This window comes from Poecilia reticulata, chromosome 6 (genome assembly GCF_904066995.2).
Source record: "Poecilia reticulata chromosome 6, P_reticulata-male-v2, whole genome shotgun sequence".
In the NCBI taxonomy this organism is placed as follows: Eukaryota; Metazoa; Chordata; class Actinopteri; order Cyprinodontiformes; family Poeciliidae; genus Poecilia; species Poecilia reticulata.
The window spans coordinates 11,928,928-12,045,572 of NC_088835.1; the positions used below are offsets into that span (position 1 = coordinate 11,928,928).

Sequence of the window (116,645 nt, forward strand, 5' to 3'; positions counted from 1 at the left end):
TGGTGTATATTAATCATTTCGCTTGCAAGCTTTGAAAGAAAAAGAAACGTTTAGCATTCATAGTAAAGTAAAGTAATCATGTTTGCAGACAGATATCAAGCTATTGTAACCAACTCAATTGACTAACCAAAATTATTCCGGAGTTTTGTGCATTGTTGGAAGCACACCGCCTCCTGGCGACGTTTATCTCAGTTCCAAGAAGCAAAATCAACAGACTTGCATACGAAGTAAGGAAGAAAAAAAAAGAAGAAAAAACTTCGTCCTGCTTCTTTGAACTCGCCTCTCCTTCTGTAAACAGTAGTTTGTTTACATGCTCGTTCTGAATAATGCCAACTCTCTATCCTGCCCCAGTGACTTATTGTGAGTAAGTTGCTGCTGGGCGCTGCAGAGTGGGCTAGACTTTCAGAGAGCGTTATTAGCTGATGAATATTTCATTGGGGCTCAGCAGAGAGCGGTGTCTGCGAGCTTCTCCTTGATTTAGTCACCCTGAAAAGACATCCAGCTAGTTAATATAGAAGTGTCGGTGATAAAAGATGATGAATAAGATTTCCAGCTCCGTTTTTAGGACGCCATCTATCAGCTTCTTCTGGGTTACCCTGTATGAACCATTAAGCTGTTCTCTCCCGAGCAGGGGCGTCGCTATTTAAAGGGTGGCCGTGGTCTCTCTCGTCCAAATTCTGTTGCTAAATGTGTGAATGATTGTTATAAGACTTATTGTTGCATATTTTGCCCATTTTATTTTTATTAAAATGAGAAATATTGAGATATAATAGAGAACCATCCATTTAAAGTCATTATGTAAAAAAAATACTTTTTCCCACTTCATGTTTTTTGGATGTGAGATAAAGTACTTTTACACCTCCACACGTATTATGTTACAATCACAAACCTCAGTGTACTTTACAGAAAATATACAATAGACAAAGTAATGCATGATAATGAAGTGGAGTATTACGTAACGTGAGTTACAAATTTATTCAAAACAAATAATGTTTCTTGCACGTTTGTGTCATGGGGGCGATAGTTTGATAAACTGTTTTATTCTGAAGTTCCAGCCTTAGAAAAAAAAAAGCTGCTCTGTTTCTGCCCACTTTGTACATCCAGAGATCAGAAATGTCATATTCTTCCTCAGAAAACAACTCGGGCTTCATCTGACTGGATGAAGAGCTTCTTTTAACCTCAGTTTTCAACAGGTTTTCTTCCACAACTGCCTCGTTAGCTCCATCTGCCTTCCCGTTAACTCTGTTAGCGCGTCCTTGCTACTCCTACAGCACCAAAAGGTTTAACTGATAGCGCATTCAGTGTTTCTCCATAGTTAGTGTTTTGCCTGTTGCCTAAAAAGCCACATTTTAGTCATGTCTGACCGCATATTTGCTGTGTTTCTACATTTCAGAAGCCAAACCGTAAATGGTTACTTCCTTTTATTTTTCTCTCAGCGACGGCTTTCCTCTTGCTACTCTTCTGAAACGCCAGATTTGTGGCAGTGAACCACCAACTGTTGCCCTGTCAACAGATTCTCCCACCATTGTTTCAGGGCGACTGGTGCGACTGGTTGGTGCAACTGGTCCTGTTTCATTTAATCTATTGTGCCACAGTGGGGAAGTCTAAATGTAGCAGCGGCATCGAGACATATTCACATGAAACATCACAAAAGAGTTAAAAATGTATAAATACGCTGCACAAGATTACAGCATAAAAAACTTGCTGTGTAGTGATCATAAACAAAAAAGGTTTGACTTGACGCAAAGCAATCGTAAAAAGTAAAATAAATCTATAAAGCCAGTCAAACCATTGAATATGATACATTAACTAACAAATGGTTGTTCTCTTTTTATATTTTGAGATGTTGCACATTTTTTAAAGTTTAATTTCCGAACCACTAGTTAATGTTTTTCCATAAAAAAAACAACAACAACAACAACAACAACAACCATATATTTTGCTCAGCATCTCTTTTACGCCGGGAGCAGGAGAATGAGCAGACCCTGCCATGACAGATTTGTCACTCTACACCCACTCACAATGTTTTGGAGCAAGCAAATATAATTAATTAATAATTACTAGTCTTGTTTATGGATGCTTTTCACTCCATCGTTATGCGTTTGAAATCTTCACTTCTAATAACTTCACAATAATTCAGAGCACATCTTGTTTTAATCCGCTTCCGATCTTTTCACACGATTGCGTTCCACTTGTGCATTGCAGGCACGCACATGTAAATCAGAGTGAATATGACAAATATCCTTAAGTAGAAGCCGGGGGATGAGAGTGAACCTGAGAGCCACGTTCCCGGCGTGGACACGGCTACGAAAACGCTCTGGCTGCTTCGTAATCGCTCCCCAACAGTTCAGAATGACAAAGCCCCTCATTGAAGGGCCCTGGGATTTTATGATGCAACTCAGGCTTTTGTGTGTCATGCAGGATGGATAAGCTCATTCCAAGTTACGTGAATCTGAGTGGAAAGACCAATAGGATTGTTCCCAATGGGAGGTGTGTTGCGAAACAAGCTAACAGCACTGATTACAGAAATAAACAACAATACACTGGTGTGAGAAACGTGTTTCTTTCTTCTTACAGACTTCATCTTGTTCTGTGCCACAAGAACAAGATCATTTCTGCCAAATGGCGAGACAGTCGGGCCTTTCTTTGTGTTTTCTTTATAAAAAAAAAATTGTTCAGTGATTTGAGTTTTGTGTGACAAAAAAAAAAGCCAACTCAAACAAAATTCACTAATGGTTTAAAAACCAGTAGGAAAAGCCAAGACCAAAGACTTTTTTGTGTTAAACTCCGTTCTCTTTATGATTAGGCGTGTGAAGCACACTTACTGCCATGCATATACATCAGCTGACATGTTAAGCATCTTTTTCAGCGTTTATTGTTCCTCATTTCGAACATTCGCTGATTCAAATGAGATGCTGTGGCTATTTCAACTCGGTCATCATGCTTTGTATTTGGACATCCCCGTCATGCCAGAGACTACGTACAAAGAAATAATTCAACTGTCTCTAATTATCATTTGATGAACGAGGAGGGAACAACCTCATGGTTTTATTTTCTGCTACCAAGTGAATAACTTTAGATGTTTTTGAATCTTTATATTAAAATTATATCCCACGATTAGATCAGTTGGTGAACTTTAGCAGCAGGTTTAACTTGGTGCTTACTCTTCGATGCTGCTGCTCTCGTACTTCTTATTTTCCCCGATAAGGAGCCCTGGGAAACCAGCTTCTGCCTGACTACCAGCATTATTGATAAGGGCATATCTTCAAAAAACATGTCATGGCAGAGAAAGTCTGAATGACAGCCATCACACATGACTGAGTACCATGCACCAGAATGGAAAATACTCACCCAGCTAGTATTCCTTCTTGTTCCAAAACAAACGTGTTTACACTTTTTTGTTCAAAAACAAAAAGTAATAAATAGTTCTAGTGTACAACTATATTTTAGTATTAGTTTAGTGTAAACGTTTCAACGATGTCTATCTTCTTGCCACTTTTTCATTAAATACAGGATACGTGGAGCGCAACTGGCTCTCCCTGGTTTACGGTGAGGTTTAACTATCACATTTGGATATTTCTCTGCTTTAAAAATTTGCTTAGGCTTAGTGAGACATAGCTGTGCAGAGTCAAATGCAGGTTGCAAAAGTTTCAATGATTGAAAACCCGAAGAAGACGGGCAATAAATAACCATGTCACCTGGTAGGACTTAGAGTCAGGCAAGTTATCGCACAGATTGTTCACATGAATTGTGTACAATGGTCCTAATAAGGAACCCTGAGGAACTCCATTTAAAGCAGAAGGGAGGAAGAAAAGATACCAGAAAGCCTGGACACAATGTACTACCAGATAGTAGATAATAGTCTACAACCTGAACAGATAACCCAAATTTGTAGTCGATTTAGTGAGATGGTATGATCAGCAGTATCAATGCCTTTGGGTGAGTCAAAAGAACAAAACAACAACAAAAAGCTGCACAATATTTTTCGGCCATCTAGGGAATCTTACGACGTCCTTCACCACTTTAAGTGCTGTGAGAGTAAATCTAAAAACATTTTCAGCTGTTCCCTGATCAGTTTCGCCAGAACTTTGGGAAAGTACGCAACATTTAGAGATTGGTCTGTAATTGTTGAAATACTGACAGGTTACCACCTTTTCTGCAAGGGGAGAACAGGCTGCCCTACATACACACAGGGGAATCTTATGTTCAGAAATTGTTAGGTTAAAGATGTAACATATGATCTGCTGTGAAGTCTGTACGAAATGTTGACAACTTAATCTTCACAATTATGGACTGCTTCGCTCTATCACATTAAACCCCGATGAAATATGCTGAGTGATGTTACCAAATGTGGCCAAGTTAAGGGGAGGAGGAGTGTAAATACTTTCGCAAGGCGCTGTGCTTTTTTTTTTTTTTCTTTTTTTTGCTCGACTGGTTTTTTTTAATCTACCCCTGACAGGCAGGCGCGCTGAAAGGGTTAAGCCCTCCTCTTCCCCTCCCTCCTCTCTGCAGAGAAGAACAGGCGGAGTTACCTTCACACACAGTTGTTGTATTCAAGAGTACAGTCACCGTGTGCGGACCGTGGGACACACCGAGAGCAAAAAAAAACAAAAAAAAGCGGCGCTAAACGGGCTGAACATGAGCCTTCGGACCTCAGACTGTGTGAGCTGGAAACTGGTCCCAGTACCGAACTAAAGCCCCCAGCAAGCGCCTCTCGGGCTCCAGATGGGAGGTTATTATGCCCGGGGTAAGCGGAGTAAGCGTGTCCGTGCGAAGTTTGTCTGAGGAGGAGAAATACCTCAGCAGCCGGATGGTGAGTAATATCAGGGCGAGTTTCTCTGCCCCGGCTTTCTTTCAGCTGGTTGCGGTGTGTCGGAACCGAGCTTCTTCCCACGCGGTACCAGCGCTGCATTGTTGTCCGTTCGGCTCTCCGTCATGTGGGGCTATAACAGCTGCGGCGCTTTAAAGCTCCACAGTTTCTCCAAACAAAGAGCTTTAAGTAACCCGGTTATGCATTTGGGCGGATATAATGGATGCAGAAGATGTGGTAGAACATGAAGCCTGTGGGTGTCTGCGAGCAAAATGCTTAGAGGAGGAGGAGGGGGGGAAATATGGCCATGACAAGAGGCTGTCCAAATGATTAATGAAGTTCATTATTTGCCTTATGCGTTTTTATTATTTATTTCAAACATTAAAAAAAAACTATCCCTATGTCTCCCTTTCACACCAGTCCCATATTGCATTTACATCTGGTAATTTTCCCCCCAAAAAATGTTTCACTTTTTAATAAATGATGAGCATCAAATGTAGCTGCTGTTTGTGTCCAGGCTCATTTTAGTTTCACCAAATGCAATTCAACTCAACCGTGGGTCAATCTGTGCTAACACAATAAACCTGAGTCATCAGCATCACTAAATGAATCGTCTGAACAGAAACTAAAAGAGTTGAGTAATGTAATTTACAAAGTGTTGCACTGGATTATGAAGGTTTCTGGTTTTTTGTGGTCACTCGGTGAGTCAGTTTCTGACCCAGGTTGTTTTTTAATTAGCCTCTTATCTCCTTCCCCACAAATCTCGAAGTGTCCAGACATGTTGATAAAAAGAAAGGAATTCTCTAGGCCGCCTCGCCAATTTAGTACACCACATTGTAATATTTTTATCATTTTTTTTAATGTAAAGAACCCAATAACAGAATTATTTTCCAATAACGTAGAAACGTTTTTGAACCAGTCGCATAACCGTTTGTCAATTTCATCATATATTATTATTTCATTCGATATACAACCTTCTGCTTGTAGAAAATGTTTATTGGAACCATATTTGACCAAATCTCATTACGGTGGACATGAATAGAATAAAGGAAATTATTTCAAATCAGAGGTTGTCAAAGTAGGTGCTATAAATCCCCAAGCTGGGTGCGAATCGATGTCTGGCTGGTGTGAAACGTTTGGTATAATAATGCACTCGCTTTCCTCAGCCTAATAAGTCGGATATGAAACAATAAGGAGACATCAAAGATGTGATTTGAGCAGTTCCTTAAACATATATTTCCTTTTTTCTCAGAAAAACCAACAACTTTTATTTATTATATAATCGTCTTATAGACGTGGTAGTACTACAAAGTGCCATTACTGCTGTAATGGCAAATTTGTGAATATATGTGGTATAAGTTGGTGTTTTGATATTTTAAACCCTCCAATTACCCACAAACTGAGAAATCTTCTTTTAAATAGACACACTTCCAGTATATATTTATAAGTTTCCAGTTTGTCTGCCTTTTCTTCCCCACTTCACTTTTCTTTAAAAAGAAAAATAAAAAGCAATAATCTGCACAATTAATAGCTGAATAATTTTTTTTCAAGATGCCTCACATTTGAATACAGAAAGTCCCACAGAAACAGGGCTTGCTTCTCTGAAACATTTCCTGCTAGCGATGTTTGATAAGTTTCCTCATATTTCGGTGTGATCAGTTAAAGCATGACGTGAAGCAGGTTTTCCAGGTGGCCGGGACACAGAGAGGAGAGCATATGGGACTTTTGAATTCCAAGGAAGTCTCCACCTGCAGCTGAACCAACCCTTGCACCTGATCTGAGTCACCGTCAGGAGCCACACCTGACAGCTTGGTTGAGAAATATTAATAAGGAACCTCGTTACAAAACAAGGAAAAATTCTGATTAAATCATGAAGTGGTTTCATTTTAAGTTTGAGACCTTCACACTTAAAATGGTAGCTCTGGATTTCTGAACAGGGCTTCTGTCTAACATGTATAAGCAGTAAATATCTTACTTGCTGTAGAAAACTCTCTCTGCGTCTTCATTTATTATGAATCCAGATTGAGTTGTTGGTGTGGCTGGAACTAGGTCCAAGAGGCCCCACCCTTTGTAACATCAGAATACCAGCAATTATAGGGCATTAACCAACAATTATTAATTAATACAGGCATAGAACGCTTTGTATGGCACTTATTTGTTTGATTTTGATTCAGTTACTGAAAACAAAATATAGATCAGACTGCTGAAGAATTTAGTGGTAATGCAAAGTATATTATTATTATTACTCTATATTTTAGGAATACTGCTCTTTATAACAACTTGAGCAACTCAAAGCTTATGTTGGCTGCGGATAGAGATGCGGATAGTTTTGAAACTTGGTGGTGCTCTGTTTTTTTTTTGTTTTGTTTTTGTTTTGTTTTTTTAATGTCTGAAATTGTTTTTACAAACAGGCAGATTTGTGTTTTTTGTTGCAATTTAGGGGAAAATGTGGTAGCTTATATTCTGCCACCTGACTGTCTGGTCAGAAACAGGTCGGGGAGGGGTGTCTTGCTACATTACTTTGTTCCGTACTGCTGGAGACGGCTCCAGACACTTTAGGCTTTTCTTTTGCCTTTCCTGAGAAAGAACCACAGCAGTCCAACTCAAAATGACCGCAGAGCTAACTTTTCCGAGAGGCTAACCTAGCATTAGCTTGCATTCTCTCTGTTTTGATGTGACTGGTTGATAAATTGGGTCATGACATGTTCCAGTAAATTCTGTGCAGAAAGACCCGTTTCTTTTGTGTAGCACATTTCAGCCACAAGGCAGTTTACTGTGCTCCACATGATGAAAAGATAAGATAATAAATTACTCATTACTTTGTATCAGAAACACACACACACACACACACACACACACACACACACACACACACACAGAAATAAAAATCTTAACTGTCTTTTTAAACGACCAGATGGCATTGTGGAAATATCAACAATTTAAAAACAATAGAGCAAAACATTTGCTTACCTAACTACTTAGTTATCTTTTTTCTCACATTCTGCTTGCTGCTGATGACACTCTAGGTTTGTTCCTCCAAAACCTGTTTTTCAGCAGATTTAGTAGGTCAGCGGTCACGCCATGAGTCATGATGTGGTTCCTAACTTCGTATGAACACCTCTTCTCCATCAGGTAGAGGACACACGTTAACGTCTCTGAAACAATGCTCCAAACCTTTCTCAGGACAGGCGGGCCCGTTAGATTTTTCATGGTTAATTAGGCGCTTTAAGCCCTCACCAGCCTTGATGTATCACCGGCTCCATTATTCATCCCATTTTTGAATCATTACACTGACTAACACCAGCATATTTACTGTAATTAGATCCCACTCGATACATGGCAAGCAGACACTGGTAGTGTTAATGGGTTATTGATTTAGTCCTGAACCGGCTCGTCTGTATGAGATAATAGTGGATGTGCCTTAAAGCGATTAATTCCCCTGATCTCATTGGGATTTTTCATTCAGGAAACCTTGTTGCTTATTTATTTATTCTGCTTTGAATGAGGGTCGTTGTTTGGTTTCATGCTGATGAAGGAATTCAAAGTTTGGACTACACAGGCAGCTGTGGGTCGCAGTTGGGAGGAGGAGATGTTGGGGTCAGCTTTTGGACTAAAATGAAAGATGTGCCCCATGTTGCTCTCTCTCCCTCTGTCTCTTTCTCTCTGTCTTTGGTCCTCGCTCCATCTCTCTGTGTGAGTCTGTATCCATGAGGATCAGCTGGAGGGAATACCAATAAGCTGCGGAGGCTTCTTCCTCTCTGCGGTTCTGTTCTCCGCTGAAGGGACGGGTTTGTTCCGTCTCCGTGAGCGTGCCAGCTCCATTCCCCTTTCATGCTCATGTGGACTGCCCTCTGCCAGAGGCCGGGCCTAATAGGTGCCCCCTTCATGTGCCACACATAAGGGTCTTGTTAAGCAGATCAGACGGCTTCGGGCCACCGCCGACACCTGTTCCGGAGACCCGACCTGGTGGTTTCCAGAGAATACAGCTGCGACTGTGTGCAGACAGAAGCATGACTTCCTCATCGAGGGAACAGCGTGCGCAGCCTGTTTGCATACAAAAATGTCTGGTTCTTTTAATGTTCTGAATGGAGGGGAGGGAAAGCGGCGTTAGCAAGGAGGTTTCTATGCGCTCTGCTAACCTGGACCAATATTTATCCTACCAGTTTTTCAGTGAAACACCCTCTGCATTCCAGTCTGTTTTAAATAATTTGTAAGCTCTCAGCCCTGCTCTGGTTCAGAGCTAGACCAATACGCTCTGGTCGTATTTTATAATGCTGCAGCTGCTTTTGCAAGAAAAATTGAACCACCAACTACATCATTGATCCAGGAGGAGGAGGAGGAGGAGGACATACTGCAGTGCAAGATAAGCAGCATCTGCAGGATTTTTATCGACTCTGACTTTGCTCAGATTTGGATGTATGTCTTGTGTTAAGATTGAGGCTCAGTCAGATGGATCTTTATTGTGTGCACAGAGGGTTTAAGTGCTTCTTGACATTTGGTTTGATATATGTAGGGCATTGTGAGTGACAAGGGGGTGGGGGTCTTACCAGACTGCGGTATGGAAGAGCCACTCAGAGGTCACAAGGAGAGTCGAGTGAAGTGTGTCTGTACATATGATGGCGATTGTTGAGATATGAGCTGCTTAGCTTGTCTCGCTTATCTGCCTTGCTTCAGTTTTTCCCACTCCTGCGAATCTGCTTTTCATCTCCTTTGACTTGGGAATCAGGCCGTGGGTGAACATCTGGGGTGTAGATGTCAAAGAAATCACAATTCATGTTTCAGCCTGAGGGAACTCCCTCCTCCCACTTAAAAACCCTGACATTTGTTGTTACAAATCAAGAGGAAGAGATGTTACAATTAGCTAGCAAGAGGTTCTAATGACGTCATAACATTTTCTATTGGCTTCTGCTCAGGAAAATATTTCAGAGATTGCCTTTACGTTGATTATTATTGTTAAAGCCTTGACGTTTGACGTTTCCTCTAAAGCCAGTTATTCATAGTTCTGAGATAAATATACTAATTGCACAGAACATTGTGCTTTTCTGCTGGTCATCATTTAGCTGGTTCATAGCAGGCGCTGTTTATTTTCTCAATATGATGATGAACATGAGCTTGTTTAAACTCTTGTTTCAGATATGTTTATGTCAAGTAATATGCCGTTTTTCCCGCTGTGCATTTTAACACACTGTAGCTCCGGTAACAATCATTTCTTCCAACAACTTAAAAAGAGTCGTTGGAAGAAATGATTGGTGGATCTCTGGTAGCCAAGGTATCACAGAAAAATACCTGACTAGTTTTGTTAAACATTTTTTTTAAATGTGCGCCAAATTATTGATGTTATAAATTTGAGTTACTGACTGCCCATAGCAACAGGTGGAGGAGGGGCATTGATTCACTCTCCAAATGATCACAGTAAACCATTTACCATATTTTATTACTAGAAGTTTAAACCGCATGAATGGAATGAGGGAAGTTTTGATTGTTTTTGAAACCTGTGGCTTCTTAAACTCAGGCACATGCACAAACGCTTTGCATTGTTCAAAAACACCAAATGATTTCTGCCTCATTATACTAACACCTGGTGTTAGTCAGTGACCTTTAAGTTAAGGTAAGGTAATTTTATTTATACAGCACATTTTCAGCAACAAGGAAATTCAAAGTGTTAAGGTCTGTTCGAGTAGCAGCCAGACCAAGGTGTCCTTAAAGTCTTAAACTTATGCATCTGAAATTAAGACCTTAAAAGGTCTTAAATTAATTTTAAAAATAAGTTAGCTTTAAGTACATTAGCGACAGGTCTTAAATGTTGTCTTATTAGAACTATTTAATCTTGTATAGTCTATGTAGTTTTTCTGTTAAGCTAAACTTTGAGTCATGTGCGAAAAACTTCATTGCATTCTATGACTAGAATCAGTTGCGACTACCGCTAACTAGCTGCTAATATAGCCTTGCTAGCTAACTAGCTTCTTTTTTTTTTACGTCCATCATGGATAAGTGCAAATTTATTGCCAGTTGGCTTGACGATATTCATTGTAGCCATTGGTTTACTTCTGTTCTGATACAAATGTGACTTATTTGTGATTTTCTTTTGCACATTTCTGCCTTGACGCAGGCCTTAAATTCCACTCACGACCGTCTTAAAAAAAGTCATAAATTTGAGTTGGTGAGGACGTTCTCCTCCTCATTCCTTCATCAGTGGCCCCAGCCCTTCTGGACAGACCATTTTTCACCCTGCTGCCTCTTACCCTGTAAAGAAAGTGTGAAAAGTAGGGCAGCGCAGCATCAGATTTATGTGGATGTTTCCATCAGCGGGAGGCTACTTCATTTAAAGCCAAGCCAGTCATCCAGGGAGCAAATTCTCATCAGAGTGACTTTCACTCTTTAGTATCCAGCAGCGGCAATAGAAAGGGGTTCATTCAGTTGAAATACGGTTTCATCAAACCTCTCACCGGGAAGCCGGCTAATGTCATACTCGCTAGTGAGTCGTGGTTCATGAATGAAGCTGTGGGTTGTGTGTGATAATCCTGTTACGTTGATGAGGCCTCTTCTTGCCAAAGTCAGCCTTGGTTTTTTTTTTGTCTCTCTGAGTATGCGGCCCTTGCCCTCAGCTGTGCAGCACAAACTCAGAGCTTGTGCTCTGGCCGCAGTGTAAATATACTGATCGACGCAAACACGACACACCGCTCTCCGTGTCTTAAATACGTGATCGAACCTTCGCGTAGAAGATGTGCGGACCACTGTTCTTTTTTTTTTTTTTTTACAAAGTAAGCACCAGATATAGAGGTTGCCTGAGGGTAAAGTTTAAATTCAGTGCTTCAGGAACAGTTTGTTTCCTCTTGTGCTGGGTAGCACAGGCAGTTTGTTGTGCTCATCATTTGTAAACCAAAAACACTTGGCAGCACAAGAGACCAACATACCAGCCTCGTTCACACTTCCTTTTAAAGAATAAAGATAAGCTTTTGTTCATATGGCAAACAGGTTTGACGATAGGGCAGCGTTTGGTATGTGTGTGTGGTTTAGGTAATCTCTGCAGGCCGCACGCTGGACAGAGCTGGATTGTGATCGGACACAGGGCTCCTCGGACTGTACGCACGTCAATCCATATGTATCGAGCTCGGTCAGAGACGGAGCTGAGGTGGGACATGACAGAGTGGCTTTTTTTCCCTCTGCACAAAAAGAGTTCTGTGTCCAAGGAGGGCAGATGGGAGGGTGGGATGAGGACAGACGCTGAAATGCCCCCCACGCCCACCAGCAGGCTTGAAGTTATGAACATTGGCCACTCTGTTCAGCTGCCACACATAAAGAAGTTACAGCGCAGTCTGCATGATAACAGCATGATAACGTTAAGAGAAACATAATCTGGTTGCGTCTATTTTAAACCAGAAAAGCTACAAGTTTTTTTTTGTTTTTTTTTATCTTGATACCAGTAACTGACCCATGCCTGCATGACACTAACATTAAAAAACTTGAAATATTTGTCCTTGAGTTTACCTTTATGATAATAGTTGAGAAATCTTAAATGGCTCCCAAATTACCAAACATATTACGTATTGGAACAGGGGCAGGTTTATAAAAAACTAATAATTTATAAGCTTTTATCAAATCCAGGAATGATGGCAACTTGTGTGCTGCCATTTCAGAAGTACATCACCTGAAAAATCTATTTGCGTTCATATCTATTAGAGACTATGGAAAACGTTTTGCTAAAGTTCTTCAAAACGTTTCATGAGATCCTGAGGGACAGCACTGGACTGGAATTTGCAATTTTATGTCAAAAAAAGCTTTTGTCTGTGTAAAATGCAGATATTCATAGTATAATTTGGCAAGTAATTGGAATCTGCATGGATAACTGGATCAAACTTCAGTCTAGATGTGTAAAGAAGCAGCTTTCTGTTTCAGTCTGAGGATTTGTTCGGTTTGTGTCAACACACATCTAGTTATAATTCATCCACTTCGGGGTTAAGCCTCCGCTCATTTCCTCATGACTGTCATGTGTTCGTTAACGTCAGAATGTGCCGATCAGTTGCTCAAATGTGAAGCTCGCAGTATGTGACCAGTCCATGGCGATGTTGCAATGCTAAGCAGGATTGTGGGCCTAACGCCTCTTAATTCAGCTGAGCTCTGTTTATTTGCTTGAATAACGGCGTTATATTTGCCGGGGATTAGCGCAGCTTCGTACCACCCACGGTGCTCGTTGTACAACACTTTGCTGTTTTAGTTTTTAACAGCTTGCACTTCCTGTCATAACACCAGCGTTGAGCCTGCGTTCAGATCTTTAGATGCCACACCAAGCCGCTGTTGCCGTTTCACTGCACTGGAAGTTGATTTCCCCACCTCTCCTTTACGAAAAGCAAAAGCACATTTCAGAAACCCAATAAAAGTCAAACTTTACTTCTTCTCTCCAGTTTCCTCTTCTTCAAGCGTCTTTTGGTTTCCTGTCATTATTAAACTTGCTCGCATGCCTCTTAGCGTCGCTCTTTTACTTCCTCAAAATGAGCAGCCAAGAAGCCTTGGTTCTCTTCTGGTCACTGAACTTTTGACTCAGTGACAAAGTGAGTGCAGTTTGCAGTCCTTGTGGGGAGAAACGCTAATTAACTGTAAAAGGAGGGAAGGCTGCGTCTGGGACAGGGATTTTCTGAGCCCCGTGGCTTTTGTGTTGCGTTACGTCTGACCTACATTACATGCCCATGCTTCTTTGAAACACATTTCATAGAGGCAATCTGAATAATGTCGTCTGCGTTTTACAGCATAAACAAATGGGATTACACACACCGGCTCGTAAAAAGGAGCAGATGTGCCAAATAAGAGCATTACAGACACACCCAGATGGTCTCACAGTGTCAGCAGTGCAACAGCGTGCAAATGTTATTTGGAGGTTCACACTCGAGCATTGAAGGCCGTTGGAGAACATAGAGAAGTATCGGTAAAATTAAAACTTACTCATTTGGAACCAGTGGCACCTACTCACAAATTAAAGTTTAACATTAACAGTTGGGTACATTAGGATTCATGTACAATTAGCAGAATAGAGATTTGGTTTTTTACTTTTAAAAGTGTTTTAATGTAACTAAGGATCTTTCCACACCTGAGAGTCTGGTGGACTGGGTTCGACTGGGGATCAAAAGTGCAACATTTGTTGTATTTTCAGTTGGTTTGGTTCACTTTCACACTGCATTGTGTCAAACTATCTAAACCTTTTGTAAAACCTGTTCACCCCCTTGCCTGTGGTGACACAAAAACCTTCAAAGAAGACATGTCCTCGTGTCTTCTTTGGAGGTTTTTGCTGGTATTTGGAGGTCGCAAATTGTAAACAAAAATGGAGTAGCATCAAATTTTAGAAGATGTAGGATTTCTCCTTGGTGAAAGATCAGAAGCCACGATCGAGCTGGAGTTCGATTAAAGCGGCTGGTGTGAATGCACCGTAAGTTTAATTTAACTATGCCTAAGATCGGTTGTACCAATAAATCGGCCGGCCAATAATTTGGGAAATCGTAGAAAGCAATTGGCCAATACTTGCATGAGAAACCGATCTTATCTACCTCCGCAAAGGTCTGAAAATCAGCCACTGAAAGAGGACTGACTGACTGACCCGTCCTCCAAGTCACATCTGCCCGTGTACAATTAGCACCAGTCGGTACACTTTTGCCAACTCGGCGACTGTGTTGCAATACATAGAGACTTTTCGAGAAAACAAATTTGGTATTGTTGGGTCAGGCTTTTTAAAAATCGATCATCAGTCAGAAAACTGCAATCAGTGCAACCTGAGAGTATAATTAAGATTATTTTTTCTACTCAAGTTGGAAACAGGAGGATTTTACAGGACTTTCCATGTGTGGTTGCAAAACCTGCCAAAGATTGCATCATTTATGAAGTAATAGCCATACCCTGTGGGCTGTCAGCGCATGAGGTTGTTCTTTCATTTCCTCCTGGATGGACACTTTTGCTGATGAGACACATTTCGGTTGCAGAACATCTTCTCTGTAAGCGCATTGGTCCTTAATAGAGCTTCTCCTTTTTGTTTGCACCGCAGGACCGGAATACGGAGGCCGGATTACTTGGCCTGCCTCTGTCGATGCGTCGGGGTTCTTCGGACAACAACCTGGACCTGGACCTCAACGACGGGAGCCCCCGCCAGGCTGTCGTCTCGGAGGTCCACCGGAGTCGCTCCTGCCTGGACAACCTCCAGCAGAAGATCCTGAAAGTCACGGAGCAGCTGAAGATCGAGAAGGCCGCCAGAGACGAGAACGTGGTGGAGTATCTGAAGCTGGTGAACAGCGTGGACAAACAGCAGCTGGGGCGCATCAAGCAGGTGTTTGAGAAGAAGAACATCAAGTCGTCACAGAACATCGCGCAGATGCAGAAGAAGCTGGAGCAGTACCATCGGAAGATGAAGGACAGCGAGGTTCTCCAAAGCCCGCCACCCCGGCCGCCCTCGGCCAAACGCAGCACCATACCCAGGGAGTCGCCTCGACAGCTGAGGGACATGACCAGCAGCGGGCGCCACCCGACCATGGACAAGATCAAAACCATCGGGCCCGGCGTTTCTCTCTCCCCTCCTTTCTTCTTCAGCAAACCCAGGGAGTTTGCCAACCTCATCCGGAACAAGTTTGGCAGTGCCGACAACATCGCTCAGCTCAAAAGCAACCTGGACGCGTCGTCCGACGGAAAGGGGCTGAGCAGCAGCACGTCTTTGGTTAGCAAGGCCAAGTATCCCAGCGACGACGAATGCTCCTCAATTTCGGCAGACAGCAACGGGAACCCCGGTGCGGGCGGAGCCGTGGTGGGGCAGGGGCAGCAGCCCGGGGGAGACGGCCACGGCAAGTTGGAGCTTGTCTACGAGGAGGTGAGAGAGATAAGAGAGGTCCAGAGCCAGCTGGAGGAAGACATGGACGAGATTAAAGAGCAGTTCAAGAGGGAGTACAGTATTCTGAGCCAAACACTACAAGAGGAGAGGTACAGGTGAGTTGTTTACCGCTTCCTGATCACAAGAGTTCAGCAACAGACCTGATTTGTTGCAGAGTTGTTGTTTTTTTTACATATAGAAACCCAAGTTTTTTGGGGGTAAATGTGAAAAAGCACAGACACAGTTTCTTTATAGAGTGGAGAATTTTGTATGAATATAAAATCTGATTTAATTTAAAGTTTCTTCCAGGTTTGAAGATGATGAAATTAGAGACTTCAATCCATATCCCATCATTTCGGATTCATACAGTATTCATTCTGTCTTTATGCGTGTCATTTGTGTGCTCTATATTTAAGGGCCAATCACTGTAGAAGTACATGATATAAATTCATTCAAAACTGAGAACTTGAGCACTTGAAGGGTTTTAAGATGAGGAATCGTAAACTCCTCCCAAGCATGTTTTTTGATGTAGCCAAAATAGTTTCTTCAATCCGCATTTCTGCGTTCTGATTGGCAGGTATGAGCATCTGGAGGACCAGCTGAACGACCTGACAGAACTTCATCAAAACGAGATGGCAAATCTGAAGCAGGAGCTGGCCAGTGTCGAGGAGCGGGTGACCTACCAGGCCCAGGAAAGAGCCCGGGACATACAGGTTTGTACGGGTCAAATACATTTTGATGATGCTTAAATCTAAGCAGGAATCTGCAAAAAGTATACTCCTACTTATTGCAGTCTTTTTCTGATTTTTCAGAACTTTCTTATTTGTTCAGTGTGATATCTCTTAGATGGTTCTTAAGACGTGAAGTCAAATCTGAAGTTATAATTTGGATCTAGATGTAAAATTAAATCCATCTTAGCCTTTGGGAATCGGGAATCAAAACAACAAAAAAGACATGGCGGCCATGTTAGTTTTTAAGGTTGATGCGAAATCTCAAGAAGAGTGACTTTATGTTCATCTTTTTTTTCCAAGTTAAAAGTTAGATTGAAAAACTTACGTCAAACTTTCAAAGAAAATAATCCCCCCCCCCCTTTTTCTGAGACAAACCCTGGAAGTGGAAAAAGTCCAAATCCTTTTGCAATTTTAATTATCTTGTCAGTATGGAGGTACTTGGAAAAAGTATTTAGTGAGCTCAAGTGATAACCCTAACCCTAAACTTTATATTTTTTGACAACTTCTGTATTTCCTGATATTCAACATTTTTTTATCACTCTCTCAGCCAGTGTTTTAAAAACATTTAGGGTTTCTTGAATCCTAACTTTATACCCAAATCAATTTGGTAAGATCCATATTAACCCATTTAGGCCTTAAAAGATCCACGACTTCTATCACTACTTTCTCACATTTGTTTGTTTCAAAGCTTTCGTAGTTCCTTATTTACAATAGTTATAAGTGTCTGTTTATAACATTCAGTTTGTTTTAATTATTTTCATGCTTATTCAATCATCCTTTTAAGGTTTTTTGAACACATTGTTGGGAGTCAGATCAAAAACTTATGTTCTGCTGCTGTACAATCTGAAGAAATCCTCTAATAGATACAACAGCCCTGTGTTGCATTCAGTTATTTTCTGCTAGCTGAGCTTGACTGAGATGCTACATTTCAAACATTTGTGGCCAGATATTCTTCCAACGTCATAGTTTTTTATTTATTTATTTATTTTATTTTTTTTATAAAGTCATTTGATGATTAGAACGTCACCCAAACTGAGAAGCCTTCTGACTGACGGCGTCTCTCCCTGCGTGTCTCAGGAGGCCCTGGAGTCGTGTCAGACTCGCGTCTCCAAGCTGGAGCTCCAGCAGCAGCACCAGCAGCAAACGGTGCAGCTCGAGAGCCCGGACGCTCGGGTCTTACTGGGGAAGAGCATCAACATCATGCTGGCCATCATCACCGTCATCCTGGTGTGCGTCTCCACCGCTGCCAAGTTCGCCGCGCCGCTGATGAAGAGCCGGTATCACATGGCCGCGACTCTGCTGGGCGTGTGCTTTCTGACCGTGTTCTGGAAGAACTGGGATCGTTTACAGTACGCCATAGACAGACTGCTGGTGCCCGATTAACAACGAGAAGATCGCTCTGAAACTCTGATTAACTTAATCACCTTTAGTTGCAATAGGCGTCTAAGAAGATTGGTTGTACAATCTTCAAAGGACGCAATCGCCGTCATTTTTAGAGGTTTGCGTTTTTAAAGACCGACTTAAATTGAATTTCTTTTGTTATTTGTTTGAATGGAATTTTAATGTGTTTAACTCTGCTAAAGTATAAAAAAAATACTATTTTAATGTTTTAGTCAATTTTGCTACTTTCTCATTGAAATTTTCACAAAATAGTTTAGGTCAAAGCCAGAATTAAACAAGGTGAGAAAGTTTGTTTACTGAAGAAAAATGCAGCCCATTCCATCCCATTTTGTTGCAGTCGGATTATCACACACTCAGGAACAAGACATTACTAATACTAATAGTCACTTTTTGGCCTAAAAGAGTGGTTGGGCAAAAATACTCTTCCTTTGTTTTTGGCAAGTTCTTAGCTTCGCATTAAGACACCAACAAGGATCCTTCTCAGACTCACAAACTAGATTCTACCCCAAAATTGCAAACTAGAAGCGAAAGCCCTCTATTTCTAGAGGTTTGTTCAGAAAATACTTTAAAAATACACCTTTTTGCTTTCTCTCAACTGCTAACACACTGCTAGCAGCAAGTAAGACTAATTTTGCATCACATCAGTCATGATTTGCTATTTTGATCATGTCAATTAAGACAAGCAAACAAAAAAAAAGATCCCTAAAATATACAAACTGGAACAACTACTAAATTCGGATGGGTTTGGTTTCCAGGCATTTCTAATATTCACTTACCTCTACTTACCTGTAATTCTCTATGCAGGTCAGCAGTTAGCTAAGTTTAGCAATGAATAAGCAGCAAATTGCTAAGCTAAGCTTCTAATTTGACTGTTACATAGCAGATGTTGTAAAAATATGGAAAAAGTCTGCATTTTAGCACTATTTTAGAACTATTTGAGAATTTCTGAACTAGACGTTTTCACCTATTTTAAATATTTGTTAGCTAAGCAATTAGACTTCTGTCTTTGAACATTTTTAAATAAGCTGTTCAGGGGAGGAAGAGATAATTTATAGTTTATTTTTATCTAAAAACGAAATTGGAAACTTTCACAAATACACCTACCTGCTTCCTTCTTGCCAGTAACCTAAACGTAGCTTAGTATCAAATTTGAAACACAATGCTCAACTAAGCTAAACAAACACATTGAGATCCTCAAATGAGTGGCTGTTCAAATTCAGCAAGCCAACATCAAAACCTATTGTTTAAAATGCACTTACTTGTTTGTTAGCTCGTGCTAATAGCTACTTGGCTAAGTTCTGCCAACAAAACGCCATCAAATTACTAAGCCAACCTCATTTGAAAGACATGTTCTCCAAAATATGCAAAGTAGAAACACAGGCTCTCTATTTTGAAGTTTGGTTTGCAGATTTTGTTGCGTTTGCAGTCTGAGCTACACTACCAGACTGCTGCGTTGCCAAATATCGAACTATTCCACTTAAGGGAGAAACTACAGACTAAAGCTAATGCGTCTGTTCATCATTCTTAGTCTCTGTTACCGTTTGCGTTGTGTTCATCTGTCTCATTTAACTGTTGTTGTTTAATGTGCAATATATTTGATTTCTTGGAGCACTGTTTTTTTTCCTTTTTTAAAAAAATAATTCTTAAAGGAGTGAGCGTTTTACATTACTGATTTACAGCAGTGACAGGGGTTTGTTGCTGAAGAAACGTGTAAAGAAGTTGTCATCAGTGCTGACATGAGAGATCCATAAACATCTAACCCACTGCTGGACTCTGATAAAACCAGCTGTCTCCTCTCTTAAAGGCCAAAAATCAATGGAGCTGCATTATCTTGCTGGTCGCCTGGTAACAACAACACAGCAGTACTCCAGTGCAGCCACACACACACAAATGCACAAAAAGGCACAAACCCACATTTTGTTGCTTGGTTTTTCTATGTTATAAAAGTCTTAAGCGCTTACCCAGTTTCAGTACTCTGTTTTCTAATAATGTGATGTGGAGCAGGTGGATTATACTGTGAGATAGGGCTTTTTTTTCTTACAACTAAGGGCAGTTCTTTTTAATAAACTGCCTTGAGTTTCTGAGGAAAACATCACTGTGTTTTGTGATTAACTACAAGCCAATGTTTTTGGAATCACTAATGTAATATTTTATGTTTTATCTAATGAGCATTGTCTAAGAAGGACAGCACATAAATGTATAAGGACCACTGATGATGTTTCTAAATCCGTAGCAGCACAGTTTTTGTCACTGTTTATTGCACCTTTTTGTTTTTGTAGATTAAATTTGTTCTTCTTCTTCTTGTTTTTTTCTTTTGACATATTTGAGGAAGTTTTTCCATGATCTCGTTTACATTCTGTATTTTCCTCCGGTGCACTATGTGGTCAATCAGTTGTATGTTTATGCATTCTGTGCCTTTGTCTGATCATTTCTGTTAAATTAAACATTTTTAATCAACATGTTTGACAGGTTTCAAACTGCTGTGCGAAACCATTTTTTTTCTGCAGAATTGCACGATTGGGATTCTTCTACTAGTATTCTATTATTTTTGCACAGAGAGTTGGGGAAATGCCACCAGACTATTGGGCTTTATACGTCTTTATTTCGTTGTTCTAGAGAGGGAAGTGGAGGAAAGTTCAAAATTTGCATAGTCAGTTTCAGGAAAGGATCTATTTGAGTATTTTCTGCATTGATTAACTTGCAGGTTTTGTCTTTTCAGCCTTTATTTCTCCGGGGGATTATTGCAGCAGGAGTCTGATATTACTGCAACCACACTGAAGTTGTTCAGCTTGCAGCCCCTTACTACAAACACTGAGAATTTCAGGAAGACCTAAATTAATAGGAAGTGATGTATTTAATTTGTGTCGAATGGGTGGATATCAGAAGGTTGGGGCACTTGACAAAAGATAATTGAAGCTTAATATCTAAATTTGCATGGAAAAAACAATCCTTCAGGGTGTAGAAAACAGATTTTTTTTATGATATATGTAAACAAAAACAACCATACATACAGATGATTTAGGGAATAAACGAGACTTGTTGGAGAAAGAGTCTCAGTGGAACAAAGTATTGTTTTTATTATGTTTTTGAAAGACCAAGTGAACCATTAGATAATCCCAAGGTAAGTGGTGGGAGAAAAAGACACATGAGGGTACAGGTAAAAAAAAAATGTAGATATTCAAAACATTCTGGGAATGTTTCTTTAAAGGTTCCTTAAAACCACAAAATTGAGGCAAATGTTTTCTCATGCTTTCATAATATAGTATTTAGATAGCATTGTTTTTATAAAAATAAAACCTTGCATATTGGACATGAAAGCTTTCTGGAAAAATTAAAACCATTGTGTTCATTATACGTTTTAATTTAAAGGGTGAAAAATATGAGTTATAATGACAGGAAGATTTTGAATTTGAAAATAAAAATCCCAAAATTTTAAGAACGGCTGAAAAATTCAGTTCACAGAGGCTTCCTTGACTGCAGCTAAATAATCTTACAGTAGTTGATGTGCAAGAGCTTAAATACAAGTAGGTATTTAACATTGAACAATTAACACTAAATGTTAGGTTCCTGGTATTGTATTATTTTATGACCACTCAGTCTTTCTCAGATGGATAAAGAAACTGAATAAGTAAACAATACAAACTCTTGAGCTAGCAATTGATAGGAGTGTGCCTCAGTAGTGCTTGCAGTTTCCTGATGCGACCACTGGGGGGCGTAGATGTTTCACAGTTGATCTGACTGGACTCAAAACAGCTGCAGAATACTGACTTCATCCTACCAAAGTGGTTCAAGCGAGCTTTCTTTTTTTTATATATATGGAAAATTGATCTCTCTTTGTCAGAGTCTGTGCTTTATAAAAAAATAAAATAAAACATTACAACCAAGGAGAATTGCAAGAATCTCATCTTACTGTTGCTGTGCATAAAAATCCAGCTACTTTTCCCCATGCAGTCCATTAATGTCAAACCTGAGAGTTGGTGTTAAAGGTTGCGTTGACAGCTGTGATCAAGAATGCTTTCCGTAGCACGATGAACGTGTGATGCGGCGGGTTGATTTAGCTTCCCGGAGGGCAGACAATTAGGGACGCATTCGCTTCCAATTAAATCAACTTTAAAGACTGAGTTTAATGTCGTCGAACAGCCAGTGTGGTCAGCAGCGTCACAGTTATGGCTCAGACAAATGGGAAATGCAAACATCAGCTGTATTTTTAGACCACTGTGGTGAAGACTTTGGAAACCAAAGAGAAACACTAAGCAACTCTGGACTTTCCTATGCTGCTGACTGAGATCTAAAAATAAAGCTGACTTGTTATGATAAAGCACACTTTAAGGGCATATCACAATGGCTCCGTCCTGTAATCTCTGCTGCCTCTGAAAATTGATAAGGTGATAAAACAATGGATGCTCTTCCCATAGTAACTGCTGTAGTTACAGCTCCTGGAGGTGAACTGTTCCCTGCACAGCACCGATGCACAAAGAGGCTTTTCACGGATGAGTCATCAGAAGGGAACCTGTAACCTCAATGCTAAGTTCAACTACAAAGTGACAGCATTATATATATGTATATATAAAAAAGGTTGGGTATAAACTGAGCATTTAGGGCTTAACTATGAATTGCATTTTTGTGTCATGAAAAGAGAATTTTCATCAGAGACAAACAGTCTGCCAAATGTTAATCAGAGGCTGAAAATACTCAGCTTTCAGGTGCCAGCCTAACTCACAGAAAGCTTTACACAGATCAAATTGTCAAGCAAATAAAAAATTAAAAAAAACAGAAGAAGAAAAGAGACTTTTGAATTAGACAATGTTTAGATGTAAGTAGAGGTGTTTACTGACAGGTAGCTGTAAAAATCAAGTTTATTCGTAGAATACGTTTAATATAAACAGATTTAGCACAAATTACTTCAAAGAGACTAAAAACAGACAACTATGAAAAGATCAAACAGACTATTTGATGCTTAAATGAACAGTTAAATGGATACAATTTGAATTCCTAGGATGACTCTGCAGTTTGGCTTCGGCTGAGAGGAAACCATTGGTTAAGCTCATCAAGACGACCAGCTCTGTCCTGGGATGATGATTCTTTGACCCAGTGCAGGAAAACTCCAGCAAAACCATCATCTCTCATGGAAAACTGGCTGCCTGATAAAGCACTGGAAAGCTCCATTAGTGATAAGCTGCTGCATCCTAAATGCACAAAGGAGCGTCATCAGATATCCTTCCTCCCAGCATCAGCCACACTGAGTAACCATCACTGCTCCTAGCAACCCCAGTTAGATGTTGCAACACAACACACTGGTAGGTTTTAACTTAAACCATGACTTTACCTTCTTCCCCATCAAAACGGGGAAGAACAGGAGTTGTGGCAACTGAAAGCGTGTGGTTGTTGGTACCAGATGGGCGGTTCTGAGTATTTCTAAAAGTGGAGATCTATTGAGTCTGAAAAAGAGAAACTACTCGGTGAGAGACGAGTGGCGTGGTTGGTATCGCTCTTGTTGATTTCCGAGGTCAGATGAGAATGAGAAGACTGGTTCAAGGTCATATACACAGGCAACATTTGTTGGTTATGGCATGGAGCACACCATCTGGGAACATACAACCCAGATAACCCTGCAGCAGATCGGGTACGGCAGTAGTAAACCAAACATGAACATAAAAATGACACCATGATTTGCATAGATTCACCAAAGTTTGACTGGTCTGATTGGTCTTGATTTCAGCCCAGACATTCAGACAGTAGAGTCATAATTTGGTGTAAACAACGTGGAAGGATGGATCCATCTCACCTCATTTGTAAAGTCATTCTAGAATTAATAACATTCTCACAGCTCGAAGCGGTCCTACCTGGTGCTATGAAGGTGTACGTAAGGACGCAGTTGGTGAACGTGAACATGTGTGTCATTGGTGTAGAGAGCTTAAAAGTAAACCTTGAGGTACACCATAGTCCCAGCTATAACTGGTAAACAATTTCCTACATTTATAAGTAATTTTCCATCAGTGAGATATGATTTGAACCAGGTGAATCTATTTGAGCCTACCTGATGGAACGATGGTGTCTACAGCACTAGAGTCTGTGTTTAGGTCTGCTAATGCCAGTAGTGATAGTTTGTTCATAGCCATATGCTAAATTGCAATGGGAACTCTGTAGCTCTGCATAGGGCTCATGTTTGATCTCAAATGTAGTTGTATAATGGGGGAGTAGCATGCATGTATGTCTTTGTGTGCCTCTGAGTGGGAGAACCAACAATGTTTCATACATTTTTGCAGCACCCAAGTCCCCTGGGGAGATGGTGGGGGGGGAGAGAAATAAAATACTCTGATTTGTGACACAAAGATCCTAACACACACTGCAACGCCCTCACACAGAGGCTTAAAAACAGGGATTATGAGCTATATTTGTAGGTGTGAATGTAGAGCAATATTTCCTTTCAGGTCTCTCTCATCTCTTTATCTTGCGGCCGAGCGTTTCCCTTTGATCTCAGCTTCAATTTGGTGTTTTTCATTGTGCGGTCCTATGTGGCTCCTGGAGCCCACTGGCCTATTCACGGAGCTCCATAATAAGCTTCTAATTATCCCAGGACCTCATCAAGTTTCTTTGAGGAGGGAGGGGGGGCACAGCAAAGCCGCCTCCTTGTATGGGTTGGCATGGTGACTGTAGAGGGGATGGAGACCTGAAGGAGGCCACCAAAAGGACCGCCATGCTGTTTTGTTTTCTCTTGTAGCAGAACAAGGGAAGTGAAATGTGTTATCCATGTGGATGGGGGGCTTTAAGTGCTGTGGCTTACATAAATATTCACACACCTTAGAGCTTTTAATATTTTATTGCCTTTCTGACACAAGTTTAGATGTCTCCTTTTATTTTTGGCTGGGATTAATATAGTCTCACATAAAACAGTGCATATTGTTGAAGTAAAAAACAAAATCAAAAGGAAAGGTGCATGGTTTTCAACTTTTTTTTTTTTTTGCAAGTAAAAATCCAAAAGCACAGTGCTCTCTTTATCTCTCTTACAAGGCACTGTATGCATACCTCAGCTTAAGGTATGGATAAAAGTGCAGCTCTGGAAAAAATGAAGAGACCACTACAAAATGATCAATTCTCTGATTTGACTCTTTACAGGCCTATATTTGAGTAAAATGAACATTGTTCTTTTGTTCTATGAACTACTGACAACATGCCTCCGAGATTCCAAGCAAAATTTTTCGATTTATTTGGAAAAAATGAGAAATGGTCAAAATAACAAAAAAGATGCGGCACTTTCAGACCTCAGACAATGCAAAGAAAACACGTTCATATTCATTTGGAAACAACAACACTAATGTTTTAACTCAGGAAGAGTTCAGAAACCAATATTTGGTGGAATAACCAGGTTTTCAGTGGAGCTCAGTGGAGAGAGGTCTCTTCATCTTTTTTTTCCAGAGCTGTTTGTGTCGAGTTTTAATTTGTGGGCCAACCATGAATGAACTCGGATTATGGGAAAGTTCTGACCTCTTTAGCAGCTTCCGCCCAGCTCTACGTAGCCTCTTCTGGTCGTGCAGCGCCCTTCCCATTTCCTGCTTATGGTGTCATGGAAATAGTCAGGGTTCCTTTCCTCTGCTTCCACATGCCGGAGAACCACAAAAACACTTAATGCTGCCTGCGACCAGACAAGCGGCTCGGTGACGCTGCAGAGTCTGTGACCAGAATTAGAACTTCAAATCATGAACAGATATAAATAGCTGGTGAAAAATGGGGAGTTTTTTTTTTCTTCTTCTTCTTTTTTTGTGGAGACATTTGTCATTAAGAGCTTCGTATAAATCACGCCCTACAATGCCCTAATTCAAAGACACCTTCGATTTCTTTTAGTTGCTAGGCAACCACGGAGCGCCACGGCAATGCTCGATGTTAAAGGCTGACAACCCAGCGGGGTGAAAAAACAGTGGATTGTTGGTGGAATCACTATCTTTTATAGCTCCGAGGTTCCATTACACGGCCAGCTGACAGTGACAATGATACACTGTCACCGCTGAGTAATTATCCAGCCCTGTTCGTCCCTCCGGTGTATGCTAACACATTATGTCAGCTGAACGTTTTCGACCACTACCGTCGAAGAAGAAAGAAATCGGTTAACAGTTGACAGATTGGACATGACAAACTTTGGCTTTGAAATGTTTGCTGAAAACTGCAAACAGGACGGACAGTTTTTCAGAGATTCAGAAAAGAGTCAGGAACAATTACCACACAAATAAAAGGTAAACATTTAATTGAATGGGAAAAAAAGGATTTCGAACAAAACACGACTTAGAGAGACGAGTGTACTGTATGAGAAAAATAAACTTTTTTCAAGTTGATGCAGAACATTTTTTTCCTCTGTTTTGGATTTTATGAAATAGAGCAACACCAAGCAGTGCATGGAAATGAAAGAAAAGTGTGGAAACTTTGTTAGCGCGATCCTTTTTGGTGTGACTCTGCAAAATGAAATCCAGTGAAACTAAGTGCCTTACATCGACTAATTTAGTAGCTAGAATCCAACTGTGTGAAATGTAATCTTATTTCTGCGAAGGCCTCTGAGGTTTTGCTGCAGCATCGCAGAGACTCTCAATCAGGGCTAAGGTTGGGGAGAAGTTCAAAGCAGGATCTGGTTTTTAATTAAGCAACATCACTGTTTCATTCGTTGTCTGAAATACACAAAGTATGGCACAACTACAAACCTACTGAGACCTGGATGGATGTCCACCTGTCTTTCTGACTGGACAGCTGTTAGCGGCGCACATTCAGATGAGCAAAAACACATCCGTGACGACACAAATGGATCCAGAACAACATCTAAAAGCTCCCCGACTCTTCACTTACGTAAGTTAAGTTTAGTCTTCATAATTCAACAATAACAAAATGGCACCTACGGGAGAGTGGCAAGACCAAAATCAGTCGTGACCGTAAATAAATTAAGGGCCAGATTCACAATAAAACAAAAAGAAATTTGATGAGCCCCAAAACTCTTTGGAAAATGTTCTGTGTTCTGGTGAAACGAAGTGGAACTTTGGGAAGATGTGCATCGTGCCGTATAAGTGGCCTAGTCAAAGCTTGCAGTCGAGTCAGGCAATTTTTGATACAAAAAACCCGCAAAAATAGTAATCTGTCATTTGTAAAGCGGCAATCCTTTTTCCAGAAACGTATCCATCTATGTTGAATATAATTTGTTGTTTAGTCAGGACTAGTGAAAGGCCGCAGCACGAGGAGAATGGACAGATTCCTCTCATGTGATCTCACACCTTATGGAAGTACACTCTGTTACAGAACAAACGCCGTCTTTCAAACACTCCCCCACTACAGGACAATCAGGATTTATCCAAATACACACTGCTATAATACACTTGACTATTCACTTAGCTTGTTTATGTTAAAATACCAATAAGAATAAGGTCAATTTTTCCTCTTTATTGTCACAGTTATGCTGAAACATGTCAAACGAATCGTAAAAGCCTAAATGCAATCAAAACCAGCTTGAGAAATACACATGTAAAAGTCTAGATCAAATTACAATATATATACAATATATATATATATATATATATATATATATATATATATATATATATATGCGTGTTTGAACGAAGTGTGGGAGGAATTTGAACTGAACGATGTCTCCCTGCTCTGGCTCCTCGTCGGGGGATTATACCTGCGGGAGCAGCGCTGCGTGCGGCCATGCAGAAGTCAATACAGCGTTGTGGTAATGCAGTCATACCCATTAATCTTTTTCGTACTTTCATCAGATGCAAGTTACAGACTTTCAGGTAATGTTGGGATTTTATGTGGAAAAACAACTCTAAGCGTTGCATACGAGGTGAGAGGCTTTCAGTTGTTTTTAATAATAAAAATTCTGAATAGTGTGGTGTGCACTTGTTTTGTCATATACACAACAATCCGTACTTGGACAGAAACCAAAACAAATAAGTTCAGAAATTAACTTATGTGTAATGAGGTACAATAACAGAAAGAAAAAGTATAGAAAGGGAGGCTGAAAAAGGCACGAGAAGCCAAGAGACCAGCCGAAATCTATCAGTGATCTGAAAGCCATCCTAACCCTTGGCGACGCAAATGAATGTCATCTGGTTCAGTCCGAACTGAGCCAGATGTACCCGAGTCATCCCTGAGTAAAGAGGCCATCATAGACCGATTCATGAAGCTCACAAACGAGGCAAGTCAGCATTTGGTGTCTATACTCCTCAGCTAGGGAGTCCCTGACAAAACTGAAATGTGCAAAAACTGAACACGTTTCTATTTACTGCAGCTTTGCCATATGGCTCAAAGTTGATTGCATCTGGTCATTTTAGCTATTCCTGCATTTTATTTTACGTGCTTCATGGTTTTTGATTGCTCCGGTTGATCCTTTTTTTTTTTTTGGCTTAAATGCCCTTCAATCTCTATACAGACACTTTGTGTGTCAGATCTATTTTTCTTTTTTTTGTGAATATTAAAATCTTTATATATTTTTGGAGTGCTGGTTATTTCTATTTTCTACATGGATTTGACCAATTCTGTTTTGATGTATTTATTTTTCTCTAATGCACTTAGAGAAGCTTTGATGCATGACGCAGTTTGGTGTCTCAAAAATTTAAAAAAAGAAGAAGATAAAACGTCAACAAGGGTACGATTTCAAATCACGGTAAAATGTTTGTAGCAAACCTTGTTTTTTTTTGTAGAACAAGCTTTATTCATCTGGGGTTTTTTTTTTCTTGTCCTTTCCTGCTAAACAACCTGCTGCTCACAGCAGGTGGGAACAAGCCCTCGCTGAGCGCCTCTCTTTCTATTTCCGTCTCAGAAACTTCTGCTTTCCTCCTCGACGCTTCCTCTTTCAGACGTCAGCAGGTTGTAGAGAGACCAAACACGTGTGTTCGTATCTCGTTTTCGTGTCAGTGTGCCTGCTGAGCGCTTCCTGCTCCCTGACAGCGCTTTGATAGGAATATCCTCCTACAGGGACAGACAAAAGTTGAGTCTGGCCTTCTCTCTCCCTCTCTTGTCTCCATGCTGACACGTCCTCGGAGTTTCCTGACACGCCTCACATTTCTGGCTCCTTAACGTGCCCCACCGACAGGAGCTGCCTGACGTGATAGCAGCTGAGAGACAGAAGTGAGGGACAGACAGAGGATGAAGAGTATGCCGGTGATGAAAATCGGTGGGGGTGGCGTTATGTTTACAGTGTGGCGTTTGCAAGCAGCAGACAGCGAGACACGCTCAGCATGCAGAAGGGGAGGAAGTGAACAATGCAGGGGAAGTGATCAGTAATCTGCAAAGCTAGCTGTCAGCCTCTGATGCAAACAGCTCGTCTGGATCTCATTATGGGTAAATTAATTTGGCGCAGAGCCTCCGACCAAAATGTTCATGAGCCAATTGAGGAAGTAAGTGTGCCTGTGTGATTACGGAAGCAATGAAAAACAGTGAGAGGTAAGATTTGGCACACGTTTGTTTTGTTTTTTTTTGTCCTGTGATTTCCCTGAGTGGCACTGAAAACCGAGTTTGCTCTATTACATCTCTCTGCACTCATTACGAGACTTCTTCAAATCTCCCATGTGCCTTGGCTGTGACCAGAAAAGCAAGTTTCTGCTCAAATACGGTTGCAGTGTTGCAATTAATGCTTTGTATTTTGTCAGACCGCTTAAACTGTTGCAGTCAGAAATAAGAGTGGAGCACAGAAGAAGTTAATTGTTTTTTTTCACATTAGTGAGATGTCTGAAAGAAAACTTGTAGGTAAAACAATAAATATCTCATTCTGGTTATTAATATGTTTAGTCTGTTTTTTTCCTCCTATTGATGTACAACAAAAATCAATGATTTCTCAGAAAACAGACAGAGCTGCTAAGACTGGGCTGACATGCTGGCACCGTGCGCCGTGTTCTGCTTCCAGCTAATCAGAACCGAGCCAGCTCCAACTGAACAGCGGCCAGATTTCGCCTGGATTTACATTTGTGAATCCAAAAGACAATAACATAAGAACCAAGAAATGTTCACGACGACACACACATTTTGACAAACATTAGTAGCTCTTTTTCATTCAAAGGCCCTGCATGAATTTTCTTTATAGCCTTGATAGATGTTCCTAAATCATTCAGCTGCTTATTGCTACTTTGTTTCCGTTTGTACTTACTCCTTTCCACATAGTTGCACGAGACGTACTGGTTGTGTACAACTGTGGCTCAGTGGAGGGAAAAATAGTTGCTCTTCAGTCCAAACTTTGATGGGGGTTGGTTTCCAAATGTTACATGTTGACATGCTGCTGAGCAGGGCACTTATAAAACCCCAAGTCGCCAATCATTCTGCGTATTATTGTACAAATGTGTACACATTTGTTAATTGTAATATTGGAGTTAGATTGGTTCACCTTCACTTGGACTAGACAGCTTGTGTTGCTGATCACTGGATTAAATCCAGTCTGATTTCTGACACTTTGACTAGTCTCCTTCACAATGCCAGTGGTTCTCAAGTTAACATATCCAGTTAACATATCCAGTTAACATATCCAGTGTGTATCATCCCTTTTACCAACCACACTCATCCTCAGAACTCCACAGCCTTTGTAACAGTTTGATGTCTGTAACTCGGTCTAGGCCTGTATCAATGGAGGCCTTAAAACAGATGAATAATGAATAAATGATCTGTAGAAACAAGATTTGTTTTTGAGGAAGGAAACCAAAAGAAAAAAAAAGATTAAAGGTGTCTATGTATGAAGAGAAAGTCACAGTACAACAAAGACAAAAACTGTGACAAAAAAACAGAGGAAACATGGTGAGACACGGAAGGAGGTAATAAGTCACAGCAGACAGATGTGAAAGCAACTAAACTGTATCAGAGTGTGCAGTGAGCATGACACAAAACCGACTGGGAAGAACAGACACTCAAAATAAAACAAGGAAGCAAAACGTTACCACAAGAGCAAGGGACTGTAAAACCGCGACACGTTTAACAAAACTGCGTAGAGCTGTTCATCCACAATGTCATGTACATCAGCAGAAAACTACAAAGGCTAAAGGAGAAGAAAACCGCCAGACAGATAGTTGAAACCACAATGCTAAACAGTGAGTTGGCAGATGAGAGCTCCCATGGTGCAGATTTAAAACCAATTCATCTGTTGCACCCCGTAGACCAGTGTCGTCCAGACTTTTCTCCACTTGGATTGAGAGCCATACTAGAAGCACTTGTGGGGCCACACAGACACACACCAAGTACATTTAGCCAAGTTTAGTAAATGGGGATGCCCGTATTTGCGATCATATTTATGCTAACATTTAAATCAATAAAGACATACCCTTAAATTGAGTGTACATCTGTAACAGCTGCCTTTTCTGATGGGCCAAATTAGTACGATTATTCAAGTACAGTCATGAAGTATGCATAATCATCACAAGAACCACAAATGGCTTGTCGGCTCTCAGGACACTGCTTCTGTAATCCCTTTCCTTGAACAATAGAGAGGCAATACTTACTAATATGGACCATAAAAAGCTGTTTTATTACAAAGGATAACACTAAAGCTTATCTGGAACAAGTAAACTCTGTTTCCACTGAAAACGTGGGTCTTGGTTCACTTGGAGGTGCTGCACAGAAGGAAAGCAAAGGGCCTTTTTGCACTGCACCTGCACCTGTCCTGGTTGTGTTTGCGTTGGCCTCAATGTTGCCTCGAAAGATGGCGGGGATCATCATGTCAAAAACGTGGCGATCTGTATGTGAGCGCATTTAATTTAGAAAACAACAATGGGCATCATTGAGGTTCTGTTGCCGCACGTCAGCGAGGAAGCTCAAGAGAAAACAAATTTACCTTGTCATGGGATCTGGCAACTGGGGTAGAATCCATCAAACAATTAAAACAATGAGCTCAAGCAAAAACCAGCAACAGACTACTAAAGGGAATGAGCAGTGTTGACGATGGCTGACTTCAAAGGCTGGCCCGAATGGAACCACAGCTCTCAGGGTTCCAGAGAGTTAGGTGGAATTGGGCCATATGGGCTAATGCTGTCATGATTTGCGGCTTGCGGTGGTGAGGAAGATGCGGTTGTACCCAGGTTAAGGTGCAAATGATGGTTTTTAATGAACAAACGATTCACAAAAATCCAGGCAGCACAGGTGAGCAGCGGCAAAGCCCTGAGTCTGGTAGGAACTGGTAAATAATTACAACAGCTGACGTAAGACTACTGATAGTAGGCGATAGACGAGGACCCAACAGGGAACAAGAGACACAGGTGGGTACATGGAAGGTAATCAGGGGAAACAAGGGGCATCTGGGAACAATCAAGGGGCAGGCAGGACAACAATGGAGCTAAATACACACACAGAAAACCCAAATCCTCACAAATGCACCTACGTCGAACCCGGGTTTGAACCCATTCCAGGCCCTACAGTGCAAAAAGACCTAAACAGACTATCTGGTGAAGCAAAGAGAAAGTAAACCAGAGGGAGGAACTGGTTTGTGATTAACAGATATATATGTCACCTGAAAAGTTTTAAATACTTGCAATACCTCACTCTGCATGATTGTAACCACAGCAACAGAGTGTCTTATTCTTCACTGTCTTTCTTTGAAATGCTGCCTCGCCTATTGTGACTCTTGTGACAGCACTACAAGTTTACATCACTGATACATGCAGATCTTCACCTGCTCCCTACCTTGGACTTCAACCCCCCCAGTCCTACATGTTTCAGATGTGTCTCTGTTTCAGTACTCCTGCCTGATTCAAATGACTCAATGATTTGAGGATTCAAGGAATTTTTACTGTCGTACCACCTTGATAATTTGCGGTACGAAATTTGTACTCTGGTCCCAGATCAAGAAATCCACTACATACACACAAAAAAAATATAGACAAATAATTAAATAAAACACATATATATGGTTATGTGTATGTGTGTAAATAATCTATGAGGTGAAGCTGCATTTGGTGCAGTCCGAGTTCAGGGGTCTGATGGCTGAAGGGAAGGATCTGTTCCTCTGCCTGGTGGTCTTGCTCTGGATGCTCCTCAGCCTCCTGCCTGAGGGGAGCAGCTGGATCAGTTTATGTGCAGGATGAGTGGAGTCCTCCATGATGAGGATTGACCTCCTCCTGCATCGTATTGTGTAGAGGTCCAAGGTTGAGGGAAGGCTGCTCCCCACAGTCTTCTGTGCAGCCTTATCCACCCTCGTCCTCTCAGCAGCAGTGCAGCTGCTGTGCTCACGGTGATGCAGGTGCAGAGAACGCTTTCCACCGCACAGCGATAGAAGCTCCTCAGGACTGAGATCCCAAGTCCAGCTCCCCGCAGCTTCCTGAGGAAGTAGAGATGCTGGTGGACCTTCCTGACCAGACGGGAGGTGTTGGTACTCCAGGTGAGGTCACTGGATATGTGCACACCCAGTAGCTGGAGACCACCTCCACAGCTGCTAATTGGATGTACAGGGGCTGAAGAGGATCCTTGTCCTTTCTGAAATCCACCACCATCTCCTTGGTCTTCTTCACGTTAATGCAGAGGTTATTTTCTCTGCACCACTGCACCAGGTGTTCCACCTCCTCTCTGTATTTGGACTCATCACTGTTCATGATGCGTCCCACTACTGCTGCGTCGTCGGCAAACTTTACTATATGACAGCTGGGGTGCCTTGCCGAGCAGTCAAACGTCAGCAGAGTGAAGAGGATGGGGGCTCAGCCCTGCGGCGAGCCAGTGCTGAGGGTGATGGAGGAGGAGACGGTGTTGTGGATCCTGACATGATTCTGCATGCCACCTAGAGTTGCTGAAGCCACTCTTTGTGTGGCAGCAAAGAGGCACCTAAAACATACAGGACTGGCGGAGGGGGTTTGGTAGTGGCTGCATCATCTGGGAACCACTGGCCTAGAAGACTCTTGAATTGACTTGCAGAAATGAATGTTCATGGGAAAGGAGGCTGGGATCACCAGAGTTCAGGCATTATTCAGCTTTAGCTTGCAGACATTCATGGGAAATGTTAATCGAGTCTGCATTATGTGGATTAGTTAAGGAGGATCTCTTTTTTTTTTTTTTTGAAACAACCACGGATAAGCAAGAAAAGCCATTAAGCATATTAATCCGATACAACCCGGCACACAAGGACAGAGCAGGTCCTCATTCAACCTCACCTTTCCCTGCAGCCTCTTCCATATTTATCTACAGTAGGCACTTGGATTATATTTTTCCCCCTAAACAAGAAGAAACTATGATTTTACAAATGATGCTGAGATTTGGTTATGATTTATGTCTGCCTAGTCTCATCTGATTCTGATGAATGGAAACCATTAACAGGACTCATCTTGAGTTATGAGCCCTATCGCAGTGCTGTGATGAATGGGTGAAAGTGTGTTTGTGAGCATGTGGTGAGCATTCATAAGATGTAGGAGTAGTGTGAAGCAAACAGGAGCAAATAGCACATAAAAGGAAGAGGGATGAAGCAGAAAGAAAAAAAAGTGCTCATGTAGTAAACAGCGAGTACAGCGTGCAGACAGGGAGAAGAGAGAGACAGAGAGAGAGAGAGAGAAAGAGAGAGAGAGAGAGAGAGTAGGGAGGGACCGTGCGGAGGGAGACGGAGCTTGCCGTCTGGCAAAACAGCATCCTTCCCTCCTTTTCCGCTCCTCCCCTCGGTTCTCTCGGCATCTCTCCCACGCTCCAGCTCCCCCAGATCCTCCCGGGGAACGCAAACACCGCTCGGCTCGGTTTCTCCGTGTGAGCCAGCCACTTGACTCGGTACTTTTCCGTGTGTTTGTCTACCTGCGGCGGCGGCAGGAGCAGCGGAGGTGGGCGCGCGCGGAGTCCTCTGACCCTCTGTCGCCCACTCGCCTTCTCCAGAGGAGAGGGGGGAGGTATGGATGGACTGCGCTTGCCTCCACTCATAGAAGAGGCTCTGGACTCCACAGGTCGGTGCTGCTGCTCGTTTAGTCAGCGTTTTGCTTTTCGCAGCTCACGTAGGTTCAGGAGAAAGGAGAGGGGGGAGAGGGGGGAAAGGTAGCGGCTTGATGTTTATCTCAGCTGAAGAAGTGTTTACAGCTACTACAAGGGTTGTTGAGAGGAGCTGGGCAGAGGTGACCGCGCGCGACGAGACAGGGAGATTGACTGTTTTCATGATGAGTGGGCACCGTGGGGTCAGCTATGGGCATATGCTCACTTTTGATGGAGACTGTGAGGTAAGACATGGCTGCCAGCCAACAGCATAGGGAATAATGTAGGCCGAGTGTTGGCTCTGTTACACGAGTAGCATATGTTAGTGTCAGGGTTGAAAATTTTCTTTTTTTTTTTTTTCTCCTCTGCAAGGTCGTGCTGAACAGCTGCAGCTTTATTCCATGGAGCGTTGTTACATTAAACACAAAGCATTCTTGTTTTCTAAATCAGTGATTTTTACTGAGAAAAATCTCTGGAATGTTTTCTGTGTGTGTGTGTGTGTGTGTGTGTGTTTGCGTGTGTGTGTGTGTGTGTGTGTCCAAACAAAGAAGAATCTTGTTTTGCATGTTTTGAATGGTTGTGCAGACAGGGCGGCCCTGTGAGGAACTCTGCTTTGAGGATGTTTATCAGTGTAGAGAGAGAACCAGGTCCAGAGGCCTGCCGGTCCGCCTGCGTCCAGGCTTCCTGTCAAGCCATGCCCTTAAACTGAACTTCAGAGGGTCGCCTCTGTATGTGAACTGGGTGAGGCGTAAGTCATTCGCACACTGCCTCGAAAAGGGTTTCAACTTTTTCCACATTTTGTCAAAAACACCAGTCGACTTTGTGGGATTTCATCCAAATGTTTGAATCAAAAGTCTGATAAGTGTGAGCATTTATTTTTACTCAGTCAACACTTTGTAGACTCATCGTTTGGGGTCTGTCTGGTGAGATTTTTTTGCATATTCATCTTTCCAAAATAGTTTGGGCTTCGTCAAATTTGATTACAAGCATCTTTGAAGATCAGTTCTCACATCTGGACATGGATTCCTTATCACGATTGGGTCTTAACTTTGACTGGACCGTTCTAAAGCATAAATTTGCTTCTATTTTTCACAACAAGCTTCTATTTCCTTGTTGAATGAGTGCTTCCCCACAGCATGATGCAGCCACTACCGAGCTTTACCAGTGGGATGAGGCGTTCAGGTTGATGTACTGCGCTAGCTAGTTTCAGATAATGAGTTGAGCTTTGCTTCTTTAGATGTTCCAAGCTCGACTCAATATTTTGTCACCTAAACGTTCTTTCTAGTGAACACTTTTTGTTCACAAGTGCTCTCCAACAAATCCTGAGGCCAGAATCAGTTGAACTTAGATTCATTTACACACAGAGGGTCACTGATAACGTGTCAACTTCTGAAAGCAACTGATTTTATTTAAGGATACTGGAGTAAAATGATGCAGGATACAAATGGATGCCTGTTTTTCTCAAACCACAAACTACTTTCTTTTTTTTTTTTTAATCACATTACATCCCAATAAAATACATTGAAATTTGTGTTTGTAACATATGTTTTTTTTTTTTAAAAAACAACTATTAATTAAAATCACTGTCATAATCTTCTGCAGCTGTATATAATTACTATTTATAATTAGTAAACCAGCTTTACCAGTTTTTGTCACATTTTTAAAGGTTTTTTGATTTTTGGAATAAAATACTGATTTGCCAGCTGTAAAAAGCCGTAGGTAAAAGAGTAAAAACCCACTTGTTTTCTTTTCTGTATGCAACGCTGAGCCTGTCATCAGAAAAATGTCTTCCAGGGATGTAACGAGTGAAGGATCTGCAGCTGCAATCACTTATTAAAACAGTTTCTGGTTAACCAGGGAGCATTATACCTTCCTAAACCAACAAACAAACAAATCCCGGAGCATTTTAAGCATCTGAAATTCACAAAATAGACTTACTGAATCATTTGTGTATACTCGCTAATGCTGCTTAATAGACTGCTGAAGGCTGTGTATTGACCATCATAGCACACGGATGCTGTCTCGGGAGAAAACTCTTCCTCCCTAACAAGCTTGTTCCTGTTGCGGTAACTCCAGGGACCTCTTTCCTTTCATCATAGCCCGCGGCCCGCTGTTAACGCGGGAAATTCAGCGTGCAGCGATGGCAAGTGTGGGTTCTTCAGTAATAACCGTCCTGGCTGTTTCACTATAATAACACTCAAGCGAGCGTAAAGTGGACAGAGTGATGGCTGGCATTAGCTCATGTTCAGGATTACACATAGTTGCGAGTCTAAATGGCTTAATGCGCATTTTACTCTGACTGAGGTCATTCCTAGCCAGACATCAGTCATCAATCTGGCATGTGAAAAGATTTTTTTTTTTGTTCTTGTTTTTCTATCATCCTTGGAAAGATTATTTCATCATTGTGGGAAAAAATGCTGGTATACGAACAAAAAGGTCTTACACAAACACATGCTGTCACTAATCAATAAAACATCATCAGACGTGCGGTTGACATTTGCAGCTGTCTAAAAACATTCTCCTCTGCTGGTCCTCCCACTTGCTCGAGCCGCCAAGCGTTTCTCTCAATTCGTTCCCACTCGATTCCTGATTCCCCCTCCGTTACTGCTACCATCCTCTGCTCTCTCCAGCGCCCACACACACACACGCATGCACGCACACACACACACACGCGCACACACACACACACACACACACACACACATGCACGCCCATGTACTCACGCACAAACCCTTTTGCACCTGACAGTGTCCTCGGCCCACACAGCTTCTCTCCAGCGTTCGTTGGTACAAACGGAAAAAAAAAATTCCCTCATCAGCAGTGAAACTTTCCAAAGGCACACAAACAGGAATCCTCCAAGGCTCTCTGAAACTCATAAACAGCACAGTGTGCTGTTAGAAAAACTTTGAAAGCTCTGAGAAACACAACAAGAGAAAATAAATCGTGCATGCTTTTCCAGCCCTGGGGTATTTTCTGGCTGATCTGTCGTGACCTCCTTCGAAATACACTGGGGGAAAATAAGTATTGAACGCGGTTTTCTCATTCGGTTATGTCTAATTAAAGTTGTTGACTTGAAATTCACACCAGCTGTTGTTAATAACATTAGCAATCCACAAATAGAAAAAAACTGCAACTAGATGATGATTAAAGATATGTGTAATAAAGTGCAATGGCCAGGGAATATGTATTGAACGATTTTACTTAATCAAGTATGTAGCAGAAAAACCTTTGTCATATTGTATCTTGTTTCCATTCTCATGCATTGTGATTTTTACCCATCGAAGGCTCTCTTCACCTTTTCTGAACAATCCAATTTATTGTTTCTTCTATATTTTCTCAATTAGATCCGAGTCGAGTTATGACTTGGTTGATTTTATTTCTCTAGAATTGAGAATTTAGAGAGTTTTTCAGAGAGCTTTCAGCTGTCTCTTTCTGAAAAACCCACACCTGTTGTATTTTTAGAGTCTTGGCAAAAGAGTCAGTTTACTTCAATACCGAAAGACGGCCCAAGACCGTAATGTTCCCAGATTCAAACTTTACTGATCCGTGATGTTTTGGGAAGTTTCTGTGCAATGCCATTCCTCTTACAGGCACATTGTGTGCAACGATATCTAAAGAGTTCGGTGTTTATCTCAACTAACCCAGTTCCTTTTTCTTCACTGACCCATTCAAAAGTTCTGAAGTAAAACTTAAAAGGAATTTAACATGCTTTTACTTCAGCAGTGGAGTATTACGCAGCGAGAGGCCGCTGAGATTGAGTGGAATCCTTTTTGTTTTCATTGAAAAACAAAACTTTCTGCAAGTGGTGTTTGGCTGTCGAACAATTCCCTCTGACTGTTTTAGACTCCTCCATCGAATATATTGCAAAGAGCAAACGGTTATGCTCCATTTGAGGGCAAATGATGTTCTTTACAATTCTACTTTATGGCCCCAGTGCTGCTAACTTGAACTTTTGATATGCTTCTGCTGGCAATGCCATTGGTATATTTTCCAAGCTATAATGTTCCAAAGGTTTAGAAAGGGTCCCTTTGCTTTTTACTTGTCATGGATAGATTAAATGAGAAACATTTTATAGGTCACCAATTAGGACTACAGCTGCCAATGTTAATGTGCAGTAAGAAGCAACATTGCCCTCTAAATACTGACAGATTTCAGAATTTTTTTTTTGCCTTTCTCTCTCAAATTTCGATATCTATTGCTTGTATACACATAACTTAATTGATAAACTTATTTGTTTTGATTTCTTTGCATGTGTTGACTAATTGGGCTGTTACTGACAGAGTGGATTTAACACGAGAAATGTTTCCATTCGAAACATAGGAGAAATGTTGACGTGCTTATTTCGCGCACATGTAAGTGCTTCATTTAAAAAAATGATTTCAAAGCACTCTGCAAAAATAAGTGGGCCATACGTTGTTTTGTCGCTGCTCTGTTCCATAATGGAAGAACTCTTGAAGCTCTCCAGTGAGTTGAGAAAGTTCGGGAACTCGGGCGACTCCTTTCTGCTGATTTCACATTTTCCAGCCTCTCGGGGAGGGGGATGGGGGGTGGGTATTGCGGCTGGCATTGTAGCGCCATCATTAGTGCGCCCCGCTTCACCATTAGTCTCTTTATTTTTCATAAATTTTGCAGCTTCGCTGTGACTTTGCGTTGCTTTCTCTCTCATTTTGTGCGACTGAAACCTCGCAAAGAGATTGCTTTCAGGTGGGATTTGTTGATATGTGATCAAATGGATTATTGCTGCATCACTTGTTTTTCATGCCTTGTTCTTTCCTGCTGTTTGTCCCTCCTAATGGATTACCGCACGGATGCGCAAAGTCCTCCAAACCCACAATCCCTGCAGAAATCACCCATCCAGACTCGCACAGTTTTTCCGCATGCTCATTTAATGAGGCCAAATTGTGACACATTCCGCAATATCTTTCCCTTCCATTGACCCACTTTCCCTTTATTTCTTTTGGAAAGTGCAAAACATGGATTTTTTATTATTATTATTTAACTCACACAATGGGCTAAATGAATGTGTCTGGCGTTTCTAGTCGCCCTTATTGCTGTTGCTCCTCGGTCTCCCCGGAGTTCTCAGGCTCAAAGCACAATAAAAAGGAAGAGACAATCTCACATTAACCCCACAGGACCTCCATCTCTGCTTTTAACTGTTCACTAAGCACAAGAGTCAGCAAATCTGCACTGTTGACCCCCAGTGAACAGACTCCTGATAAGAGCACTCAGGATGCTCTGAGTTTAGACATAAAAACTCAGGCGGTTTAGACATAAAAAAAAAGAAAAGAAAAAGAAGCAGAAATGACAAACAGACAGGTTTCCATGGTACGCCGACCCGTGAGCGAAAACCCAGCTGAATTACCATGGAGACGATCCATATGTTTCGGCGCCGGTCTGCAGGGGTCGCGGTGGGGATGAACCTGAGCACATGGTTGCTCCTGATTACAGCTTAATGGCAAGGAGGGAGCAGCATGTGAAGCTTCGATTGAAGTCAGAGCTCCTTATCCTTACATGTTTCTTATTGTCTTCGCTTGTCGCTCCCATTCACTTACTTACAATTCCCTTTCCTCCCCCCAGCCCCCACATCCACACACACACACACACACACACACACACACACACGCATACACACCACCTCATCTCTGTGTTGCTGAGGAAGTGAGGCAGGGCAGGGGAAAAGCTACGACGTCAGAGAGAGCGAGGGCTGCTGGAGCAGGAGGGGGTCGGTGTGCATTATGCATGACCTCCTACACACGCAGGCACACACACACACACACGCACACACACACATCCTGCACTTGTATACACATGCTGAACATATGGCTGTCTTGCTGCCCATAAGATGCACTAATAATCTGAAATATACAGTAAGTGATGAAGCACCTTGTAAAAAAAAAACATGCTAATTAAACTCTGCCTTCTTTGTCATTTTAAAATGCAACATATTTTGTAGGGATTTTATATAATAGACAAACACAAAGCTGCACGTAGTTACAAAGTAGATGTAAATTTAAAAACTTTTTACTAATAAGAATCTGAGATGTGTCACACATATTTAATTAACCCCTTTACTATGATACCATGGAGAGAAAAAAATCCCTTCAGAAATCTGTTTTTAGAAGTGATCTGATTAGTAAAACAGGCTTAAGTTGTCAAGCCATTTTCAAAAATGTGAACATCTCATAGAGACTAACTTATCCATCACCAGAACAAAAAACGTGCTTCAAAAGGCTTGCAGCTGTTATTACAGCAACAAGCGGTTCTAGAAAGTAGAACAAGGCCGGTGGGAGGTTCAATACAAATGATTTTCTTGTTTTATCTTTTAGAGAAAATTTTAAAAAACTTTTGAAAATTTATCATAATTTCCCTTCTATTTAACAATGAAATAATTTTGTGTCGGTGTATCACATACAATCACTCTGAAGAAACATTAAGGATTGTTGTTGCAGCCTGGATAAATGTGAAAAGGTTTAAAGGCGATACAACAATTTGCAATGCATTTAGTGCTTTAAAAGGACTTTTTCGTTCTGGTGCTCACAGGCATGCTGCTGCAATAGCACCTCCCTAAGCCCCCAACCAGCAGGAAAGCAGTGGGGTCTCAGAAACTGCTCAGGAATGTTTTTATTAAAACCAAGAAAGTGTTGTGTATGTCCGGCCTCCAAGCTTCCAACATACCGATCCAATGGTATCTGTGGAAAGCGAATGAGGTTTGTAAAGACCCCAAACCACAATCCTTGGTAAGTATCGTCTTCTAACATGTCCCTAATAGAAATCCGGTGTTAGGCCTTAATTTTAGGCCTAACACTACCTAATATACTCTGTGTATGCATTATAAGTCTATTAGACATGAAGTCATCTCTTTTATTCAACATGTGCCTTAATTTCTGGATATTCGCAGATATAGGAAGGCTACGGTGCATACAGAAGCTATTGCAATCAGCGTATTAACGGATTTAGATACAGATGTGGTACACACACACACACACAGTCGTGCTTTCATCACTTATGGCGACTTCACATTGACTTCCATTAATTTCTACAGCCTAACCCTTACCTTAACCTTTAAGGTTACAGACCTAACCACTAACCCAAAAACAACAATTTCCCTCATGGGGACCAAGAAAATCTCCCCACAAGGAGCAATGGTTCCCAACCCCACATTGTAGACAGAAATAGGTTCCCATAAGGATATAAAAACCTGGTACACACACACGCACGCAAACACACACACAGACACACACACACGACTGACACCAACACTTGTCTAATCATATTTTTATGCTTCAGCACCAGGCGCCATCACACCGCACCTGTGGAAAGCTGTATCTCCAGTTTTCAGCCTGCTGTTGTTGCTTTTCGCAGCTAACTGTTGCTCTCACAACAGCAACATCAGACTTTTTTTAGTCTGGGAAATTGCTAAGGTGCACACCAGCATTCAAAGAATATTTTTGCACCCTGCTTCGGATCATATTATACGTTGCTCCGAGATGCGAAATGATGAGTTTGGATGGAGGCTGTCAGAAGACGTTAAGGTGAAATGACAGCTCCTCACTTCTGAATTTCTCCTTCTGCAAATTTCCATCCATATTTAATACATAATCTGCTGTAGCCTTACAAGCACCTGGGTCACGTTGGTTTCCACTGGGAACGCATTCACTTTGCCCTGCAAATGGTATCGCCACATTTTGTAGCGTTACGATCATAAAACTGGTAGATTTTATTTAAACCATCAATACAAAATACTGTACCAATTTTAAAAAAACGTGGTTTTCAATTACCTCAAATCTATGACTCGCCTTAATATCTATCCCCCTTTACTGAAGCTAGAATAAAGGTATTGTTTGCTCAAATTGAGCTGTCTGGCTTATTTTTAGTGGGAAAGTGCCAGCCTGAGGACATACCAACCCATAATGGTGGCTGCATCATGATGATGGGATGCATATTATCGAGCAAGAAAGCAAAACTGGTTAGAGTTGAAGGGAAGATCAATAAATCAGCTTGTGGTAGAATAAGACTTCGGGGTCATTGTCTTGCTATGAAGATGAATCTTCTCCTCCTAGCTTAACTTGTAACAATCTCCCCTTTGAAAACTAAACCATGCCTCTGGCAAATTTAGAAAAATTCAAGCAAAGTGGGTGGAGCTTTGTGGCTATATTTATCAATTTTTCAGTCCCTTCTATCAACTTTTTTTCTCCAAACCAACTAATGATAAATCTAGCAACTCTGTTTCTGTGTTGTTGGAGGGTTTTATGACGACAACGCTCCACTGCAGGCAGCCTGTCTGTCCTGAGCTAGCACCGATAGCAGCTGTTAGCTTCTCCTGCTTCCTCAGCACTGCAGCCAGCCTCACACAGTCATCTGTTCAACATCATACCCTCACCAGTAGTCAGAGCAGAAGGGACCCATTCCAGTAAGTGTTCAAATTGCAAATAAATCACACATTTGTTTTATATCTAAAGTGACTAAGTTTCCCTCTCTGGTGAGCTTACCAGAGATCGAAGTCGTGAGACGGTTTTAGGAAAAGTACAAAGCTGAAATAATTTCACAAAAATGTATAAATTTGCATGAAAACATAAAAATAGAACCCTAAATGGCCTATTTAGACAGTTTATCAGCAAAAATAGAGTTGAGTTGGGGTTGAGTTTCACTTTAATCAATATGTAATTTTTAAACTGAGAATAAATTCTTATAATTTTTAATAATAATTTAACTTCAGAAGGTAGTTTCTTACAATATTTTTAATTTAGCAGTTTAGATTATTAAATCAACACATCAGTAGTATCAGATGTTCATCAAAAACTATGTATTTATTATTTAGTATGAAAATCTAACAATGGTGGGAGATTCTGCTGCTGTCATCAGCCAGAGGTCTTCTCTGTGGAGGCCTCACATTTGGTTGTATGTGATTTTTCTAGTTGGAAAAGAGGTGAATTGTGACACCTTTGTCTTGCCATACTCTTCAATTCTTTTCTATTCAGAAGCAAAACATCTGATTTAACTAGAGTAAGATCATTTTTCATTGGCAATGCATGTGATGTGTGTTAAAGACCCAAACGGACACCCTATAATTAGAACTTCCCGTTGTGAAATCCAATTTATGCGCTGCTTTGTTCAGATAAAGTGACCATATAAAAAAGTTTGGGGTTTTAATGAGACATCATGCTAAAAAGCTGGGGGGGAGGTGAATACTTTTACAAGACAATGTAAAAGTATTGCCTTGTAAAAGACTGCCAGATTGTCAGTCTTGTGATTTCTTCACGGAGGACCTTGGTCACATTTGGATTCAACACCTCGGACCATTTGTCAAGTTTCTTGAGAGGGTTTGTTGTTCAGAGAACAAGAGTTCTTGCCAAATGGGATAATTGTGTGGGGGAATTGAGTGTGGAAAAATGCGGAAATTCATTGTATCTCAATTTTATGGGAGTTTCCTGTCAGAACAGTTAATATAAAGGTTTTATTTGTTGTGCGCGTGACAGCAGCAGAATTGCACCTTCCTCTCTGAACAGCTTGTCTGTATGCGTCACATCCCTCCCTCTCACTGCACGCCTTTGTTTGCCAAATTTTCACTTTTCTATTCAAATTTGCAAAGTGCAAATTCCATTACGTTGGCCGCTCCGGCACTGAGCGCCCAATCAGAGGCGAAACAAAGAGGCCGTGTTGCCTCATTAATGTGCAAATTCAATTTCAGACAGGTATTTTGAGAAGCCCACAGAAAGCTCTTGACCTGCATGTTTTCCCTCTTTTCTGAAGCGACAGATTGTTTGTTCCAACGTGGTGAATGTGTTCTGCTGCAATGCGATTAGGAGGGAATGTGCCGCACACAGATAAAGCTATCCCTCCGCCTGGAGCTGCTGAGATGACTGCACTGTCCATCGTATGCATGCTGCGCCCGTGTCTAACGCAATCGCAGCGTGACCGAGGACCAGCAGCGCAGGTACCGCAGGTGTGACCGCAGCCGATTTGACTTTCGCTCTCAAGGTGAGACGGGGGCTTTAGATAGTGAAAGGAAAGTTTACTTATTTACAATTGCTTGCGAAGGTTTTCAGCCCCCTTGAATTTTTTTTCACATTTTGTAAGGCTGCAACCGCAATTATTACTGTGTTTTATTGGTATCTTATGTGATAAACCAACACAAAGTGGTGCCTATTTGCGAAGTATAAGGACAATAATAAAAACATTTAAATAAGGGAGTCTTTCACTGGGGTTACAGAACCAAAACTTTCATCAGACACTGCCATTTTTGCCCTTTCCACTCAAGTTCAGTCACATTAAATGGGGAACATATACGTGAATGGTAATCATGAATATGCTCTGAATTGGACATAGGTTTGGACTTTGACTGGGCCATTCTATTGTAGCTATGGCTAGTCTTTTTCCTGCTGGAAGGTGGAACATCACCCAAGTCTTGAGTCTTTTGCAGCCTCTATCAGGTTTTCTTCCAGGATTGCCTTTTATTTGGTTCCATCTATCTTCACATTAGTTTCCCTGTTGCTGCTGATGAAGAGGATCCCCAAATCATGAAACTTCCAACTTCATCCTAGAGTGAGGCATAGGGTTAGATTTCTCTTATACGTAGTATTTCTCGTCTAATGTAAACTTTTTGGTTTTATCTGACTAGAGACCATTTTTCTGCTCGTTTGCTCAGTTGTTTGGAGTTGTGAAACCCCAACTCCATCGTTGTGTCGCTGGGTAAGACACTTCCCCCACCTTTCCTGTTGGTGGTGGTCAGAGAACCCAGTGACACCAGGGCAGCTATGGCTATGATGGAGCTTACCACCATCAGCGTGTGTGGGAATGCTTCGGGGTCTTCTGGACCAATTACCATTTACCAAAAGTTCAACTATCAAGAGATTCTCATAGCTCAGCTGTGGATCTGTGAAGCTCCTTCAGATTCACCATGGGACTTTTCTTGTTCTCTTATTATTGCCTTTTACTTCACCAGCTTGTAAGCTTAGATGGACGGTCATGTCTTGGTAGGTGTGTCACTCTGATTACATTTTTCAGATAATGGATTGAACTAGGGCTGTTGTAATAGAATACTTTAGAAATCAAAGTACTCTATCGATTATGTTTTCGATTAATCGAGTAACATCTCTCTCTCACTCTTTCTGGGGAAGATACATTTTCCTTGAAGAATTTTAATAATGGAGGCACTCAAGTCATTCGAGGAATCCTTACAGCCCTAGAATGAAGACATTTATAGATTGGCGTGCTGATTTGTAGTCTCTTCTCTGCAGCTTTTTCCCTGTTCTTTGGCCTCTATGATGTATTTTGCTCCCTAATGTTCTCGAACAAACGTCCAAAGTCTTCACAAAATAGATGGACTTATGCAGAGATCAAAATACTCAAATTCTACTACTGAAATACAAAACACCAAAGTTAAGATGCCATGCTGTTCAGAAGCAGTTGGAAAGAGAAATAAAAATTAAGCGGCTTTGCTCTGAACAACGTTTACTTAAGGAGCGGAGCTGATTCCAGCAGAGAGAAGCTTAATTTTCCCATATTGTTTGGGCACGGCTAGATCTAAAATACCCTTCAGGCCTGTACTCTGAACATAATGATTTATTGTAGTCAGAGGATTCAGAAACTCATTACAGGACCTGCTGGGTGCCAGTGAGCAAAAATATAAATAGAAATCACGAGGTTCAGTTAATCCGTGTGAATTAATTTGTTAAAAGACGTTATTCTGTTTGAGAAGCAGCAGTAGATCACTGTTTGGGTTCATCACCTCTGAAAAGTTTGGAGAGTTCTCAATTTCAGAACAAAAATGATCCCAAGTTCAACAAAAAGGGACCATCCTGGATTATATGAACAAGCAAAATTTTCACAAGTAGGACATCCCTGATTTTGTGATGAGTCTTATATCTTACAATGAATTTTATATTCCTAAATCCTATTTGAATCTAACATTCTTTAATAGATTTGCATTTTGAGATGTTCAAAAAGAATATAAAATTCTTAATCCAGAGTGAGCACAGCCAACTTTATCCATGCAGAAAGTCTTCTCTCTTCCACCTTAAAATTGTTTCATTTTTTTTCAATTTATGAAATTTATAAGAGTTAGTCATTGTATGAGCTTAAACCAATTTGCTTGAGCTCCCTTCCCACAAATCTTGCGATGTCACAAGTCTTAAAATGCCACACTAGTCACATTTAATAGCTGCAAGACTGATGCCCTCTCTGAGTCATTAGAGGGGGGAAAGTAGTTGAAAATCTTTATGACTGACACTTCAGTGGAGGAAACTTGAGTGAGAGCTGTAGGGGACGGAAACTCTCTGGAAGATGTGAACTTTCTCCATTGTAACATTTATGAAGTAGAGGATTCGCAACCTGTAGTCGCTTTGTGATGAAGGTGTCTTATCAGCTAGGCTGTGACAATCGCTGTTTTTTAAAAATTATCTTGCAAAAGTGCCTGAAGTGAGGAATAGAAGTGAGCCATTAAATGTGTGCAGCGCAGTTGGTAACAGCTCTATTTAAGGAGCTTCGAATAATACATGTTGCACTATGGGTGTGGTTGTGCTGTTGAAAAAGGTGTTATGGAGTTGATGTGATTTTTTTTTTTACATACCAATTAAACTAACAGAAAAAAATGCATGCAGTATGGGAACAAAACTAAAGGGACTCCTTAAGTGACTGACATGGTTTCTGGCTGAGGAGGAATTTGGGAGAGGCTGTGGAGAAAGGTTGTTGGTTGACCTCAAACTTTAAGTCGGTCTCCATGTCCTCCATGGAGAAGGTGGAGGACTTGGGAGAAGGTAATTCCATTATTATGGGGTATCTGAGTAGTTATTGAAGACTTTCCAATTCTTGTATGTCTAAAGGAAGAGACGCATTCTTGGCACAAAGTGAAGCCTGTTCCAATGTAGGTTGGACTCTACCAGGCAGGCCCCTTGCCACTGGTACTTCTTGAGGTGTTCATAAATAGGATCAAGACATAATCATTGAGAGGAGGATGCCTGGTTTGGGAACCTCAGGATCTCTCTGGTATCCGATCTGGATGCCTCCTGGGCATCTCTCTTTGGAGAAATTACTGGGATGTCCCACTGGGAGGAGAACCCAGTGGGACAATGTGTTGGGATGCCCCAGAATGAGTTGGAGTATATTGCCAAGGAGAGGGATGTGTAGGTTGGTTGGATGGATGGATGGATGGATGGATGGATGGATGGATGGATGGATGGATGGATGGATGGATGGATGGATGGATGGATGGATGGATGGATGGATGGATGGATGGATGGATGGATGGATGGATGGATGGATGGATGGATGGATGGATGGATGGAAGATGGATGGATGGATGGATGGATGGATGGATGGATGCTGCGTTACTCCCAGAAACAGCAGACTTCTTAAAAGAATGAATCCTTCTTCTAATCATACATCCTAGAGAATCTGAGTGATATTCAGTGAGAAGCGTTCAGTCTCTTGATGGCCATTATCTGCCGCTGGCTGTACAAGCAGCTAACCCTCCATCCCTGCTACTGTGCTCCGGCTTTTTATGACTAACTCATTACACCAGCATCAAAGTTTAATGACAAAATAGCCCTGTGTTCATGAAACCTCTCACTTTCCCCTCAGAGGCTGCCTTCTTTGAATTAGCAATATTATGAAAAAAGAGAAATTGGGTCTCTTGAGTATAAAGCATGTACAGGTTTTGCATGTGCATAATAGTCATGCAAATTCAGTGCCTCGCAAATGTATTCACACTCCTTTAGTTCTTTTTTTTTTCATTTTGTAATAACCAGTTTTTCTATTAAAGCCTCCTGAGTTTGCAGAACCTCCTGAGTTTGCAGAACCTTTCACCGCAGTAACACTTGCAAATCTTACGAGGGATGTTTCTTCTAGTTTTGTAAATTTGGAAACTGAAAATGTTCTTGTTCTTGTTTGCAAAATAGCTCAAGTTTAGTCAGAGTGGATGAAGAGTATCTTTAAGAAAGAAACTTTCAGCTCTTGCTACAGATTCTCAATGTGATAGGTCTGGCCAGTACTTTGCTGTACTTATGAAACTGATCTTGTGATTTTGGGTCAGTAGGCTTGTGCATCTTGGAGTTCAAGGATAGACCCATTATGAACCTTACGATGGAAACTGAAACCTCAGCAGCTGCCGCCAAGTCTTTGTGGACAATTTTCTTGACTTATATTTGTAACTTACAGTGTAACAAACCAGATTTTGAGGTTTGCTATCTCAATGACACTTGTGACAACTAATGAAATCCTGGATTGTACCTGAAACCAAACCTTGCAATGTTTTTTTTTTGTTGTTTTTTTTTTTGCTTTTGTAAAGAGTTATTTTCAGAGTGCAGAATAATTTAGAGATGTTAGTAGTAATGGAAACCCGTTTTTTTCTGGTTGAATTTGAAGCAACTTCTTTTGATTTTAGTTCTACGTAACTATTTTAACTGTTTGTGTGCCATGTACGTATTGCAAATTATGCTAAATTTTGAAAATAAATCAGATTTTCAGTGAGTTTCGCTAACTTCAACTGCTATGGTAGCTCTGTCTGACTTCCCCGCTCTTCTGGATATGACCATCCCCCACAGCACGATTCTGCCACCACCATGTCTCACAGGGGAATTTACAGTATTGGTAAGACGTTTTGTAAGACATCCGAAGCTTGGGATATTGTTTCATAAAGTAGCCCACTCTAAACTTCTCCCCACTCTGCACTAGAGTTACATCCAGTCAGGAGGGAGGGAGAGAAATAATTATCTCAAGAAGCGAAAGCATCCCCAGAGTGATGATTACACACCGGTGTGTATGGCTCCTAATTAGGCAGATCTGTAGTTAATACGCCACCCCGTCCCCTGCTGCTCCCTCTTTCCTCTCTGCACATCTCATTCTCCCTCTCTGAGTCCAACTAACCGGCAGTTCTGTGGCACGCAGACACAAATTTGTAACGCCGCGTCTTCATTTAGCCGTGAAACGGACTCGACCTTAAAAGAAGCGCGCTGCCGAGAGGTGAGAGGGAAACGATGGCGGGTCAGCGTGCCTGCGGTGTGAGCAGACTTCTTTGGAGTGATACTGAAAAAGGAGCGTGAGCAATTTCCCTCCCTAAAGAGACCAAACCCCCTGGAGGAGTCTCGGCCAACTGATCGGAAAGGCCTCGATCATCTCCTTATGTCTGTGCAGGCCTCCTTACATCTAGATAAAGCCTCTTTACGTTGCTCTACCTCAGTTTTAACTTTTTTTTTTTTTTTTTTTTACACTTAAGCAGTCATGTTTTTATCAGGCTTTGAAATAAGCAAAGAAAGGATTCTGTAAAGGCTGTGTGAATGTGAGAGTCGCATGTGTCTCATCTGGCCTACTATGAGTGGTAGCTGGTGTTGTTATGGACTTTGAGGTGCATTGCTGAATGGTGAGTCATAGTGATTGCTTCAGCATACTGGCTCACCCACACCCCCTTTTTTTTTTTTTTTAGTATTCTTTGCCGCAATGTGTCAGCTAACTCACTCCACCTACTGGCTGAATATTTGTATTCACAGTGCAGCTCAGTGGCTTTAACTCTACATCCTGATTGTGATGCTGTAAGTTGCTTTTAAGGTGTTGTGATTTTTTTTATTTCTTTTTTTCAAACATTTGCCATTTTTTCCCCCTGTAAAATATGGATCCGCAAGCAGATATTTATGATTCTTTCACAATCTCCAGATGACATAAGTTGAGTAAGAGTTGGTGCGCAAAACAATTTGTGCCACTTGGATCACACAAGATGGTGCTGTTGTTTCAAGCATGGCTGAATCCAAAGAATGACAGAGATGTTTTATTTTTTTCATAGCACATCAACCTCTCCTTTTTATCTCTCTTTCTATTTTCCGCATCCCTCCATCAGATGATCCCAGCGATCTGAAAGCCGCCAGCAGCCCGAACATGGACAACGAGATGACGGCCAAGGAGAGAGGCATCCTGGAGGAGGACAACGAGAAGGAGGAGATGGACCAGGAGCGGTCCCAGGAGGACGAGGGGGAAGAGAGGAAGCTGAGGGAGGAAGAAGGGGAAGGTCTGGAGAAGAGGAGGAAGGAGCAGGAATTGCTGACGGAGGAGCAGGAGCTGGAGGAGCTGAAGGCCCAGGTTCTGCAGCTGCTGCTGGAGCTGGACGAGGCCAGGGAGACGTCCAACAAGCACCAGGAAAGTTTCCATGAGTTGCAAGGTGAGACATCCAGCCTTGATATGGAAACCTTATTTATAAACTCGTCGCTAATCATGCGGAGAACCATAATTCAACTAATCAACACACCGTACAGCGCTTTGGAAAAGTATTAATGCCCTTCAGACAAATACTCTTATCATTGCCACTTTCAGCTTCAAGATTTTCGCACAAGTATTTTATGTGATAGACCACAGGGTGTGATTAGGAGGAAGATGAAATGCTAAATTGGTTTTCAATGCAATGATAATCTCTATCTGTGCAGCTGCAGATCAAGTGGAAGAATCTCTCAGTAGGACTCCACTAATCTGATCTTCATGGAAAACTGATGTATAGAAGCTGTAAAAAACACAATTTTCAGTTTGTCATGTTTGAAACAACTGAAACTTGTGGAAGAAAGTCAGATGTGCTGCACATATGTGGAGGAACACTGATGCCAGGGTTTCCCCCAGTGAATTTTAAGCCTGGCGGGCCACCAGGCTTTACTTGTGCCGCCACCAGGCTTAGCATTGCCTATTTATTTCAGGGTTTTTTTAATGTTTGCATTTTTTTAACACTTTATATTTGGTGTTCAGGTAATTTTCCAATCACACATAATTATCAAGTGATATTTTAAACTGTCAACTTTAAACATTTTTTAACTCAAAAACACGGCGGGCTGCTGGATGAATGACTGCCGAGCCCCCAACCACCAGGCTTAGTAGTTTTTCTGGGGGAAACCTTGGATGCTGTGCAATGGTAACAACTGTTGGTGGCAGCATCATGCTGTGGGGATGTTGATGTTTCTCTAGCAGGGACAGTGAAGCTGTTGATAAGTTAGTAAGATGATGGCTGGAGCAACATGCAGGTGGACACCTGTTGACTTCTGAGAACAGTCGGTGGCTCTGCAATTTATTAAGGGGTGTTTGAGTAAAGGGAGGCAGACTACAAATGCACAACCTACTTTATTATAATACTTTTGTTTGCAATCTGTATCTTTTGTCATTTATCATTTTAATTCCGCTTCACAATTCTGCCTATTATATAAATTTAAAGAACATTTCAGAAATATAGAACTGTATTTTAGATACAAAGAGTATTAGTAAAGAAAGATAAAGGAAAAGAAGAAAGACAGAATGCTGTCTTTCAACTTAAAAAAAGATCTAACCAATAAAATATTTTGAGCAATATTTTCAGTTTATCATTTTTAGCATTCCTTCTAGGTTTATAACTATACTTTATGTATAGTAAAAAAAAAAAAACATCAAAATTTTTTGACTCAGCTTTACTTGAACAAGATGCCTTTCAAAACCAGCAAGCAAAAGCAAACCCCCCCCAAAAATGATATAAAAACCCAGAAAACCCCCCCTGCTCTCTCTCTTCTGAACAGCTGAACTTCCCTTTAAAGATGGATGAGTCTCATTTGAACGCAGTCAGTGACCAGCTCTATTGCTGGTAGACGGGGTGTTGTGTCACACCGTAGAAATGACGGTCTTAACGCTGAGGGAGCCTTGCAGTGAGTTCAGCTCGAAGGCATGAGGCCGCTCTGAGCTCAGCTTGTGTTTATGAGAGTGAGCATAAGAGTTCACCATGAGCTCAGTGGTTTGTCTGGCAGTGGTGGGGGCGGTCCTCCAACAACCGCGCGTCCACTGAGAGAAGCTTCTAGATCAAGTATCCCGGACCACAGTGACAAATGGCTGTGGGTGAGGAACAGCCAGAGACTCTGTGTGGCTCGCAGTGGGAGGATTCAGATGCGTTTTTCTCTAACAGTGTAATCAAGGCTAAGCTAATTAGACAGATTTGGAGACCTTGGTAATTCTGCATGCCTCAGGTCACAAAAGAAATGCTTTTCAGTTTGGAAGATGGAAAGATTGTTGATTATTTTTGGTGTGTTTTATATTTTGGCTTCATCATTTTTTTAAGGCATATTTAAGCACATTGAGGCATGTTAGCAAAAGCTTCAAGGTAGAGTAAATGGTATTTTAATGTCTGTTTTTAAAAAAATGAGTTTTTGCTCTGAATGAATGGTTCCTGTGTTTCACTCCTGACACTTTGTGTTCGCAGATCATAACAGCAGCCATTAAATTTCACAGTAATCTACATAATTAGTGCCTTGAACCATTTCAATTCCCCCCATGCTTTAGCTGAAGCCTTCTATGTTAGTCATTCAAATTTCATTTGGTAAACCGGCACAAAGTGGCGCATAATTGTGGAGGTGATGACAAAGTGATGCCAGTTTTTTAAATAAAAATCGGAAGCGAGCAGCTTGAATTTGTTTGCAGCTACTCTGAGTCGATACTTTGTTGAAGCACAAATCAAATCTAGAAGTTTTTCAAGGTTTCTGTGGATAGTTATTTGGATTTAGTCTGGTTTGAATATTTCGGGTTTTTCTCCTGCTGATAGTAGAATTTCCGCCTCGTGGAGTCTGATGTGCTTCCTTGGCTCTGCAGACAAAAAGCATCCCCTCAGCACAATGCTGTCACCGTCATGCTTCAGCAAGCAGAACTTGGCACAGTTCTCAACAAATTGTGTAAAGTGTTTGCATTTTGTTTTATTCCCTAATCCTGCTTTAAATTTTCATCCTCAACCCGTCTTCTGTGCTCCTTGATCTTCATGAAGCCAACCATTCAGTTATGTTCTCTAACAATTTGTTTAGCTGGATCTCATTTATGCATATCAGCAAAAAAAGAGAAAAGAAAAAGGGCTAGATACAAATTTTAACTTATGCTATGTTTTTTCTTGCTCATATTTTGGCAACATTGCATCATTGCGGTTGTCTGGCTTTAAACCCAGGCCCACTCTGAAGTGTGTTGTCTGCTTTTCTAACTCCTATTGGATGTGACATGATAAAAATTAATGCTAAGTGTCCGTCTTGCAGCTGCGACTATTAAACATTTGAGCCAAGGCTAAAGAGGCTTTGCAGTCCCTCTGAAAGGACACCTGATCACCCAGTGCACGGCTGGTTTAGTACACTTGGTGTTAGATTAAAATACTTTTAGAACTTGGGGAACTGCAGATCATTTTTAATAAAACCCCTAAAATAGACATAGGGGACACTTTCTTCTTTTTTTTTTACAGCATGACTCCGATTGGTTATGTTAGCTGTAGATATTAAGGTACCGTATTTTCCGCACTATATGGCGCACCGGATTATAAGGCACACCTTCAATGAATGGCCTATTTTAAAACTTTTCTCATATATAAGGCGCACCGCATTATAAGGCGCATAGAATAGACGCTACAGTTAGGATTGCCACGTATACAGGATGCGATTTGGTCCGTTCTGTACAAATGTGGATGTGTAATAATAAAGAAATGATCCCCGAGTACTTTATATAGTAGGCTGCCCCAGTCATTGTTTCACTCATAGTGTGGGTGTTGCGATATTGTGCCCAACTGCTTTCTGGGTAACACAGACCATCCGACACGCCGCAGTCTCCGTCTCTCTTCCCTCGCCACCCCCCATGCTTTAAATGTATAGGGGCTGGTCCCTTGGTAACCCTAGTCAAAGCACCCTGGATGAATGTCTAAAGCCACTTTGTTGACATAAAGAATGTCAACAAAACAGTCCGACCCGGGTTGGCGAGGAGAGCCTTCCAGATTGGGCCGGGGCGTGGCCGGATGATGGTCACCCTTCTCCGTTCGCGCACAGCATGTTCGTGGAGAACGTGGTGCTAAATGACCTGCAGACGACCTGATTATCTGGTCGATAGGTAGATAGGCAAGTCAAACTTTATTAACAAACCAGCGTTCTGAAAACTATCCCAGCATGCACCGCGCGCTTCTTCTTCTACGGGCGAAAATGAAGTCGGCGGCTGCTTACTGTAGTTGCTAGACTTGTTGTGGCTCAATATTGGTCCATATATAAGGCGCACCGGATTATAAGGCGCACTGTCAGCTTTTGAGAAAATTGAAGGTTTTTAGGTGCGTCTTACAGTGTGGAAAATACAGTACTCTCCTGGGGCATTTTTCTACCTGTTCAGGATAATAAAACCATATTAAAAAAATAATCTGATCTCACTTAAAAAACAGATCTGCTGCCATAAAACTCTGCCTTCATTTGAAAGAAGAAAGAGGAAGTTTGAACACTGAAACAGTTCAAACCCGTAACTACAGACATCAGTAGGAACTTTGGGAAAGATGTCGGCAAATGAACAATATTGACATGGTTTTGAATTAAAATTTTATTTGATAGAATCGCTGTTGGAAAGTTTAAAACAATAAGTTAGGAAAAATGTCATTTCAAAACATAATTAAGGGTAAATTAAATGAAATAAAATGCGATTAAAAATGAAAGAAAACAAAAGAAAACTCTTAAGCAACATGCAAAACTCAATTCAGTTCTAAGTGGACAGGTCTGGACTTTATGGATGAGACAAACTAAAGAGGAGTTTAAAACTCAACACGCTTGTTAACCATCTAAAAATGGTTGCACTGAATAAGACGTGTGACCTTGGCTGAGGCCAGCAGCAGGGAGGGTTAAAGGCACAGAGACCTGGTAATTCAACACTGCCTGGATTACAATACCGTCATATTTATACAGGTTTGCACTGTCCTGAGGCATTTTGTCCTCTCTGTCTTTCACCCAGTTGCAGCCTGAGCCGTCTGCTGTCTGTCCTCAGCGCTAAAACACCACAACTCTGGTTGAAAACAACATAGCTGGCACAAATTATGCAAGCAGGAACCAAAAGTTAACGAGAAAAAAAAAAAAACTAAAAATAGCAGTGAAATGAGTCTGTGAAAATAGCACCCACAAACAAATCTCATTTTTCTTATTATGAGCTGCTATAACAGGAACACCAACACAGAAATATGCTGAAGGTTTTCACTGTGGCCTCCAGTCATGCATCAGGTTCCAGCAGCTTATAGCGTCTCTCTGTGTGTGTTTTCTTTTCTCTTACTTCTTCACATGCTCTTCATCTCTTCTTTCTCACATGTCCTCAGGTCTGCTGGAGGATGAGCGATTGGCCAGCGCCCATCAGGCCGAGGCCTTCACTCGACAGATCCAGAATCTACAAGGTATCGCCAAAACACAAACCTCAGCAGATAGAATCCTTTAGTTTGTCATGTCACTTTTTCTGGAGTAAGTTTTTAAACTGAGAAGGTTCTTATGCTGCACTCTACCTTATACAGGCTGTACTGTATGTCGCTTTCTCAATTCAACTGAACTGAATAGCCTGAATCATCGGAGCAGCTGTACATAAGCCTGTCGCATAAAGTAATTAACCAATTAATTGCAATGTGAATTAAAATGAGCTCGATCATTTTCATTCTGATTATTAAGTTTTGAAGGGTAATTATGTTTAGAGACTTTGTAATCTACTTTATGGTTGGGCGTGGTTTTTATTAATTGTTTTTGAATCTTGCGTTTGTATAGTAGATTTTTGAAATATTTTTTCAAATATATCCCAGTGTTAAGAGTTCTTTACAAATTTAGGGTTTATTAGCTTGTGAGAGGGCAAACTAACACTATTATGACATTATCAATATATAACTTGAAAATTGTCTCAAATCAACAATATTATTGCTTATTGCAAAAATCACTGGAGCAGCTTGTTGTCCAGCAAAATTTGTTACCATGGTAAACCTCATAACATTTGACTTTCAAACATGAAATGTTTGAAAATGAAAGGCAAAGCTTCAGGGATGATGCTTCTGTAATAATTGGAAAATGTAAAAAAAAACCAAAAACTTACTGTTCAGTTGTCGTATTTGATATTTTTGTATTTGACAGTCAAAAATTATTAAAATAAAACTTCGAAGTGGATAAAGTCTGAAGTACAAATATCTCTGTTAATCTTTCTGAGAACAGGAAAGAAGAAAGAAGAGCCAATTTTACAGATTTAATATAGATAATAATAATAATTATAATAATATATTTCACTTATAATTCTCTTGATATCTTTAGATCTCAAATGACGTATAAATATCTAAGTTATACGTCCGACAGTGTATTTTCTCTTCCTGTAATTACTAAACAATCTGAACTTTATCTTGAAAAATCTATAAGAAGGTTACATTGAGTTACATCAGCTCTGCATTCTGCAAGCACACACCACCCACACAGAAACACAGAGACCCACAGTAGCAATAGCTCAGGTGAGATCACACACACACACACACGCATACACACACACACACACACTCAGGTTGACAGCACAGCCTCTCCCACACACGCCTTCCATAAAGAAGCACTAACATCTCCCCGCTCTACCCCAGCCCAGCTGCGCTCTGTGCAGGAGGAGATGAACAGTTTGGAGGAGGAGAAGGAGAGCGAGCTGGCCGAGGCCCAGGAGGAGCTACGCGTGGCCCAGGAGGAGGTGCTCCTGCTCCAGCAAGCGGCGGAGGAGGCCGCCGCCGAGCGCGAGAACGACATCGCGTCACTGCAGGAGGAGCTGTGCCGCCGGCGGGCCGAGCTGCAGCGCCTGACCGAGGAGACCCAGGAGTATGAGCTGGAGATCACGACGCTGAGGGCGGAGATCAGCATGAAGAGCCAGCGGCGGGAGGCCGAGAGGAGAGAGGGTGAGGACACGAGGAGGAATCGGTGCGGTGCAGAAAGAGGAAAAGATAAAAAACACAAATATTGCTTACAAATGGACCTGGTGTCAGTGAGAGACAGAGTGAAAGACAGACTTTTAAAATCAAATGTATCCTATTCTCTAAAAACCACAAAGAATCTCTGATGAGCCATCAAGTAAACACAAGTGTTTGGGTAGTCCTCCCTTACATCATGTTAGCATCCTGCTGTCAATTACATTAATCAGGTTTAGGCTTCTATAAATAAGACATCATACAGATGTGATTGCAAATTGTCGGGAAGGGGAGTGGAGCATGTGTGTCGTTTGAATACCAGGAACATGAAGTCATGACAGGGAGGGACACGCGAGTTCACCGCTGGGTTCAGCAGCTGAGCCAGAGGAAGGGGATCTCACGCTTTTCTTTGATTGTTTTTTTTTTTTTTTCAGTGAAAGAAAAAAATCAGCCCAACTTTATGTTCATGCACACAGAGGACATGGCGAACACGCGGTAGGACGCGCTCTGGCTGGATGATGAAACCAAATCTAAACTTCTGGCTTACATGCCGTTACTTTGTGTGGAAGAAAACTAACAGGATACATCACCCTTAAAAAGATCCTGCTCACGCAGCCCCAGCAGTTCCAGAAACATAATCGTGGGTTTGCACGCTGTTGCAGTGCTGTCGGTTTGCACTTCGTCTGCAGGTTTTCACTGAGTTTCAGCCATTTTGAAAAGGAGAACTGGCCAAAAATTCAGTTTGTTGATGCCAAAAGCTGGTAAATACCCTAAAACACTTTTTGGTGTAATTCTCTTGAATGGGTCATTTTTTATTAAGCAGAGATGATAAAACATGATTAGCTGTGGCTACGGAGGAAGACATAAATAACACAACTGACACTGAATCTCTACCTGTTTCTGTTTACATACAAGTCATGGTTAGTGTTGCAGCACAGCTGTCTGCTGCAGGATGGTAGAAGAAAATCCCTCATTCAGTTCTTTGGAGGTTTTGGGATAGTTTTGGATCAATCATCAAATAAATAGTTTCTTTATGTAGCAATTTTTATACAAATTGAGCACAAATTAGATTAAGATTAAAAGAAAAACACCATTCCATACTAAACCACACTGCACTATACCATTTCATACCTCTCTAAACCGTACTATGCCTTACTGCATCATGCTGTACAATACCATACTGTACCATTTTGTACCATATAATACTGCACTATACTGTACCGTAACATACCATACAATACCATACCGCATTATACTGTACCGTACCGTACAACATGGTACCATACCTACTACATAACACATTAGTCAGACCAAAATTCAATAACATAATCATAGGAAGCAGTACAAGGAAATTTTGGTGTGTATTTCATTAACAAATTTTCCTGAAGCCTCCCAAGTACAATCTGTGCACCAGTTAGCAGTGTATGAGAAAAATGAGGCATTTCTCTGAACACTAAGGCATGCGTAGTCTATTAATAGGCTTCGATGATATCAGTATGTTTTTTTCATGAGCAAAATGTGAGCCCTTCTGTCTCCTGACCTTTTGCCGTCGTCTCTTTTAGGTGATGTGGACCTTCTAAAGGAGGAGTGCCGTATGCTGCGGGAGGAGTGTCAGACCCTGAAGGAAAATAACAGGGGGCTCACGGAGAAGCTGCAGCTGCTGCAGAGACAGAGAACATGGTGAGAGGTCAATGGCTGCTCAATCACGAGCTGTCCTCGTTTCATCAGCTGGTGGGGATACCCTCTGGAATACTACCCCGAGGCGAGGCGCTGCCATGTGTCCTGTAAAAAAATACCTCCCACCTGTTTATTTACCGCAGCTCGTTTGGAATACCACAGAACTGCCTTGTTGCTTAAATGTGCTGCACAAATAAACCTAACTTGATGATGCATAAATACTGAAATGATGTTATTAGTTGATGTGCAATTGGAAACAACTGAGATTTAAACGCCACCATTTAGTGTTTGAACAAATTCTCCCAAGCAAATGAGAAATGGCGTTTTGAATCACTTTCTCCACAGCTCCAGCGTCTATCTGTCACTCAAAGAGGAGGATGCGGTGGAGGGCGAAGAAGAGGTGAAGGAGGGCGAGGTTGGTCCGCGCGAGGTCACGACCGGGAGTTACATGACCATGACCCAGTCTGAGAACTGTCGCCTGGTGGATGCCTCCATTCAGAAGAACATCTCTTTCGACGGGAAGCCGGTGACGCCGACAAGCTGGAACGGCGGGATCGGGGAGATCTTCTCGCTGAGAGACCAGCTGAAACAGGCCGAGGAGAAGGCCTCGCAGGTTCAGAGAGAGGTATTGTATGGACCAGAGGCTGGACATAAAATACAAAGAAAAGGCTTGGATCTTTTTTTTTCTTCCCCCCCTCCCCAAGTGTGACGGTCTGAAGATGGAGCTGCAGGAGCTGCAGATTCTGTACGACAGCAGTCAGAGGGAGAGGGCAGAGCTGGAGGAGGAGCTGCAGCGCTGCAAGGCGGAGCTGCAGAAGCTGTCAGGGGGTTCTCAGGTGAGGAGTGACCAGATGTCACTGTCAAAATGGGGAAAACACGAATTACAAATTAGTGTTAGGTGTGTATTATGTTTTTCAGTGGTACCTATACTCATTTCTTTTTTGATTTTACATATTACAACTAAAAACTTCAGTGTATTTTATTGGTATTTTATGTGAGAGATCGACAAGATTGTGAAGTGGAAGGATAAGAATTCTTGGATTTTAATGATTTCTGAAAACTGTGTTTTTATTCATCACTGCTGAGTCAATATTTGACAGAACCATCTTTTGCTGCGGTGATGGCTCGTTTTTGTAACTTTTTGAGGCAATTTACGACATTGGTGTCGAGTAGAGCATAGTTTGACTTTACAAATATTAACTATTTTATGTTGGACTGTCGCATGAAATCCCAATAAAATTTGTGAAAACATTCCAGGGGTATGAATATCCTTATAAGACAACACGCAGTGCTATTCTGAACAAATGCAAGTTAAAAATATTAGCATTTACTTTATGAGATGCATGTACTCTAAACTAGTTTTCAAACCAGGCATTTTCTGCATAATGAAAGAAATGCTTTTTTTCTCTGCAGCTACAACTAACGCATAGCACTCACATTACACCTGGTTGTGTCCTGTGTGTGTTGCCCACTTTTTATGTGTCCCATACTGTGGAGATACATGTTCTGATATGAACTGATCTGGCCTGTCGGCTCATATCAGCATTTGCTTTCCTCTTTGGGCCGGTGTCTGTGTCCTGACCTCTCTGTGACCATGGTGCTTACTGTTGATGGACAAAAACACAACCAAATAAAAATAAGAATGGGGGAAAAAAAGATTATGGATGACTAAATAAATTTTGATTAGCAAAATATTTTTGAATTTTTTAAAAATTCTATTTCCCACAGTTATTACTTAAAATATATGTATATATAACTCAAATGCAGTCTAATTTCCATAATAACTTGTTTTAAGATTTTTCAGAAGGCGGGGATGCTGAGCTTTCCATAACAAAAAGTTTGTAGTTCACTGATGTTACAAACCTACAAACCGATGCCCGATTTTTCTTTTATACTCTTGAACAAAGACAGAAAAATAAATTATTTCTATTTTTTATTATAGTTTAATAGAAATAAATGTTATTCCATGATGAAACTTTGTTATTTCCTTTAAAAACATTTACCTTTCAGTCCAAAAATTCACATTTTTATACAATTTTATACAACCGGAGCTAGTGTGCGAGGCTGAGAGGTTCCGGCTAGAAATAATCTGCCTCACCTCGATGCGTGGTTCAAATTGAGCCGAAAGGAAAACTAATTACTTAAGCTCATTCTGCTATTTGGTCATGTTTACTAGATGGGGATGCTGAAGTTTAAAGAAACGAGTCATATCGGTCATGAAACAGTTTAATCTCTGATCAAACGGTGACCACAATGACCAACCAAAAGCGGTTTGCCTTTTGAGAGAGGAGAAATCTTTTTATGTCTGCAAACTACAGACTAAGCTCTATGTGGCTCAGCAAGCTTACAACAAAAAAATGAACAACCAAACACACGTTTCCTTTCCATTTCTTGCTTATGATATTTATTTATCTTCTAAATCTGGGACCAATTAGGTAAAAACTGAATCCATCAGCGCTCAAAGACAAAACAAAAACAGGCCAAAAAACAAAGGCTCATGTTTTGTCTTCAGCAGCAGTGAAGCGGTGTGTCTGCGTCGTGTCAAGCTGTCTGCCCGCGCCTGTCTCTGACGCTGTCCTTGATCTCTGAATGTCCATGACCCCTCAGCCTGTCAGACGGCAAATTAGCAGCATAACGAGGGTAGAGAGAATGAAACGCCTCCAAACTGTCCCCCTCGCATTATTTCGTCTTTCTGTTTCTGGGCCACTCAAACCATCACACGCTTGACAACGAATGCCGCGCAAATCCTGAGCACACATTCTCATCTTGACTTAATGCTTATGCCCTCATAAAGTGTCTCTGCTTTATGGGACGTTTAAATTGCTCCATCGCTGTCCTTCCCCATGCAAATCCCAGCATTAGACCATGTCTCATTTTTTTGTGTGTGCGTTTGTTCTGGAGTGTGTATTATTTATTTTGTTTCTATCAGTTCATCCATTCGTTCACCCCCGTCACCTCCATGGTCCTTGTGTTTTGTTTTCTGTTCCCTCCTCAGAGATTCATCCATCCATCTGAGCACCCTGTTCTCTCCATCCCCTTCGTAGGAATGATTATAATTGTGGCTGTGGTCTGGTGCTGGTTGTCGGAGCTGGCGTCCCAGAGAGCAAGGTATGGCAGGAGCTCATCTCTACCTGATGCATTGTTTTGTTTTGTTAGTTGTTTTTTTTTTGCTAATCTGGACATTCCTAACAAAACATCACCTGATGCTTCATAGAAAATCTTCCAGTAGTGTCAAGCAAACTAGCTAAGTACCTAATTAAGTAAAGAAATGACTAAATTGTGGCAAAAAAAACAAGAGGAAGATACTAATCTTTAAGCAAAAAGTTTGAAAACAGTTTTACGAAAATGAGACAAATCACTTTTGCAAATTGTATTTATTTGCTAAATATACAAGCTTATGGCTGTCTGCAGTTAACCGTTGTTGCCCTGATCTTGGGAAGCTCAAGCTTTGGCGTCCTCAGACATTTTCCAACCAGGATTTCTTGAAACTGAATCCATCTTGATTCCAGGTGATGTGGGCACTATTCCTTTAAGTTTAACCTTAAAAACTAAAATTCAAGGCCTTTGCCAACTCGTTGTGTCCTCCATTCCCCTGCTTGTGTCAGGAAATAATCTTTGTTATTATTATTATTATTATTATTATTATTATTATTATTATTATTAGTCAAATGCTACATCTATTTAATTAATTAAAACACCTTGTTACAAACAATTCACAGTGGTGGTGGAATAATTTTAGGTGCAACTGATTAATAACTTCACTCCGTTTTTTGTCAACTTTTACAGATTATTGAAAGACTGTGATTTGAATTTGTTAGTTTTATGATGCAAGCTCAACATGACAGGACGGATGGGCAGTTTGACAAATCAGAACTACAAGCCCTCTAAATTGCAAAATGCCTTTTTGAGTTTTAGATCAGAAGTGTCAAAAATGATGATATTATGAATCACAACAAGGGTTTGTAATCGCTGTTATTTTGATCGTTTTAACTGTTGCACGATGCAACAGGAGCTTTTATTGTATGCGGTATAAGTGCCGTCATCTTTGAGGCGCATTTGCGTCGTCTCCAGTTACAAACATGACCTCGAAAACATTTATTTTGTGTTTAAGTGAAAAAATGGCATCAAATAAAGACTGTAAGAGGGCTGCGGGTGTGCCTCATAAACTATAAACTGTGCATTACTCTCTTCAGCAAAGATCTAGAGACTTCATGGTGCATCAAAGTTCACCAAATAGACAAGATAAACATTTAAATATCCATATGAATAGATTCAAACAAATGCTCATAATTGTTCTTATTTATTTTATTATAATATCTATTTTTTATGCAGTTTCTAATCAGTCAGGCAACGATGTAAACGTGACTTAATATTTAGAACTGAGATGTAATTACTTTCATTAAGGATTTTGATACTGTTAAATGCAAACTTTGTAAATCCCAGTCTATCGCTCTTGCAATTTTTTTTTATAAATAGGCTAAATAAAAGGCTCTTTTACTTTTTATTTTAAAATGTTTTACACCTTTAAGAAAGACAGAAAAGCAGTGTGGGTCACTCTATTGGCAATGTTTCATGATGCACTTACTGACACAAACCGTTAAATGTCCAGGTTTGGACAGGCTGGATGAATTTGGCTCTCATGTCGTAGAGTCCAGGTCATGTGTGGTGGGTTTGGGTCATTTTTCTCTATGAACCACCTAGCCATTGTAACCTGACCTCTATTCAACTCAGTTAAGAGCTGAGGAAGACGTCTGAGCAGTTTCTGTCAGCGAGTGTGCGACGACGCGGCCCAGGCTACACTTATCTCAGCTAACGCCGAGCTAAAAACATCTGGACGCTCGGAGTTGTGAACACCACGTTGTGTCATGTTTATTCAGTGTGTACGCAAGCAGAGGGTGGGTTCAGATCCTCACCACAACCAGTGGAGTCTGATGTGCCTGGATTTGCCTCGGTGTTTGTGATCTATTTGAAAATGTGATGACCTGCAGGATTTAGAGTTCCTGTCTGTTCCTAAACAAATAATTTTTGCGACTGTTTCTTTTCCAAGGTGCAAAAAAAAATCCTTTGAATCAAAAACATGATTTTGGTGAACAAATCTGAATTTTCTCCAGAATTAACATGCTCAGATATATACACCTTCTGAACAGTTTGGTCCCTTTCAGAGTTGGGCCTGCATGAATGAAGTGGTTCATTTATGCCATCTTGTACGGACCTGCCTTTGCGTAGTGGTTCAGAAATGATCGATGACCCGCAGACCAAGTAAACAAAACATGACCAAAAATCAACACGTTTAAGTTTGACCGTAATTTGCAGCTGCTGTCTGCAGAAAGGTTTTACGGTTAGTAGACGTAAAGTTTGAGTCAGCTGTCTGTGCTGGCAAGAGGAAGAGTCAAAGTCACTGTATCCACTGTCGGGTTTGGTGGTGGCAGCATCATGGTGTGGGCTCTGATACGAGTCGTACTGGCATGCTCCGTAATGCGGATGCAAAAATGAAGAAGCAGGAAGAAGTTTCAAAGTGTGAAGATCTGACAAATGTTTTGTTTTGTCTCTAACTCTTAGCCCAACTAGAAGCTGGCTGAAACTTGCACACAATTTGCTTGTTCCAACAGGACAATGATTGCCAAAACCAAATAATAAAAAAAAAAAACTGGGTTTAGAACAGATAAAGCAGGCGAACATGAAGCTTCTGAATAGGCCCAAACCTCAGCTCTGTTGAAAATGTATGGGCTTTATTTACAATCTGGATCTAAGCCAAAAAAACATCCATCCAGGATAATGTTAGAGTTTTTTTTTCTTTCTTTTTTTCACTCAGTTAAAGCCAAACATTTAACTTTACATTCAGATGGATCGCCGGCTTTTTTTTCTTTTTTTTTTACCAGAACGAAGGTGAACTCAAAACGTCTTCAAATGTCCTAATGCTTTCTCTCTGTCTGTCTGTCTGTCCCCTCAGGGGAGTGAGGTAGGTTGGAACTCCATTGTGACTCTCTCCGCAGCCACAGCCCTGCTACTGGCTATGGCCGGCTTGTTGAGAGCTCTCGTCCGGTGCTGATTGGATGGGACGGACGTCCGCTTCGGACCAGCCTGCGTTCTCGCCACCTAAGCCGACTGAACTGAAATCACTTCTTTGCAACACGTGAAAACGTGGGAAGTTTGTTCTCCAGCCAGATGGTACACGAAAACACGGACTGGGAACGACGGGCTCGGTCTAAGCGCCGCGGCCCGAAACGAGAAGTAATCCGTTCAATAGACGTACGCTTGTGTCGTGACAGTCCTCTGTGAATATGATCTTCTCTTTTAATGTGTGACATGTTCGCTCTTATTATTCCCTAGTTAGGATGTAATTAATTTGTAAAGTTGACTAACTTAATTTTATGTTTCTTCTTGTGTTAGGTAGGTGTTTCTGATAACAATGAACATAATCCTCTGTCTGTAAGTTTGAACAAAGCGAGCTTAAAACGTGACATCCAGTCGGTTTACACTCCTGTGTTTATAAATCGCTTCTTTTCATCGTAAAACTCCAATAACGATCCTCTTATGGATGAAGTCCTCTTTCACCTTTCACTCTTAATCGTGTAACAAAGCGCTCTGACTTGAGTTCTCGCACTTCGAACTTTCTGCATCAAACTCCTACAGTGAGATTCTCTGAAGTCTTTATCTTTCCTCACCAAACATTTCACCGGCTTTCCGAAGAAACTAGAAGTAAAAGGTCTAATTGATGAAGAATGGGATCAAATAGTTAATTTATTTCAGTAGTTTAGATGAAAAATGGGGAAAATTCAGGGGTTTTAGAGATTAATTACACACAGAGGAATTTGTTTGATGTCTCTTTGTCTGTTGATTTTGATGATTATGGCTTACAGCTGATGAAAACCCAAAATTCTGTTTATTTGAAAACTTGAATATTGCTTTAGTCTCATAAACGGCTTTTAGTGCAGAAAAGTCGACCTGCTAAATACTACGCCCAGGTGCTATCCAGGGCTTCTTGTGCATGAATTGCCTCTTCATGGATTCACTCTGGGCTTTTGGTCAGGCCAGCTTGCTGACCAGTCCTGGTCATTAAATCAGCTACTGATTTGGCAGTGAGGGGAGGAAATCTGCGTCTCCATAAAGCTTGTCAACAGAAAGGAGAACGAGCCGCTCCAATTTTTTCTTGTAGACATCGGTGCCAGTTTTGGACTTTTTTAAACCAACAGACGACACGCTTCCCAAACTACCAGAATATCTGGAAACTTTACACTTGAGCATCTTGGATTCAGTTCCTCGTCACTCTGCCAAATTTAAAGGAACTTTTAGCGCCACAATTTTTCATTCCACTCAACTTTCCATCAGTGAACTTGCATAGAGCACTCTGTGAGCTTCTGTCTGCTGAACAACTCTGTAATCTTCCCCGTTATTTTCAGTATTTCTGAATTGAAATGGTATTTTCATTGGTTTTATGTAATCTGCTAATATTCTCAGAACCTGAATTTGGGTTTGCAGCAGCTGTAAGCCATAATATGATGATATTCTAATTTATTGAGACACACCTGTACATTTCAGTTTCATGTTAAAAAAAAATTATATAAAATTAAAATTATATAAAAATTATATATATATATATAATTTTTACTCTGTCAGGCTTTGTTGGCTAAATGTTTGGGAAACCTCCTCAGCTTTTCAAAGGTACACAGTTAGAAAAGGATTACTGCCAGTTTCAAAGTGTGAAGATCTGACAAATGTTTTGTTTTGAGGATCTATTAGAAGTTTAGAATAGGACGTGATTTGTGTCTGAATCTTGTACATAGGAGATCATAAAACCTATCTAATCATCATCTACTGTTGACTTCTGTATGTAATCAAAGGACATTGTTTACATTTGTGAAATGTTCCTATTTTTTTGGTGACAATCGCTTCGGACTCAGAGCATGCTAGAAACGCATAGAAGCACAAAACTATATTTATGTCGTTTATGGTTCCTTTCTATTTCCTGTAAATAGAGGCGACATGCAGTACTATGGGAGAGAGTTCTTTCTTAAATCCATTTGTACTAGCTTTGTAGAAAGTTACTTCTATTTTAAAGAGCATTGTATATTTGATAGCCAAACTCTAAGCTATGTAAATGTTTATATATGGTATCGTTGGTCCAGACGTCTTTCTTAAAAACCCCCGTCGCATGCCGTTAGCCAACATGAAACTTTCCCCCTTTTTTTTTTCTTCTGAATTTCAGACACTTTTATTGTCAAACAGAGTTTTAATGAGCTTTATCTGCCTTCAGTGAGATTTTATGAAGTAGACGCGTGCCACAGGACTGCAGCTGCCACTACTTGACCCACTTGTAACACGAACCGAAGTCCTATTAAACATTGCATTATGTTCAGCGCCTTGCAAAAGCAATCGTTCGCTCCGAATGTCTCCACGTTTTGTCACTTTACAAACTACAAACCGCATTTTATCCCTTTGGCGTTTTATGTGACGGGCCGACGCAAAGGACTGCGGGGAGTGGAAAGAAAACGTTCAGTCAGATTGAATGGAGAACATTCGTGTTCAATTCTTTCCACAGACTCACAATTCCATTTATACTTTAACTAGACCATTCTAAAAAAAAAATGGTTTAAATAATTTCCTTGTACCTCCAGCTGTACGTGTGTGGCCACGGCCTTTCGCTGATTTCCCTCCATAAATCTGCAAGAGGCTGAAGAAAAATACTCCCCACAGCATCATACTTCCTCTACCATGTCTCAAAGTGGCGCTGGTGCATTCAGGGTGACCTGCAGTGTTGGTTTTCTGCCACACGCTGTTTTTGCTTGTTGGTGAAAAAGTTCTGTTCTGCGCTCGTTTTGTTTTGTAACCTGCTCTCCTGTTTGTTCACGAACGAACCTCTGGGGCCTTCACAGAACAGCTGGATCCATAATGAGCTCAAGTCCCACAGGTGGAGGCATTCACGTAATAGGAGACTCTTTGAATCGGTTCCCCTGGGTTTTTATTTTGGGGTAACAGAGTAAAATGGGCTGAAGACAAGCGCGTGCATCCTTTTTATTGCATGTCACACTTATGAGAAACTTTACGTCGGTCTTACCCAGTCCCCAGGAAGATCCTTAAAAGTCTGTGTTTTGAAATAAAACAAAAATGTGAAAAACAGATCAACTGGTACAAAAACGCCTCTGCCGGGCAATTTAGTCTGTACTTTTATTTTATTTTAGGAGTTCTTACTATTGTTTGCAAAGTGTCCATGTTGCACAGTGTTTCCAAGCTTGCCGCTTTTGCATATTTATTGCGTTGTTTGTCTTCAATATATATATATATATAGTCGTGGCTATTTTGTTACCCGGAGGTCTATTTTGCACTGCGAAAGAGTCGAGAAAATAAATATATCCAACCCACATGATGTCTGAGGGGCTCTTTCTTTCCCGGGTGGCTGACCTCACCGACCGTCATGCTCACGAGGTTTAAGGTGTCCTGGAGTCCCATTCATGAAAAACATTCAGCAGGAGCAGGAGGCGTCCCTCTGAGGGCTTCGCGTTACACTCGGGGTGTACCAATATTAATAACCGTCACTCCGCAGACGTGACACGGTCTCACAGCCGCAGTTTGGACGCAGGCAGGCGGCGGGGAAGTGGCGTGTAAACGTCGCTGACGACGAGGCCTCCGAACCGCAAGGCGCTGCCGCACTGACTGCACACAGCTCATGGGTTTGCTGAGATTAGGGGAATCTAATTATCCAAAAGTACCCTGGATGTGCAGCTTTGTGTAAAAAGCTAGCCTAGGTTTAAAGTAAATTAGTTTCTCCCCCAAGTCTGCCAAACCTCCCCTAGGATTCTGAATCAGATTCCTGTCTCATTCTGTGTCAGAGTTGCAGCTAAAGGATTAAAAAGTGTCTTAATGGGCTAATCAAATAGCCTATGGCCCTGGGCCTATCTGCACAGCAAATTCACCCCAAATCCCTTTTTAAATAATTAATACAGTCAACTGACAGGCAAACAGGGGAAAAGCTAATTAAAAAAAGGTGCGAGGCAGATAGTGGAAAAGCCACGGGCGAGCTTTAAAGATAAAACGTCAAAAGGCCAGATCAACAGATGAAGCTCAGCGATTTATTTATTTATTTGCTGTATTTTCATCACTTTTTGACAATTAAAAAAAAAAAAACCTAGATAATGAATGAACTGAGCTTTAGACCATTCTGAACACTTAGCTCCAGCAGAAGAGCTGGAACCACATTGAGACGCATTTTATGAACATGGGGGTGGAAAAGTCTTGCAATTTTGTATTTGTAAAACTGATGGATGAAAATTAATTCTGGCAAACTTTCCTTCTGTGTTGTCAAATAAAAACTTTAAAGGTGTGTGTGTGTGTGTGTGTGTGTGTGTGTGTTAACGGTGACTCATAAAATATAGCAGCAAAATGAAAAACAGAAATAAATGGAAAATAACGGCAACTTTCCCAAAGTCTGAGAACATAATCCAAACTTTTTTTTTGTACATTTCTCACAGCATAATACAGCCACCAATCGGTTTCAAGTGGTATTTTTAGGATGACGTTCGATGCACAAAGTTTCTCCTTGTAAATGTTCCCAAGTCTTGTGATTTTTTTTTTTTTTCATTAAAGATTTTCATTTGGCTGTGTAATTCTTCCAGCTCGTAGCATATCTCTATTTGTTAAGTGGTTCTTATCGCTGCAGAATATTCCGGCGCCTCCTTCAGGCCTTACTGTAACCGCTGCGGCTGCGTCATGACTGAAAGTGAGGAGGTGAGTACTCCGTCTGGAAGCAAACTCGGCTTGAAAAGGATGACACCTGAACATCCGCCGAGACCCTCAGAGAGTCGCTGACTCACTTTAGGTGACTACACGCTCTATGTTTAGATCACATAACCGCTTTACGCCGAACACGACGGAGTGCTGGAAGTAAAACAAGGAAGCTGTAGGGTTTTAAAGAAACGCCTCAAATGTTTTGTGGTATCAGATGACCTTTCAGGAGACCCACCTGGGGTCCCCTCGCCCCCCACCGCTGCAACCGCCCTCCTGAGAGCGCTTTCTGCATGTGTCACAGTTATTCTTACCTCCCACTTATTTATCCAGAGCTGGAGCTGGCAGCTGGTGTCAACCAGTGCTGAGTCACAACACCATGACAATCCCAGAACCTGCTGCAAACACAACATTTACTGACTCCTCAAGATATATATATATATATATTTTTTGTCTATAAACTTATGTACTGCCTTCTCGCAGTGCTGTCAGTGAGCAGATCTGGAGATGACACTTTCACTTGCTGGAAATTCAACAAAACAAACTTTCACGCTGCAGAAGCTGCTTTTTGCCCTGAAAGTTCGATTTATTTCTGCCAAAATGTCATTTTCGTAATCATTAAACTGGACGTATCCGCTGTAGCTTAGCGTCAGACAAACACCTGAGTAAAAGCAAAATGTTTTCAACAAATGGTTTTCCTTTATTACGGGAACAGTTCTACCCAAGCCAACCTGGTTATATGTAAAATGTATCCATGGTGATATTAGCTGCCGTAAAGCATTTGGTATAACCAGAAGTCAGTTTTTACGTTGCTGTGAAGGAATTTTAGCTCACGCTTCTTTGCAAAAGAGTTTCAATTCAGCCATGTTATATGGATATCAAGCACAAACAAACTGCTTGACTCTTGATTAGAGAGATTAAGTGTACACTTTAACTAGGCCAATCCAAAACCACTTTTGCCTTTTGAGTCATTCAGAGGAAGACTTTACGTTTCAGAGCATCGTCTTTCTTTATAACCCACATTGGCTTAAGCTTAGGATCGATCAGGTCTGGTGCATGGCAGCCTCACTTTCCAGACCCAAGAGCAGTAGTAGCTCACTACTACTGCTACTACTCTGAGCCATGGGTTAATGACTCAGAGTAGCATAAAGTGCTTTTGGGGTCCTCTGGACTTGATAGATATAAATCACTATATAAATCCATTTTCACTGACGTACCAAAGTCTTGGATATGGGATTATTTCTTGTTCCAGCTTAATGGTTTTGTGTCTTATCTTTTCTTTACGTAAGGGGAGGATATAATCCTTTTTTTTAAGTTTTATTGATTCTAGTGGCCTTTATTTGATAGTGAATTGACAGGAAAAATAGGTAATGAGAGAAGGGGAAGACATGTGACACAGGTTACAAGGGCGGGAATCGAGCCTGAGACAGCCGCATCGAGGACTAAGGCCTCCATATGTGTGTTGTGCTTAACCCACCACAGCAAACCCCAGAGGATATGATCATTTAGGTATGGTGCAAGTTTTACATAGTTTTACATAGACCAAGGTTGGTTTGGACTTAGAAAATAAAATCACAACTTGAAAACTCCTTTCTGTATTTCCTCAGAATTAGTTCGATGATGTGAAATGAGTGCAACAAAAACGCAACAGCAGAAGAAACCTGGACTGGTTCTGCTTGGATGTTTAGGACATTTATCCTGCTGGCAGGTGAAGCCTCAAGTCTTTCACAGCCCCGATTTGGTTTTGTTTGCTTGCTGAAGAAAAATACCGCGTTACGCTGCCCTCACCGTGTTGCTCTGAAGGCACGTCGTGTTCAGGACGAAACGGCACAAACGGCATTCTGCATATAGGCCAGAAACGTCAGATTTCTCCCATCAGAGCATCTTCTCCTACAAATGCCAGATTTGCTGAGCGTGTAGCCGACACACACAGAGACAAAACGCGAAAGGGCCATGAATCCTTTTGCAGGGTTCTTCTTCTGCAACTGCACAGTGCAAGAATCTGCCCATCCAAATAGGGAGTTTTTTTTTTTTTTTAAACATAGCCCATATGGTACAACATATAATCTCATAAGCCTCTGTGAGTACGCTGACCTTTGCTTGAAATGCGTATCTCGCTGTGGTGGCAGATAGCTGTCAGACACACGATTCAGTCACCTCATATAATGACCTCATTCTTTAAAACCCACAATCTTTTCTTCTCACTGGAGGATTTTAATTTGAAAGAGAGAGAGAGAAACAAAAAATCTTGAATTGTAACATGAAAACCCGTGGCCCCCAGGGACTCACTACTCCTTCTTTTCTTAGTCCAGTTGTTCATCCACTCCCCCCCCTCGCAGAATGACACACATCCACAACAATCGGTCAGTGAGTCCCGGTCCACTTCTCCTCCCTCTCAGTCGCCCGAATTGGAGCTCCTAAAAATAAGGTGCATGCCACAACTGTTGCGCTGCTCGGGGTTCTGACCAATCACAGCCCCCCCCCCCCCCCCCCCTCCTCGTCCTCCGCGAAAACTGAGCCCGACTCCCGTTTTCCTCATGGATTAACAAATAGACCATGATCACAGACGCAGGGTGACGCGGCCCGCGGCCCCTTTATAAACCCCATCTCCGTCCTCCTCTCTGCATGCAAGTCAAACACGCTCTGCTCCAGCTCACCTGCCTCTAAATCCACTACTTTTTTTTCCCCTCTCTCTCTCTCTCCAAGCACAATCCTCAGAGGACAACTTCTCCAGAAGGTGCCAAAAGAAGAAAAGCCTCCTTGCTTTACCGGATCATTTAACCCCCCCCCGCCCCCTCAAATCGCCGCAGCGAGAGAGGGATTCTTCGCATCTGTGTCCGAACAATCCCTGCTCAGTCTCAACCGAACTTTTTTTCCCCCCACTTTCGCTCTTTGCCGTCGACCCGCTAAAAGTTTCCATCGCAGTTCCACACACTGGTGTCACCGCCGAGCAATAAAAAAAGAAAAAAGAAAAAGAAACGAAAGTGGACGCGGACAGGGCCATCATGATGAGCAACAACTACGGCGAGGACCAGCTGCCTCCGCAGTACTACCAGGCCACGGACTTTGGGGACGAGGAGGACGACGAGATGCCCGCCACGGAGAAGGACCTGGCCGAGGACGCGCCGTGGAAGAAGATCCAGCAGAACACCTTCACCAGGTGGTGCAACGAGCACCTGAAGTGCGTCAACAAGACCATCACCGACCTGCAGAGGGATTTCAGCGACGGCCTGAAGCTCATCTCGCTCCTGGAGGTGCTGAGTCAGAAGAAGATGTACAGGAAGCACCACACCAGGCCCAACTTCCGTCAGATGAAGCTGGAGAACGTGTCCGTGGCGCTGGAGTTCCTGGACAGGGAGCACATCAAGCTGGTCTCAATAGGTGAGCTGCTATGCTGATTTTTTTTTATTTTTTACAACATTTGTACATATATAGATGATCGATTTGATATTTACTTCAAGTGTCTTCAGGCCTGTATTTATAGAATGACCTTTCTCTGCAGGTAAAACTGTAAGTCTTTGGAGGTCATCGTGTCTCTGATATTTATTTATACATCTAGTTGCTAATTTTCCTAAAAAATAGATGAAGCTGAGTCAGATTGAATGCAAAAATTCTTTTCCATTTTAACCAGTCCTTCTCAAAGGACATGGACACAGATGAGATACCACTGTTTTATGCAACATGAGTTTAACTTTTTTTTTTAGGTCTTATTGAAGGGTGCAGTTTAATTATGGGTCCAATTTTTACATGCTTAAAGTAACAAATATAAAATAAATAATAATAATAATAAAAACTACCAGAAAGATACCTAGAAGTCAGAAAGTTCTGAGGTTTCTCATCAATCCTGGCCTATAAATCCAACATGGACGCCTTGCATTTTGAAAACTTTTTTGTCTTGTTTTTTTTTCTCTTGAATTGTGTCCGGTTAATCAGTCACACTATTTTGTGAAACCTTCTTTTTTACGCAAAATAGTGCGTAAACAATACTTTGGTTAGCACTTTGGTTCAGTGCTAAAAAAAAAAAAAAAAGATGCAGGGAAATACATTGTGTTTTGTTTGTGTTGCTAACAGCAGCTAGCCTGGTCGCTGAGCTCATCAGGCAAGAACTACCACTGGAACCAGTTTATGTCTGATTTGATACCAATTATTGGTTCACTATCGTTCACTATTGTGGTTGCTACGCTTGTGTTTACTCTACCAATAACTAATGACATAACTTCTTCTGAGTACCACTAAAAGTAGGACATCAGGGTAGTGGTTTGAGAACCATAGATCTACACCATGCCACTGGCATCTCTAGTTGTATTTCTAAGAGCCATCGTACCACTGGAAGGTAAACCTTCATCAGTCTGAAGTCCTTTGCAGACTCAAACCGGTTTCTTTATTCGGGCTCCACCCATCTTCCAATCAGCTTTAAGATGCCTCGCTGTCGCTTCTAAATAAAAGTAATCCCAAAGGATGATCCTACCATTACCATGTTTCACTTTTGCAATGGCATTTACAGAGTGATGTGCTGTATTAGACAGATTGCACGTCGTACTAGTCACGTTAGACAAGCACACACTGACCTATAATTAGCTGTGGAATTCAAAATGAAATATAATTGATAATAATAAAAAAAACAGGGTATAATCGCTTGGGTGTTTTATTAATCCAGGTGCCAGGCAACAGAGACGTGGCTTACGGCCTCTGTGTCGACAGCGTTGACACAGAGCTTTATTGGAAAGTTACTGCAGGATGTGTCACCGAGGTCGCAGAGTTGGATCGGGTCCCTTACCCAGCGGCTGCTCTGCCAGCTTGAACTAGCTCCTGCTGCTGCAGTGTGCTGAGCTATGGGGGCTGGAAAAGTATCAAGGCTGTGCTAATGAGAATGATACAGTTTTTACACAGATGGGCATTAGTCTCACTCACACATTCACAAACACAGCTGTGTCTGGCAGGTCGGAGGGTGAGGGGGTCCCGATTTGGGTGATCTAAGGCCATCGGCGGCTCTTGTGCATATCGGGCGCATGAAGTCCGTTGGGACTGTCGCACAGGTTGTATTAGCTTGCCGTGTATTTGTGTTATCCGTCACGTCCACATTATTACAAAAGCGTGACTTAAATAGAGTGCCGGATGAGTTGTACACCAGTCAAATGGCTAAAAAATGTGATGAGGCCTGTTTTTCCATTTATTGCTTCTGATCGGAACCAATGAGTTCAAATTTTGATAAAACCAAAACCGGATTTGTCAATGGATAAAATGATTAAATAAATGCATTACAACTAAGAACTCCTGCTATTATTTGTCTTTAAATGCACTGACCCGCAGCGTGTACTTTGATCCACTTGTTTTAGTTTAATTAATCGGACATCGATTAGTCTTGATGCTTTGATGCGTAAATCAGGATAAACGGGGCTCCCACATTTTCTGTTTAGGTCCAAACTTCATCAAACAACCTGCAGGTCCTTTTGTTTCTCATTTAAAAGAATCAGACTTGTTCAAAATTGTAGTTTTGATTTGAAAAGCACCGATTTCCTTTTAGAGTTTGACAGTATTTATCTGCTTTAGCGATGCTCCCACATTTCAGTGAAATTCCTGGCAGTGTTGAGGTTTCGGCCGTCAAACTGTGAAGGAGAGACCCTTCCGGTGTACGTGTGTGTGTGCGCGCGTGTGTGTGTGTGTGTACCCACACTGCAAATGGCCAGATTCAATCTCCAGCCCCGCTGCTGATCACAGGAGAGCAAAGGTCACAATCACAGATTATACCTTAAACGCTGCTCCTCATGGCTAATGAGTCTCATGCTTAATATTCTGCTTGGCGCGGACATCCTAGCTGGCCCTGGGTCAAGATTGCTTTGACGGGAAAAAGGTGTGATCATCAAAGCGCCGGCATTATACTTCCCCGCACGCTCTAGCGAGGGAAGGGAGCCCTCCAAAAATACAGCCTCGAGCCTCGCTGCAGCGGGGGACGCCGAATAGAATCACCAGTTGCACATGTGTCACGGCGTGTTACTCGATACGGCTTGACGGATGCCTCTTTGGCCACACGGTCACCCGTAAAGCCGGACAGACGTTGCTCCCACCTGTCTCTGCCAGTCGAGCGGTGACACATCAAACATAACCGGCCTGAAAAGCAAAGCAGGCAGCATTACAAAACCGTCCTCAGTTAAGCAACTTCGTTAATCAATAAAAAAAGAAAAGTTTCCAACTCCTCAGAGGCTCTAAATGTTTGGCTTTTATAACTGAATGTCAGCATCCGAGTGCGACTCAGCGAGCCTCTTTGACAAACTTCTTTCCCCCCTCTGAGAACTTTTGGAAATGAGCTGCGTGGACACTGCGAGGGGACTCTAATCTGCACCTAGTTGATTTATCTCTCTCTGGCGCAGCAACTTTAGGGAGGTAATTGAAATCCAAGTGGCATTTATGCAGAGAGGAGATCCATTTCTCCACACATCCTCAGCTGTCACTGCGTTCAGAGCAGACTATTGTGACTGCATGACAAACTGTCACAGGGTCTTCAGCCAGACAGCTGTCTTGGAGAAAATGCCTCGAGGAGCAGGGGGCGGGCGGCGGGTACGGGGGGCAGGAGTGTTGCATTCTTTACACCTCAGCAGCCAGTCATCGGTTTTTTTTTTCTTTTCCTTTCTTAAAATAGAGTGGTCGTCTCTTAAGAACTGCGAGGAAGAGAGATTTTCAGAAAATCCTTTGCATTAAATATTTCAAAATAGGTTTGATTGTCCAACGTCTCAAACCCTTCGTCTCTGTTGTCTCACTACAGACAGTAAAGCCATTGTGGACGGGAATCTGAAGCTCATCCTGGGTCTCATATGGACACTCATCCTCCATTACTCCATCTCGATGCCCATGTGGGACGATGAGGACGACGAGGAGACCAAGAAGCTGACCCCGAAGCAGCGCCTGCTGGGCTGGATTCAGAACAAGGTGCCGCAGCTGCCCATCAACAACTTCAACCGCGACTGGCGAGACGGGAAAGCCCTGGGGGCCCTGGTGGACAACTGCGCCCCGGGTAAGGAGCTCAGAGCGGGTGATCGCCGGAAATGCTGAGTCAGAAAATGTGCGGTGCAGTTGCCCTTTGTCTGCTTGAACCCCTTAATGGCACCGGCGTCCTCAAGTGTTTTCTGACTGACGGAGTTCAAACCCCATTTTGCGATCTCAGGTCACTTTATAAACAGGTAATCACTGATTATTGTTCAAATGTCATCGTCACGGAGTGTCTGTTTTTGGTTTCGTTGCATTAAAAAGGAGGTTTCTGATTGTGCTGGGAGAGTTGCCCTGTCAGCTGTCCCCATAATAACTAAACCGTTCAACTTCCAGTCTTTACAAAGCCCACAGGCCCAAGTCTGGCTTTAGTGTTTATAGCCTCGGTGCTACACAACACCCCCAAATTTGGGCACCATTCCTCTTCCATCAAGGGGAGTTGAGAGGAGGGAAGGGGTGGGGAATGTTTGGCTGCAACAAAATGCAGCGTAATCTGTCATAGGGAGTTGCTTAAGCCTCAGATCCAACGACCACAAGGACGCCGAGTTGATCAACAGCCAGCCGAGGCTTTCGCTTCCAACAATGAATGCTAAAGAGTGAGTCCTCCCTCGGGTCTGCCTCACCGAGAGCAAAGTGGGGGAGTAACAAGTGTGGAACACCGTGTTTGACTGTGTTTATAGGAGCCATTGATCTGAGGAGACGCATCTTTTAAACACAGCGCTGCTGCAATGACCATACAAGGTCGTTTTCGTCTCCTCTGCTGGTGCTAAGACAAGATGAAAAGGTGGCTGCGGTGTGTGCAGGGATTCTGTACAGTCTGCAAAAGTCTGGAACGCTGTGGGATTTGCGTCGCCCACTGGCAAACTGATCACGGATTAAACATTTGCACTTATTCCCTGTACTATTGTATAAAAGTTGTAGCAGTTCATCCAAACTTCCTTCCTTTGCAAAGTGACCGCTACAGAAATACCTGACAATGATTTCATTGTGAGATTTAGAACTTTGGAAATTTTGGTCTGAAATTCTGTCATGAAAACATGACTTATCAAATTAGTGTTAGAAACACTAATTGAACTCAAATTTATAAAAAGCATGTTCACTAGCCAGGCTGTGACAAAGCTGAGCAGTAGGATAGATAATTCCTCTTTTGTTTTTTTTAACCATATATAGTTCTTCTTTGTGTTATGTTTACAGCTACAGGGTACAGACCCACTAATAAGTTAGAATATTATTGAAAAGCTCATTTATTTCAGAAACCTTACCACTAAGTGAAACAAACTGCATCGGTTAATTACACAAAGTCGAATGTTTGAATGCCTTTACTTCTGCTAATTATGACATTTAAAATTAGAGTATTGCTTCAAACCAATAAAAAAAAAAAGTTAACAGAAAGTACTTTAGATCTGATAAACAAGACTCATATTCTAATTTATTGAATATGATACACTACTTAGTTTTTTTGTTGTTTTTTTTTAAAGAAACCCATTTGTCCGGTGGTCATCTGTCAATATTGATCAGATCATAGCGTTCTGTGGTGCGCTTTCATTGGCCTTCTGAGTGAGTGACCACTCCATTGCCAGCACTAATCCAATTTAGGCATTAGCAGCCCGGAGCATGCGAGGCTCAGCCGCAGCGAGCGCACCGCTGTGTCTGTGGAAGCTGCCTCTTGTGAATTCCCGATAGAGACATCCGCTGTCACACATACAGAGTCGCTTGCAGCAGGGCAGCGTGGGTAAGGTCAGCCAGTCTCGCAGTGCTGCACAGGCGCTGCAGAGATAGCACTGACAGCCTAAGTGGCCTTTTTATAGCGGCTGCCTTTCGTTCGACCGGCTGCACGCCTTTTCCTAATTGGCCTCTTTTGCGTTCCTGCTAGGTCTGTGTCCCGACTGGGCAGAGTGGGACCCCAATCAGCCCGTGCAGAATGCCAGAGAAGCCATGCAACAGGCCGACGACTGGCTGGGCGTCCCTCAGGTAAGATCCGCCCCAGACGCCCAGGCGCGGGGTGCGGCTCGCCGCTCGGCACCGTGAACCCGATCTCATTAAGGAACAACAAACAGAAGCAGGGATGTTTACTTTGTCCTCTTTAAAGTCAAGAATGAAGTCGCAGAAGAAGCACAAAGCAACCCAAAGCAGCCAATAGTGTGCCAGTGCAAACATCTCATTAGAAAAAAATAAAATAAAAATAAAATTATTAATTAAAAATAGGATTGTGTTTGAGGCTGGTGTTTTCCCAGGATAACATCCCGGAGAATGAAATTAAATATTTATTACCCAGCTCTGCCTTATCCCCCCCCAACCACTTCTATCGTGTTTTTTTTTGTGCCTCTCGGTGGGTGATTGCGTTTTATTTGGTAAAGTTCACAAATTTGTCGTGAGATTTCTCAACACGCTCCATGCCGCCAACTAAATCATGTACATTTGTAAGCGTTCCCCTGAATAACAATGGACACCATGCGGGATGTTTACTTGTTTTGCTAAGAGACGTTGTTATCTATTCCCAGCGAGCATTTGCTTGTGTTAGATAGCCAGTGGTGTAATGTCACGGCTCTGCAGGCCTTTGGGTGGGTGGAGGGGACTGGAATCCAGTGTGGTGTTGTTAAGTAGATGTGGGGAGAGGTCTGGCTCAGGATAAAATCCCCCATGGTGGCTTAACCCTGTTGTCCTAAGGTTAAATATAACCGTTGTGAAGCGTGGCTTTGTGCCACTGTGCGATACACAGGCAAACAAGTGCCTTAAGAGAGAGAGAGAGACAGAGAGAGAGAGAGAGAGAGAGAAGTCAGAGGTGGAGAGAATAAATATGTTTAATCCTTAAATCCAATTCTATTATGCCGAAAGAGTAATCCACACCCTTGTTGAAAATGACATACAGTTCATTTAAGAATCAGTTTTCATTCATTGTTTTTTTTTATCTTTTTTTTTATGAAAACCAAACCATGACTTTGCACAGAAACACCCTGGGGCAGTTTGAACAATTAACCCCTGCAGCACATTCTGGGTTTCAGGTGATCGCCCCTGAGGAGATCGTGGACCCGGATGTGGACGAGCACTCGGTCATGACCTACCTGTCTCAGTTCCCCAAGGCCAAGCTGAAACCCGGCGCTTCTCTGAAACCCAAGCAGCTTTTCCCAGACAAGGTCAAAGCCTACGGACCGGGTATGCAAGCCGGACCCTAACTGATAAGCTAAATTAAAAATGTTAAAGATTTTAGATGGCAATATTTCGTCTGAGCCTTCCTGAAACTCTGTGCCTTCTCTCACTCAGTTCTATTAATTTATTGAAAGAATAATATCCATTTTATGATTTCCTGTTTCTGACAAGCTGCCTTCCCTAAAGCCTCCTCTCTTCTCTTTCTGCTGCATTTCCAGGTATTGAGCCTCATGGCAACAAAGTCCTGCAGCCCGCCGTGTTCACCGTGGAAACTCTGGAGGCGGGCAGCGGGGAAGTCCTGGTGTTTGTCGAGGATCCTGAAGGACACAAAGAGGAGGCAAGTCATAAATCTCAACATCCATTCAGCTGACTCTTCAGGTTTTTGCAAAGTGTAGCATCTTTTCTTGGGATTAAATTTTTTTGACTATTTTTTTTTTTTTTTTACTCTCTAGGCCAAAGTTAAGCCCAACAAAAATAAGAATGGAACCTACACTGTCACCTACCTCCCAAAAGTGGAGGGTGTCCACAAGGTAAGAACAAACTCACAATTATCTTCTTACTACCTTTTTGAGTTACTAATTAATATATTTGCAACATAATTCATTGGTGTAACTTTTATTTAGGACAATTAACCCCACAAAAGACAACAAATAACATGTGGGCGTATTATCATTAAAATAGCACTTATCTTATAATTATTGACACTTGAGCAAAATAATATTATTACGGTATATCATTATATTTAGTGATACAGACTAATAATAATGTTTTTTTTCAATTAGAATAGCAATATTAATGCATTTTTTTGTAGAAAATTGGACAGTATTGCTGTCATGCCAAACTGCCAGTGTTTAGTATGAAAAAAAACCATGAAAAAATAGAATATAAATAAATACATGTTTTTTTCTTTCTTTTTTTTTAAAATGATGTGATTGAAATTTAAATGTATAAATGGTCAGAAATATGTGATTCTGTGTCATGGTGTACATGTACTTTCCTCATACTCGTGTAACAACATGAAAGTGCTTCAGGAAAACATTGTTCAAACAGTGATCTTATGCTCTTTTAATAACATTCTTTAACATCCTATACAGGAGCAACATTTAGTGCTGTGGGAAACCTGTTTAATAATCTTACATCCCTAAATCTTTTCACGTCTCGCCAGAAATCGAGGCACGTTTTTATGGGAAACCTCGGGATTCCACAGGATTTCAGACTAGTCTTTCATTTCCCTTCCCTTCTCCTTCGACTGTAGGTGAAGGTGCTGTTTGCAGGTCAGGACATCGACAAGAGCCCCTACTCCGTCAACGTGGCTAAAGAAATGGGCGACCCAAGCAAAGTGCACGCCCGGGGCCCAGGTTTGGATGCTACAGGCAACGTGGCCAACAAGCCAACCTACTTTGATATCTACACAGCTGGTACTTACTAAAACACATTTTATCCCCCAGAACTGTTTATAAAAAAAGAGAAAAAAAACAACCTTCCTTTCCTTGGTGCTAACCCTGTATGTCTTTGTCACGCTCCAGGCGCTGGGACCGGTGACATCAGCGTGGTCATCGTCGATCCGCAGGGTAAAAAGGACACAGTGGAACTCATCCTGGAAAATAAGGGCGACAGTGTTTTCCGTTGCACCTATCGCCCCGTGCTGGAGGGCCCTCACACCATCCACGTGCTGTTCGCTGGCCAGGAGATCCCCAAGAGCCCGTTCAATGTCAACATCGCGGAGGGTGAGCCATCCGTCTGCGTTGTACATTAACTGTCAGACAAATCAGATTTCTAAGCGGGCAAGCTGGTGTCAGGGCGATCTATCTGTCACAGTTTTCCGTCATTTAGTTTCTTTTGCCCTGGAAACAGCCGAGCACTTCCTCTGCTGTCCGTAACCCACGCTGTCTGTCATTTCTAGCTCCGGCAGTTGCTCCTCCCCCAGGAGCTCCTCTGCAGATAGCTCCTCAGTCAGTGCGCACCCCTCCTGGAGCGAAGGGTGCCCCTCCCTCAAAACCTGGCCGTCCAAGTTAGTATGCATCTGATAGGAGGGGCTTGTCAAACGATCCCAGCGCCATCCCTCCTATGTCAGGCTCTACGCTCTGTGCTTTCCCGAAACTCAAGGGTGCCGCGGCGTAACGCCTTGCTTGGTTCGCCTGTTCCGTCTTCTCGCTGCTTGGTGGTTCAGTCCCGTTCAGAAACCGTCAGTGTTGTACAAACAGTCTCGTAGACGTAGAGTGTCTTTGCGTTTGCATTTCTGTGAATTGCTGCGTTCTTCCTCGTGTCGGTATCTCTGCTTGTGCTGTTGACATGTCTGTTTTCCCATCATGTCTAAAGTTTGCATCAGCCATCTCTCCTTTTCAAAGCCTGCCTTCAACATTTTTAAGTGACTTGACTGACATGTTGTCGGATGCTCCTCTTTCTGCACTGTAATGTGTTGGTTTATCCCTCTGCGTTGTGTATCTGGTCTAGTGTGTCCCAAAAAGAAAAAAAAAGCATTATTGTTGTTTTTAGGATCTTTTTTCCGTCAGAGTTTAAAGTGAATTCAGCTTGAATACTAACATTGCTGTCAAACCGCTGTCCCCGTTCCCCCTCCAACCCCCCCGAAAATAATTTTCCCTCTTGCACTTCTTCCTTTCAGCCATAAACCCCAACGCTTGCAGAGCTACTGGCAGAGGGCTCCAGCCTAAAGGCGTGAGAGTGAAAGAGGTGGCAGACTTCAAAGTTTTCACCAAAGGAGCTGGCAGCGGTGCCCTGAACGTCTCTGTCAAAGGACCAAGTGAGTCACACAGACTCCTCTTTCTCTCCGTCGCTTTCTTCTCCTTCCCTTTTTTAACGTCTTCTGCAGTTTGAGCTCGGTGTCTGAATGTTTTATTCACATCTGCGGCGAAGAGTCAGACTGTGCTAAACGTCTGTGTTCATCCTCAGCTGGAGCCGAGGAACAAGTGAAAGTGCGAGACGCCGGGAATGGAGTGTACGAGTGCGAGTATTACCCCCTGAGTCCCGGTAAATACACAGTGAGCATCACCTGGGGAGGCCAGCCAATCGTGCGCAGGTAGGATACCGGCGCCACCTTTAGCCTCTTTGTCCCCGTCTATTATCAGGCTTAAGCCGAGTGACGTTGTTGTGTGCATCACAGCCCCTTTGAAGTGGAGGTGGGAGACGAAGCGGGTTTTCAGAAGGTGAGGGCCTGGGGCCCGGGTCTGAAGACCGGCATGGTGGGAAAATCTGCTGATTTTGTGGTCGAAGCCATCGGCACTGAAGTTGGAACTCTGGGTAAGACTTTCAGCTCGTCGAACTGTTCTGAAGCCTCTTGCGGACACGCTGACATCCTTTAAAGTTTTTCCACTTTCTGTATCCAACAACACGACCCCACACAGAGTCTGAGGTGTAAAGAAAATGATACACCGTAGTTAGAAACTAGACTCGGCATGTGTGCAGTTCTGTCTTGGTATAAATCCAGGGGTTCTGAGAAGACCGTCGAGGTTTGTTGGAGAAACACTGGAGAACAAACGGCATCATAGAGAACGCAGCAGCTGGCTCAGGGATGAAGTGAAGAAGTTGAAAGCGAGGTTAGGTTGTAAATCAACATCCCTAGCTTTGGGTATATCAAATATCTCTGTTCATTCCGGCATCTGAAAATGGAAACAGTGCGACGCAACTCCAAACCTCCAAAGTCCAAAGGGTTTAACTGAAGAACAGTTATTAAACTGAATAATTGTCTATGATTTCCATTTATTCTATAGTTAGGTATTTTAGGTATTTTTTATAATCATGTGTTCTTGGGGTGTGCTGTAGTGGTGCAGGGGTTAAGCACAACCCACATATGGAGGCATTAGTCCTCAACGCAGCTGTCGCAGGTTCAATTCCCAGCCTTGGAAACCTTTGCTGCATGTCTTCCCCCTTCTCTCATTACCCACCTTCCTGTCAATCAACTATCAAATAAAGGCCACTAGAGCCAAAAAAAAAATCTTAAAAAATAAAATTATGTGTTCCTGGAAACTGTAAAATATGTTTAGCTTTTTTGTAAAATTACTAAACTTATTACAGACTAGCGTTTTGGACGTCGAAGACACTAAAACACGGATGTACTCCTAAGCCGACAGGAAAGCCAAGTCAATCACTAACATCTCTGCGCAGATCCACGGCTCAGACAAAATACATGAGAGTTTGTGGGGCGAAACGAGATAAAACGTGAGAAAGTTAATGTGCATACTTTTGCCGGCCAGGCTTTTTACGGCCTCTGAATGTTAAATTTGCCCAGGCTTCTCCATCGAAGGCCCATCGCAGGCTAAAATCGAGTGCGACGACAAGGGCGACGGCTCCTGTGACGTGCGCTACTGGCCCACCGAGCCCGGCGATTACGCCGTCCACGTCATCTGCGACGACGAAGACATCAAGGACAGCCCTTTCATGGCTCACATTCTTCCTGCTGTTAACGATGTGTTCCCAGAAAAGGTAACTCCCATTCATTTCAGTATAAAACCATGTTTCAAGAACCTTTATTTGTTGCATTTAAAACTAAAAAAATTTTTTTTTTAAATTGCAGGTTAAAGCCTACGGACCGGGCTTGCAGCCAACTGGGGTCATTGTAAACAAACCCACCGAGTTCACCATCGACGCCCGCATGGCTGGGAAGGGTCACCTGAAGATCTATGCCCAGGTACGGAGTTGCACACATTTGCAGAGCCTTTATCTTTTATTCATAGGGATGTGGCATTTATATTGCATAAGGCTGGCACACAGCAGAAGTGACTGTAAGGCTTTTTGTGTCTGCCCAGGACGCCGAAGGCTGCACCTTCAATATCAAGATCTCCGACAGGGAAGACGGCACGTTCGTGTGTGTCTACACTCCTGTCAAACCCATTAAACACACCATCATTATCACCTGGGGGGAGGTCAACGTGCCCAACAGTCCCTTCAGGGTAAGATGCATGCTCAGCCACGGATGCGGCGTGTAAAATTTAATCGATCTAAAGCGATGACACTTTACCAAATATAGAGAAATTAAGAGGAGTGCAGAAGTTGCACTTCAGCTCGCCTGCCTCTGCTTTAAGTACACTGTGAATTCATTAGGTGCTGGTTGGAGAGGGCTGTCATCCCGACAAAGTCAAGGTCTATGGGCCCGGAGTGGAGAAGACGGGGCTCAAAGCGAACGAGCCGACGTACTTCACCGTGGACTGCAGCCAAGCCGGCCAAGGTGAGCGTGCACGAGTAGCTGATGTGAGCGGTTAGGAAAGGCTCTCCTGGGTGTTGGCTGGCTGAAACGTCTCCTCCAGCTTGTGATTTATAAAAAAGGAGACCTGGTGACTCTCATGCAGCACAGTATACGATTACTGATACTACAGTATCAGTAATACTCTTGGCTGTGAAGTAAATCAACAACAATACGTATGGGGATAATCAACATGATCAACATTAATAGATTCTACCTCTGAAAGAATAATGAATAATTTCATTGAACTCCGGTCCAGAACCAAACAGCATTGTGGGGGATGTAGGCAATAGAAAAGGTTTAGCTGCTCAAACTCTCATGATCAGCTAAACTAGCTTCCTTTTTGGTAAATAAACAGAACGGTGTGGAGTGGAAGGAAAAAATGAGTACAACAACCCAGATGAAAGAGTGGCTAAAAAAAGAGAGAGGTCACGTCATCAGATTGGCAGCATTTGAGAGATTTAAAACAAAAAACCAATCAATAATTATTGATATCAACAGATATGAAACTTTTATACATTTTTCAGCCGTTATATTTCAGCCCTCGTTGGCGACTGCTACTTTATCTTCTCTTGATTAAACTTAGTTTTTTTTTGTTTTTTTTAATATATATATTATTTATATGCACCATTAGGAGACATCAGCATCGGAATCAAGTGCGCCCCGGGGGTGGTCGGGCCTGCAGAGGCCGACATCGACTTTGACATCATCAAGAATGACAATGACACCTTCACTGTCAAATACACTCCTCCCGGCCCGGGCCGGTACACAATCATGGTGCTGTTTGCTGACCAGGTAGGAATTTGGAGCTGACATGCAAGAGAGAGCTGCCATCTGCTGTATCCATCCACCTGTCAAAAACTCTGTCATCATCCTGACGGTTTCTGATGCTCTTATCAGGAAATTCCTATCAGTCCGTTCAAAGTGAAGGTGGACCCCTCCCACGACGCTGGCAAAGTGAGAGCGGAGGGTCCTGGACTCAACAAGACAGGTGAGATCTTTCAGGGTCCGACTGGGAATTTCTGCCTCATTTCACGGCTAAATCTGATGGTTTAGAAAATGCTTGTCCTTTCAGGTGTGGAAGTGGGCAATCCGACCCACTTCACCGTCTACACAAAGGGAGCTGGGAAGGCCAAACCTGAGGTCCATTTTGCAGCGTCAGGTCCCGGGGAGGCGGTTCGTGACTTTGAGATAATCGATAACCACGATTACTCCTACACTGTGAAGTACACAGCTCTTCAACAGGTACAGAGAGGCTTCGGTTTGACAAGTGTCATCGTGCGTAACGACGCCTCACGTTAGTAAATATTCGTTCTTCTCTTTTTTTTTATCAGGGTAACATGGCTATTTCCGTGACTCACGGAGGAGATCCCATCCCTAAAAGCCCCTTCCACATCACGGTGGCACCAGCTTTGGATATCGGAAAAGTGAAAGTGGAAGGGCTAGATACCAGTAAGCATCATCCATGTTGAACATTTTCACACGCTCCATGTAAAAGCCGTACTAGTTAAGTACCTCATTGTACTCTCACTTGCAGAAGTGGAGGTTGGGAGGGACCAGGAGTTCACTGTTAACACGAAGGGAGCCGGTGGCCAGGGAAACGTAGGAGTTAAGATGACTTCTCCCTCTGGCCGACCAATCCCCTGCAAGCTGGAGTCAGACAAAGCCAAAGGCACTCACTGTGTGAAGTATATTCCCCCAGAGGAGGGGCAGTACAAGGTTGATGTCACCTATGATGGGAACCCTGTAATGGGGAGTCCCTTTGGGGTTGAAGCGGTCATACCGGCCGATCCTTCAAAGGTAAAAGTTACAACTACACCCTTCAACAATAGAGACTTTTGCAAACTTGTGAATAACTATGAAGTGGAAGATTAATGGCACATAGTTTTATAAATGATAATATAAATAAACTAAATATTATTTGTCTTTGACTGCTTGTGCTTTGATACTCATCGATCAGAAGTCTTCAACTCTTGTCTTAAAGGTTTGATTCAGGTGTGTTGGAACAGAAATGCATGTAAAAGTTGCTCTGGAGGACAAGAATGGTGCCACCAATTGCTCTCAGAAATCACTTTATCAGTAAAATTTATTTAATCTTAGTAGAAACACAGCTGGTTTGTGGAAACCAGCAGCTGTGTTGTTGTGGCTTTACAGTTTGCGGTTGTAACATGACTTTTTTCAGGATATTTCACTCCAAAATGATTTGCCTGTTACATTACAGGTGCGAGCCTTTGGTCCAGGCCTGCAAGGCGGCATTGTGGGTAAACCAGCTCCCTTCACCATTGACACAAAAGGAGCTGGTGCCGGTGGTCTTGGCCTGACAGTCGAGGGTCCCTGCGAGGCAAAGATCGAGTGCCAAGACAATGGCGATGGCACGTGCTCGGTGGCATATCTTCCCACCGAGGCGGGCGAGTACGCCATCAATATCCTGTACGCCGAACGGCACATCCCCGGTTCTCCCTTCAAAGCTGCGGTCCGCCCGGCCTTCGATCCCAGCAAGGTGACGGCTAGCGGACCGGGCCTGGAGAAGGCCAAGGCGGGCGAACCAGCCGCCTTCACCGTGGACTGCACCAGAGCGGGCGACGCAGAGCTAACCATCGAGATCGTGTCCGAGACCGGCGTCAAGGCCGAGGTGCGCATCCAGAAAACATCGGAGGGCACCTTCTCCGTCACGTACATCCCATCCTTCCACGGCACGCACACCATCACCATCAAGTACGGCGGGCACGCCATTCCCTACTTCCCAAAGGTGCTGCAAGTGGAACCGTCTGTTGACACCAGCGGGGTTCACGTTTATGGGCCCGGAGTGGAGCCGAGAGGTAATATTCGCTTTGCTATTCGACAAAATCCACCTTTGTGTCTAAATCAATATGAGTAAGGGCGCATGATGACTTGGCGTTATTGAGCCCATTTGATGCAGGGCTGCAAATCACCAGAAGTGCTTTTGTGTTTCAAGGGGTCCTCAGGGAAGTCACAACCCACTTCATTGTGGATGCGCGCGCCCTCAGCAAGGCCGGAGGCAACCGCGTGAAGGTTCGCGTTGTCAACCCTTCTGGCGCCAACACAGACACCTACATCACTGACAAGGGAGACGGCACTTACAGAGTGGAGTACACGGCCTTCGAGGACGGTGAGAGCAGAGAGAAAAGACGTGACTCTTCAATACGCTTAATCTAACCGTGTTGATTAAAAACGTGTTAAACATTCCACGTAACGCAGAGGATTTTACCTGGACAGGGAAAGAGCTCACACAGACGGACAGAAAAAGCACTAACAGGTTCTTGATTTAGGTGCCGTTCGGGGAATAAAGACGGAGCGAGCGAGGTGTGGTGTATAAATACAGAATGATGCAGTCAAGCAATGATGTGAGGGACAGAGATCAGGCAGACAGGCTTTGCTTTATAAATAGTGTGCTGTGGAGCAGAAGCTCTTAACCAGGCAGGTATGTGTGCTGAAGGCTGCCTGCACACAGGGAATGACAGAGGGGGATATTAATAGAGACCTATAACACAAAGCTAAGAGATCACAGAGCACTTCTCGTTTCACCAGACATCTTCTAATACTGTAGCTGTGTGGCTGGGAATCTGCCTTATAGGCCTATTGAGAGCACTATGTCAGAAAAATGTTGTAACAGAATAATGAATAGGGAACAGATGTAACGCCTTGTATGTTCACCCGAGCGTCTGCACTTTAGATAGCGTCTTTTATAAATAAACAGATGTTTAGCTCCCTAAAAGGGAGCTTTCGCTGGCCTATAATTACAAGCGAGAGTGCAACAAATGAGTATTTTTGCCTGTTTATGAGAATGTTGTTGAGATTTTTTTTTTTTTTTTTGCGTGTGCGCAGGTATGCATCTGATTGAGGTCCTGTACGACGGCGCGCCCTCTCCTAAGAGTCCCTTCAGAGTGTTTGTGGTGGAAGGATGCGATCCAACCCGTGTGCGTGCGTTTGGACCGGGTCTGGAGGGAGGAATAACCAACAGGCCCAACTGTTTCACCGTGGAAACCAGGTAACGTTTAATCACCCAAAGGGGAAATAATTTAATATTTTCATCTATATTAAACAGCACACAACAAAACAGGAAGGAGTTTCCCTGGGATCTATAATGTAAAACTATGAAAACAACATATAATCAGTATCAACACAAGATAGATAAAGCATTACAGATATATGGTATAATATAAAGAGTATAATCAACCATATAAGGTGGAAACCTGCTTTGGTAAGATCTTCACTGCAAAAACACAAAATCCTACCAAGTATTTTTTATCTTCTAGTGCATACATCTTAGTGCATTTGAAATAAGACAAAACCAACTCAGAAGTAACTTTTCAGCTAGACATAGTAGCTTGTTTAAAGTCAGTAATTCCTTAATAAATAAAAAAAACTCTCATTGAGCTCGTTTTATCTGGTCTTGGATGCTAAATCTTTTATTGAGCTTGTGTTACGCTCAATGAAACAAGCATAAAACATTTAGTTACAAGTTTATTGTAACTAACTGGCATGTTAGTCACAATTAACAAAGATACAAGTTAGTTACAAGCTACTTACTTGTAAGCCAGTTACAATCATGGATGCTTTTGTTTCCTTAGAGGACTAGATTTGGAATCTGCATTTAGAAAGAAAACAAGGAGGTGTGATAGAGAAAAGAAGAAGGAAACGTGTCGGCTTCTCTCCCTCAGGGGTGCCGGCACAGGAGGCCTGGGTCTGACAATCGAGGGAGCCTCAGAGGCCAAAATATCCTGCAAGGACAACAAAGATGGCAGCTGCAGCGTTGAGTACGTGCCCTTCACTCCTGGAGACTATGACGTAAATATCAACTACGGAGGCCAGCCGATCCCCGGCAGTCCGTTCCGTGTGCCGGTGAAGGACCCAGTGGATCCAACCAAGGTGAAATGCTCCGGTCCAGGACTGGGCGCTGGAGTGAGGGCCCACGTTCCTCAGACTTTCACAGTAGACTGCACCCAGGCTGGACAGGCGCCACTGGATGTCAAACTCTACGGACCCACAGGTAGAAATTAGGACAAGTATAAAAATCTTTAAAGTGAGGTTAAAAAGTTGTAGGCAGACAATATCTTACCTACATTCTGCTTAATTTAGTATAGATCCAGATTAGCTGGTCTTGGATGCTAAAGCTAGCATTTAGCTAGCTAAGAGGGGGGAGGGGGGAGACAAAGGTGGAATAGGACTGTCTAAAATCCTTGTCTATCTCAAAAGCATAGTAACAGTTTTGTGATGTAACGAACCTTTTGTCGCATTAAAAATCAGGAAGTTATTTACAAAATCTGCTGATTATTTACACAAGAAAAAGAAGGTACTGGGGTACGCCACAAATAATCTTCCCTGTGAAACACTTGGCAAACGTGAACTATTTCCAATCAGAATGACTTTCTAACAGCAAGCTAAGGCAGTGTAAATACTAATGATTAGCATTCATGTGAATCGCTTGAACATTCTTGTTTTTAAGGCTTTGTTTTCTGTCAGAAAATAACTGATAGAAACGTTTTTTGTGTGTAAAGTTCTCTATATATGTTTCACATAGGAAGATAATTGGTGGTGCACCACTTCCTACACGTACTTCCAACGTCACGAATCAAGCAGATCAGACTTTATTTGTTGAACAACCAAACAAACAGAAATGTATTTAATTAAATAAATAAACGGATCAAATTAAAGCAGTAATCCACTTCAGACTAGCCGTTAGCTTCGATGCCGGGGACTCTGGATCCCTGCTACGCAAAAAAATGCTAAAGAGTTATCTACTGGAACTAAGATAATAACTGCTCATAACCTTTCCACATAACCTCACTTTAAACATCCTGAATTATTCCCTTAACCTTTCACACTCTGCTCGGTAAAGCGAATTAACAATGCAATATTTCTGTGTGTTGCAGGCACCGTGGAGCCGGTGGGTGTGAAGAATAACGGCGATGGCACCCACACAGTTCACTACACCCCAGCGCAGGATGGCCCCTACACTGTAGCTGTTAAATATGCAGATCAGGAAGTCCCACACAGGTTCAGCATAAGATTAATGAGTTTATATATAGATAAAAAAGAACAACCGGGCTGTATTTTCACATACGTCTTAATTAAAGTTCCCCTTGCTTGCATTAAAAAGACAATAGAAAGGTGTGCTTCCGCAATTTTTCCTGTCCTTATTTCTTGTTTGTCTCAGACGCTCTATATTCTCTGCCCCCCTTTAACAGCCCATTCAAGGTAATGTCTCAGCCTGGGCACGATGCCAGCAAGGTCCGCGCCAGCGGCCCCGGTCTAGACACCAAAGGAGTGTCTGCCAGCCTGCCTGTTGAGTTTACGATTGATGCCCGGGACGCTGGAGAGGGACTGCTCACTGTGCAGATTCTGGTGAACTTCCGCTGCCGTGTGCGCTGATCACCGGAGCCACAGGCTCGTTTCTCCTACGAACGTCATTTTGCATGTCGCTCACAGGACCCAGAGGGCAAGCCGAAGAACGCCACCATCCAGGACAACCGGGACGGGACCTACACCGTGTCCTACGTGCCTGACTCCACGGGTCCTTACACAATCACCATCAAGTATGGAGGAGACGAGATTCCCTACTCTCCGTATCGGATCCAGTCGCTTCCCACGGGAGACGCCAGCAAGTGCCGCCTCACGGGTAAACGAAGCCGTGCCGCGGTTTTCTGCTTTCAAAGCCAGTCGTTTAGCATCGTATTCATTTCGTCCTTTAACTTGCAGTTTCAATTGGCGGACATGGAGTTTGTGAGTTTATCCTTTTCTTTTCAGCTAAATTACCTGAATCTGTTTCAGAAGCAAAGTTTAAAATCCCCTTCTCTGTCCACCCCCCACACAGCAGCTCTCCAGAAGCTGCAGACCTCTGAGGACACGGTCATCACGGTGGATGCCAAGGCAGCCGGGAAAGGCAAGGTGACCTGCAAGGTGCTGACTCCGCAGGGGATGGAGCTGGACATGGACGTGGTGGAGAATCACGACGGCACCTTTGACATTTACTACACGGCCCCGGAACCTGGGAAGTATGTGATCACTATCCGCTTTGGGGGGGAGAACATCCCAAAGAGCCCCTTCCACGTGGTGGTGAGTGCAGGAGTAACAAATAGCTGCTACCGGTGCGTGCGCTACAAGTTCCAACATTAAAAACATCTTTTGTTTTGTCCTTCTGTTTCACCAGGCCTCAAACGAGCCGGTAGTTCCCCGTGACCCCGTGGATCCTCTCTTTCGTCCCGTTAACTTCCTGGTGCCGTTCACGCCGCAGCAGGGAGAGATCACAGGTGAGACCGACGCTTTTAAAAACCTGCAACGTTTTTCCTTCCCCCAGGTCGCTGATATTTAAACACTCTGCAGGAGAGGTGCGGATGCCCTCAGGCAAGACGTCCCGCCCACACATCACTGACAACAAAGACGGCACCATCACCATCAAGTACCAGCCCACGGAGAGGGGCCTGCATGAGATGGACATCAAATACGATGGGAATCACATTCCAGGTAAGCTTTCTGCGGCTCGTTTTTTTTTTTTTTTTTATGATTTTCGAATTTGATAAATGGCATCCCGGTTCCACGGTATGAGCAGACTAGTTATTTTTCTTCATTTTGCCCTCTACAGGAAGCCCGCTGCAGTTCTTTGTGGACGCCGTGAACAGCGGAGTGGTGACCGCCTATGGTCCGGGTCTGAGTTATGGAATGGTCAACAGAGCTGCCACGTTCACCGTGGTCACCAAAAACGCAGGAGAAGGTGACAGTGAAGCAATTTCACATATCCTTTTTTTATTTTTTAGAACATTTCACATGATTTTAAGGTTTTAAACTGCAAAAACACAACATTTCACAAAGTATTTTGGTCTAGTGTCTAGCGCAAATATCTTGATGCACTTGAAAAAAAGAAAACTAACTTGCAAGTACATTTTCAGCAAGAAATAGGAGCTTGTTTTATGTTAGTAAATCCTTAATATTAATGAAGTATAAAAATACTATAACTTTTTCTTCAATATTAAGGAGTTATTGACTTGAAGCAAGCTCCTGTATCTTGCTGGAAAGTTACTTGCAAGTTATTCTTTGAAGATATTTCGATATCTCGAAACAAGAGCACAACACTTAGTGAGACTTTGTACTTTTGCTTAAAGAATCTCACCCGTTCTCTTTTTTTCCCAAACAGGTGGTCTGTCACTTGCGGTCGAGGGTCCCTCTAAAGCCGAGATCACCTGCAAGGACAACAAAGACGGCACCTGCACCGTGTCCTACCTGCCCACAGCTCCGGGAGATTACAACATCATCGTGAAGTTTGACAACAAGCACATTCCCGGCAGCCCCTTCACCGCTAAGATCACTGGTGAGGAAACGCTCCATCCGTCTCGCAGGCAGACGCGAAAGTAAACGGCTGTGAACCAAATTATTTTCTTTTTCTTTTCCTTCGAATGTCAGGGGACGACACCATCACCAGAACGTCCCAGCTCAACGTCGGCACGGCAGCCGACGTGTCCCTGAAGATCGCGGAGACTGATCTGAGCTCCCTGACTGCCAGCATCAGAGCGCCGTCAGGCAACGAGGAGCCCTGCCTGCTCAAACGGCTGCCCAACAGACACCTCGGTGAGAACGAAACTCAGAGGGATGAAAACAGAACAGAGCATTTGTAAAGCGTTCAGTGGGCGGCGGGCAAAATGCTTCCCAATGAGATCTCGTTGTTCACCGAGTACAGAGGGACGAAGGTGTTTTCAGATTTTTATTTCTAACCAAAATCTAAAGCCATTTAATATTTTCATTTTCCACCTCGCAGCTTTGCCTCGGTCCGTCTCATAAACTCCCAACACAAAGACGTTCATTGACGTTTGTAGTCGGTTACGAGGAAATGCCCCAGTTTTTTGTCATTTTTCTGTCTTGACTTTAATTCTTTTTTTCTTTTTTTTTCTTCACTTTGATTATTTTGCAACAGGCATCTCTTTCACCCCGAAGGAGGTCGGCGAGCACGAGGTGAGCGTGAGGAAGAATGGGATGCACGTGGCCAACAGCCCTTTCAAAATAATGGTCGGCCAGTCGGAGATCGGCGAAGCCAGCCGAGTGAAGGCCTTCGGGAAAGGCCTGGTCGAGGCGCACACTTTCGAAATGGCCGAATTCTTCGTGGACACAAGGAACGCTGGTAAGCTCTCGCCATCCCAACCGTTTGGCCTGCAGGTCTGGACGAAACACGGCTCTGATCGCTTGTTCCGGTTTGTGCGCAAGGCTACGGGGGTTTGGCGCTGTCCATCGAGGGTCCGAGCAAAGTGGACATAAACTGCGAAGACGTGGAGGACGGGACGTGCAGGGTGACCTACTGCCCCACAGAACCTGGGAGCTACATCGTCAACATCAAGTTCGCTGAAAAGCACATCCCAGGTTGGAATAAATGATACTGTGGGGGGAAAATGAAAAGGACAAGAAGTGTGAATCGAAGAAAATTGAACAAAAAAAAGCAAAACTAACTACTTAGACCAGTATCTTATACATTTTCTTCAAATAAAAAAAACCCTCTGTGTTTCCTGCAGGAAGTCCTTTCACAGTGAAGGTGACCGGAGAAGGGAGGATTAAGGAGAGCATTACCAGGAAGAGACAGGCTTCCTCCATCGCCTCAGTGGGCAGCACTTGCGGCCTCAACCTCAAGATCCCAGGTGAGCACATCAGACGGCCAGAAAACGCTTTCAGTGCGGCGGTGGAGCGCTTTACATTAAATGAGGCCAGCAAGCACCGCACACACACACACACATACACACACGCACTCACACTTCCATCCCTATGCTCACAGCCGCTTCCTTTCCACAGGAAACTGGTTCCAGATGGTTTCCGCTCAGGAGAGGCTAACCAGGACGTTCACCCGCAGCAGCCACACATACACTCGCACGGAGCGCACGGAGATCAGCAAGACCCGCGGCGGGGAGACCAAGAGGGAGGTGCGCGTGGAGGAGAGCACCCAGGTGGGAGGAGGAGGCGGAGGGAGCCCCTTCAGAGACGTGTTCGGAGACTTTCTGGGCAGGGAGAGCCTCAGCAGCTTCGCCGGCATCGCCGCCAGGCCCGAGCGTGAGTCGGACTTTGATCGAGCCGCACTGTTCGGTGTGAAAAACCTCGACTGCGTCTAACCTGTTTGGGTGTGACCCCAGCAGCTGCCGAGAGCGGCTCGCAGGCCATGACGGCGCAGGTGACGAGCCCCAGCGGGAAGACGGTGGACGCGGACATCGTGGACGGAGGAAGCAGCACGTACAGCGTCCGCTTCATCCCGCAGGAGATCGGACCCCACACCGTGAACGTCAAGTACAGGGGCCAGCACGTGCCGGGCAGCCCCTTCCAGTTCACCGTGGGGCCGATGGGCGAGGGCGGCGCCCACAAGGTCCGCGCGGGAGGTCCAGGCCTGGAGAGAGGCGTTGCCGGAGCGCCGTGTAAGACAGAAATGATGTCAGATCCTTACAGAAGTGCAGCTCAGTCATTTGAGTGTCGCCGAGCAGAAAGAGTGATACGATTTAAACTTTGAATTCTAGCTCAAAGATAGAAAAAATTTACTTTTCTGAAAAAAAAATTGTAATGCAAAGGAAACATTGAATGCATATACTCTCTGATACGACAGGATATTTTACATTACTGATATAGGAATTCTTTATCACATTTTCCTTTGACCTAACTTTCCCTGTGTAGGCCTAGATAAACGGCCAGATAACAACGCAGTTACCTAATATGGCTTGTTCTCCTTGTGAAGTTATGAAAAGGTTTTCTTGTTTTTTTTACGTAATATTCAATTTTTCAGAGAAACTGAATTTTGGCTTTTCATTTGCCGTGAGCCGTAACTATCAAAACGAGCCGAAGCAGACGCTCAAAATCCAGCGTCCTTCGCGTAAACGAATGTGTACGGGCTGCTCCTTTAGAAATTAAATCATCGGAACAAACGAGCCCATCAGTAACACTCTGTGTAGCCGTTTCATTTTCGACAGACGTTTCTGACGTCGCTTCTCCTCCGTCTCGCCCGCTCCAGCCGAATTCAGCATCTGGACCCGCGAGGCCGGCGCCGGTGGCCTCTCCATCGCCGTGGAAGGCCCCAGCAAGGCAGAGATCTCCTTCGAGGACAGGAAAGACGGCTCCTGCGGCGTCTCGTACGTGGTGAAGGAGCCAGGTGAGGACTTCCCCCAGCGGAAGGCTGTTTATTTCTGTCTTCTAACCAGTCGGCTCTCCAGCTGTTCTCCCTCCGCTTCCCCGCGGTTCACTTGATTGTGAAAGTAAATAACATGTCTGCTTCCCCAGGTGACTACGAGGTGTCAATCAAATTCAACAACGAGCACATCCCCGACAGCCCGTTCATCGTTCCGATCGCTACGCTGTCAGACGAGGCCCGCAGGCTCACTGTGACGAGCCTTCAGGTGGGTGCATGCACACACACACACACTCACGCCCACACGCGCGCACACACACACACACAGATGCTGGCGATAAAAATCAAATTACTTCTCAGCACATAAAACATACATATATACAAAATATAAGCGGCGAGCAGCAGATGGTGAGTGTGATTTGTGGTGGATATTTCTGTCTCTTTGCCCTTGAAGTGTAATTGAACGCCAGTGTTGGAGCAAGTCTGCATGACTGTAACGCTGCGACGCTGGCTGGCGATGAAGGGCTGGATTAACTGTCCCTCGCTAATGTGGGGCCAATACAAGCTGTGCTATGTGGGCCCGCCGTCAGTTTTACGCGTCTCATCTCGGAGCGGCGGATGAAGACACCTGTACAAGTTTACAGCCATCACAGAGGAGCGTTTTTGTTTTATCTGCTAACGTAAAGCTAAAAGCAACGTTTTTAGGGATCTGAGTGACACTAAGAGCCAGCTGAAGTGCCTCCGAAGTGAGCATGAGGCTGTCTGTGTCCGGGTCGGAGCCGTTGTTGTTCTCGCTTTAGGGGGGCAACGCTTCGCTATAAACCTTTTTTTCTGCCTCTCTCGTACCCGATAACTCGGTCTGGGCTATTTTAGAGCTTTTACAGGTTGTGTCCTCCTCCACACACTACGAGAGCCTCACGTGCAGTTATCACGGACATGAACGACATATATTGACTTTGTATTTTCTCTTACTGGCCGGATTGTAGCTTTTGTGGTAAGAAAATTACTGAAAGGGAAGGAAAACGTTAACAGTTGGCCGCGAAAAATGCAAAGTAGTAGAAGAAGAAAGTGAGGAAAAAGTGGTCAGCTTCAGCGTGGACGGCGACGCTGGCGTTCCAGCAGCTTTCGATCAACTAGACTAGAGCCAAGGTGGTGTCTGGGTAGATCCTGAACATTACGAGCGGTTCTCTGTGGTCGGGAAGGATTTGGGTCAGGTGCCCGACACTCATACGCAGCTCGGCGTTTCTAACGGGACCACAGTCCCAAACACAAGTCAAAAATAGCTTTGGAGGGCTTACATTAAGCTTCCTAAACGGCCTCCTCAAAGCCCCGAGCTCAAACCCGTTGAAAATTAATGGACTGTGATTAAAAGTGGGACTCGTGCCAGAAAACAAACCAATTTTTAAAATAAGCGCTGATGAGAAGAGCAGGCAAATTTCCAGCAAAAATGTTCCCAGAAGCTTGTTGATGGCTACAAAATGTGTGGCTTCTCCACAGATAGACACCAAATGCCTGAAATTAGTTTGTGCGGTGATGATGGCTGTAAATGTAGGTTGTGTTCATCTGGGGTTTTCTTCCTCTAGGAGAAGGACTTGAAAGTAAATCAGGAGGCCTCCTTCATGGTGCAGCGCAACGGGGCGCGAGGTGCGGTCGACGCCAAAGTTCACACGCCCTCCGGATCATCTGAGGAGTGCTACGTCAGCGATCTGGACGGGGGTACGGAGCGAGATACCCGGATGATCGCATTTAGACCAACAGGGAGAAAATCATTGCAGGAGGAGTGATTTTCACTTTTGTTTTCCCTCTTTTCTCTTTTTAAGACAAAAGCGCAATCCGTTTCATTCCACGTGAGAACGGCGTTCACTCCATCGACGTCAAGTTCAACGGGTGCCACATTCCCGGAAGCCCCTTCAACGTGCGAGTGGGCGATCCGGGTCTGATCGCCGATCCCGGGATGGTGACGGCCCACGGAGCCGGGCTGCTGGGAGGAACCACAGGCACGTCCCACACACACACACACACCGCTCACGTGTCGGTGTGTGTTTACATTCAGTAAATGAGGAGCTATATTTAAGACAAGGGTGTCCAAAGTGCGGCCCGGGGGCCGTCAGCGGGTGCTTGGCTGACAACAGGTGGTCGATGCAGATGGAGATTTTTTTTTTTTTTAATCAGAGCAAAATTATTACTGACAAATATTTTCTACAATGGGAAATATTAAGTACAACACAAAGTATTTAATAAATATGTTTTTTTTTGTTTTGTTTTTTTACTTTAAAATAGGACCACGTTTATAAACTGACTTCAACTGGGGCTTCATAAAACTCAGATTTGCTTTTATATGGTTTATTAAACCTCTCTTAGTACAGAAAGCACTTCTAAAGAGAGTGAAATTCTGTTGTTATTGCTGAGGATAGGCAGACTTTTTATTTATTTATTTTTGTCATCTGAACCCAAAAGGATGTGAAGACCGGATGACTTTCTTTTAAGTAACACGAAAAACTCTCAGTTTTGGGTCTACAGTGATTTGAATTTTCCTTTCCTACAGAAACAAAAAGCAAATTTTTTGTCATTTTAGCCTTTTCTTTTTTTGATCTGCCTGTATGTTTGACTCTGCGATTTTGGCGCCACCGTATTAAGGCCTGCCCTCCGTTCCTCCAGGTGTGCCCTCGGAGTTCGTGGTCAACACCTGCAACGCCGGCTCCGGCGCTCTGTCGGTCAACATCGACGGCCCTTCCAAGGTGAAGATGGACTGTCGAGAGTGTCCAGAAGGCTACAGGATCACTTACACGCCGATGGCGCCCGGCAACTATCTCATCACCATCAAATACGGCGGACCGCAGCACATAGTGGGCAGCCCCTTCAAAGCCAAAATCACAGGTCTGCGCGACAGTCACTCTCCCATCTGATCTGTGGATGACAAATGTCACCATAATGAGACAAATGTTCTGCTGAAAAAAAGTGTGGAAGTTCTGGAAAGGAAAAAAAACAACAAAACAACGTTATGTAATGTGTCTCTGTGCTCCTATTTGATCAAATCTGCCAGTCTTCTTGGCTGTAGCAGTTTATTTCCATCAGTTTTTGTTTTGGTTTTTTTATGTGATTTTTTTTTTTAAATACAAAAGATTCAAATTGTGAAAGTTTATTTTATCCTTGAGTCATAATAAATAGTTTTTTCAGGCCACTTTCTCTCACTTTTGTGAGAACTTCTCCCAGGTGCAGCTGCTCTCCTCGTTTCGCTGTCAATACCCAGTGGGTTATGTAACCGTGTCCAAACCACGACAGTTTTAGATAAGGTTTCTCTTTTTTTTCCCCTCTTTCTCTCTCTCTCCTCTCCCGCAGGCGCCCGGCTGTCAGGGGGACACAGCCTCCATGAGACCTCCTCCGTTTTGGTCGAAACTGTCACCAAGACCTCCAAAGTCGGCGGCGCCTACAGCTCGTCTTCCTCCGCCACCTCAGCCAAACTGACGTGCGACGCCAGCAAGGTGGTTTGTCGCGGCGCGGGGCTGTCCAAGGCTTTGGTCGGGCAGAAAAATAACTTCACTGTTGACTGCAGCAAAGCAGGTGAGGAGAGGATAAATTTAGGAAGTATTGGGAAATTGTCCACACATGCCAAGCGTGAAGAATTTCCGTCTGCTTGGATGCATTGGCGACCAACGGCCGCCGTGATCATTAAAGATGCCATCCGGGAGCGTTATTCTGTCACTGACATGCAGTCAGAGTAAAAAACACATCAGTACATGAGTGGTGAAGTTTTGACTTCCTCTGCGGGGTTTTAGAAAATTTAGTTTTGCAAAAGAAAACAGGAAAAAAAATCAAATAAAATCGGCTCTGTATGTATTTGGTTTGATGACGTCACAAGAGGCGCAAGAATTGAGCTAATCTGTAAACATTAAAGTGACTTTTAACAGATTTCAACCTAGATTTGCGTTTTTAGGTGCATTTGAGCTGCACAAACTTTTAACTTTACATTTCTGAGTCAGAATTTGACTCAAGTGTTTCCAGGTTTTTCTGAAACCCATGAAGAGTTTTCACATTTAGCTCAAAGTGTTTTGTTGCATCTATTAGAGGTGAAATATGTTTTAAAAAGCTGCAGATGTAGAGGAAAAAATGTATTAAAAACACAAATAACCATTTGCCTTATGTGACGTCACCAGAAGCACTTCACGGTGGGAGCTTGTTTTCGTAAAGTGTCGACTTTGTCTCGATTTTATAAGCATTTACAACAAATTACCAAAACGATAAGAAAACTTACTATAGCTTCTAGTTCTCAGGTTTGTGAAAAGAGTCAAGCTGGTAGCTTTAAATCTCTATTTTTTTCCCTCTCTGTCCAGGTACCAACATGCTTATGGTGGGCGTGCACGGACCCCTGGCGCCGTGCGAGGAGGTTTACGTCAAACACATGGGCAACAAGCTGTACAACGTCACCTACACCGTCAAGGACAAGGGCAGTTATACCGTCATCGTCAAATGGGGCGACGATAATGTCCCTGGGAGCCCCTACAAAGTGACTGTACCTTAAAGAAAAAGAAAAAAAAAAACTGCCAAATGCAAACCATTTTCACTCCTCCGCTCCTTTCTGATCATCTGCGAAACAACGGTCAAGCTTCTTCGGGTCTTCATGCGTGAAGCACAAGAAAAATCTCTGCTTGCAGCTTTACTGGTGGTTGAATATCAAATGTGCCAAAGTTTTTTTTGTTTGTTTGTTTATTTCATGTACTTCAGAAGTCGAGTAATGCACTCGAAACGTAGCTGTGCATCCGCAGGAATGTAGCCGGTACAGACTTCCTTAGATTGCTTGAGTGAAGCTTGTTTAATAAAATGTTCTCTGTCTCGACAAAATGCTGCCGCTAAGAGACGCTGGAGTTATCGAAGGTATTAAAGTGTGATGTTACGTGGTTTTTGTATGGTTTAAGAATGAAAGATTGATTTGTTGTTGTTGTTATTAACCTTTTTTGGTAAGTCTCTGAAGACCTAATAAAGATTTGTTTACTAACTTTCCTGACAAATGCGCCTGAAGTTATTGTGTGATTAAGTCCGGGATTGGCAGACAACTCCTCATAAAATGTGGGTTTTTATAATTAATTAAACTAACTGTAAGCATATAATCAGAGCTGCTACTGAAATCACACTTATGTGTCAAATTTCAAACTAAATTGAGCTGAAGAGCTGCAGTAAGACGTGTATGCACTCTGTCCAATCAGACAGAGCTTCTGGTATTTTGCAAAGAACAATTGGCAAAAACGTTTAGTCTTTAGATGTGCAAAATTCAGACCCTCTAATGCCTTGAATTTGTAAAGGTGGTGCTTCAAAGTACTGATTTGGTATTGACTGAATACATACACATAAGCCTTTTTTCTTTAAAATAACGTGAACAATTTTGAGAACCGTGCATCATTTCTTTTTCTCGCGTCACAATAGGATTAACAAAACTGAGGCTGTTTCGTAACAGCTCTGTTCAAACTAACACTGAATTACAAAATGGTCTACTTACTAACTTGGCAAAGTCTGTACGCAAATGCGCTGGCATTTATTTAAGGGTATCAGAGTAAAAGGGGGCTAAACAGAAATACACGCCACACTTTTCAGTTTTAGTTTGGTTAAATTGTACAATTTATCATTTTTCTCCCACTAATGTATGTTCATTTTATGAGCACACGTCAAAGTGAACGAGACCAAGAAATGTGAAAAACGTAAAGGTGTGTGTGAAGGGTTTTGCAGAGTGCTGTGTGTGTGTGTGTGTGTGTGTGCGCGCGCGCGCGCGTGTGTGTGTGTGTGTGTGTGTGTGTGTGTGCGCGTGTGTGTGTGTGTGTAGCTACACTCTGCAGGTTGAACTCTGTGCCAGTAGCTGAGCCTCCTGCAGCTCCTCATCCATCTTTAATTCGCCTCCACCACTGGATGTTGCATTATGAACAAGAGCTCACCGAGATTATTTCTCTCTGTCGTCTTGATTTATAATCATGTCCAGATGCAATCACAAGATGGCAGCATACTCAAGCTCACATCTGTATATATGCCTAAACACAAATCTCCATTGTTCCCGTTGAAGACGAACTACGCCGCCGCACACAGGGGAGCCGACGGAGAGCAGAAGCCGGGGGGGCATAGGCCTCCGTTGTGTGTGTAATTAATCCTGTTGGATCGCAAACGAAACAAGTGGTTTCTGTTGCGGCGCCCCTCACAAAGGGGGAAGAGACCCTGCCGAGGCACAAACCAACCAAAAAGAAGAAGGAGGAGGAGGAGGGTGGAGCAGCTCTGCGTGTGTAATCGCTCTATGACCTGCGTGCGTATGCACACATGCATGCATGCATGTGTGTTTCTTTCTGTCCTCTGCGTTGTTTTCAGGCCCGAGTCCCACAGTGAGTCAACCAAGCAGCCCCCGCATGGTGACACACTCCATGGGCACCAGTACCATTCTTCACACAGAGGAGCCTATAATTAGGTGCTAATTTTCTCTGGTTCCTCTCTGACACAACGCTGGGGGCCATGGAGAGGCAGAGACAGGGACAGCGTGCCGGGTGCAATCTGACGAGCAGAGGCGAGGGCTGCAAACTCCAGCCGGACTATCTGGCCGAGGGGCCGGAGCCTCCTGATGCTGCGAGCGCTGATGATGGAGACCCGGTTAGGGTCAGGGCCCCACCCACGTCCCAGTCTGTCCCCACGCCCTCCCCTCCCCCCAGTCCTGTCTTTCCGCTGCAGGACTCAGGCGTCTGTCCACTTCAACATGTTTATCTCGCGCTGCTGCCAATTGAATCGTGGAGGATCCTGCTCCTCCCCTTGCAGGCAGCAGCCATCAAGCAGGCGAGATAAAGCAAAAAAAAAAAAAAAAAAAGGAGGAAGGAGTAGGAGGAGGAGGGTGGAGGTGAGGAAGGGAAACAGTGAGAAAGATGGATTACAAGGATTTAAAGAATCCAGATGGAAGAATAGGATGCACATTCTCACACATCTAAGACGGGCTGAAAAGGGAACCTAAGAATAAATCAATCATTGCCCCAAATCCAGTTAGCACAAAACGGAGAGGGAATCCTGAAGCTGTATGAACCGGGGCTTTTCTCTGAAAATCAGCCCGACTCCTTTGAGGATGTGCAGTTCATCACTTACAGAACAACATGTCACGGTGAGTTTCTCTCTCCTCTTTATTTCAATCATGATAAGATCTAGCCTCCCAAAATACAAACCAAAAAAAAAAAATCAAGTTCCTTCTCACACACCTGCCTCTGGTGACATCACACAGGGCTTCATTCATCAGCTCAAGATAAGGCAAAAAGCATGAAGAAGAAGAAATCGATCTTCTTCAGCCAACAACAAGAATAAAGCAGCACTGAGTTAATTTAGACTTGCGTTCCTGCTTTTATTTCAGTGCACTAATCTAATTGGGTTTCTTTTAAAGAAAGAAGCAGCGGGATGCTACAGGCAGCAAGCTAGCCAGCACCTTGCTCCTCTCATTGGTCTACTAGATAGCCCTTCCATCCTCCTGCATCAGGAATAACATGCGAGTGAACCAAGACTCACATATTCAAGTGGACCAAAGTTTGAATGAGTTTTCCCACTTCAAATAGAAATAGCTCTGGCGCCCCTGGGCCCCTGCTACGCTAGTCCGGCTATCATTTTTAACCGTCACGTAATGTGTGCTGAATCCTCCTCGGGATTCATGTGGGGGAAAAAAAACAACCTGAAATACCTTGTAATGTTTCATCACTACGTCCTCCAGCTGTGAATTTAAAAGAAGATCCAAAGCATGGCTAAGTTAGTGCTAGGCTAATTTTTTTTTTTTTTTTGACAAATAGCTGTAGCTCCAGTGGTTTTTTTTAATGCTTTGGTTTCAGTCAAAAACTTAATTTAAAAAGAAACACAGTCAAAGAGATAGATTGTGGAGAAACGTGTTAAAACAATTGCTCTGTTGTTGTCATGGTTTCCAGTAGAGAAAATCACAGCTGACATGTTGGGCTAGTCAGTGGGCTTCTGTGTCATCATTTTTAATTCACAACACCACAATATCAAATCCATACATATAGACAAACACACTCCACTTCTGGGCAGGTTTTGTACAAATTCTCCACTTTAGTTATCAAAAATCTTGTTTGCTTGTGGAAGGGAGGCGCAAAAACAGAGCAGAGACTCTCGGTTTTGTAAATTATCACAGAGTAAACAAGGTCTTAAAACGAGCCCCCGTGTGCATGCACCTCCAAACTCAGCTCCAAGCATCGTCATCACTCAGGTAAACACCAGAGGTAAGAAGCAAGAAGAAAGGGGGGAAAAAATACGATGTGAAAAATACCACTTGGCAGCCAGAAAGAGAGAAGCGGAGGTAAGCTGAGGCATTATGAGTTCAGACTCCAAGCAGCGCAAAATTACATAACTCTTTAAGATTATGCAATCAGTGATTACGGGTGATGAAGATACATGGAAGCAAATCAGATAAAGTCAAAAGTTCTGCAGACGCTCATCATCAGAGTCACGTTTTGCTTCCATCACCATCGGATCGTCCTGATCAGTAGGTGAGTTTAACTTAACTTTACTGGTTTTTTTTCTTCTCAGTGATGCGGTTTCGTTTAAAACTGAACAAACTCAAAGCAAACCAACTGAGCATTCACTCTGTTTACTGATCAGATGTTTCCTGTGGTGGAGAACTACAAAAATACAAACACATGAAGATGATGTTATGTTCCACGTTAGTAGAAAACAGCATCAATTTAAAAGTCTTATTAGTTTCTGTCTTGGTGCTATTTTAGGCACGATTGCCTGAGAAGTACACTGAATGTACCCAAAAGATTTGAGAAGATGTCTCGAAAGTTGCGGTGGGCTCTACGCATCGTGAAAACGACACGCTGCATTTCCTCTTAGCTTGTTTACTCCTCTACTACGTACATCTGGCTACGGGAGGGCGCGTGGCTCAAATCACGTTCCCACCATTAACAAACCCCTTTCAAACGGTACAAAGGAGGAGTCTAGGTACTGTTGTTTGGATCCCCAAACAGGTTAAGGTTGAACACAAAGCAACTCAAACATAAATAAGAGCTTTCTTGTCTACCATTTTGCAAACTAATGCCAGCCAGCTTTTATGATGCCATAAACACAAATGGTCACAAAGCCAAGTTAGCATGTCTCATTTTAAAGGTTTTGCACACTGTAAAATCCTGGACTGGAGTTTTTTTTTTTTTTTATCTATGTACCCAGATGTTTTATTCATCAGTAAATCACTAGATAGTATCTTCAACATTCAAAGCTTTTATTTTTGTGATTGAGCTGGTGAGTTGTTAAGCATTTTCCGCATTGCGATGTTTTTGTTTCATGCTCTTTGGCCCAAACACACACACACACACACACACACAGTAAGAAATTGGGATCATATTAGGAGTAACATTGTGTTAAGACATGCGTCTTTAAGCTTGTGAAGGCTGTGCTCTCAGGGCAAAAATCTCATTTTGTCGCTCGCCTCTATCATGCTGACTTGCTGCTCTCCATCCACTCCGCTCCAGCCTTCTTCCCGCCCTCTTTTCCCTGGGATTTAATTTTCCTTCCCAGTCCTCAAATTCCAATCAATCTAAGCCTCTGCGGATGCAGTGCTTTGCATTCCGTCTCAGCGCCTCCCGTCACCTCGGGCTCTGTCCCGGGGTCTCCGTTTTACCTCTGACCTTTATCTGTCAGTGCAGCCCATCTCTTCAGTCCCTGCAGACTGTGTTGCAGCACGGCGACGTGTCATGAAGACGGTGGAGGGGAGGAGGTGGTAAAAAATAAATAAAAAAAAAGGGAACACTTCTGTGACTGAGCAAACAGATGAACGCGCAGACTAAATGAATGTTTGCACAAACAAATGGGCGCCCAGCAGGTTAATGAATGGACGTGCAGACAGGGAAGGAGGAGGGATTGCTGTACCAGGATTTCATCTGTTTAATTTCAAGCCCAAAGGCAGGAGGACATAATTGCTTCATGCATAGTTGATACACTGAATAATCAAACAAACACGTTTGATCCTTTATGTTAAAGCATGCTCTCTGGATGCCGGAGGGTGAAGTTGGTTTTGCAGTGCTTTCCAAAAAAATAAAAAAATACTCCTTGAACTCATTCATGTTTCTGTCACTTTAAAAACGCAAACTTTAATGTGTTTTGTCAGAATATCTTGCGATAAAAGAAGTGCGGTTAGCCACAGACGTAGTCCCTTTCAATCATTTGCTTTCAAAAATGACGTGATTGTTAAAAAGAAGAGAGAGAGAGAGAGTCCTGTGAGTGAGTTACTCTCAGCATAAACTCAGCTGTGAGAGCTTCAGAGGACCAAAGAACACAGCAGACGGGTCATGGATGCAGTTGGGCAATTTAAAGCAAGGCAGAGTTTATAAAATCTTTTCCCTGAGATTGATGTCCAATCCATAATAAAAAAAACCCCCAAAAAATCTAAAAGTACGGCACAACTGCAACCGTACCAAGACAGCTGAGTCCACCTTATCCAACAGGACAGGAGAGTATTATTCAGAGACGTCAACAGGGCCAGTGTAACTTTAACTGAGCTGAAGAAATTCACGGCTCTGGCAGAAGAATCTGACGACAGAACAACAATTATTCCTGGCTTTTCAGGCTGGCAAAAGGAAAGTTTTTCATAAATGGCTTTTTACTTCTGTGGCGCTTTATCAGGTCCAGAGTAGCCCAAAGTGCTTCACAATATTCAGGCATTCACACACACACACACACACACACACACACACCCTGATGGTGACAAGCTACTGGACTATAGCCACAGTAGTAGCTTGTGGCTGTGCCCCATGGCTACACAGCCACAGCTGTACCCCGTGGCTACACTCCAGTAGCACAATCCAGTGACACCACTGGACCCTCTGACCAACACCAGCAGGCAGGGAGGGTGAACTGTCTTGCCCTAGGGCACAACGACTGAGGCAGACTGAATGGAGATCAAACCAGAAACCCACCGATGGCGGGATGAACTCCCACCATCGTCGGTCGGTAGGAGTCCTCGATGAAACGAGACCCGTTTATTAAAGTTTTGTACAAGTCCCGAGCAGGGACCACAGAAAGCACGAAAAGACGAGGTCAAAACTGAAAAGTAAAACTTTTACATCACTCTGAAAATGTGATCCTAAACGGTTGACAGAAAAGCTGTTCGCGGCAGAGGCATGGAGATGAGACATGAAAAAAGATTTTTGTTAGAGGCTGTAAAAGACTTGAGGCTGGGACAGATGTCCACCTTCCAGCAGCAGGTTAATGAACCCAAATGGAGGAGAAAAAGGGTTGGAATTGTCTTTGCAAGGCACCGTTAGTGTTTCAGTGTCTGCTTGTTAACGATTCATAACCAGATTCACGCGGGATGAGAAGGCCACGCTCAGTCCTGCGTTTGAAACGGGGACCAATGTTTGTTTTATTCATACAGAATAAGGATGAAATATTCATAATTGCGTTGTTCCACTATTCTTTACTCCCCGTCTCTTACCTCTCTTGCACAAAATCTTGATTAAAGATCAGGTGGACTGTAGCAGCAAATTGGCTTCCCTTGTGCGTGGGGTGCAGCAAACTCCCCCCCCCCCCCCCCAAAAAAAAAAAAAACAATGCAAATGGATGAAAAAGTGTTTGGGGGGGGGGGGGGGGGGGGGGGGTCCCATCAGGCTTTGGCAGATTGTGTTCATGCAGCATGCAGACGCACCATGCGTGAAGCAGATCCGGTGCACCTCGCACACCCGTTTGCTAAACACGCTGCACTATAGAGAGGGACGGATTTCAGTTGATGGAAGAGTCGAACGAGAGATGCATGCCAAAGACCCTCACTGCCTCCCCACCCTCCGACCCCCTGCACGGCATTTTTCACATGAGCAGCAATAAGTGTGCAGACATACACTAGATTAGGCTCTTTCCTCCTCCCCCCCCCCAATCCCCCAAGGAGACACACAAACACACACACATATATAATCTTGACCAAGGCAGACGTATGAAAAGGAACAGCGTGATGTGAAATGGTTTGGCTTCATGAGGGTCTGCGACTATAGCAGCAGCAGCAGCAGCAGCAGCCTGCGGCAGGAGAAGAGAAAGCTGTCCTTCTGTGTGAGAAAAGGTGAGCTTGCTTGCACTTCCTTTGTGGAGCGGGGCAGGGACGTGTCAGGGGCAAAGTCCCCACGTCTCCGCCTCTAATTGGAGCGTGTCCCTCTGCCCTGTCCCCGTCACACCGCGGCGCGGAGGCAGGATGCTGCGCTAATGCATGGCTCCCCCTGTGGAATGTCTCTTCAGGATGTGCCGGCTGACGGCAGCACACGCTGAGGGTCCAGACTACAGATTAGAGGCAAATCAGTAGACTTGTTTGTCCCCGTCTAAAGCAGGGCAGGACGTTCAAGGAGAGATAGAAAGAGACACACACACACACACACACACACGCACACACACACACGCACACGCACACAGAGGGGCCATATTTTGTGATGGAGGGCGACAGATGTGTGTTAGTGTGACTGATGTGTTCCGGGTGAGCAGGTACCGCTGGGTCACAGACACCTGGAGAAGGGAACATTAGGCCGTCCTGAGCGACGCCCGGGCATACATACCGATGCTGTGTTTGTTTTGATCAATGATCGAGCGGCAGAGCCAAAGGCGGCTCACTTTGGCGGTAACACCTTTGGAGAAGATTTAGGGGGGAAGATAACGACGTTGTAATTACCGGCTCTAAATCGGAACTGTAGGTACTCAATGAGCTATAAACAAGGTTGCTTCTACGGCCCTTGGGGTAATTGTTTCAGGAGCCCGCAACAGTTTGGTCCGGCGCTGGTGAAATTGGAAAAGGGTGGTATCCTGTAATTTTTCAGACCACTGAAGCGTGACCTGCGTGGTGGCTAGAAACTCAAGCCGATTTCAAATGGAGGCATAACTCTTTTTCTTTTTTTTTTTTTTTGTTTCCTCCTGCTGTAAGACTCAAAGTCGCATGCTCTCGGTCAGCTTTTAACCCGGCGAGATGATACGGTGTGTGGGGCCCCGTGGCTCATTGGGTAACCAGCTGCACTGCATTTTTTTCTCTTTCTCTCTTTTTTTTTTACATTTCACCGTGTAAGCCAATTCCTATTAGAGAGAATATTAATGCAGTCACAGCCACAGAGCCTCATGCAAACTGTTGTGTTAGATCATGTGCACAGGTGGTTGAATCTGCAGCGCGTTCCAGCGAGCACAAACAGCGTACAGGAATACAAGCCCATTTTGATGCAGCCTCGCACAAAAAAAAAAAAAAAGAAAAAAAGGAAAAAAAAGTGCCGTCTGTTAATATTAGCATAATGGGATTCAGTGCACACTCACAGAAACTCGCTTAATTCATCTCCGCGTCAGGCCGGGGCTAAATAATGCTGCGGCCCCTTGAGCTTTGAAAGGGCGACGTGATTCCAAATATTCCAGTGCCTGGACAGACACGGAGCGCTGCGTGTAATTGCTGAATGTTAATGAAAGCGTGCGTGGGGGGCTTGGCTGTGTCCAACATAAAGGATGGACCAACGTGGAGATGTGAACCAGCAGTTCATTGCTGTGATCTTGCAGGGTCTCTCATCTGCCCACATGAGGATCATGCAACCAAAAAAACAAAAAAACCTCACAGTCAGTGTTGTTTGCTGTGATCTTTCAAACTTTCAGTGTTTCATCCTGTCTTTGCTTTCTTTGTAATTACAGATAGATTTTTGTTTTTTATTATTAGTATTTCTCTTCAACCTTTGTACATCTACAAACTGATTTTTTAAATTCTTTTTTAATCTTTTTCTTTTGAACATAGCCAGACCTTCTTGATAGCAGTTTATGAACCTTATTTGTTTTCTGCCATATTGGCACTGATATTGGCATTATCGCCAAACTGTTCCCGCAAAACTGAGAGTATACAAATCTCCCTGAAGGACATTAAACCACAAAACCTTTATATATCTACCATAAAACCAACCTGGGTAGAAGACCCAAGAAGTTTCTCCTGTTCAGTCCTGCTGAAACTCCAGACCTTTGAACTCAGCACAATTTACGACAAACTGCTAAAACGTTTGCTTTTGCTTCCTCAGTCCTTGCAGAACCAGAAGATCTTTCATCGAAGTTTCAGCTGCACCAACCGAACACTGAGGAAACGACAGCAAATGGGGCTGCTGCATGAAAATACGGTAAACATCACTGCCGTGTCTGTGAGAGACACAAGGTGGGTATGGATTAAAAACACCCACGCCGAAGGGCATGCAGACACAAACGATTTCACGTTGGCCACATCAAAACGCACGCATCGCACACTCTGTCTCCTCTGCACGCTTTTAACCGTGATTAATAACACTCACATTACATCAAATCTCCAAACTAGGCACCTCCGGATAACGTATCACATTATCGTGTGTGTCCAGGTCACATTGGTTCTCAGTAAAAACCCACCGCTGTCCCTGGCAGTTTAATTAAGCACGTTTCCAAATATGCACATAGACAAAAAAGTAGCTTGCAGGTTTCCCCCGTATGCGGCAACGTTTCACCAACTTTTCACGCTCGACGAACGTTTCATATTCGACGCACATGAGAGACATCGTCACTCAGAAGAGCGAAGAAGTTGTCGCGCTAAAGATTGGAGGACAAATCTGGCCGCAGAAGCTCTCGTCTCCGTCTGTCGCTAATCTTTTTAATGAAACTAAAGCTCTATGCCGTATCTGGGATAGTATAATCGCTGCACTAAATAACACACAGTGACATTTATACAGCGTATATGAGATGACGCTGTGCTAATAACAGTCGGTAAAGGGAGAGGAGGGCCTTGCAAGCATGTTAAATACATTTTTCCTACACTTTAATGTGATGATTTTTAACAATTTTCCGTGAAACCGGTTTTATTGCCGTGTTTACAAACATGGTTGATGTTAATGTGTGTTTAATGCTCAGTCTGGGCCCGAATTTAGCTCTAAACACTGACAACGCTGTTTTCTCTAAAACCGAGCAGCAAATCTTGGATTTTTATAGAAGTTTTTTTTCTTCTTTCTTCTTCTTCTTCTTTTTTTTTAATTAATCTTAAAATTGACAGTGGACAAGCGTGGCTCCAATAACTGCAATACTTTGGGCTTCTATTGAATTTCTCTTGTAAAACTTTCTCCCAACAGCCCATCACGTCTGCCTGACCTGCAGTCACCTCTGTCCCACGAGGCGCTGATGTCATCTGACAAGGTGACGTCCTCTGGCCCACCAGAATGTCGGACGCAGAGTACGGCTGAGCGGTCAAGAAGATTAGCTTTTTATCAACTTTTCCTGAGAGTTTCTACCGTCTTTTTCAAAAGCATCAGAATATCCAAGAAAGATGGGGGGAAAAAAGATTACAAGCATGCTTCCTGTTTGTTGACCACAAAGATACTTCATGCTTGTACTTAGTAACAAAAAGTGCATACTTATGTTGTCTTGCGAAAGTGCTAAGGTCCCTTAGGTCTTTCCATTTCCATTTTGGACAAATTCTTCTGCCCCTTCTTCTGCTTGCCTCCCCAAACTATTAAAAGCACGAAAGAAACTTGCAAGATTTGCAGCTGCAATTGCAGCAAAAGCAGTTAACGTGTTTTTCAAGGGCGGCTGAATGCAAACGCACCCCCCATTTTACTCACTTTTAATCTGTAAACATGATTTACTTCCAGACATGAACTAAATTGTGCAGGCCAATCGCAGCACAATCCCAATATATTTACATTGAAGTCGAGGTTTTACGGGGTGTCGGCGCTCATTCAGGGTTCTGGATTCGTTTGTAGGCTTTCTGGTTAGTCCATCTGCATCAGCATCGCTCTGGAAGATGAGAACGGTTAAATGCAACGACCTTCTGGTTTTTAATACTGATGGATCCAGGCTGCTTCGCGCTTTAGGAGCAGATCCTCCTTACGATCACATTTTGGGTCGATTCAGTCAGTGATGAAACTCCTAACGGGCTAAACTGTGACACTACAGACCGATTCAGAGACTCCGTTATTTGTGCACGTGTGCAAAAACATTCTATTTCTGTTTCTATTTCAAAGCTGGACAAACTGCTGATAACAAAAATAAAATGTTTGCAACTGTGCAGCAGACCTTATATGTTCATAAACTGCACTGATTTATACAGTATGGTTCTATTATAGAGAGCTTTACACTACTTTTCTCACACGGTCTCAATATTCAGTTAGGAAGTAAGTGTTAAAAACCCCCTTTGGATCTCGTAGCAGCAGCGCCAAGAGACCATAAGTGGTGTACGGGCTCCGTTGTCCTAATTGGCTCCAGCGGCTGCCCCTGTCATGGTGTAAAAGTTATGCCTAGTGAGACCCGACTCTTTGCTCATTTCCCTTTTTTTCTATTTAACTTTGGTTTACTCTTTTTAGAAAGAAATTATTTTTTTTCCCTCAAACCTCTATTTTAAAACGTAGCCCTGAGAGCTCCATCTAAACAAACCGGCTTTGGAAAAAAAATAAAATTATAAATTACAACTTTACATTAAGAGGATGGCAGTTTCTCTTGAAAAGAAGTGAGAGAAATTGTCTCCAAGAGGCAGATAAAGGTGACCTATTAGAGACTTTTTCAGGTCTGTGCTTAAAACCCTTTGAGAATCCAACTCTATTTTTCTTTTGCACATCTCACAGATGGCTGACGAGATGGGGATCTTAGTAATTTGGATTCCACTTAAGTTCTGTGTCATGTTCCAGAATTGATTGCTGCAGTCGAGTAAAAAAGGAAGCTGGACTGTTTGTGTAAGAGACCAGCTGTAGGTGAGAGCGACACCTTAAATCAGTCCATACAAACAGAGAGCAGCATGTTACAGGACGCATAGAAGGAAGATTTTTACAGCTTGATTTTTGTTTTCTCCAAAAACTGTCCTTCAACCTTTAGTTTAGCTTTTTTTTTTTTTTTCTGTTGCGTATTATACATTTCCGTGACATTCAGAAAACACCTTTCAAAATCCATCCTCCTTTATCCGCTCGCTGGCTATCTTTTTGCATCACCGGGAGCTCATAAATGTTTGCCCGGGCTAAAAAAAACAACAAAAAAACAAAATAAAAACAGAAAAACATCAAGAGTAAATCTGATAGTTTTTGTTTTGTTTTGTTTTGTTTTTTTCGCCCCATATTCTTTCAAAACTATTACAGAAACAAATGAAAAAGTTTCTATCTGCCCCACAGCTCCAATCTATTCTCCAGATAAACCCGTTCACATCCACCTCTCTTAATCAGGAGGAAAGCAACTTCCCTTCATTTCTTCAGCATGGTGGTTGGGATTTGTTCTCTTCTGGCCTGCAGCAGCAGCAGCAGTCAGACACACATCAGACTGCAGCAGCAGCAGCAGTCAGACACACATCAGACTGCAGCAGCAGCAGCAGCACGCTTTTGTGTCCTGACACATTTCTGTCACAGACACAATTAATGCCTAAAGCGATACTTTGTGGAGCCGGACTGCACAGGGCGCTCGCTCTTCCCCCACATGGACACAATGCAAGTACAGGTTTGCCTGTTGTCCTTCCCTGGACCACTTTCATGAGCTACAGCAACCGTGCACAGAAAAGCCTAAATGTTGCGTTACTTCAAAGCATTGTGGGGCTATTTTGTGGTAAACCAACACAAACTAGTGCATAATTCTGCAGTGGATGGAAATTATGGCTGAAAACATCAGATTAAAATCTGAAGTGTGTGGGGTGCATTTGTATTCAGTCCCCATTTTTCTTTGATGGCTTTATAGACAATCCAGTCTGAATAATTGCCTTTTGGAAGTTTCCTAATTAGTAACCGAGATCAACACGCATTCCTGTCGCAATAACAAATTTCGCTGGACAATAATTTGTCGCAGAAGTTACTGCGATAAATGACAATATTGTCGTTTATCGCAGTTTACATGATGCAGTTTACAAGTGCATCAAGTTGCACTTTCAAGCAATATAACGTGAATAGCATGATAATGAAAGCATTCGCATGGTTAAATTGAGACCAAACTTTAAAACTCCATGTGTGGCACTTTACTCTAAACCCACCATTTTGGAGGCTCAGCATGGTGGTGGCAGCATTATTCTCTGTGGATGCTTTAGGAATGGAGAAGACTGTTAATGGGTAAAGGCTCTTCTTCTGGCAGAGCTGCCATCTTAATACAGCCAGAGCAGACATTCAATCTAGTGTTTTAGATCAAAGAATATTCATGTCTTAGAATGGTCTAGTCAAAGTTGAAACCTAAATGTTTTTGGGATTTTTTTTCTTGTTTGGAAAGTTTTGAAAACTGGTGTTCACTCTCTGTCTAATCTGAGCTTAAGTTGTTTGGTAAATATTTCCGTCTGTAGATGTTGACTGTGTCACTTTTCAGATTTGTATTTCTGCAAAATGTAAAAAAAACAACAACCCTATTTTGCATTGATCTGTGATGATTTTAAAGTGATATAATGGCGTAGAAATACATTTGAAAAGTCCAGTGATTTATCCGGGTGGGATCCGACATCCCTCCTGAGCTGCTATCAGAGATGAGATCCAGACCTTTTCCGGCCCAGGCATTCAGCCTCTAAAGTACAACACTTTAAGATTTGAGCTACCGATTCGGTCTCCGTTCCGCTCCGACACTTTTCGGCTGCCAAAGAGAAGGGCATTCACTTTATTTGTTTTCTTAATTTTTAATTTTTTTTTTTTTGAAAGGTTCTGCTGAGCAGTGTTGTTTTGCAACAACAATTTTACAGATTCACAAAAAGTAATTTTGTTTTTAAAGACCCCAGTCACACGAGCCAGACGACTTTATTACACACTTCAGGTTTGCAGCGTGATGATTCATCAGTTACAGACATTTAAATAACTTTTTATTTTTTTTATTTTAACACCACATGGGAGGGGTTAGCGAGAGCTTACAATTATGCTATTATTCCCAGTGTGTCCTGTTAGGCTAAACATTTCAAATCCATCATAGAAGGCATAATTAATCCGGTTCACTTGAATGGGATAATAAACCCTGTGTAATACGCTTTACATGGAGGTGATTGGCAGCTTGTCTTCTAGCCTCCAGGTGAGCATTAGAAGGAGGCAGAGAGTGCGATGGGGATCACATGGGCACTAATGCGTGTGCCCTTGTGAGCACGTGCTGCCTGTGCGTTCGTGGCGGCGCAATTTGGTTTCGTCTGTTGTGATCCAGTCCCAGCTGTGTCTCATTAACGGCTGTCATTTTAATCCTCTTAGTCAAATCCCATAATTTTGTCCATCAACAAAAACACAAGCAACAGGGCGACGACAGAGTACCCAGCTTCAGTCGTTCAGGAAGGGGGGGGGGAGGCAAGTCAGGGTGGCGTCAACGGCAGCACGGCTGCATCCAGACAGATGTTATGTAAAACGACCCCGCCGCTCTTTGAACTGTTTTGATGAGAAGCTACAGTTAATCTGACTTGGACTGTGCAGATTTCGAGGAAAAGCGTGGATTTTTGTCGGTCGTAGCTTTGCTCATCTGTGCATCCTCCTGGGACGATGATGAGCAGTTTGGTTAAATTACACATCCTGCCTGCATCATTCTCTCCCCCATCCCTCTCACCCCCATTGCCCAGGGCGGCATTAAAAAAAAAAAAAAAAAGGGCAGCGTGTGAGCGCCATACAAAAAATTATAACCTATTTATTGCTTGGCTGCGTCCTGAAGAAAAAAAAAGAAGAAAAAAAAGAAGTTATCTATTGCATTTATGCATGTACGGTCAGGGAGGAGTTGGTTGCCGCTGAGAATCCGGAGCCCAGGCTGTCAGTCACACAGCCTGGCCCACATGTGGTCAGGTTCAGTGTATCCCTCCCCGTTCAGCCGGACTCTCTGAACAAGGGTTAAAAGGAGGGCACTCCTGTGGACGTTTGCATGGCTGAGGGTGAAGCAGCCGCTAAATGAAGAAGAGAAAAGGCTTCATTTCTCGCTGTTAGGGCGGGTGAACCACACCGATGCCCCCTGAATCTCCCTCGGTGATTTTGGTGTGAATTCGGTTGAGAAATCTGCGACAGATTCACAGTCCGCCTTCTCTGTGGCCGAGCGACTCTCTCTCCTCCTTCCACGATGGAAAAGCTATTTTCTTCTCTTTCCTCACACTGACAGCTGGTGTGTGCTCGCCACCAACAACACTTCAGCTCAGACCAGCTCTATGTATAGATCCCTCTCATTGCAAACAGCTATTTTAGCACCTCCTGCATGCTAAGAATACACATGCAACATTCTGCCGTGCTTTATGCCTTATGCAAATGCTTCTTCCTTTGTTTGCAAATGAGATTCGGAAGTGCTGCAATGCACAGTTTCTTTAGAAAGAAAGAATAAAAACACTTGGTTTTCTTAGCGACGAGCAACCCAACAGGATTGTCCAAATGCCAAGCCGTCCCCTGAGAGGAATCGTGATGCACACGGAGCTTGTGGTTACTTTTAATTGTGACATTTATGAGATATAAGAGAGCAACATTTGTTCTCCCCTTCCCCCTGTGCCAAATCTGGCCAGCCGGGGGATTCTTTTAGTTCCATGAGAGCGAGTCGTCCATTAATTGTGAGTATAACCGGTGAATCGATCTGTCAGGTGGTATTTTCCCAAGCTGCAAATTAGTTTCCCTGG

General features: G+C 42.9%; 3 protein-coding genes and 1 long non-coding RNA gene across 12 annotated transcripts; all 4 read left to right on the plus strand.

Annotated features, from left to right (window-relative positions):
* The first annotated feature begins 4,497 nt into the window (after positions 1-4,497).
* On the plus strand, positions 4,498-20,239 carry LOC103466336 (transmembrane and coiled-coil domain protein 3-like). 2 transcript variants are annotated; one of them, XM_008411840.3, is made up of 4 exons: positions 4,498-4,813; positions 14,838-15,766; positions 16,228-16,363; positions 17,459-20,239. In XM_008411840.3, exons 1-4 carry the CDS (start codon positions 4,739-4,741, stop codon positions 17,762-17,764), a joined length of 1,446 nt encoding a protein of 481 aa, XP_008410062.1. In that variant the 5' UTR covers positions 4,498-4,738; the 3' UTR covers positions 17,765-20,239. The 2 variants fall into 2 exon arrangements, with proteins under 2 accessions (XP_008410062.1, XP_008410063.1); XM_008411841.3 differs by lacking the exon at positions 4,498-4,813 and adding an exon at positions 10,311-10,418.
* An 8,813-nt stretch (positions 20,240-29,052) lies between these two features.
* Positions 29,053-68,353, plus strand: LOC103466334 (uncharacterized). 5 transcript variants are annotated; one of them, XM_081607926.1, is made up of 9 exons: positions 29,053-29,203; positions 50,493-50,810; positions 55,731-55,805; positions 57,006-57,308; positions 58,880-58,997; positions 59,340-59,619; positions 59,699-59,830; positions 61,990-62,102; positions 64,945-68,353. In XM_081607926.1, exons 2-9 carry the CDS (start codon positions 50,531-50,533, stop codon positions 64,955-64,957), a joined length of 1,314 nt encoding a protein of 437 aa, XP_081464052.1. In that variant the 5' UTR covers positions 29,053-29,203; positions 50,493-50,530; the 3' UTR covers positions 64,958-68,353. The 5 variants fall into 5 exon arrangements, 4 of the variants coding, with proteins under 4 accessions (XP_081464052.1, XP_081464050.1, XP_081464051.1 ...); XM_081607924.1 differs by lacking the exon at positions 29,053-29,203 and adding an exon at positions 34,282-34,644; XR_014087842.1 differs by lacking the exon at positions 29,053-29,203 and adding an exon at positions 34,284-34,644 and having other exon boundaries at positions 62,039-62,102; positions 64,945-65,014.
* Positions 68,354-72,276: 3,923 nt separating this feature from the next.
* LOC103466366 (filamin-C-like) lies at positions 72,277-101,145 on the plus strand. Of its 4 annotated transcripts, none has more exons than XM_081607922.1 (47): positions 72,277-73,094; positions 76,474-76,722; positions 78,568-78,665; positions 79,697-79,847; positions 80,060-80,178; positions 80,294-80,371; positions 81,097-81,259; positions 81,368-81,568; positions 81,745-81,852; positions 82,465-82,602; positions 82,752-82,878; positions 82,963-83,099; positions 84,088-84,281; positions 84,373-84,486; positions 84,605-84,748; positions 84,900-85,023; positions 85,673-85,833; positions 85,939-86,029; positions 86,114-86,283; positions 86,373-86,490; positions 86,576-86,838; positions 87,260-87,857; positions 87,995-88,168; positions 88,885-89,047; positions 89,721-90,049; positions 90,933-91,056; positions 91,248-91,404; positions 91,489-91,678; positions 91,759-91,782; positions 91,877-92,115; positions 92,210-92,309; positions 92,383-92,523; positions 92,642-92,770; positions 93,191-93,364; positions 93,457-93,621; positions 93,965-94,168; positions 94,252-94,404; positions 94,554-94,676; positions 94,828-95,082; positions 95,163-95,438; positions 96,026-96,163; positions 96,292-96,407; positions 97,723-97,855; positions 97,960-98,136; positions 98,798-99,016; positions 99,479-99,700; positions 100,471-101,145. In XM_081607922.1, exons 1-47 carry the CDS (start codon positions 72,719-72,721, stop codon positions 100,656-100,658), a joined length of 8,235 nt encoding a protein of 2,744 aa, XP_081464048.1. In that variant the 5' UTR covers positions 72,277-72,718; the 3' UTR covers positions 100,659-101,145. The 4 variants fall into 4 exon arrangements, with proteins under 4 accessions (XP_081464048.1, XP_081464046.1, XP_081464047.1 ...); XM_081607920.1 differs by having other exon boundaries at positions 72,278-73,094; positions 91,874-92,115; XM_081607921.1 differs by having other exon boundaries at positions 72,278-73,094; positions 91,874-92,115; positions 95,166-95,438.
* A 6,586-nt stretch (positions 101,146-107,731) lies between these two features.
* On the plus strand, positions 107,732-112,516 carry LOC108166363 (uncharacterized). The gene is made up of 2 exons (XR_001776682.2): positions 107,732-108,191; positions 110,152-112,516. It is a non-coding gene; the product is annotated as an uncharacterized LOC108166363 (long non-coding RNA).
* Positions 112,517-116,645: the final 4,129 nt, after the last annotated feature.

What these genes read in the sequence shown, in the direction of transcription:
- LOC103466336 (XM_008411840.3), top strand. Translation starts at nt 4,739, where the DNA reads ATGCCCGGGGTAAGCGGAGTAAGCGTGTCCGTGCGAAGTTTGTCTGAG. An exon ending in CTACAAGAGGAGAGGTACAG is followed by an intron (nt 15,767 to 16,227) that starts GTGAGTTGTTTA and finishes TCTGATTGGCAG; the next exon opens with GTATGAGCATCTGGAGGACC. An exon ending in AAAGAGCCCGGGACATACAG is followed by an intron (nt 16,364 to 17,458) that starts GTTTGTACGGGT and finishes TGCGTGTCTCAG; the next exon opens with GAGGCCCTGGAGTCGTGTCA.
- LOC103466334 (XM_081607924.1), top strand. Translation starts at nt 34,593, where the DNA reads ATGGATGGACTGCGCTTGCCTCCACTCATAGAAGAGGCTCTGGACTCC. An exon ending in CCTCGCAGGTTCAGAGAGAG is followed by an intron (nt 59,620 to 59,698) that starts GTATTGTATGGA and finishes CCCCTCCCCAAG; the next exon opens with TGTGACGGTCTGAAGATGGA. An exon ending in AGCTGTCAGGGGGTTCTCAG is followed by an intron (nt 59,831 to 61,989) that starts GTGAGGAGTGAC and finishes TTCCCTCCTCAG; the next exon opens with AGATTCATCCATCCATCTGA.
- LOC103466366 (XM_081607920.1), top strand. Translation starts at nt 72,719, where the DNA reads ATGATGAGCAACAACTACGGCGAGGACCAGCTGCCTCCGCAGTACTAC. An exon ending in CATCAAGCTGGTCTCAATAG is followed by an intron (nt 73,095 to 76,473) that starts GTGAGCTGCTAT and finishes GTCTCACTACAG; the next exon opens with ACAGTAAAGCCATTGTGGAC. An exon ending in TCACTGTGACGAGCCTTCAG is followed by an intron (nt 96,408 to 97,722) that starts GTGGGTGCATGC and finishes TTCTTCCTCTAG; the next exon opens with GAGAAGGACTTGAAAGTAAA.